The following is a 129,641-nucleotide window of genomic DNA, read 5'->3' as shown; positions in this document are numbered from 1 at the left end:
CCCCAAATTGCAGAATGCAATGCAATATACAGTAATCTCAGCCAAGGGAATTGGTTGTGAAACGAATTTTTGGAAAACCACATTACTCAAGCATTTTGTCTGAAAAATGTGGCAGCTATTAATTACTGTTATATTACAGGCTATATCACAATGAATAGAAAATGCTTCATGAATTTCAGCTAAGACTGCAGATACTATTGCCATCAGAGGAAAAAAAAAAAGTACACACTGGTCGAGCTGTAGCTTAAAAAAATTTGGACTTTTGCCAGAGCGGTTACTTGGAGTTGTTAAACACTCACAGCACTCTCTTTCCTTCCCCTTTTAACTGCTGGGGAGGAGTTAGCTATTAGACTCTCCTTCCAGTCTAACTCTGGATGAATTCACATTATGCAATGTGCCATGTATCTTTTTTTCAGATAGCCCTCCTGTACTGTCTTAGTGTACATAGAAGGGAGGAGAAGGAAAGTCTTATCACCAAAGAGCATAGTTTGTCTTATTCTAAAGTGGTGATACTAAGTTGCTTGCAAGTCCAACTACAAAGGTATAAATGAAAGCAATCATAAAATCCTCTTGTTTAAAACTGAAGACTCTTCTGGTTAAAAATAAATCACTTCAGGTGAAGTAATTCATACTGAAATGCAAGAAAACTACATTTTTGTGTTTCAGTGAGAGAGAAAGCATAACCTGCTAATCTTTCAAAATATATATATGCTTTTGATCTTCCAAATAATCAAAAAGGAAACTTGAAGGAAATCTATCATAATTTATAGCTTGATATGTTTCCATTTACTGCTATTTTATATTGCATGATTCCATAAAGGTAGTAGAAACTCTTGATGGTTCTCTTTAATTATATTCTACTTCTATGAAGTTCTGTTTTGGTATTATCTTCAAAAGTCTTCTTGGTAGGTAGGGTTTCAGAGGTGCTACAAATACTAGTCAAGAAGTAAAGCATGTCAGAGATGGAGCTTATTACCCACTTGTTTACTACTCGCTTGAGCAAATTTACTTGCCAGTTCAACCCTTAGCACATACAGATCAATTTCACAGAATCAGTGGCTCAGGTTGGAAGGGACCTTAAAGATCACCTAGTTCCCCCCTCACATGGGCCCATTCCTCAAGCTTGTCAATGTCCTTCGGGATGGCATCCCTTCCTTCTGCTGTACCAGCTGCACCACTCAGCTTGGTGTCATCTGCAAGCTGCAAGCTTGCTGAGGGTGCGCTCAATCCCACTGCCTATGTCATTGATAAAGATATTAAATAGTACTTATTTCTGTCACTTAACTCTGTGTTTGCTTAAGTTTTCCATGATGGGCAGATGAAAAGGAGAAACAGAAAAGTAGTGAGAACAGGAAGCTACAACAGGCAGCTTGGCAATTAATGTTGCTGGAGCTTTTATCTGAAAATCGCACAGCTTGTAAGGTGACAATTGAAACCATACTGAAATTTCTGAGTCCATTATTACCTGCAAGCGTGAGTGTGGGCTTAAACGGTAATGAATGTCTTCTGTTTTATCGCCTTTTTGCTGAATACATTGGTGCCAAAATGCTATTAAATATAGCATGTTCGCACCTATGGATTCTGAAAGAAAGATAACGTACCTTTCAGGCCATTACCATGCACTCCATATTTTCTCAGCAATGAGAGCAAGGTCATCTGATTAAAAATACCATTAACTCTAATATTATATCTTCCTGGGAAGCTTTTCCTGGGGAGTGGGTGAAATTAATCCTATGCTCCCAGATTTGAGTCTGATCAGACAAACATAACACAGCATATAAGAAGTTGTTACCTTGCCTTGTAGCCTAGAGTATATATTCAAAAGTGTCCACATCCGACAGGAAGATCTGTAGTGGTAGTTTGTTTCAGTGTGTGTCTCACCAATTACAAGTAGATGACTTATTTTCATTAGTACTTGATTTCTTTTTCAGGGTGTTGGTGGTGTTATATTTCTACTAGATTAAATTCTCATTTTTTAACTTCCATTGTTTTGGGGATTTATCTTGCTTATTTTGAGCTTTCCAAAGCTAAATGCCCAAAGCAAAGGCAATGCTGGGTTTGCAGCAAGCCTGAAGATGTGTCCTTCATTGTACTTGCTCGGTTAAGTTTTTCCGCTGTTTGACGAACCCTAACAGCCAAAGTAAGAGTGCTTAAAATTCTTTCATGGTATAATACACAACTCAAACTGAAAACTATAAATCTTTTGAGGCTGGCAGCCACAAACGACATCTTACCACAAACATAACTGAACATTTTATCTTACATGTACACATTTTTGCTTATGAATGTAATTTTCCAGAAATGACCATCAGTTGAATGACTTGGCAGATGCCATTGTCAGTTGCTGGTCAGGAAAAGCCTCCTCTGATCAGTGCATCACCTTCAGCCTTTACAGAAGGTGAATGTGCTACTGCAAGTGTATGTAGTACACTTGGATCTTACAGGTGTTTACTATAAGTTTACTGTCCATTACATAGCAAAAGGCATCCATAGCAAAGTCCAGCGAGGTAACCTGGGGAAAGAAGAGATGGGAATGGCAGCACCCATTCTGATTCTACCAGCAAGAGTATTGATAGTTCCCTTTGTGTGTTATAACACAGTTTTGAGTCGTACCAATAGAGTAGCAGCGTAAATTATTAATATGAACATTAGCTTCTTAAGAAATAAAGATATAAGACATTTCTGGATGGCCTGTATGAATAAGATAAGATTTCAGGAAAAAAAAGACGTTGCACCATGACAATGCAATACTGAAAATGCTAAAATCTAGGAAGGGCAGGTTTTGCAATATAGCAAATAATGTTTGGAGGGCTTTTTGGTTATTTTTTTTCCCATCAGACATTTCATAAAAGACCATCTAAAAATCTTTGTTTAAATGCTAAAAAATAGTCAAGCGTTATGTCTCTGTAAGGTTACAGATGCTATGGCTTAAAACAGAAAGCAGGCATAGTGTGATATGTAATTAGCAATATAACCTATGGTAATGTAGAAGAAATAAAGCCAATTTTCCTTCTTTGTATGTTTTCCCAAGAATACATAGTTGCATTTGAAATTCACAAAATAAATATAATTTATTCTTGAAAACAAAGCAGATATTTTCTTACAATTTCTAGGGTAAGTTGCATGTTGTAGCCTGTCATGACCAAGTAACCTTAGCCTGATTCTGTTGATTCTGTTTCGTCAATTCCTAGTGCAGGTCTTTAGATATGCACAATGAGAAGTAGAAACAATCCAACTCTTGGTATTCCCTAAATAAACAGTTCTCGCAGTATTTTCACAGTAAATTAATTCTTGCATGCTGTAATAAACAGAAGTGTTTTATCATCTTTTTCAGTGAAATATTTCAACAAACAAGGATCACTGTTTAAAATTCTAGTAGTGCCAACATATGAAAATGTACCTTTCTGTAAAGAGATTGCATCTTAAAAGAAAAAAAGGACAGTAAAAGATCTCATGCATGTTAAATCAATGAATTCAGTATTTGTTGCTCTTCCTTGACCCCTAGATAGTATCAGCATGTGTAAGATTAAAAGCTCCTTAATTTTATCTTCTTTGTACAACAGAAACAGGTATTGTTTTTTAAACTTATTGATTTTCTTTTTAATGTAAATTCTGCAGAGTATTTCACAGTCATATGCTTCACTTGAAGACCTGTAATTTTTCATCTTTATTCAGCTTTCAAGTGTCTTGAAAATAAATAAATAAAAATCAGCTATTTTTTTTTCTCAGATGTCTGTACACGATTGAATTTTGAATCCATATCTAAATAAAATTCCTTTGTCTAACAGCATGTGGCTGGTTGCATGTGATCATGAATTCTGTAAGGGTTTTGGTTGCTATGCATGAATTTACACTGGGAATGACAGAGATTAGAAGAATTACTAAATAATTACCATATCCAGTCAGTACTCTCATTTAAAATTAGTTTCTGCTTTGTGCTACTAGTAGTTGAGTATGTCTTTCATAGTCAAGGACTAACTCTCCACCCCGACCCCTGAAATGGAGACATTGTTTAGCATCACTAAAGAGACTTTTATCCAGGAACTGACACCTAAAAGGTATCCTTTCCTCCAAAAAAAGTTCTGCAGTGAGAGAAATTGCAGAGATGGTGCTTGGTCCACTTTTGTATTACATTAAACATTCTGATTGTGTTGCCCAAATCTTACATGGGACATATGAAGAGGTACAGCGTGTAAAATACATATGGAAACATCTGTGATTTCAAGTCAAACTACCATCAACTTCAAGGTTGCTTAATTTGAAGTTTGCTTAATTTTCTCAGATACATGTTAATGGGAATTTTCTAAGCACTAGTAATATACCAATACCATTTTGAGACAGAAGTTATTCTAAGGCTATCTTGAGATAGATTTAATGTAATTTTGACACTTTTTGTTTTATTATTTTTGGCTGAGTGTGTGTGTGTGTGTGTGTACAATGATGGGTACTTTTCATTACATGTGATGTTAACTGACTTGTCTCTAAATAAATCCTGGAGCTCTACAAAGTTTCCTGGCTGGAGGAGTCTCAGCACTGTAAGCCAACAGGGCTCTTTTTGTAAGGTAATAGGTTCAGTTATGCAAAGCTCATTATGTGAATAAAGAAACAAGTATGGGATTTTAACAGTATGATATTACAATACTTCCCCCCATCCCCCCCGAAATAAATGTTTGGATCAAATTAGGGAATGCATGCCTGAATTTATCAAGTATCCTGAAAAGGCACAAAAACTAGTAAAGGAGTTCTAGCTAATACAGTCTACTTGAATATTCAACAGGGTGCCTTACCCAAGACACTTAAACTAAGCATCCTTTTAATAAAAAAAAGACAGGAAAGAAAGAGAAGTGATCAGTTTTCATGCAGAAAAGGAAAACTTTTGGTGTTCTTCAGCAGAGATCTGTATGGTGATCCATCACTCTCCAGCATGGTCACAAAAGACCTGGAAAGGAGAAACAAGTAACAAGATAATTAAGATAGTTAAGGATTTATTGAGGTTTTTAGTGCTCAGACCAATTTTGAAGAATGGCAGGAGAACAGAAGAATGAATGCATGATACATTGAATTTCATGTGTTAAAAGAATGAAAAATATTTTATACTGAGGAAAACTTCTAACATTCTTGATAAAATAGTAGTCTTTTAGGTCATCAGGAGCATATCCTTTTATATGAATAATAGTTCTTGACTCAATGTTTTTTAATAATGAAAGAAAGCAACAAATGTTAAGAATTACTAGGAATGTAATACATGAATTAAATAGAAAACACCACTGTGGGATGCTCTAAATCTCCAACAAACATACGAGAACCATGTGCAGGTCTCATTTGATGAAAAAAAGATGACACAAATGTACAAAACTATCTTTTGCATGAAGAAAAAGTATACTACTAGGAACTTCCAGATTTGTTGTTGTTGTGTTTTTTTTTAAAAAAAAAAAAGTGTGAAAAAAAGTGGGTATGGGGAAGGAATCAAATTATGGAGAAGTTAGACAGGAATTGATTTTGATTCCTCTTCCACCATAACAAGGAGAGGCATGAAATAAAACAGTAATACTCAGAACTAACCAAGGAATATGGTTTACACAACATATTAAGTTGTCACACAGTGATACCGATAGTGAAAATTTTCACTATTTCAAAGGATGGCAGTTCGACTTTCTGGAAGAAAAAAAATAAATGTAAGTGTTACTTTTAAAAAATATAAGTTTTCTGCTCAAAAAAGTTTTGAGCTACATCTTGCTAATGTCTAGAAAAGTATTATAGAGAAGTACATTTACATGATTGCCTTCATCTCCCCCAGGCACCTGCTATTGATTACTGTAAGAGTCAAGATAGCAGGCAGGACAGACTTTCTTTTGCCACTGTAATCAGTTCTTATTTTCACTTAGCATACAACCTGCATCTCTTACAGAGATATTTGAGGTTGCTTAACTGGAAAATAGAAAGTATTATATCATTTTGTGTATTATGTCAGAATTTACCTCTGGGGGGTGAATATCTGATGGGGGAAAAAAAAACAACAACAAAAACAAACAAACAAAAACACTACTTTGAGGTGATAGCTTTCAGATAAAGAGTTTGGTGTTTGTTGCTTCTCAGTCACTTCAGGTCCAAACAGTCTGTTTTGTTTTGCAGGGGGAAGGGGACAGATGGGAACGGCAGCAGGCTATTGTGTGTTCTGATAACCATTAAGTTAGGCTGGTAAAGATAGGCATAAGATTTGGGTTTACTGGTATGTGTGATACAAGTACTGTTAGGTATTTCTCACTGCACAAGGTAAATTAGCAGAGCAATCAATTACCTTTGTAGCTAGTTTTTCAGTGACTAATATATTGCACCAAATGTATTTTTGCTCTTTTTAATGTGCTCAAATTCTTTCAGATCTTTATTGGTTTTGTTGTGACCATTTCATATAGTTTTCAAAGTTGAACAACAATATATTTTATATTCACTGAAAAAAAAAGTTCTGTTAGTGTCCATTACATATGAGCAAAATAACTCATCTGTTACATGCTGCCTGAGATACTGCTATAATTGTCATGTCCTCTCTTTAACATAAGTTAAAATACTGTGGCCATAGGGGAGATGGAATAGTTGCTTTATTTCCTTTTTGTAAACCTTTCAATCTGTCATACGCTGTTTTTAAAATTATTTTTGTCTTAACTGAGATTACTTTATTAATATTTTTTCTTACTAGTTTACTATTTCTCTTATTTTATTCTGCCCTAATTCTTCTTGTTCCCTTTTATTTTCCCTACTTTTCAGAGCAAGAAAGTTTCTGTACAGAATTCATTTCAGAGAGTTTCTTTTAAGAATCCACACAAAACATTTCCTGGTTGTAGGATTAAATTTTGACAGCACTTAACTATGCACTTCACATTTTTCCTCTGTCTAATCAAATTAATTTCATTAGAATGGCTTAATGTACAATGTTACAACTAAGTGCACTATCTTAAAAAGTCCTGGACCTTAAGCTTGGGGGCCTTAAGTTTGTGGACAGTCCGTTACCTCTGAAAATAAGACTTCTCTTTTTCAACTCATATTTATTACATGCTTTGTCATGTAACAGTACCTACTATTTCAATATCTTATTTCTATTGATAGAAATAAGAGGCAATTTTGTGTGACTTTAGAAAATAGGACCAGATTATATAAGAGCTGAAGTTTCAAATAAAAATTACATTTTACGTGGTACCAAGTATTGTATTGCTCGAGAAATACAGAGGCTTGTATGGTATCACTGCATCTGATGAAGTTTTATGTCTTTGGAAACACTACTATATTACCCTTACTTAGCATTTTAACAAGTGCGTAATAAGTTAAAAGAAATTTATTAATTCCTCTTTGAAAAAAAAGAAAGAAAAAGAAAAAAAAAAAAAAAAAGAAAAAAGAAAAGTAGTAGTATAGGAAGTGTTGGGTATCTGGAGAGAAAACTCGTGGTTTTGGAGCCACTTTCCTGTATTATAAACTGTTTGCTTATTACTGCTCTTCTTCAATGTTGCAAGACAAAGTACCATGCTACTTATTTTATTTGGGGGAGGAAAAATCTTGTTCCTTTGATTTTCTTTATATCAGTAACCATGTATAAGTATTTCCAGAAGCACAGAGTCGTGTATTACATTGTTTCCGTCCTCCATCAGCCATTGTGTTGGGGTGGGGGAAAATCCTGCTTTAACAGAGGGAAATGAACCGTTTTAGTCTTGTCCTTGCTACCTGTAAATTACCATAGTCTAAGATGAATATTTATGTGAGAGCTGTTTGTTAGAATGGCATTACATGCCTAGAATCTTTTCTTTCATTCTTGTATTCTAAATAAATAGTATTTTTTAAATAAGAAAGAAAATACTTTTGTCATGATAGAATCAGCTTACTGTAAGCCTCATTTTGTCCTTAAATTACATTTTCATTCCTATAGAATGAAGAAATAGAAAGTTATGTTGCTGAGCATGCCAAGTTGAAAGAGGAACTCTTCCCTTGCTTTCAATACAGGACTGAACTTGATGGAGAATCAGAGATTGTTTTTGCAACACAAAATGCTGTCAGTTTTGTCTTGCCAAGACCAAGGCATTTGGAAATCTATAGATTTCTTCATATGGTGTTCTGCCTAAAAAGCAAAACACTAGGAACTAAATTCCTCAGTGAGGATAGTAGAAAACTGTTAATATTATTGTTAGGTAAACTGGCTTTTACTAGTGATAATATTGGAACCCCCTTTTTTTTTTTTTTTTTTTTTTTTTTTCTTCCTAAGCAATAATGAAAACAGGATTCTAAAACCATAATGCTGGTCTGAATCAAATTCACAGATAAAACTTCGTTAAGTGCTTTTACTGCTTAAGTATAAAATTGATTCATATTTCATTTTAACACTTTGGTCTTTGAACACAAATCAAAGCCTCACTGAAGGGAAAACACGGCATGGAGGGAACTGGGGAAGTGGAGAAAGCAAATTTTAAACCAGAACAAAACAGTGTTTTCCTAGGTAAATATCAGATGTCAAAGGGAAAACAGATATTTGTTTAAATCCCTTAATTTTAAATTGGATTTAAATTTATATATTATAAATAGTGTGCTGGGTGATTTTTTATTATTATTATTATTTTTTTTCCCCCTTCCCACCCCTGTGGGTTAAGCAACATTTTAGTAACTGCCAGTTACCAAAACACATGGCTACAAACTTCATTAACTCGATGTTATGTATTCTGGTAGCGTGTGTATGACTGAGCAGCAGGATGTCTTTCATGTACAAAACACTCTCCAAATATTAATAAAACTACACTCCTGTCAATCTTGAATGTAAGCCAAAAAACTTTTAGGCCCTAGAAGATCTAAGAAAGGTTTGTTGCTTTCTACTTCTGCTACATGATTAGAAGTCTGTGAGGATAGCAAGTTGAAAACTTCTGACATGTAAGTGTCAACAAATAATTTCATGAAGTATAAATGTACGGTACACGTATTAGTGACGTTTTCTACTTCCTGTAGATGCATTATGACATTCTGTCTAATCTTTGGAAACCATAGCTGTGACACTGATGTATTCAGTGCTATTGTGCCTGTTGTATTAAAGAGAGGAGAAGAAAAACAAAAACAAAACAGTTGGAATAAGATATTCTGTTTAAGACACTTTTGGGACAAGCCAGGGGGTAAATCTGCCTGGGAAAATGGGATTTAAGTGTCTAGAAAACAAGATTAGCCTTTTCCATTTGATCTCTGGTGAAATCATGTTGAACTGAGATGTTTCAGAGCTGACAGCTCCTAGTGAATTCATTTTTTCTTCATTTTACTGAATTGGAGAGCAGAGGCCACAGGCCCTGCTGCCCTTTTATTGTCTCCTAGCTCTGTTGAGTCAATTCTCATGCAAGAACTTCTACTGCATGTGTTGAGTAGCTAAGGCTTCACTAATCATATCCGACGTTATAATAGCTTTCCAGACAAAATTCTCGAGAAAGATTAGATGGACTCAAATCTCTGTGATTAATAGGATATGTTACTTCATGCAACTTTTTGCTTCTTTGAAGTAAGAATACATAATGAATGCCATAATGTAATTATAGCCTGTGACCTTCTAGAATTACTGCCTCATATAGGTAGCAAATAATAATAATAATAAGGTAAATAACAATCTCTTCCTCGTTCTAATAAAAATAGAGTATAAGCCTCTGTAGTGGATGTAAAAAGCAAATTATGTGCTTCTCATTACTTGTGTTATGATTAAGGCCATATACATGGTATAATTTAAAAGGGAATGAAAAGAAATATTAGCACAGCTGTGGAATTTATTTTGTGTGAGATCAACTAAATTCAGGAGAACAGTATGTCTTCAGTAGAATTATGGTCTGTTCATAATTTTGTAACAGAAATTCAGCGTCCTAAATGGAGATTAAAAGTACAATCCCTTGGAGGAACAAATCTCTCACATGGAAGTTATATCTCAGCTGGCTCTCTTTCTTCTCTGCTATTAATTTATTTGAGCAGTTTGCATTTATTGCACAAGAAACTTAGCACGGATTATTGTAGAATTTCTTCATCCACAGGTAGGCATGTTCTGTTTGCAATAAGAACTTCTCTTCAGACATGTCCAAAAATCATGAGATCTGTCATCCCTTTCTTTTTATGATGATGTTCAGTATACTCTTAGCTAAAAAAAAATGAACAAGAAATAACTCTAAAATGAAGGCTTGAAGTCAATCAGTTGAGAAACTTTCATATTTGATTAAATATGCCATTATTACCTTTGCACCATCTTGAAAATCAAATTACCAATTTAGTGACTGATTCCATGGATTTAATTACGTGCCTCAATTATATTCCTGCCCCTACCTTTCCTTCGTATATTTCTTTGACTTCTCCTTATGACATGGGGGCTTCCCAAGGACAGGATGCAGATTCTCCATGTGAGACTTCTATTCTGTAACTTTAGGTATCTCAAAGTTAGGTATATGGTCTAAGTTATGCCACCCCTCACCCTCTTTCTACTAACTGAGAACGAATAACTTTTAGTACATGTCCTAAAATAAGTGCCAAAGAAATGGATAATGAGTTCCCCTTTGGAAAGGGCCTATTGCTTTTCATTGACCAGACATTTGGCTTTAGGCTAGAACCTTAACTTTGAGATGACAGCAGAGAGGTAGGATCCTCATCCCTGTGTTTTACTTTTCCCGGGTGTGGTTAGTTTTGTTGAAAATGTGCCCGCACATGACTACTGTTGAGAACAATTGTAATTCTCCTTTTGGATTTCACATTCTTTGGCCCTGTGTGAGTTAGTGAATGCTGGCATGATGTAAGAGGAATGTGGAATAAGGCAATGGTGCCCTGGAGGCATACTGGCATTTGCATGAATTTGGGAACTTCTGTGTAATGTACAGTTCAACTGATGAACTGAAGAAAAGCTCAAGCAAACAAACTTTTTTTTTTAATATTTGCAGAAATGTTAGAAAATATATATATTTTTCTTTTTAGTGAAAGAAAGCAGTTAAATTTGCATCAAAATGTCAGTTTGACATTTGTTTTGTTAAAATCAAATGGTTTAGCTCTGCAGCTTGGGGTTGGGGGGGGTAGAAGAAAGGAGTTTGCTTATAAGGTCAAGTGTTCAAGCCAACCTGAAAGAATGAGTACTGTTATAATTACTCCCACTGCTGTGCAAACATGAAGCTGACTGAAATGATCCTTCTTAATTATCAGCTTTGATAGTGTATATTTAGGGTTACCTCTTGAAAACTAACAGAGTTTTGTCCCATCTCTTTTTCAACTTGACTGCAATAGATTGAATTCAAGAAGTTGTTTTATTCCTGCTGGCACTCAGAATTCTTACTTAATGAGGCATCTGCTACAGCTAAACTAAACATGTCACACAATAAATATGGAAAAAAAAACTGCTGTACTGCGTTGTCTAGTTCTGATCTGGGGGAGGGGAAGAGAATATGCTTTTCCTCTGTATTTTTAAAACTTAAATTTTCAAGACCTCCTGTGTATGTGAACAGACTTCCTGTTAATATCACTATATGAATACATCTCTTTCCCAATTGAGTGCGAAAGAACCTTATAGTTTTCAGATAGTCAACATACTTGGATAAGGAAAATCACTTTTAAAAATTAGATGTGATTTCAAAGAAGCCTATTACAATTTAAAAGGATATAATTACAATTAAGAGCTGCTCCTAATCCCCACTGATTGCTTTTGAACACTTTGGTGCAAAAACTGTAGACTATAGATGTTAGGCTATCAGGTGAACAATACTCATCTCAGAATTGTGTGGAAACAAATGTGCTTTTGGACTACTTTAACTTCTATATAACTTTGCCAACTAGAATATTAAGACTCCAAAAATCCACCAGAAAATGCCTACTTTATTTATAAAAGCTGAGTGATTTACTATGAGTAACATGGGAGCAAAAAGTGTGTGTGGTATGGCCCTCTGTGTGCACTCCCTCATTAGCCTAAAAAGATTTTTAAAACTATGGTGTAGCTCATATCATCTCTCAAGTAGCTGCTTTTGTAGCTGGCAGCAGCAGCATGTCGTTATGGACCAGGCTCGCCGACAGTCTGACCTTCTCCATAACCCTGCAGCTGAGGCAGCTCAGAAGCCATGACCACATTCCCTGACCACATAGTGCTTCAGTGGTGAAGAAAAATGAGATGGATGTATGAGCAGGGCTTTTCTCTATCCTGTTAAGGTGAGGAAGCTATGAGTGGCCCTGTAAGTTATACAAATGGACAGGAAAACAATTATGACTATCCTTCTGGCGTTATTAGGGAGGAAAAACGAAATCTGGCTCTAAAACCAGTGATGATTAAGCTCTTTTGATCACTCAGAGTGTTTTGTTTTATTTTTTAAAGTGAATTCTGTGCATCTCTGAAAATTATTTTAATATAATAATTTATATTTTGGAACCTATCCTCTTATATGGGAATATCTGCACATTTATTTTTTTATACATATATCTGTCCATTCTTTTTACCTCCTCCTTCCGCATCACCTGGTTGCCCTGGGAAGATGCCATCGCTGCAGGGAGTCTTACTAAGAGGCTGGAGTTGTTTTGAGTTTTGAATACACGCAGGCTTATATTCATTATCAATAGAGAAGATTAGGTTGAGTTCCACAGCTGGAACCTGCTACTGAAAATGGTCTGTTGCTCTACCCTTTGCACTCAAGAGTTTTATGCTGGGACAGATTAGTTGAAGTGTCCCTGTGGAGTATAGCTGTAGGTTTGTGATGGGATAGGAATTTTTAAAATAGATTAGGCCCAGCATGCTACCCGCTTTTTAGATCAGTAGTAGCTGCTTAAATTCAGGTTACAAAGAGATAAGCAAGCAGAAGGACGAAGGATGTGCTGTACTGAAGGCTGCTTTGCTCAGTGGTGAGCTGGTTCCATGTTATAGGCATCAGCTGCTTCATCTAGCCTGAAGTATTGAAAGTGAACAAGAGGCTAAAGGAATCAAAGAATCATTATGGTTGGAAAAGACCAGAAAGATATTAACAAGTTGTGCAGAAACAGTTGAGAACGGGTCTAACAATGTCTCTCATTAAATAAGTTAATTAATGACGAGGGGGGGAAATTAGCACGGCTTTTGCCATATTGCAGGGAATTAGGATCTGTATCGCTCAGTGTAAATGTAGTGTGATTAGGAAAACAAAATTTCCTGGCTAGATGGTGAAGGAGGGAATTGTTTGTGGCCTCTGATGCAATCTGCATATCAATGCACCTTTGTTCTTTAATTCTTTGTCATCACGTTTGTTTTATTTTATTTTTAGTGGATTTTGGAAAATTAAAAGGTTGGGGATTTAATTTTGAGTTCTCACACATGGTGGATCCTCATCCTTCTGGTCTTGAGCCCAGAATATATCCTTAGGTTTGATAGCAACAATAACACTCTTGATTCAGTACAAAACACAGCTTTTTGAAAGAAACATGTTATGTTTTTTATTAAGCAGTTGTTTAGCAGAGAACAAAACCTTCATAGTGACCAAGTTAAGCATGGTGCCAATTCAAAACCTTAGTAATGGTAACTTCCTCATCAAAAATGGTGTGTGTGTGTGTATATTTATATTTCTTTTTAAGATGGAATGATAAAATCTATTTTCCATTGTGATGGCAATAGCACTTGTTATTAATTTCTTTTTGGATTATAAATAATATTTTACAGATTGGATTTCCTGTGTACTTGCTTCCAACCCTATCTGTTGGACTGACTTCTGCTGCAATACTGATGTGTAAAAATAAGTGTTTTTGTTATGACTAAGTGTACATGGTCTGAACATGAGACTGAAAGACAAGAACAAATTTACTTTGTGGTTTGGACCTGAATCAATGAGGGATTGATTCAGTTTCCCTCAAAATATAAGAAATGCCCTATTGGCTCAGACAAACTGTCTGTCTAGACTGTCTATCTGGTTTTCTGCCTCCAACAGTTGCAATTGGAAATGTTATTTAGGGAGAGCACACAAGACTGTCTGCTTTCTGCAGTCCACTTCCCTCATATTCTTCCAGCACCTGCACCTACTGAATTAGGGATGCACGGTGGTACTCTTCCACTCCTATGTTATTTATTTATTTACTTACTTATTCTTAGTACCCATTTATTGTCCTGATTTCCACTATTTTTTTCTGATCTTTTAAACCTTTGTGGTTGTGTGTGCCTACACAGCTTCTCACAGTATCAAATTTCAGAAGTTTGCTACCTGGTGTTTCAAGTGTTTCAAACAAAAAACACACATCTCCTCCCCCCCGCCCCCCCCGCAAACCTCCCTTTCATCATTTTTAAACTAATTTCTAACTACTTTCAACTAATTTCCTCACGTGAAAAATGAAGAACCTAAGCAAGAATCTTGCATCTGAATGTTTCCTGATATGTGTTTCATACTTCTGAATCGGTAAGATGGGCTGAAGCAAAATCTGAAGTCTGAACCAGCACCTGAAAAGGAAATTTTAGAATTTCAGCCAAACCTTGCAATATATCACTAGCAATGCTATTGCTGACCATAAGGAATGAAGGGTGACATGGGTGGAATATACTATTAGTTTGTTATATTTACAGAAAAAATCTAGCTAGCAGGGACAGCTTAAGATAGGCTTAACATTGGAAATAATTCTCATAAAATCAAGAAATGACTGAAAGAAATGGGAGATAATGGACACCATTCTGTTGGGAAATGTGAATCATCCACTTGCTTTGGAAGAGTCAGATCTACAGCTACAGGAAAGGGAACGTCTAGCTGGGTAGAAACTCCTTAAAAAAAAAAAATCCAGAAGCTCCATCTGATGCCAAACTGAATATGAATCTGCAAAATATGCAAGTACCATATATGAATGTACAGGCAGAAGAATGTTTTATTACTGTACTATTATCATCACTTTGTTTTGCTCAGTACAGGTCAGTTTTGAAGTACCCTTTTCCAGTGTTGGGCATCATCTTTCAAACGGTGTCTGGATCAATTAAAGAGTATTCCAAGGACAATAATAAGGATGAGTAGAACTCCAAAAAATTAAAATCTGTGCTGAAATTTTGGAAAAAATTATATTAGTTTGCTTAAAACAAGATGGCTAAAGTAGGGAGGGTGGAAGTGTTCGAATACTTAAAAGGCTTTTATGAAAAGGGTAGGAGAAGAATTAACTTTGGTAAGGAGCCTATTAAATAATAAGGAAAAAATGTAGATCATAACAAGTAATAACACACTGCACTGTTCTGGGCTTGGAAACGAATTCATCTAGATACTGCTTGATAACTTTTTTTTGGTGGAAGACTTAATACTTCAGCAATTTGTATTTGAAGGGTTCAGCGTATTCTTAACTCCCAGAACTGCCAAAATATTGAACAGAAGGCTTTAAGTGATGAATAAAAAAATGGAGAATGCATCAGAAGATATGCTAGTGGAGAAACAGTTAATGGAAACTGCATCTCTTTACAGAAATAATTAGTTGTGCCATTGTTTTAGCAACTATAGAAAAGGGGAGGGGATTCTGAATACATGCTTTGTCTTAGTAGGTTGCCAGTTGGAAGGCTACTGCTGGAATGCTTGTAACATTGCAAGAGTTTGTGTGTAGTGGTCATATGGTGTTGAGTCCTACTATGTTTTGTTGAATCTAATTTTATTTATATAGTGACGTGGCTTCAGTTATACACAATTTAGTTTACGCACAGCTTTCAGCTAAGAGGTAACAAGTTTATAATCTGTCATTTTATTGTTTATAGTCAGAGGTTATAACTATGAAAAACATCACTACATGGAGAGATTAGTTTACAGGAAGTTAATGTTCTCTGCATGCCTGCTCATGTGTGAGACTTTAAACACAAGACGAAAGAGACGCTATGATAAAGAGAGAGATTCTCGTGTAAGATGGCTGAATAAAATGCATGAGAGCAACTTCAGAGCTATGTAACTTGGCTCGGGGAATTCAAACACTTTCCTTTCCTTGAGATGCTGCCTTGTGCTGCACCTTTTTGCATCATAACGTCCCCTTAATATGTCAAGGTTTGATAGGGTTTTATGCTATTGCAGATCACCAGTCAATAGCATAAAGAAATTCTAATGTTAAATGCCAATAGTCTTGATTTTAAGAGTTTAGAAAGAGGATCCCTGAGAACAAAGAAATCCTAATAATCCTGTAATCCATGAATATCAACGAGTGTCAAAGGGCTGAAGACAGAAGATTCCTGTCTTGTCAGTTAATTTTCAAGAGAGATGAACACTTATACCAAAAGAAAGAGACATGTCCAGATGATTATGATGATGATTTAAAAATAAAAATACTGGAAATAATAAAATAAAAATCCAGAAAATGAAAAGCACTAGGCCAAGCAAAGCATCACAGAAAATGACCTTGCAGATGTGCCATCTCTCATTAAATTAAAGCTATTCATCCTGTCAATATTTCTGGTTAAAGTTACATTTCAGAGTCCTTAGTTGGGGGTTTTGTGTAGAACAGTACCCCATGGGTTAAGTTGTACAATAAGGATGCCTGCTCAAAGTCAAGGAAAGATTTCAGTTACTTTTGGTGATCTTTAAGCCCTCACTCTTTAAATCCTTTTCTAGGATCGTATAAGGAAATATTAATTGAGGGCCTGTACAAATTACGCCTTTAAATCTGCTTATGAGGAATGAGGAAGGCCATTACACGCACAAACAATGAAATTTAAGTACTCAAAAACGTTTCCAGTAAATCATATATGTTTTATATAAACAAGAGGATTTGTGGCAGAGAAGTGGACTACAGCCTGAAATCCACTGTCTTTTTCAGTAGCTAAATGTTCCCTTGTATAGAACTAGTTACACACAGTAGATAAGAAATAGGATAAGAAATGTGTAATAAGACTCAAGACTGAAAGATTCAATTGTCAGAAAATTCATTACTGATCAGCTGTTCTGATAGTTTGACGCTGAACCGTCAGGGAGAAGTGCCTTCTCCCTTCCCTCCCCCCTCATACATTAGACTTATTTACAGTATTCTACATAGGACTTTGCTATTTAAGGTACTAATTAACATCCAATATTTTCTTCCATACTTTTGAGCACAGGAGGAACAATGGGAGAGTCATATCTGTAGGGGAATTAAGGACTAAGTTTACAATAGCACCTTCATTCTTTCAAATTACTCCATAATAGCACTTCAAGTTGCTGAGCTTGGGAAAAATATCTCTTTGAGATTTACATTAAATACAGATTCCACCAAAACTCACCAGTAAATATGTGTGTGTTGAAACAAAAGCAAACCTGCTGTTTTAACTCCTGGATATGTTTCTGTCTATCTAAGAACAGAGCACCAGAGAGATTGATTCAAACCAAATGCAAGGCTTTAAGTATAGGGAGAATGGAAATGACGTTCTGTGAAAAGAAAACATTCAACAGCTTGTTTTTCAGTCCTGAAAGGTCTAAAATAAGCAAACTCTATAGAAAGTAAACAGACCAAATTACAACAGTGTGCTACTGATTTTTGTTGCTGCTATTGACACTTTTCTGTTCCCCATTCTTGGCTCACATTTCCTAAAGTTCATCTCTGACTTTTCTATCTCCATTCATTAGTAGTATGAAAGCAAGTATTGAAATATATCTGCCAAATATATTGGAGAGGAGTGTTAACAGATATGTCTAGATACTGTAGAAGAATGCGTTTCATAGATGTATGTTACACCAACTTCAGCATCAGAATGAGGCCTGGATATATTTTAAAGCACTTTTAAAACAAGACCAAGAAAATTCATTTGAAGGAATTTTATACCTGACATGAAAAATTTTGTTTCTTTGCCAATAGTAGCTATTACCACTGCTAAAGCATAACATGGCAAGAGCTAGAACTATATTTCTACACTCCTGGAGATATCTCTTTAGTCATTTGTGTTTATAAGGTCAGTTCACTGCCAAGACTATTAAGAGCTGCTTAAAATTAATTAAATTGTCCTGTAGGCCTTGCATGGATATTTTAATATAACTGAAAATTATTAAATAATCTCTGTATTGTAATTTGAAAATAAGAGGCAGGATATCTATCGCTAACTGAATGGGGAAAGGAGATTGCTTCCTAGCATCAAAATACTTCCTTTGTGCAGCAGCAAGCTGCGAAATGCCATTTTGAGAAGGGTAAGGAATGACACAGAAAGAACAGAAGGTGCCTACAAGCCTGCTAGAGCCCCCTGTGCGTAAGCCCTCGGATGGCGCTCCCTGCAGAGTCACATACTGGGGCTCCCACGGAGAGGAGCGGTGTAACATGAGCAGGGTGCCAGCAGCCAGCCAAGGCAGTCCGGGATCTACCCACACAGTGCATTCCCATACAGTCTTGTATCCAGAAGATGTTTACGAGGGATGCGGATCCGTTTGAAAAGCTTCTTAAACATGTATGCGTTTCAACAACGCTCTTACATCAAGCAATGGTAGAACAGGGAAAATAACTTATTCTGTTTACATAGCAGAGGTTTGGGCAGGCTGTTCTCTATTATTTCATTAGCACTGTGCAATTTGCTTTGGTTTAACGTTTGACTTTTTATTTTCTTGTAAGCTTTGATCAGTGTCACTGTAGCACAGCATCCGTGTTGGGCTCTGAATGGGGTGGCACTTCTGTTCCGAGGTGCCTCCGAGCTGTCATTGATAGGGAGGCTACAAATAAGTAAGAGATACTCTGTGGGGTATTTGGTTTTTCACTTGACAAATGTTTTCTCTCCAGCCAAAAAAGCTGAATGCCTGCTATGCTCTCTCAAAGGGAGCTGCCAATGCTGCTCAACAAGTAGCTGGTTAGGATTAAAGGCAAATCTTGCAAAACTTCACACGGGCTCAGAGTGCATTGTAACCAACTTCATCCAGTGGTTTTGGAGCTGAACGCAGCCAGAAGGGAACTTGGATCCCCCCTAAGGGCTGGGACCTAGAGCGGGCTTTTATTTTTTATTTATTTTATTTTGTTTTTGGTGGTGATGGCTCAAGTCTTGGGGCTAGACAAGCCGGGCTCGGCCAGCCGCATCTCCTGGGGCTCCCCCTCCTCTCCTCCGCTCTCCCGCTCCCTGCCCGCGGTGCGTGGCGCTGCGCTCCGCTCCGGGGCCGCCGGCGGCAGGCGGCGCACCACCAGCAGCAGCAAGAGGAGGAGGAGGAGGAGGAGGAAGGCCGGCCCCCGATCTCCGCCCGGAGGCGCAGGCAGAGGGCGCTTTCGCCATGCGCGGCCCCAGGCGCTGCGCACCCCCCGGCCGCGCCGCCGCTGACAGGCGTCGGGCGAGCGCCGCGCGGAGCCCTGCGGAGCCCTGCGGGCCGGGCCGGGCCCCGCGGGAGGGCGCGCAGGGGCCGTGCCGCCAAGGGGGAGCTGCGGGTGGCTGCTCCGTGCCGCTCTCCCTCCCTCCCTCCCTCCCTCCTTCTTTCCCTCCTCCTCCTCCTCTCTGCGCTTTCCACCTCCCCTGCTCCTGAGTGAGCGCGGCCTCGGATGTCCGGTTTCCTGGTGGGTTTTTTACCTGGCAAACTCCGGATAACTTCGGTGAGAATTCGCAAAGCGGCCGCGAAAGTTGGGAACTCCCCTGCAGGCGTCTAGGAGCTGCTGCTGCTGCTACCGCATCTTCTTCATCCCGCGGATTTTACTGCCTTGGATATTGCGAGGGGAGGGGGGGGGGGACAGGACAGCGAAAGCCAGGGTGGGGAGAGAGAGGACGAGAAGGAGCCCCGCTGCTCTGCCCGCATTCCTCCGCCCGCCCCGCGGCCCCCCGCCCTGCCATCTTAGCACAATGCACTTGCTGGAGGTGCTCTCCCTCGGCTGCTGCCTCGCTGCCGGCGCCCTGCTCCTGGGACCCCGGCAGCCGGCCGCCGCCGCCGCCTACGAGTCCGGCCAGGGCTACTACGAGGAGGAGCCCGACGCCGGGGAGCCGAAGGTAAGGCTGTGCCCCGCGGAGGATGCCAAGCTCGCCCCTCGGGGCGCCGGGCTCCGAGCCCCTTCGGGTGCGCCGCTCGCAAGTCCTACCGGCGAGGAAAAGAGATCTGGCTGAAGGGGAGGAGGGGAAGAAGTGTTTTAGGAGGGAGGGAAAAGAGGAAAAAAGAAGGCTGCACAGGGAACAGCTGCGTTCCCAAAGAAACGCGAAGCACCTGATGGGCAGCCGAAAGGCTACGCGTGATGGGGATGGGGCTGTGCCCGGCTGCAGAAGCTTTCCCGGGCCGTCAAAGCTCGGGGCTTCTCCGCTAAGGGTGAAACTGGGGGGGTCCCGGCAGCGCCGGCGGCTCCCTGTGGCGGGCTGAGGTGCGAGGAGCCCAGTGCTGCTGAAGGGCTGGGAGAAGCAGCTGGGCACAGGGACAGAGCAGCGAGGGGAACGTGGGGGACGGTGACAGTAAAAACGGAGTCTTTCCACTTGTCGAAAAGTCTGTCTCGGAGCTATTGACGCTTTGGATGACTTAGTGCTGCGTGACAGCGCGTACGGAAGGTGTGATGTGTGACACACCAATCTGAACCTTGCCTAGGCGTGTGGATCGGGTCCTGCTTAAATCCCCCAATTCCAATCTCAGATACTTACAGGGCTTCCTTACCTTGTATTTGCATAGGAAATTTTGTAACTTAGCGTTCAAGTACCTCTCAGCAGTTGCTGTGGTTTTGCAGTTCTTTGTATGCTGATGTATAGAAATGATGCATAGAATGTGATTGTACAAGCATGTGACATTATTAGATAGACCTCTGATGTCTGAACTTTATAATAGCTCTTCCCCTCATCTCATTGTTTTGAAAACTTGTGTCATGCTTTTGGAAAGCAATCAGGACCCAGTTCATTCGTTACTCACTTGGCCGGGGGGAGTGTGTGGATTACAAGCTGAGCTGGTATTCTGACTTCTTTTTTCTAGGTTTGCAGCGATAGTTTTGATCTGGTTGGAGAAATAAATGTAATATAACAATGCTGTTTGTTTTACTGAACAGGAGTTCGGAAGTTTTTACAGTACCTACATGGGAAGTCAAGTTTTGACAGTGTACATATTAGCTGTACACTTAGTTTGGGTATCCAAACTGTTGCAGACCACATGTTGTTCACAGGCTTCATGCATTTCAAGTAATACTCTGTATGGAGAAAGTTTCTGAGTATGCTGTACTCTCCCTCCAAGTATTTTAATTACAGATGAATGTTATCAATTGTAATGTTCTAAATGCTAGTATGCTGTCAGCTTTCATATTGCTTAAATGTTTATTAGGTACTCTTCAAATCTAAGTATTAAAAGATAGGAACACAAAATAAACCTGGTCACTCTTAACACTTAGGCTATTTATTAAAAAAAAAAAAAAAAAGTGAAACTTACAAAAGGGTAAAAATACCTCAACTCTGTCCAGCTTGTGATTGTAAGCCAGTGAACTCAGTGAAACTGATGCTTGAGTTGTAAACCCTCAGACTATCTTGTGCTGGAAAGGTAGAAAAAGTCAAAACTAGAGCATGGCGCATCCTTTGCACACCAAAGCGGCTGAGGTCGAACAGCTGATTGTGAAGAAATGCTCCTGAGTGATGCCGTGTGTTCTCACTCACGTGTTGTAGGCAGTCACTCTGTTTCTTAAAGAAACTTCAAAGTCTTCCAGAGCTGTCGCTGTAAAGCACCGTGCAGAAGTGCAAGTGCTCCCTGAAAAGAAGGGAACTGTGAGCAAACCAAAGGAAGAAAGGTCGAGATGGGAAGTGAGTGGGAGAGCGTGTTTTAAGCAGTTACGTTAACAGAAAAGTGTTTTTGTGCCTGGCTACTGGTGAGTAGCAGAGTGAGAGAGATTGTGCATCCCAGCAGGCTTAGTCACGTTGGGAGTCTTTCTTTAGCTGGGAGTTGCTGTTTCTTCTGCTGGAACTGTTGGAGTGCGCGAGTATTGTGCATAGTTATTCCTGTGACGAGAGAATGTGGGATGACTGTCTCAAGTAATTAGAAAGGATTAAATAAGTAAACTGTAAGTAATTGTTTCAAGGAAAATATGATTATGTTGTCAGTAAAAAGACATTTGCTTGAACTTTCTGAACTTGAATGAACAATGCATGATCTCTTCTGTTTGTAGATACTACGCTTCCTCTGGTTTAACTTTCCACCCCATACTGCTGCATTTTATTCTGATGCCTAAGTGCTGGTCATACAGCCTTTGGGGTCGACTCTTTTACAACTTTTTTTATTCCTCTTTGCTTCCTATTTTAAGAAAGTCAGCTTTAGAAACGTTATTTTAGAGTGTGGGTGAAGTTGAGGGTCCTCCAACATAGGAGGCAGAAAATAGTGTTGTGGTTTTATGCAGGTGAGTGTTATATATTAGTTTTGTCCTGGAGATGTGCAGCAAGTTGGAAGTGTTACAGATAAAAATAGTAGTGCTTCTTCATATGTAGCTCTTGCAAGGGCATGCTCTGCTGCAGCTGGGCACTGATAAGCTTGTGCAACACTGCCTCCTCTCTGTTTCTTTTTTTTTTTTTTTTTCTTTCTTCAGCCAAAGGGTAGTGTTCGTTACCTGACAAGATTACAGGGCCCAGATTAAGACTTCTCAGATGAGCTGTCTGATCAGTGGATGGGGAGCGACCCCTGCCCATAAATCATCCCCTTCAGATTTCCTGCATGGCCGGGGAGTTCCCCCAGCGCACAGAACCTCACGCAGCTGGCTCTGCTGCCTCGCCCCCTGGCACGCAGCCATGCCCCCAGTGCTTCGTGCCTGTGGCACGTCTTTAAATCAGCAACATGCAGCGAATATGTGCTGTCTACCCAGGAGGTCAAAGTGTACTTAATACCTTATTGCTTGCCAAAAGCTTAAAAATGAACTGGAGGGGCTACGTGGGCATTTTGGGTATGAACTAAAATTCTGACGTTATTGAAATGAAGGCGTGACAGTGGCATGTACCTAGACTGAATTAATGGGAATGTGGTAACAATAGCAGGAATAGGTTATTATGGTAACAATAGGGGTAACAGTAGCATGGTAACAATAGTGGGAAAGAAGCTAGTGACACAGCTAGGAAGGCTTGCTGAAGTTGCACCTTCATCTTGCTGCGTAGTCAAACCTTTAGGATTATGTGGCAATGCAAAAGTAGTATTGATCGATCTTCCACATCGGTTTAGGAGGTTTGAAACTATAAATACACAAGAATTCTTAGTTTTGCATTAAAATAGGAATAACAACTGAAAATTTGAAATTGACTGTTTTTAGGTGTGTCCCTGAAAGTGGCAATGGGGCCTCTGTGCAGACAGCCATGCAGAACAGTCTTTGTGCTTTGATTTTGTGGATTTTTTTCTTTTTTCCCTACCCTTGTGAAAATAGGTGCCCTTACATGAGCTCCCTTTATCTTGGATGCTATCTCAGCTGAGACATACCTTTATCATCTTAATTATATTTTAAATCTGACCTAATCATAACATGCTGCTAGTTGATGGCTAATGGTGTTTAAATACCATTCATGTGGGAGTGGGAGGAAAGCAGTCTGTCAGTTTCTGAGATTTCTGCCTTTCCCTACATCATGATGGTGTAATCTCAAATCTACCGTGTCGTAGCCAGCTCTAAGTATATGAAGTGAGCCTTACTCTGTGCTTTGATGCTTGCTATGCGCACTGGTAGGAGATGAGGCTGGGTTTTCCATGCTGCTGGAGCACTGCTAATTTTCATAAACCTCATGCCCAGTAATCAAGCAGTGCTAAAATGAGGAGGCAGGGAGAAGGTTATTTTTTAATGCTGTTAATATTTTGTCTCCAGCAACTTTCGTTTTTATAAACATGGCCAGTCTCTTTTCAGATGAACATGCAAAGATGCTGTCTTTTTGGGAGGCATGACTTGTATCAAATGCAACTAGATGAACCTGAGGAATGTAATAGGACCTATTGTGAAGACTAAGTACAGCTTCTGCAGGTGAAATTGTTAAACCTTTGTTAAAACCTTTGTTAAAAAATTGTTAAACCTTTGCCTAGCTTTTTGCATGAGGAGAGTACAATACTAAGCTCCAAGAGCTCATGGCACTTCCTAGTTCTTGGTGTAAGTACGTGCATTCCTGGATATCTTGTGTAAGCACACTTATGTGTCTGTGAGGGATTTCACAGGATTGCTGCTGACAAATAATTGCGTTTCTGAAGGCTCTAAAAAAATTTGAGGATTATTTTAACTAACTGCAGTATTTGAAGGCTTATAGAAACATCCCTTCAGAAATATTATTTTTAAGCTCATTTAGGTTCAATGTCTTTTAAGCTTCTGCATGTTCTTCAAGGGTGTGTTTTCGCTTATTTTAGAAAAAATAAACTAAGACTTGCTGGTTTTGCTGTTGTAGCTAGAGTGGTGGTAATAATCATCTCCCATTGATACTCTGCATCCAGAATAGGAAGTCTGCCTAGAACCTCATGTTCAGCTGCTGCTTTTTTGAATGTGGTCAGTGATTCATTAAAACAAAATGCTTGGAACAAAGGAAATCCACATGAAGTCAGACTGGTATCCTATCAAGTTTAATATCCTTGTTTAATGTAAAAAATGTGCTACAGCTGTTTGTAGAATGAATTACAAGAAATTCCAAGTAAGGTTGTTATTTGAAAGATGTAAGCTTCTTCAAAGTTGCAAAAGAGTTAAATGTCTTATAAAGTCTTGAATTTTGTTTAGTAACTGGGATAAGCATAGTTGTTTCAATAACTATTATAAATATTCAATAGCTGTACTTTGGGAGAAAGGGATTTCCATCCTGATTTTTAACTTGAGTGATGTTTAAGTACCATGCATGTATAAGCATCTGCACCAAAGACAGTAATGGCTACATAAATTGCAACAGAGTTTTAATTTAAAACATTGATAGCTTAGAGGGATTACAAAGAGGTTGTCTGAATTCTTATTTTATATGAATTTGTCAGCTTTTTTCATAGTATTAAAAAATTGTTTTCTGTTTATGTCACCAAAAGTTTTTTTATGACTCAATATTAATGCATTGCTCTGTTTTCTCTCATCTGTTGCATTTCAGAATTTAGTTATGAAGTAGCTAAATCATAAGTCATTTACTCTTCTGTTCTCGTGTTGTCACCGTTGTAAATAAATTTCTCTAGCTCTTTAGTAATTTATTTATTTTAAAAAAAAAAAAAATTGATGCATCTAACATGGCTAAAACTCCTTACAGATATTTAGAGACTTTATTTGCCAGTGGAGTCAGTAAGTACTTTGGTAAGGTGCTCCAGTTAGCAAAGTAGCCAAGAGGAATGCAGTTCATTCAGAAGGAAAACAAAAAGCACAAGAAAAACACCTTCTGACAACTGGAGGAAATAAATCTAATAGTAATAATGGGAAGATTTTGGCTAGGCTGTACTTTTTCCCAGGTATGCGTGACTTCTGTTTTTGTCGTCTTCTTATGGGTTGTCTTCCTAGAAGTAGTTATCTTTTTAATGGAATTCTTGGTTCCTTGATTGGGATTAACTTCAATGAATATTGATTGTGCAAGTTAACAACACAAATTATCTGATATAGCCATCACCCTGAACCCCGTTGAAGTTGTATCAAATCCTGTTCCTCGTAAAAAAGAGCAGGGCCTTTTATCCTGGGTAAGGGAAAATACTGGCAAAGAGCTTGGAGAACTCTTGGAAGACACCAGAAGGCTGCAGGGGGCAGTGCTGTTTGTGTCTGGTGTCAGATGTTGCATCCCCTATGTTACCCTTGCATGCTTGTGGCTGTGTTGTGACATAAGTAATTTCAAGAATGAGATGTCATCTGTCTGTGTCATCCAGAGCAAAGTCCTTTACACCATAAAATGTTTTAATTCTTTGACTTATCCAAGAGCTGTGCTCAGTTGCCAGAGAGAAGAGAGCAATTCAGCAGAGGGGATTACTTCTTTGCATAGTAGTAGGGCTTGATAATTTCCTCAGTCTTTTTCCAAAGGAGATCCCTTGCACCCCCCCACGTGTGAAAATTTCCAGGACTTAGTAAAGATGTAAAACTGTAGATTTTCTACTAGAGATTATTCAGAAGAAGCAAAAGTAGTCCCTAGCTGCCCTTCAACTTTCTTTGACTGTAGAATTTGTCAGACCCACATGTATTTGTGGTAGACTGCTCCAGCTGTCTCGAGTGTACTTGCCGCATCACAGTATTTACAGCCAAGTTGCAATACTTAGAGCCAAGATAAAAACTGGCCAAGTGAAACTTCACACAATAGCTGCTGTCTACTTACTCATGTTTGTGATTTGGGGGTTTTATGGGTGTGGTTTTTTGGTTTTTCAAATTGGCCGAGAGAGATGAAGCTAGTAGTAAACTCTGTCGTCTGCTGGAAAAAAAATATAATAATAATAATAATAAAAACACATTCTCATCAGAGAAACAAGGAACAGCAATTGCAGAGGTTGAGGTATTACTTCCAGGTCAAACATTAGTTTTGGCAGAGCTTTTGTGATTCTGATACAAGAGCCATTCCCTCCTTTTCCAAATAAGTGGCTTAATGTTCATTACCTCCAAGTATCCATATGCACAGCCATGTGAGGAAACTTGGTGGTTGTTGTGTGAGATGTGCTGCCAACAGATGTTGAGATCCAAGTTCCTGCTCCACTGACTGTAATTCCAGTTTTGTGGGATTCTCGCTGGTGAAGTGGTTGAGGGCAGCTCGCAGGGATTCGCTTTTATGAGCCCCCTGGGACGCAAAGCCAGCCCACACGGACAATGCTGTGAACCTGTTTTCATGCTCAAGGTGCTCATAAGCACCAAGACTGGGAGCTGTGGACTTAGTTTCACACTGATTTGCACTTAAAGTGCTCTAAAAATTGAACTCCAGAAACTGCCTTGTCAGGTGCTCTCACTTTGAGCTGTATACATATTACAGAAACTTGACATGGAGAAAAAAAAATTCTGAATAGCTTAAAACAGGAGGAGAGCCTAAACCAAAGAAAACTTTGAGGGGAAATGTGCTTGAACAACTTTGCTTTTGTTTATTCATTTGGGGATGGGGTGGGGGGAGAAACATTTCTTGCCACAATTCTTGGATATCATTTTGGTATGTTTTAAAAATAAAAATCAGAATTTCTCCAAAAATCTTGCATTTAGGGCTCTGAGAACTCACCACAGGCTTAATCTGTCACTCTTCTTGACCAACGTCTGCTAAGTTTTGCAAACTGTGACAGCTTTGTATTTTCTGTAATCTGGAGACTAAGATGAAACCATGAAAGTGGGTTTCACTGGAAGTCAAAAAAAAAAAATATATTGCATTTCTTATCCCTAAAAGGACAGTTTATTTGATATAATACTGATGACAAAAATCTCTGCTTGCTTCCAGTCTCTTTGTTACTTGTAGGACACCACTCCTGCTATTTCTTTTTATTTTAATGCAGAAAAAGCAAATTGTGTAATTTTGGTTGTTCTGGTTATGGATCCTTGTATCTGGCAGCAGATAAATATGGTAGAAAAAAGACAAAAAAAAATTGTCTGTGAATATAATAGTGCCAAGACTGTTGATAGAGACAGTATGTATCCCTTTTGTAGAATTCCTACTTACGGTTAGATTGACAGGGTAATTAACTAAGGAAATTAAGAGATGAACTTGTGAGGTAGCAGCTTACTGACATTTGTCTCTTGCCTAGGGACAGATGTTTTCAAATAAAAGCAGAGCCTATGACTTCCTCTTCTCCCCATCTGCTCCCCAGCAAGTCTTGCATAACAGACAGAATGCTGCTGTGGTACAAACATGACCATTTATTTCTTTTTTGTTTGTTTTTTTAATTCATGGATGTCAAGGCACTCTTATTAAGATTTCAGTATCTTTGGTAAGGATTTTAAAAAAAAAATTCTTTTATCTTCAATATTGAATATTCTGTTATTTGGAAGAAGTCAGATAATCTTGTTAATAATCAGCAGGCTATTATTGTTGAATCACTGTAGGCTCAGTAAAGATGGAGAAGTGTTTTTTCCAGGAAGGAAGATAGCAATGGACAATTATTTTGTCTTTCCACTTGGGCGTGTTTCTGGCTGGTTAGAGAGGAACAAAATGTCAGTTTCATTTTAAAATACCAAGAATCATGACGTACAGGCCACTGGGCAGACCTTTTAGGAGAACATTAACAGGGACATGACTGCGTATCATGACTGGCCTGTGTCCTTTCTAAAGCTTCATATCCTTTCACAGAGGTTTCATGTAAACTATCAGGCAGCAGAAGCCAAGAAGTTAAGCTCAAAATCCTTGGGGAAATCTCCTTGCTGGACCATTAGTGGTGCTGAATCTGTGGCTTCTGCCTTGTGTTCCCAGGGGTACCTATGGCACGAGAACATAATTTTTTAAACATACAGTTCAGAAAGGTCTGGTCACTTGTTGCTCAGCCAGAGCACAGCAGCTTGGGCAGCTCCTGTGTGACTTTTCCCCTGCCAAGTAGTAACACCATAGTGCTGGGCATGTGAAATTGTCTGGACCATCCTTAGGAGGGGATTTGCAGTGTCTGTGCTGGGGAAGGTGGGTTTGATAACAGTCTGGGCTCAGGTGAAGATCAGGCTGTCTCAGAATAGCAAATTGGGTTATATTGAGGTGTCTTTGCAGGTACAGTTCCTTCCTAGGACCGTGGCACTCAAAAAGACTAAATGCAGCCTGTGCAACTAAAAGGGGTGGAAAGTGATGGGTGGAAAAAATGCTTGGTTTTGTTGTTGTTTTTTCTCCTTACCCAGTAGGAGCCTACCTATTTTGCCCTGATCATCAACTGTGAAGAATGATCAAGATCCTTAAGATTAATGAGAACCCTGCTTCTTTTCTTTTCTGGGTGGCTGGCTCAGCAAGTGATCAAATCACTTGAAAAAAAATATGAGTAAAGCCCTGGAAAGGAGTTCTGAGTACTTTCTTTTTCCAAATAGCAGTGGAAGGACTGATAAGGCAGTAAAAGCATACTGAACTGCGATCTTGCAGCAGGAAGTAGGTGGGGGAATGGGGGAAGTAGCAGGGAAGGATTTTCAGAGGCCGGGACCACGTCCTATAAAGGAAAGGAGAATTGGTTCTACCTCATGCAATAAGGCAGCCTAAAGAGTTAAGCAAACTCTAAGCTGAACAGTCATTATTAATCTGGATTAATGGCATAAAAGAGGTCTTTGTAGTAATGAAACTCTGAATATCTTAGCATAGCTAACAGTTTCAGAAAATTAATGAAACTTTCAAATCCTTATCTCTTATGACAGATGGATGATCTGTGTTTTTCTCTTGAGCCTTTAAGTAGTTGCTTTACTCTGATAGTTTGGCTTGTGGTATTTATTTTGAGTATTGAAGTGACATAAAAGTAGAAGAATGGTGGCTGTACCTGGTCAGACAAAATGCCTGGTTAGCCCTTTATGCTCTTTAAACATTATCCAACATGGGTGACCTTCTTGCGCAGCACCTGCAGCACACCTACTAAGCCCTGCTGAGGTGACACGGGATGACTTGGAGAGTGATGATGTTCTTGTCAGACTTCGTGCATGGCTTGTGATGAGGAGCAGTCTGTCATGCTCCCATCTGCTCCCCCAGTTTGTTCCTGTAGCCATGGGCACGTCTCTTCCTGCAGTAAGACCGTTTCCACTGAGTCCTGATCCCCCCATATTTCTTTTCTAACCTCTGTCTGGTGAGCTGCCCTGCCTACCCCCTGCACGTAGCATCCGGCTGGTTTGTCCCCAGACCATTCCATGGAAACAGCTCAGTGGGTTCATGAGCTGTTTGCTTTGTTTCTTCTCCTTTGTGTCCTGCAGAGCAAGCTCGGGGGAATGTCTGCAGCCCTGGTGCGTGAGCATGTACTTGCTGCTGGTTCAATGGCCAACTGGGGACTTAAGCTGGAAAATGTTGACAGCAGGCATTGACAGGGGCAGTGGGGAGGGATGTTTGCAGAGTCCTGGGCTCATGATGTTTTTTGGAGTGAGAGGGCAACCATGGCAACGTGCACCTGGCTACAGCCACTCTGCTGGCCCTTCCAGTACCTCTTAGGTTGTTTTTTTGGCTGGGCTTTTTCCTTCCTTTTTTATTTATGCCTTTACCATCCAAGGCCTTGCCAAATTACAGGGCCTACTTGACAACCTCCTTCTAAGCACAAGAAATGGAAAGTGTCACTACATGCTTCCAGACTGCTGGCAGAAGGGCAGCCTGTGGGCTTCCTCTCCTTAAATGATGGGGGGAGCTGTTTTCTAATTTTTCACTTGACTTTTCTGCTGTGTGTTATGCTTTTGACATCAACACCTTTTTGTATTAAGAATTTTAGTTTTGAGTGGCTGTTCTGTTTCTTTATATGTACATATATATATATATATATGTATAAAACAATAATGAAACTGAAAGAAGTTTGTCTTCAGCCTGACACTTGTGAGTTATGTATGAATCTTCCCTAGCCCTTATCATAGACAGAGCAGGGAGCAATTCTGTCCATGCCACTTAAGGTTTTACTGAGTTCTCTCCCTAGTTGTTCTTTTCCTGGCTAACAGTCCTTCATTTATATAACCTGTTTTTGGTAATGAAGCTGTTCCTTACCTTTGATCGTTTGACTTCATACCTTTCCTAATTCTCTGTAAGATGGCAGAACAAGGCAAGGGGAAAGCCAGGAGTGCCTGTGGTATTCCGGATATGGGACACCACGGATGTGTATAGGAACACAATGATGTTTTGTTCTTTTCCCTAATAATTCCACTTATTTTAAGTCTCTTGATTGGAGAGTATTTCGTAACATGTCCAACACAAGTATGATTAAAGTGCCTCTTCTAAAGAAGTTTTAATGGTATTTATATTGAAGAATTGGATGGGGGAAGATATTTTTTAGTTATTTACTTCCCCAAAATTCTCATAAAAGTTGTTCTTAGAGGCCTGTGTTAAGACAATGTACAATTATTTAGCCTATGTGTTCATAATGATTTGAGTTTTTCTGCCTGCCACATGTGCACGAGAGAGGTTTAGTGGAACTAGCTATCTTCTGAGTTATAAACCATGAGCTGCATATTTAATGTTCCTAATGACTTTTCTTTTATTATTAAGAAATGAGATGTGTTCTCAAAATAATCTCTGAAATATACCAGCACGCTTGTAAAGGTTGTCTATACCTGTTAACAATAAAATGGGACTCTTGGGCAAGACTTGTGAGAGCTTGGTTATATGCACTAACGAGGTGAGTATGACTAAGCAAATTTATCTTGAACCTACCCACCCATGCTTGCAAATTTTTAGATTTGTGCCAAGCCTGGCCTAAAGCATCAAATGTACGAAATGCCTTTCTGAGGCAGACTAATGGTCTGCCTAGTCAAATGTTTTGTCTCTAACAGTCTCAGCAGAGCATGCTGTTTAGGGAGAACACTTGGGCTTAGTCTCTTTCTGCAAGTCGCTCACTCACTCATGCCCTCCTAACATTCATAGTTGTTGGACTAAGGGTATTAGTGGATACATCTCTGCCCCTTCTCTTTAGTATCTGTTTATTATGGACATCTTGTCCATGGATTTGTCTAGGTTCATACTGAAGACAACACAAATGGTTAGTAGATTTAGAGCTACTTCATGCCACAACTGTGATGGGAGTGTCTTTGATTTTGATGACCAGCAATATTTGTAGAGTTGGGGTTTTTCAGTTTGTTTGTTTTCTGAAGCTTATATTATCTGTTTTTTTTCTTCATTATTATTATTCCTTTAAATCTTATGTATCACAAGAATCAGACATAAAAGTAATTTTCAGTAGTGAGAGAATAAAATCAATGTTTGTTTGGGGATCTGGGATATGTGTCTTGAGATTTTCAAAATCTAAAGAAGAAACATAAGTGTTATTTGATTCTTTCAAAAAATACTTAAATACAAACGTATTTTGGCCAGTCACAGGGATTAAGGCCAATGACAAATGCTGCCTCCCACCCCTCACAACCGCTTTAATTGAGAAGCCACTTTTACTTTAAGCTTTAGACATTTATTACATACACAATATCTCTTCAGTTCCTTTCTGCCTGGGGTTTTGACAACTTTGTGCAGAACTTTTCCAAAGGACTACAGTACTTTCCCAGTGTACTACAGGTTGGAATCAAAATGTGGGCCTCTTTAGAGTTGCTTTGTTGATGGGAACTTTTATTACGGGATTTGTTTGTAGGAACTTCCATCCATGTTCCAAATGTCACTTGGTGAGCACAACTGCAGTACACTGAGTATAGGGGTAAAGCAGAGGATCCCATCTTGGTCTTGATGCCCTACTCTATTTCTTTCTTTTCCCTCAGTAGAGAAGTAAAACTTGCTCCTCTGAGGAAATCATGCATTTTGTTAAGGGTCCCCAAGGCATGTGTGTTTAAATCCATATGATCGTTTTTGAGATGTTGTCTGGCAAGTGATAGAGTGAATAAAATGGAAGTTAGTCTTTTCTGAATAATCCTCAGCTTCTTATTCGAAGTCTCTGTTCCATGTTTGTGCTAACCTATTGCATTTTGCTATTGTTCTACATATTCTTTTTTAGATCTCTGAAAACTGTATTTGGAATAACTTCGATTTTATTCTTTTTCCCTCCATAAATAGCATGTTCAATAAGTTCCTCAAAATCCCTGTTATAGTCTTTATCATACAGTCCCTAATTTCCAGATTATCTATTTAACAAATGCACTTGTAAAGACTTACATGTTTATAATCACCATATATTTAACTTTTCAACTGCCTGATGAGGAAGCTATAAAATTCAAAGTTTATTCTCAGCCAGAGCGGGGTGTGTTCATTAGCTAACTGGTTTCATTAGAATGGGAATTTCCTTTCTATTTTATGGGTTACAGTGCAGTGTTGAGAGATTTAAAGTAAAGGCAAAGTTTTGCTAAGATATGGAATTGCTTATCTTATCGTAAAACTTGCACTGATATCTGAGTAGTAATCTTAAAATAAAAATGGAATTAGTAAACATTGCTCTTGGTAATCATTAAAGTGACTGTATTTCATACAAAACTGTTCTCATCCACCGCTTACCAGTTATTTGCCAATGTCCTTCTATAAAATTAGAATTATTTTGCAACCAGTGTCCCAGTACTCAGAAATGGAAATACTTCAGCTGGACCAAAATATTGGCTTCAAAGTCGTCTAGAAGATTGAAAGAAAAACAAACAAATCCTACAACCTGTCTGGCTCCACTCAATGATGACCATAACAGAGAAATTTCCACCACTCATTTTGGGGGCAATTTCTCTATTTTATTCCAAACTCTGTCAGAGCTGTACCTTGGAAAGACAACTCTAGAAAAAAAAATATATATATATATATATATATATATATATAAAACTTGTTGTTACCAAAATTTTGATTTTTTGAGTAAAAAAAAGTTTTTATTTGGCAGCAAAATTACCTGTTGAACTTTTTATATTTTTTATGTGTAAGAGGTTACAACACATGAAGCAAAAGATGAAGGAAAAACTGTACATAGAAGTATTTCTTTTCTTAGTACAATATGATCTGGTCTTCACTTTATATTTACCACTTTTTTCTTACGTATGTATAAAGTTTAGTGATACTGTAGCGAAGGACTGGTAATACCAGCCTACATTGCTAATTTAGCTAGTCGTCCATGCTTCCTGCAGAAGGTGGCCCAGGATCAGGGAGAACCAGGGAGATATTGTTAATGAAGTTTGTAAACAAGTTAATTACTGCAATAGCATTAATTCTGCTCCTGAGCAGCTAAAATTATCCTGATAGTTTGTACAGCCATCCCATCCCTTGGTTAGTTATTATGTGTTCACGTCGAATGGAGGCAGTTGTCCAAAATGCGTTCTATAGAAGTACTCTAACGTAATCTATATTAAACTAAGGAAGAACGTATAAGGAAGTACTTGCTTCCCTTCTGTTTTGTACCCAGGCTGTCAGTGACATGAGTTCTGGAAACCTTTCTCTTGCTATGCTAAAGATTTAGGGTTGCTATTTTGCTGTCATTCCACATGGATGATGTGCCACCCTAAAGCCAAGATAAATCTACCTATATAATAGTATTGATGGACACTGCAACTGTAAATGTATGTAGTATATGAAAATGTATACTAGTTTGCTATTCCAATAAAAATTGAGCATTCAGAAGTTACAAAGTGGCAGAGCCAAAACTGATAACTAGAATTAAAACTTTAGAAATAAAGTTTTTATTTTTTTTCAATGTTATGTTAACACCTTGGAGTTGAGTGATTTCCAGGGATTTTGAAAAGACTACCAAAAATGCTCCTAGTTGTATCATCTGTACCTGATAGATAAGTGTTTTCAGTGGGCATGGGCCTGTGTGACCAACTTCCAGGAGTGTCGGGAGCTCTGTCCCCCTTTCCCTGCTGCCATCCCACGTCCCAGCTGGTTCCACCCACCATATTCAGCCTGTTCCTCTGTCTGGCACAATGGGGTTAGGAGATGTTAAACCACACCAGCCTAGCTGCTTCCACCTAGCTGCTTCCACCTCCTTCACCACAACACCTTTAGCTGTGCTGAATGCAATCTGGGAGCTGTGAATTCATAAGGAAACCAATCCAGCTGAAGAGATGGAAGCCCATGTCTTAAGAACCTTTGTATGTGGCCCCATTTTCCCCCACCACATACACTCTTCAAGGCAGCACTGTGTAAATCCTAAAGCAGCTGAGGGGGGCAGAAAGCTGTAGCTTTAGGCTTCTGTCTTTCACCTCTGCCATGGAGCAGCTCCCGTGTTTTAAATCTTGTGCCAGTTCCATGCTGCTTCATTGACTACTTGTTTCCCTTCTTCAAATCATGGTTTAAGCTGATCTCTCCCTTTCCCTCCTTGCCTGTATCTAACCCTCTAACCTTTAATTGCCTTTTTTTCATGTAAATAAATGCCAACTAAGCTGCACCAGGCTGACACAGCTTTTCTCTGATCCCTTTGGCTCTGTGTCTGTGTGTAGCAAATTCATTCCCAACTCAGGTCCCTGGTCAGTGCCTCTATCTTCCTCACTAGCTTCAAATCACAGCACTTTTTTCCTACTTCCCTCACTCTTTCCTCTGAGATCCAGTTGCAAACTCTAGCTCCCTTCACTCTCCTGTTGTCCTTTCTTTTTTCCCATCTTCTCTCAGGGCAGACTGAGCCTCTTTTTATTCCCTTACACTCAGGTTTCCCCTGTTAAGCTGTCTGCTCTGGAATTGCCCAAGAGAGAAAAATCCTACTGCTGTCATCTCATAACCAGCTGCAGGCCAGAGCTCTATGCACATGGGAAGACTTCTTCAGCAGCTTCATGGAGAGCCTACTGATCCTTGGTTCAAGCTTTCTGGTTTCAGCAGAGCAATCTGCCGAAGGCTCTGTTGGAAACTTGTGAGCTGCAATGGTTATAAAGCTTATTTGTTGGGCAGGTTTTGCTAAAGATAATAAAGCATGCCCCTAAGGCACCCTCTGTGTTTCTTTCTCTTCTCTATCACTCCAGATCATACTTCTCTGTCAGTTAAAGATGCTACAAATCTCCAGAGAGGAGGCTGCACAATTTTAATGCAGACAAAAAGCAGGCTTTAGGACGGACCCATGCTGGAAAAAATTGAGCTTCAGGTTAAAGTCTGTCAAAATCTTTGAATAAACAACTAGAAACAAGGTCTTATAAGTGGAAAAATGGGACCAGGTCCAGCTGAAATTAACAGCTTAACCCAGTATTGTTTGGTACTGCTAGCCAAAACAACATTCCTGTTGCCCACCTGCTTATTTGTCCCTGCCGGCAAGCCAATATAAGTCTGTTGGGCCACTTTTTCAGTCTGTTTTACCTTTTGACATCACATTTGCACAAGGACATTGGGGAAATGCAGGAATAAGCCGTCTGGGAGCAGACGGAGCAGAGCATTTCTTGTGGCATTAGCCCAGGATATTTGTTGAGCAATAACTTCAGATCACAGCGGTACAACTAACTCTGTCATGAGGGTCTGTTCTCCTTTCATTTTGCAATGCACTATTTAAAAAATAGCCTTAGAGCAGAAAATATCTTGAAGGAGGCAGTAATCCTTTGAAAAACACCTGTGGTTATTGGCTGGATTTATCTCCCTTTGTCTGCCTAGAGATTAACTGATTCATGCTGCCTGAACTCCTGTATAACTAGAAGACAGAGAAAGGCACCTGTGAGGAATGCAAGACACTATCTCATCAGCCACTGTTTCAAGTTGTTTTCTAATTTTCAAGATTCAGAAGTTATCACTTTGAAGTGGGCATACTGATTGGGGGGCATTAAATGAAATAATTACATGCACACACGCGCCTGTTTCTCATGTAACCAGAGCAGGTATTTTCTGCTCCATCCCCTATTCTCTGTGTCCTCTTTGCTGAAGCTGGTGAAGTTAGATGCAGTGCTGAAGTTTTGCTTGTAGTTTAAATCCTGTTGGTTGGTGCTGAGTTATAAATAGCAAGTGGCTGAAGGAGAGGGTGACAGGGATAAAGAAAAGCAGCAGCAGAGGAGAGGGGAGGAAAGAGAAAGGAAACGGCTATGCAATTATTCCCTGAGCTCCAGCAATATGTAGCTAGAAACTGAAGCTACTAGGAACACTATACAAGATATTCTATGCTGAGAGAGTCTAAAAGTATGTTTAAAATCAATAAATAAACTGTTACTTAGATCAATATATCTGATACCTAACACCAACTGTTGTCTTTATTCTTGTTCAATGCTAATACAGTGGTATTAAAGGGGAGATAATTTTAGTATGGTATTTCCTGAGGTCATATACTTTTATTTTGAAGTATTGTTCTGTATCCGGATGCTGTTGCTTAATTTAGCCCTAACTGTAGAATAAAATGATGCTGTTCCCACCCTTATACGTATAGGCACACATGCACGCACACAATAAATGTATGTATATCTATATATACACATAGGTATGTGTAGCCATATCTATACAGATTCTTTTAAATATTATTTTCAATATATTTAATACATACTTAAGACTGTCAGATAACAATTATGCTGTAGTTGAAGTAAAATTACTTTTTTTTTTTTTTCCCATAAAACAATGTCTTGTAATTTTATGGTGTTGTTTCCAGTAGGTCAGCCACAATTTGCAGAATTCAGCATCACAGGGAAAACCATTAAAATTTGAAATAGTCTTTAAAAAGGTATATATTGGAAAAAAATATTTGTCTATTTTATACACTGCCTGAAGCTTTCTTGTCAACTCTGTTGAATGTGAACAGAGAGGCTGATTGCAGACAGGCAAGTTGTTCAGGAGCTGGTTATTATGTTTGTTACAGTGTTGATAAGATGTTATACTGACATTTGTTAAGAGTACAGGATATTTACTTCTTTTTATTAGTATTTTATAAATGTCAACTTTTTAAGTCTGTGTATACCCTTATGTTAATATACTATCGAAATCTAGTATAATGCAGTGCAGCAAGTGTGCATTATCAGGAGGAGAACTGTTTTTATTTACAGCAGATGTATCTTCAAGCCAAAACTGTGTCTTCATGCAGAGAAGCTATTCTGTTGATTAAAAGACTGACTCTCACTCAAATCAGTGTCAGCTCTATCTGATGTGAATGACTAGTAGGCTGTGTTTAGCTAACTTTGAATCCTCTCACTTAAATGTTGTCTTATGTTGTTTCATAGTTGTAAAAGTTGATAAAGATATGCATGAGACAGAAGTGATGAACTTAATAACCTTGTTTTTATTAATCTGATGCCTTCAAGCAGTTTTGCAGGTCTTTATGTCCTGAACTGCACACAGGAGTTCATGAACGATTATAGCTTGTTCCACAGTTCCTTCCATGATTAAATGTGACTGTTCACACATGTACCTTTAAATACACTCAGATCTTTGTAGCAGTGCCAGTGAACCGATTGCCTACACTCTGCTAACTTAGATGCCAAACATGTTTTCTCTTTCACTCCTGCTCCTAATGCACTTGCCCTCATTTTCATCCTCCTTTAATAATTTTTTTTTTGAGTGGAAAAATGACATTTGTGTCACCCTCTCACAGTTATTCATTTAAGTCAAAAGTGATTCACAGTGACCTTGTTTGTTTCCCATATTTGCCCCCAAGCTGTGAAGTGCAACAGAATGCATCTCCCTGCTTTACATAGAAAGAAAGATGCCTTAAGTAGGCCATGATTAAAAAAATAGTCAATTTGTACTTTGTACTTGAAGTGTAGTTCTCTACACTAGCACTCCAAATGGTAGTTTCATAGAAAATATGACGAATGAGGAACACTGAATGCAACTCCCTGTATTTCCCACTCATGGTGTGGTTTTGTTTTTGTTCTTAAATGGGAAGAGGCTGTTCAACTTCGTTAGAGAGGAAATTGGAAATGAATCAATTAAAACTCTTACTTTAATCCAGTGGAGTGCCCTAATTTTTCAGCATGATAATGCTGACCGTGTCAGGCCTCCTTGTTATGACTGGCAATGAGCATTGGCAGAAACAAAGTATTAGATGATAAAATGTCTTCTTGAAAGCTTGGAAACTATCTTAAAAAATAGTTTAACTGATTTACCGTGCCAGCTTGAATGGCCTTAGTAATAAATCGCAGTTGTGTTTTATATGGCCTATAAAATGACAACCTATAAAGATAGGCAAAGTAAAAAAACATACGTTACTGTTGCAAAAGTATGTCCTATGTTATCTGCTACATCCCATGCAAACAGTTCCCATTCCATTTTTAGTGTAAGCCCAAGGTGAACAGAGTATTAGTTAAGAGGATCTCTAAAGATTGTTTTGTTTTGTTTTCACCCTGCTTTTAAAACGCATTAAAATGGAGTCCTACATGTGAAAAAAACAGGGAAAACAAAATAAAGAGATTTTAAACTGATGAGACTTAAAACAAAACTGTGATTTAGGTTGCGTGGGTTTTCCTTCAAGCGTTTAAAGTTGAGTATATGTGGTAGATAGACTATTATGGCAAGTAGTTCTAGAATAAAGACTTAAGGCCACAGGAAATATTATTTTTATTTGATTCTTCACTAGAGTGTTGTCATTGGAAAAGTGTCATAAGAATGCATGTTGAAGGGGAAGCCATCTTGATGGCTGTGGATCAGCCAGCCTGCCCTGGAGAAGAGGGATGGGGGAAAGAGAAATATAACTATAAAAGGAGAGAGAGAGAAGAAAATAGCTTCTAGGGAGAATCTTAAATAAATGCAGATCAAAAGGTGACTGGGAAAAGCATGCAGATATCTTTAGTAAAGAGAAAATTTTAAGTGGCAAAGTGCATAGCAAAATTAAAAGCTGAAGTCAGAAACATTTTTTTTTTCTTTTTTTTTTTTCTTTTTTTTCCTGAGCCATGAGAGTGACTAAACTTTGGAATAAACTGACAAGGAAAATGGTGACTTCTTGACAATCTTTTCTGATTGTCAAGTCTAGATGCCTCTCAGGATTTAAAGTTTACAAGATGTTAGATTCAGTGCTGAGATATGGAAATGGCCATTGCACAGGAATTTAAAGTAGGTGGTACCTATTATTGTGGTACCTGACTCTTCAAGCACCATACCATCCTTGTACAGGCACATGTAGCGTGGCATGCCAGATCCTCTTCAGTCTGACTACAAGTACAAAAAAGCTTAAGAAATCAGTCAGGGTTGGTATTTCATCAGACTGCATTGTGAGCGCTAAGATCTTGAAGGACTGTGTTTGGAGAGATGCTTCCCACTGCCTCTCACCCCAGCTTTATCCTTTGGCTTTATCCTTGCAGTGACTCCAGCCTATCACATTTATTTTCCACTCATCCCCCCGGGTTTGCTTAATTCCTGTGTTAGAGCTGTGTTATAGCCCTGGCCTCCACAGCATTACATGGCAAGAAGCTTGTGTTGCACAACCAGACTGAGTCTTGGTGGGGAGGTATAACTCTAACTCATTTTTCTTTGTTTTCAACCTGTTGTTTGGCTGTTTCTTCAGATTTCTATCAGATTTTGTTCTGCGGGAAAGTGTATAATTATTTTTATCATTTGAGATTTTATAATTCTCATCTAGAAAGAGCTTGACTTTGTGGGTTGCTCTTCTTGTGTTTGCGCCTTTGCATTTTGAGATGGGGTGATCTGGTTATGACTTGATGTGAGAGAACATGGGAATTATTTGAAATAAAATCGTACATGACCAAAATGTAATTATTTCCTGTCAAATCAACAGCTAATAGAAGCCTGTTTTATTCAAGTGTCCTAACCTAGTGTCTTCATCCCAAGATGCTCATTAACAAATAACATACATGTGCCTGTCTCCATTGTAATGAATATATATTTCATCACATGATTGGAGATTGTATGCTGCCTCTTACCTGTCCTTACATACCCTCTTACAAGCACACATTCTTCTTTTATATGATGAACAAATGTTTCCTTACATATCAGTAAACTAGAGCAGCTATCATCACGATGTGCCTGTTTGTAGTTAAGTAAAGAGAGAGAAGCTCTGATCTTCCCATAAACGATATGGTAGGGAGCAAGCTATAAGAACGATTCAGGCAGCCCCAGCTTGCCCGTATTCATATGTAGCAGTATCTGAAAAAGAGGACTGGAGGGAGTAAGCTGTAGCTACATGCAGAAGGAATTATTCTAGTGAGCCAAATCCAGTCAGTAATTTGGGCACCTCAGTCCAAATGACCTTACTGGCTTTGGAAGAAGTATCACATTTTTTAGAGTTTTTTTGTCCTTGCTGTGTTGTGGGTTGCATTTTTTGTTGTTGTTTCATTTTTTTCCTTTTTTTTTTTTTTTTTTTTTAATAGCATATGTGAAAGTTTGAAATGTGATTGCCTCCAGAAGTTTTAAGTAAAACAGTAAAGGCCCTGTTAGAAGACGAAAATAAGATTTGGCAATATTGCTAAAAGGGGAAAAAAAAAAAAAAAAAAAAAAAGATCGTTCATGCAGTGTTTTGTTTTAGATAATTTGTTTTATAATTAAACGTGGACACACCGCTTTTTGGAAACTAAGCATGCTAAGCAACTGAAAATACAATTTATATATTAAAATATGTAAATTGTTCTGATTTGACTATGGTTCTAATTTGTTAAGGATTTTAAAAGCCATAAACTAAGAGTTTTTTGGCTTATATTCTCTTATTTACTCAGTTGTATATCTCAAATCTATTAAGCCAGCCATTACTATGGGTTTGCACTAACATGTAAACAGAACTTGACCCGTATTGTTGTCATAAAGTGCAGACCTACGTGCAGATCCGTGTGTAGAAAGAAACAACATAATGTAGCCAATGCCCCTAGTACAAATCTCATGCCTTTATTCTTGGTTATACTTTTGAGTAAAAGATGAACGATCTGATTAGTAGTAAGAAGGGGGGGAAAGAGGAGAACCTGCTAAGGGCCAGACTGTGTGGCCCGGCACTCAGGATATCATAGCTAACCTCTAGGCACTGAACAGATAAGGAGGGGGGGAGAAACCCTGAGCAACAGCCTGTTGTGGAGCAAGACAATGTGCTGAATTAGGGACTTGGTAAAAATCCCTTGGTGGTTTTGAATTTCTGATAGAAACAGTCCTGAAATACTGGATTCACATTTCTTAGGTAAACTATTAGGATGTATTTTTTTCTTGTCTTCTGAGAAGCACAAAGAAAGTGCAGATGAGTACAGGATTATGCTTAATTTCCTTAATTTTCGTTACTGCTTTATGAATACAAGCAGTCAAGCTGTTTTCCATCTCTAACCTGTCATTTCAAAATATGGAGAGTGACTTTTTATTTGGGCAGATAACATTAGGACAAGGGAGAATGGTTTTAAACCAAAGGAAGAAGTATTTAGATTCAATTTTAGGAGGAAATTCTTCACTCCAATGGTGGTGAGGCACTGGCACAGGTTGCCCAGAGAAGCTGTGGATGCCCCATCCCTGGAGGTGTTCAAGGCCAGGCTGGATGGGGCTTTGGGCAACCTGGTTTGGTGGGAGGTGTCCCTGCCCATGGCAGGGGATTGGAAGTAGAAGATCTCTAAGGTACCTTCTAACCCAAGTGGTTCTATGAAAATAAAAACAGTGGTATCAGAGAAGAGTTTAGAAAGGAGTGTGTATGCCAAGCAAATGTCCGCAAACAGGAGATATGGATCACACATTGTAGTTGACTCAAATTTGTTTTCTTACTATCAAAGCTTTCCTTTCTGCTTAGTCATAACTTCTGAGTTATGTTTCTATGAGTGCAGCGCATAGAAAGGAAAATACCTGTTGCTTAGCTATTGTAGTATGCATCATGAAAGGAAAATAGTTTGAACGTGTAAGCATGGAGTTTTATAGTGTTGAAGGTTTCTACTTGTGTATTTTGCTTCTTAGCACATCACGTCTGGCATGGTTGAAAAACTATCCAAGTTAGTGAATCCTTACTTAAAAAAAAAAAAAAGTGAATTATGTGTGTTCTTGTTGTATGTATTACTCACATAGCAATATTATTGCAAGGATATTGCAATTGTGTTAACATTGTTATGTGTTACTTAGGTCTTTCAGTGTGATTGATCTTGTTGCTCTACATCTTGCAGTAGCAGAACCCTGCCTCAAAAGGCTTAAAAAAAAAAAAAAAAGAAAAGGGACAGAAAAAGCTACACTGCTCTTAGGTTAATTTAGTAGTTCTGTGTGGATCCTTACCTACTTCACAACTGGAACAATTTGTGGTCTATCATCAAGAATAAAATATGGCCATTGATATATAGCTGTGATTTTTTTTTTTACCATAAGTCAGGTATTTTTTATGGTAGAGTTTCTCAAATGCAGAAAATGAGGTCAGTCTTTGGATCTTCAACTTTTCAGGTATTTAAAAATTAGCTACTGTTAGGATTCAATACGGAACTGCTTCAGAGACCATTTTAAAGCATGTAGTTAAGAGGTTGATTTTTCATTTTTTTCATTTTTTTTTGCAAGTGCTTTAAATTAAAATTGAATTATATTAAAAGCAGGGACAATATTTTGTAAATGATTTTAATGATTTTATTTTCTCTAAAAACTAGAGTGAGATGGTATAAAATAGCAAAACACATGAGCTCAGTTACCTTAGGACTTCAGTGATAGCATCTTTATTATAGGGAAAAATTCTTTTTCAAAAGCAGATATTGCAGCTCTATATTACATAATTAGTATGAAAGATGCTTTCTGTAAGTTTAAATTGTCATGCAACTCAAATAGACTGATGATTTGATTTTCACAGTTGCCCAGATTAAAGCCGCAATGTGACACTGAATATATTTTGATGTGATTAATTCATACCTATATCAATTTTAGAACTTAAGAACACTTCTGCTGATTAGAAAATCATAGTTCTAAAAAGGCACCTTATTTAAATGTAACCTTTAGTTTCCTGTCTGATTCACTTTCTAACTCTTGAAATACAGTTGAGGTGCTTCTGGTATTATGATTTAAGCCCCTACTGTAGTTAAATACTGAAGTGCTTTAAAGCATCATTTGGAAAGTGAAAGAAAGCTGTCATGTTCTAATTGTTCATTTTTAAGAATTCTCATCCGTCTTGTGTTACTCATAATTTGCTTTTGCTTAATTTTTTTTCTTACTGTGATGATATGTAAGAAAGATAAATTGTAGCCACGCACATAAACTAAGTGTAAATACCAATTATCACTACATTATGGGCTTATTTAAACAAAGAAGGTCTATGGCAAAGGCTCCTTTAAGTGCTCCTGTAAACTCCCTTGAGGAGATGACTAACTGTGGACTAGCCTGTATGAATTATTGCAAACGGCAGTGAAGCTGAATGAGTTTGGTTAATGCCCCTCATGTTATTTCCTCTTCTTACATCTTCCACTTCAGATCACTTTCTGTGTAATCCACAGGCTGAAGATTTTTGGGGTTATGAAGGCAGTACTCATTCTTACAGAGTCTCAAATCTCGTTCTATAGATTCAGGCACCCCATGTGTTTGGTTCATCTTCTGTCAAAACCGGTGGATGCTCCACTACTGATAGCAGTGGGGGTTGGACCAAGTTTGTGTATTTGTGTAGCCGGTATCTGAATTAGAAGCTTTACTTGTCCAAATATGATTTGCAGACTTCAGCATTGTTTTGTGTTGCATACAAGTTTTTTGTATTCTTTTTAAGAGAAGAAAGTATGATTTGTTTTGCTGTTCCCTCTACTATCTTACATTATTTGAAAGTAATATACTGCTTTATATTACTCTATATTACAATTTACTTTGTATTTCATCAAGCTAATGAAATGCAAGATTTTTTTATTACTTACGGTACATTATTATCAAAAAACATTTTTCTTTAAACAAAAGGGCAAAATAATTTTAGAAAACGATGCCATCATTTCTTTTAATTCTAGTAAAAAATTATTTAGTAATGTATCATCAGTCTAAATGCAAAGGTTTTATTTCAGAAAGATCCCTAATGTTATGTGTACAATCCTTAGACAGTAGTGTTGGTGAGGAAGTGCATGTATTATGAACAGATCATTTTAAGACTACATTTGCTTCTAAATAACTTAAGATTGTTGTAGTGGGTCAATAAATCAAGCAACTGTGAGTGTTTGTTACACAGAGAGCTGGCTTATGCTGAATGTCTGCGTGATGCAATTTAGAATGGAGGGTCATTTTGTGGCTAAGCCAGAGATCAGATTTTTATGTAGACCCTGCACAGGGATGGGTGGCTTATGTTTGAATCCATGAATGGAAAAAGTAGCCAGACGGCATTATAAGTGTGTGTTGCTGACTGCAAGGTTACATTTCACTGCTGTGGCTCTCTAGTATTTTATTTACTTAAAGTCTAAGTACATTTCTACCCATTCTCATACTCACTTTAATATATGCCTATATATTATATATGTTGCATGGTTGGAATGGACTTTGTAGTCTGAGAGTCGTCATAAATTCTGCAGACATCAAAAAAGTAGAACTATGTTTTAAATTGTATTTATATTCCTTGTGAGAGTGATAATGCTTCTAAAACAAGCATTTGGAATTGTTTCATTAGTCATAAGAAGATCTGTTTACTTTTCATTCTCTCTCCTTACCCTCACCCTCTTAAAGTACCAGGTGGCAATATGTTAGACAGAGTCTTGATTTTGGAACAGATGTCCAAACAACATTTATTAGGCCTTTTATTTTTTAACTGTAGCACAAAATAATAGTGTAGAAGGACTTCATATAAAGAGATTTTGTCAGCTGGTTATGTAAAACAGATTTATTGAAAGCCAATATACTGAATTATTTTGTCTGCATTTTTAAAGCAGTTTTACTTTCCTCCAAATATATATATATATGTACACACATATACATACACTTAACACACACTTAAGACCACTTTTTTATGGAATTAAACTACCACTTGTTAAGATCAGGTATCCTGTAGCTTCCTGTATGGAGCTGTCTATACCAATTTTGAACAAATATTTGGTCCACTGAATCTAGTTGAAGCCAGAACAAATGAAATTGTGAATTAACATGTCCTTATTTTGTTACATATACTGGAATATTAGTTGGTAACAATTTTTAATAAGATATGCTCGTCTATTTTCATTAAAGAAATTTGTCTTGATTGCTTACTGTGGTGGTACAGTTTTAGCACAAGACTGACAGAAAAGCAAGATGCTGACTTGATTAAAAGCAAACAAAAAAAACTGTGAAGCTGTGATATGCTTTATATGGGACAGTAAAGGGACGACTAGTATGAGAGAAATAGTAAACTTTATTTATGTACTTTCCTGTACAAATCTCTAGAAAAGGGGATTATTCAACACAACTATTATTACCTAAAATCCAATGTGAATGTTCTTTGCTGTAAATTTAGGTTAACTACTATTTGTCCTGGCTAGTATGGACAAACAGAATGGATTATTTCCTTCTCCTTAGTTCTTAGCCCTTTATTTCCCTCAGACTTTTCTTCTCTAGACTAAACAATGCTGGTTCCTTCAGTTTGTTCCTTGTGGATGTTAGCTAGTGTTCAGCTTGTGACTCATAGATCACTGTTTCAGAGAGCAGAGTACAAAGCTGGAATTTCTTCAACTTGTATTTGTCCAACTGACTATGCCTTCTTTAAGGACAGAACTTCAAAGATCTTAAAGACTGCATATGTCCTAATGAACTTTCCATTCTTTATTTTTCTCTGAGTATTTCTCTTGTCTGCCAAGTTGCTTTTGAGTTCCAATCCTGTCCTCCTGTTTTCACAGCCTATCACAAAGGAGTTGGCTGCATATTTTGTAAGCATCTCCCTCTTCCAGCACCCAAATCTATAAAGATCAGTAGCACAGCACCATGAGTACAGCTGTGTTCACTTTGACATTTAACCACTGATAAACAGTGTAGGGTAGTTTTCCAACAGTTTTGCTTCTGTCTTTGTAGTAACTTCCTCTATACCAAATTTCCTGCATCTTAGAATACAAAGGAAAAAGTCTTATTCAAGTCAAAATAAATTAGAGAGTGGACAAAATGAGGCTTCTAATTCACACTGAGGTCACAAGCTTTCCAAGAAGAGTAGGGTCAGGCATCTGAGCTAGCAGAAAAAAAAAAAAAAAAAAAGATACCGATTTTTCTCAAGAATAATTGTTAAGAGGAAGTGCAGCTCCATGGCAACAGTTTCTATTTCTTTTAGTCCCTAACCAGTGCAACACATTGCAGAAAGTGCTATGTTTGCTTATCAGTATCTTTTAGTGGGTCCCTTTGACCCATGGGGCCTCACAAAATCATGCACAGGGTTTGACTGTGAAGGAAAAAAAAAGTCTGTGTTATACAAGTGCTTGATGTGCACAGCTATTGCAGTTTTTGGCTGAAAGCTTTCATTATGCTGAGGGTTTAAAAAACATCTATGGTAAATCTAGAAGCACAAGGGATCTGGATCTGACTAGAGTCTGCGTTTCCATGCAGGGATGGTATAAGGTTGGGAGAAGGGTGCTGGGAGCAATGAGTCTGGGCTGCTGGCTTGCAAAGAGAAAGTGTGGCTCTTCCCCACATGTTAATCTTAGAGTGCTGCTTACCTTCCAGAGGTTTTATCCTAACTCATCTGATTCATATTGCTTCTTCCTTATCAGCGTGACCCACTTCCCTGTCATGAAAGGAAAAGATAATGATACTCAATTGACATGATTTGTGTGTTATACACAGCCATGCCAGATGTTTACAATCCCTTGAGGGGGCAGGGGGCAAGGATGCTTCTTTCTCCCACTCCCCAAGAACTTGCAAATAGCTTGTTTGTTTATCGTCTGTTCCTGTGTTTGTGCAATTGGAATTGAGCTTTGGAATTCTGCTTTCCTTTTCCAGTCTCCTGAAACCACCAATCCTCCAGAAGGCCTCCAAGACAGCAACTAATGGCTCTGCAGTTGCTTCTGTCAAATCTGAAAGTATCTTAGGGCAAACTAGACAAAGGCATTTGGTTTTGAAGCATCCAGATTAACATGTTGGAGAACACATAGTGCTTTCCCAATTTTAGTTGAAGTTCTTTGTCACTGTGTTAATTATGTCAGCTGTCTAATTGCAAATGAGCTTTTTTTTTTAAAAAAAAAAAAAGTCTGAAAAGAGACTGAAAAGTCTGTCTTCTCAGATTGATCTGTCAGTAAACTTTTGTACATTAGGTAGATCATCAGCTTTGTTTTGAAGTTTAATGGAAACTTCAGTCAAAAACTATTTCCTTCTTCACATTCTGGACTAGGTTCTGCCTTAAAGTTTGACTCAAATTTCAAAACATTTGCTCTCTGCTTGTTTTCTCTATCTTCTCTGTCAAAAAAAAAAAATGTTGTAAGCATGTAACAGAAACTTGCTGGACAATCTGTTCCGCTTCATTTTTTTTCTCAGCAGATGGGCAAGTTAAAGCACAGTTCCCTGTACTAATATGTCCTGCATATTGGTTGGACAGATCATGAGAAGCTGCATCCTACTCACCTTCCTGTGGCTAACATCCTTACTACCACCTTTACTCTTTTCATTCTTGTCGTTATCCAGCTGCAATAGATGTCTGTTTATAAACAGCATGTGCTGCAGTAGATATGTGCAAATGGCATCTGTTGCAATTACAACTTTGACCAAAGTCAGTCATGCTTACTGATGGTCTTTCATACCAGTCCTGTTTATCCTGCAAGTATGCTCTGTTCAGAACTCAATTGCTCAGGGGGGGGGGGGAAATGTAAAAGTTAAACTAGATAAATTTGTGCCTTGTAAATCACTTGAACTGATTAGAAGAGAGAGGGCTGGATTTTGAGCTTTACCCTTTTACATAAGCTAACAATCTGTTCAAGGAAAAACAGCTTTGTATTTGTAGGGACATAAGGTAGATTTATCAGAGTTTATGTGTTGTTGGTGATTGATGTAGTACATAGACATAATAAATGCCAGCTGTTCCTCCCCCATAAATCAGAAACAATAATATTTCTTTTTATTTTGGTTTGAACTGTGTGACTTGGTTGAATTCCTTTTTTGAATTCAAAGGCCTTTTTATTTACAGTTACAAAATAGCAATTTATCTACACTAACAAATTAGGAACATTATAATGTAACATTATAATGAAACCCAAAAGCAGCATCGCAAATACTTTTATATTACTAGGAATTGCTATGCTTCATGAGATATGCAAAAAAACATTTTTCCTTTTTTTTATTCACATTTTACAAATATGTAATTCTATCTTTCTCCATTAAAGTTTATTTGCTTGGGGCCGCCCACATCACTCAGTGTTCTAGCTATATTTGGAAGCATCATGTTTTGTATTGTTAACCGGATTGAAACAGATTTGACTGTCTTACTCCTTTTGATCTCTGCTTTCAAAGTTCATGCTTTGTCAGCAACTGTTAAATAAGGGGATTGTATACTTAGCATGAAAAAATCCAGACGTTTGATGAAGTAAACAGAGAAATCCGGTGATCTACATACTACAAGTAGCTGTATGAAAACCATGATTGATCTGTCCTCTTTAGGCTTAAGGAGGTTGCATTTCCTTACTATTTCCTTCCAATTTTCTGTAACCAATAGGTGTGTTGGTAAATATTATGTGTTATGTAATAGGGTCTAAAAAAATTTTATGTATTTGCAGCATGTGAATGGTTGTGGAGTATGCAAAATGGAAACAAGTGAAGTTGAATTAAATAACTTGTTGAATATGCATAGTCATGTAACGTGACAAGCACGTTACTGCAGCTCGTTAATAAATCCAATAAATGAGAGTTATCAACAGCTGGTATCTGCTTTTATAGTTATCCAAATGAACAACTGGTGCATGGTGACCTTTGATAATTTATTTTAATTTTATTTTAGTGGCTATTTAGAGTTCTCAGACAGGTTTGGTTAATAAAAATTCCACATGCTGGCATTCTCATAGATATTGCGTGTCTTGCACCGTTTCTTGACCTTCAAGTTATATGGACTTTTGTCTTTTTAAAATGAAAACACACTGCTGCTTGTAAAAGAAGACAGGATTGCTCTGTTCTTGTATATGACAAATGGCACCTGTTCACTTAAAAAGTCTCGTTCAGTTCCAATGACATTTAATTTCTAGGCTCCAATCCTGCTAAATTATATGTGCAGTATATAATGCAAGTTTTACTGAATTCTCAACTCCATACTGGAAAAGGTTACAGATAACACAAAATACTTTTTGTTTACATCTGAATTATTTTATTTTGTTTACTATTTGTTTGAAAATATATTTTAAAAGCCTGACTTTTGTGTTGTGTGGCTTTCTCATGTTCTGCATTTAAATGAAAGTTAACTAAAGCATTTTTCTATTTATGAAAACTCACAAAACTACAAGTTGACTTTAAATGTGGTGTTCTGTCATTTCAATCCATATACTCTTTTTAAAAGATAATTAGAATAAGACACAGGTGTTTAAAAGTGTAAACTGAAGCTTTATTATTTCAGGAGTTGTGCTTTTCAGAAATACGTTTCTCTAATTTGACCCTGAGTAACCCTTGAGAGACATAAGCACAAGTTACAAACTAATTACATGAATTGCCTTACTGGAACTTGTTAGGCATTTTCTGTTTATACATTAATGTAATATAAATATAGCTTAGGCAACAAAAGCCCTTGGGGCAAATTTATGTCCTGAGTAACCCTGTTCTAGTGACCTCAACAGAATTACTCAAAGTCAAGACAGAATTTAAACTGGAAGACCAGATCTTCAGCAGCTGAAACTCAACTAAAATCAATGTAGTTATTTCCATAACTGCTGTAAAGACAGAATTGTGCATTCAACTATATATATATATATATACATATATATGTATATATATTTACCACATGTTAAAATTGAGCAAAACTTGCCTTTAGAAACGATTCTGGTGTTAGGCTAGAGTCGTTACGTTATGCAACCTGCTTTTGTTTGCATTTTTAAAAGGGGCTTCAATGGAGTGATGAGGAACTTAGTATCTGTCGATCTTGCATGTTTTTTTTTTTTTTCTATTTTTTTCCATGTTATAGTTTCTAAGAAACTTTCTCTAACCAAGCAATACAAAGAAAATTACACTCAGTGCTTATACAGTCTTGCTTAAGAGTCTGTACATATAGGGACAGTCACCAGATGATGGTCATGTGTGCTTCCTAACAGCTTTGTTTCAAAAATAAATTTTAAAAATAACTTATCTATACTCTAGTCCTACAAACGTGTAGTGCTTTACTTTAACCTTGGTGATTATCTCCTTCCTTAATTGGAAAAAAATGGCCTCAGAGTTAAGTCTGCATGCAGTTGGTTTCATCACTGGAAATCTGGATTTAGAGTATTTGGTTTATGAGGAACCATGAGTGATCTGCAATTTTTCCAATACTGTAGCAATAGCCCACCAATGTGAGTTATCCAGTAAATGTTTTTTTCCATTCGAGAGCAACATTAATACTGATTTTTCAGCATGATGAGTTGTGTGTCTGTCCCTCCTCTCTGAGATTCCCTGAGCTATAACTAAAAGGGTTAATAACATCTCCATTCACTGCACAAATACGAAGTGACTACCAGTCAGTTGATTTTGATGGAAGAGAAACAGCATACATTTCTAATAAATGAATCTTTTCCCCCATCGTTCTCTGAACCTGTCCTGCCAGCTTGGCCAAGGAAGTGGAAATGTAGTTCAAGAAGGAAGCCTGGTGTTCTTGACTGTTGCTCAGTGTTTCCATGTCTAGCTGGGCAATATCCTCTGCAGAAGTGAGACCCTGCTGATATTCTGGCATAAGACATGTTTTGAGCTCTGTTGCTTTGTGCTCTGAAGCATGGTAGCATAAGTGCTGCAAGCCATTTTATGCCTCTCAAAAAAGTTAAAGCAGCCACTCTTTCTGCATTTTTGTGGCAGAGCAACACAAAGTCACCTTCCCCAAGAATGTCCTGCTTGTAGAATGGTTTTAAACTGGCTTTCACAAGCAGTTCAGCTTCAAAGGAATAGCTCCAGTTACTTCAAATGTTAGTCTGTGTCCTGGTCCAGAAAGTATCCCCCACAAAACAATGAAGTTGAGCAATCTCAGCACTGCAATGCATAAAAACACGTAGGGTAACTGTTAAGGGCAGTAGCTGGAGTACTGGTGCAGGGTAGCTAGCTGTATTTATGTCTCTTCAGTCAATCTAATATATTACTTTCAGTTTACTTTGACAGTCTTTAAAATCACTGTGTTAGAACAGACAAGCCATGCGTGGGGTTTTATGTGGTAGACTTTCTTTCCATTGTCTGCATATATAGTACTGAAAACTGTAATACATAGACTTCTACAGCTTTTTCATCATTTTGATTTACTACAGTACAGCTTTCCCAAAAGTAGTAATGCTAATTTGAAAATGTGATAGCTGTCAGGCAAACTGCTACTGTGTCAGTTTGTCTATACACACTTTTTAATTAATGTTTTCAAATCAGAATGGAGAGCAATAGAAACAGAGAGAAGGAAAAAAATGCTGGGAGAAAAGAATCCAGAATTTGGATGACAGACAGAAAAGTATTATCAGCAGATGGTCGAATCTGAGGAAAAAGCTCACATAAATCTTCTGGTTTATAGAATGTCAGGGAATAATTGCCTGCACAGAGATGCACACAACCCAGGAATCAAATAGAAGGATGCATGCAGATGCATCACTAAGGCATTGTTGGAACAACTGTGATGGATGGATATAGGAAGGCATGGAGGGAACAAAGAGGTATGGGCTTCCCTTTACAGGGTGAAGCAGAATGGATGGGCTGATGTCAGGGTGGGTTGAATGTTTGTGGATTAGAGGAGGGGCTGGTGTGGGTGACATTACAGTGAGCGTATGTCACAGATCATTAAGTCTGTATGAAGAAGAAGGCAGTTATACTTAAGCAACTCAGAGACTCTTGTTCATAGGGGAGACTCTAGCCTCCCCAATGCCTGCTGAAAGGACAAGTCAGTGGTTTATAAGCAACCCAAGAGATTTCTGGAGACTGCTAAGGGACTGCAATGTAGATGCAGCATGCAGTCAACCTGGGTCCTTCACAAATAAAGAACTGGTCAAGGAGGTAATAATCAATAGCATCCTTGGCTTTTAGCAACCACAAATCAATGGAGCTTAACATCATGAGGGAGTCAAGTAGCAGAGTCTGCATTTTAAACTGAGAGAGTAAACTTTGGTTTATTTACGGAACTGGTAGATGGGATTCTTCTGGAGGCAGCGTGGTTATAAGGGTAAATCATGCTTGACTAATTTCATCACCATCTATAATTAAATTAATCAATCTGTGGAAGAGGGAGGTGGATATCATCTAGCTTGACTTTAGCAAGTCTTTTGATGCTGTATTTCAGTTTTGTATTTGAGTTTGGATGTTTGATCTGGGTGGGTGGAAAAATAGATAAGTAAATTGGTTGGAAGACTATGTTTCACGAGGTAGTTGAAGTTTCATACTCTGTTTGGAGCCCAGTTACAAGTGTCTTTTCTCAGGGGCCTCTCCTGAGACCTATCCTGTTTTATATCTTTATCAATAACAGAAGAGGGTACATTCTGGAGGAGACAGGGTGCACCTGTATAAATGTTGTGAATGACACCAACCTGGAGTTGTGAAGGTGGCGTAGCTGACAGATTTTAGTACAGGGTTGCCATTCAGAGGGGCTTAGACAGGCTGGAGAAATGGCCTGACAGGAATCTGATTAAATTCGGTTAAGACAGATGTGACATCTTTAACCTGGGAAGGAAGAGCTCCTTGCAGAGGATGGGGCTGGCTGGCTGGGGAGCATCTCTGCAGAAAAGGACTTGGGGGGGTCTGGTAGATGACAAGTTGAACATGAGCCAGCAGTGTGCCCTACTAGCAATGCAGGCTTACAGCATCTTTGGCTTTATTGAGGGGAGTGTACAGCCAGCACATTAAGCAAAGCAATTATCCCCCTCTCTTTGACTTAAAACTGCCAAGTAAGGAGTACTGTATCCAGTTTTGGCGGGTTGAGGAGGCAGATAGGGGGAAAATAAAAGAACAAGTACAAAAAAATGCAAAAGACATTGATAAACTTGAGTGATTCTAGTAGCAGGACACCAAAATGGGCTGGAGCAGATGCCTTATAAGAAGAATCTGAATGCGGGAACTAATAGCAGTCGTCCAACACTTGAGGGGATACTGAGCAGGCTCTTCACTGAAATACACAAGATTATGAGATGCACAAGAGACAATGGTGATAAATTGAAAGAGGAAAAGCTCCAAGAGTTAATAAGGAAAATGAGTTAGTGTTGTGTTTGTTTGTTTGTTTTCCTAGAAGTATAATTAAGCATTAAAACAAATCGCTGAGAGAGGTTGTGGATTGCCATCCTTGGAGGTTTGATCAGCAGTTTGGGCTAGATGTCTTTCGGAGGACCTTTCTAACCTAAATGATTCTATGATTATAAAAGGAATAGAGAGTAACCACTGCTGGCCAACATTAAACAAACTAATAAAATAGGAATAACAACAAACAAACAAAACAACCCTCAAACCTTCTTCTGTTCAGACATTTTTGCCAAACCCAAATAACAATTGCTAACATAATTGGTTTATGCAAACTATTATTTGGTAATAGGGGAGTGGCGTATGACACACAAAGAGAAACACATGTATTCCTATTTTCAGAAACCATGGAATTCACTCCCATATTCCAGTGGGGAACATGCAGATGTCAAAAATGTCCAAAAAAAAAAAAATCAACACCTTGAAAGTTGCTATAAAACTGAGTTATTGTTCTCCAGGCTCTAGTTTTTATAGTTGGGCTCGATAAGGATATATTTTCTACTGACATTAATCCTTTAATTCTATCTGTATGGACATAGGAGTTCCAATTTCCTTGATGATATCCAAGAGAGATGAGATCAAATGGTGAAACACTGCTCTTGAGTCAATACTAAAAGAAAGAAGATGAAATACCAGAGAAATTGAATTTAAAATTGCAGATCCAGGAGAAGAATAGGGAGGGGTAGAAAGGAAGATTTTTTGAAAGGAGTCCCCTGACACAAACTCTAAAACAATGCAAGAGACAGAATGGGAGACTTGTCTGGGTTGTGTCATTACTTTAGAAATGAAATGCAATTCAGTGTTGTTTTTTGTTTGTTTGTTTGTTTTTCATTTGTTGAATGGCTGTGGTAGAGTTCATCATCAAGATAAAGTAAGTCTTGTGTGTGAAGTAAGTCTCTGTGGTGAAATTTTGTAGATATTAGCTTTCTCAGTCTAATCTTAACATCTCTTCTTCAAATACAGATGACTTATTCAATATAATTAATAACTTGCATTATATTCTATATGTTGGTATTTCACACACAAATGCATATCAGGAGAAAGAACATACTCCTGTCACAAACTTTAACAAATTTTGTTCTTTAAAAGATCAAATGTCAACAACAGAAATCTCCTTTTAGATGCAGCAGTTTTTGATATTCAATTCAATTATTAAGGTGTTAAACATGTTCTGTTCCTTGGGCTTTCTTCTGGGATATTGGATTCTGGATGCTTACTGCATTACTGTAGTATTACATAACTAGAAATCAGGAGGCAGGTATAAAATACAAACATTTGATTTATTTTTTATTTTGATGTGTGGTTCTGTTCCTTTAAGGTTTGGTTTGTAAAATTTTTGCCCACTATCAGAAATGTAGTATATTTCAAAGCCATAGTTGTTTTGTTTTTGTTTGTTTGTTTTTGTAACTGCATGTGTCCAGAATCTGACTTATAATGAAAGCTACAAATATTGACCAAGTTGTAAGTTTGGCTTCTAAATTTGTATCTTTGTGCCACACTAAATATTTTTCAGAGGAGCTAAACTTTTTTATATTTGCAAATTATCCTTTTGTAAGGCAGTCTAATACATGAATAAAAATGAGCAATAGGCATGCAAATTTCAGGTGTTAGGCTATATTTACCTATTTAATTACATTTGGGAGATATTTTTAATTAAAATTATATTTCCCAGTTCTTTAACTCTTCCCTTATATTGTCTATGTTTATGAGTCAAAAGCGTTTCCTATGTTTTGGTTCACTGATATAAATCTCCATAAATCTCCAATTATGAAACAGCACATACATAACTGTGTATTTGTTTGTGCTATTTATGCTATTGCCGGATTTGACAATATTGCATTATTTAGTATTCCTTTGTAAAAAATTGTTAGCAAACTATTTATTTAGAATCTTGTGCCATATATTATGTCTGAGTGGACACTTTTTGACATTACCTACTTTTATCTAGGGTAGCTCATGCTTTCTGAAGAACAGATTAAGTATAAATCCTAAGTAATTTTAAATATAATGACACATCAACGTCTATGTAATATGCTATATCTCCTGATTCAGGATTTGCTAACAAGGGTAACTTCTACATAACTTTTATTAACAGATGTAAAACCTTCAATCGGAAATATTGACTTAGTCAGTTACACAGTGTTTGATTTTCATAGAAATCCCATTGCTACAAGTCTGGGTTGTATTAACAAATAGCTATAATTTTGCATGCCAGTGATGTTAGCCTGTCATGGCTATCTCAAAGCATTGAGAAAGAGTTTTATTGGATGTAGTATTTTGTATTGCCTCCGGGCAAAGCTGTGTGAACTGAAGACATGGGTATTTCTCCTTTTGCACATATACCCTGCAGTTACTATTTGAATACTAAATTTGTATACAGACAGTATCATTAAATATTACCGTTCATGTGAGAAATATCTATGTGGTCTCCAACCCTACCTTCAAGAACTGGTAGGCTCAATTAGCACTGCTGTATAGGCAGTCCATGCCGAGACACTTTAATGCATGTGTTATTTTGTCTTAAAGTCTGTTCAGAAGGGTTGTATGCATCTTATCTAAGTAATGACCTGAGGGAATATTGGAATTAAACTCAGGGAGCTAATCATTTAGGGGACAGGAGTCCGTAAATGACAAGTACATGTTAAATATTTGAAAAAACAACAACAAAAACACCTGAGAATGGAAAAGATGTATCCAGGTATTTCAGAGAGGATGTATTTTCTGTTGTGTATGCAGGCTATAAACTACCATGGCTTTGACCTTACTAACAGGTCAAAAAATAAGCCAAACAAAAATTTTGGATTCATGGAAAAGATGCAGATTTGCGTTCAGTTTAAAAACATGCACTTATTTGGCAGGGCTAGTTACTTTCCATAAGTTGGATTGCCAATTTTTGCTTCATGTCCAGCATGTTTGTGCTTCAAGTTACAGACAGAATGGCAATTACAGTAACCTAGCCTTTGAACTGAATCAAACTGCCAGTTGTTGTTATCTGATGTCCCTGGTTGGATGTGACCAAATACCATGATACTGAAGATTGAAGGAGAGCTAGAAGTTCTCATGCAGAGCCAGAAAGCATCTGGTGAGCAGGGGATCAGCTGACAACCAGCTGTATACCCTGCTGCTACTGCATATGCTGAGGGGGAGAAGTACAGCCGTTAGGCTGGTCCTTGAAGCCCAGCAGCACAAGTTAACTGCTGTTCCTGCACGTGAGCAAGACCTGGCTGTGCCTGTTGCCTATAGACGTCAGCGTAGCAGTGTCTCAGACTTGGCATTGAGTATGTGTCCTATATTTTTTGTTAAGAGTTAAGTGTTTTTTTGTGTGTGTTTAAAGTAAATAGCTGATAAAATCTCTTGACTAGCATGTGCTTTTCAAGCATGAAAAATACAGGTGCATACATCACACCGTATTGGAACATAATGTAACCTTGAAAGTCAACCAGATTAAATCCTATTCAGATTACTCACAAAGAGATACCAGAGAAACTAGGAAATCTCTAGCAGTGATTATAGATATTCTGTTGCTTGGTGGTTTTCCTACTAAGTGGATATGCTTTATCCAGTGTGTCATTGTAGTTCATGCTGCTCATTCTTCATCTTTCATCTACTGCTCAAAAAATCTTGTTCTAATAAAATTATACTGAAATGCATGTACACCAAAGGAAGGAAAATAACTATATGCTTAACCATAAAAACGTAGATAAGGGAATGTGATTTTTCTCCTCTATTAAAATGTTGTAATTCAGTTGGTACAGAAGAGAGGCTGTACTAATAAAAACATATTAGATTAATGGCCTCTCACAAGACAAAAATCAGTCTGTTAACGCCCAGCTTCAGTCTGTGGTGCACAGTTAATGTGTTGCTCACAAATCAGAAATGAATAGTTAAAACTGAGGCCAACAAAAACATTTGATGCTGTCCAAGGACCAGCATAAACTGAAGACCGTGGGCCTATGTAGAAACAAAGTCTCCAGGAGAAATTGTCAGGCATGATATTTAAAAGCCTTTAAAAATTAGGGGGGAAAAAAAAAAAAGTTTTTAAATCTAGATGCTTAATATAGTAATTCACCCATTCAGTGTTCTCCAGTACATCTTTCTAATTGATTGAATGTTGTTTTTTGTTTTGTTTTGCTTTGTTTTGTTTTTTTCCTTGAAAATCCATTTTGGAGTCTATGTAGTCCCCTAACAGAGATTTTGATTTTCTATATTTATGTCAAAGTGTACTGCTACAACAGTAGAGAACTGAGAATGTTATTTTAGTATAGACAGTAGGGACCTGAGATAGGATGAGCAGCTTGAAGGGAGTTCAGAGGATGTGAGACAGGCAAGTAATGTTTTCCTGCAGTAAGACCGGTAGGTACTTGGCCTTCTACCTGGACAACCCCATCTGGGTTATTCTTGGTGTTTTGCTTGAAATTCTTGCAGTAGCACAGTCTGTGATGTGTAAAGTCTTTCACCATTAACACTTCTCAGTTTAATCCAGCAGAAAATTTTGAATATAGCTGGTTAGGGAGTTTGAGGCAGCTACATTTTCACTAAGGCTCTGCCTCCATAGGGAATACTGTGTAAAAGCCCATGATTTCCTATAAATTTATCTGGGAAGTACCTTGAAAAGCACAATAGAAAATTAATATGGATCAATACAAGTTACTAGACTAAGCTGCAGCACCCTGAAGCTGCTTGGCTTCAACCTGCATGGGGAGTTACTGCGTTATAAACCATAAGCATCATTTCCTAACTTCCTTGGTCTGTTCCCACTTTTCAGGAAGTCCTTGTGCCAGGCCTTACTTTGTGAGGCATGAGGAGTTAACCAAGATCTTGAAAAAGGTCACACCGTGTGTATCTCTCATGTACGGTATTTCTTAAAGAGGAGACTGTCTAGGCTGTCTTTGTGGACTGCAGCAGAGAGCAAAGAGTGGCCCCCAGATCTCTTGGGTCAACTCTTGTCGCTGCTACTGAAGCTTAATATTGCATCATGGAGCAGGCTGCCCACATGCACTTGGCGTAGCAGTTTATATGGGTCTCTTGGGCCCCATGTAACATCTCTGAGGCGTAATTAGTTTTGTTGTTTTTTTAGGGGGTTGTTCAGTTCGGAGGGATTTTTTTTTGGGGGGGGGGGGGGGGGCGTGGGGGGACAGCCAGCTGGAAAGGCGTCTGCACCATGAAATGCTGTGAGTGCCTGTTGTGTGCTCCAGGAGGTGACAGGAGGGTTTTGAAGGTGCCAGACCAGCTGGGATACAGTGGAGTCTGACCTGTGGCCTTTTGTGTTTGTGCTGTTTGAAGCAGGTCCTTGAGTGAACTGTCTTGTCAGTTGTGTCTGGGTTTCCTCATGTATTCGGTTTGGATGAGGAAGAGAACAACAGGCCTGAGCTGACAACACAGAAACACCCTTGCCTTTGAGATGTACAGCTGGTCTGATAAAAAAATGATAGCATGCACTTTGTCTAGATTGCAGTGTTTGCATAATGATGAAAAAATGTTTTATGAACGTATGTTGTGGGGTAAACTAAGGAAGGACTGCAGGCAACCTGATGTAAACATCTCAAAAATAAAAATAAATAAATAAATACAAAAAATGGAATTGGGAATTAATCATACAAACATGCTGTGAAAGGCAAAAATATTTAGAGAAGTCAACAAAAGCTATTATGGGCATTGGTCAGATCATCTAAAAATCAGCAGACTGTTTTAATAAGGAGCTGAAGTGTGACCAAGAATTTAAGAAAAAGACTGGGGTAGGAAAAATACAGTCTTTGTGTCTTATCAGAATGACTAATACAGTAGTTAGGTAAATAGGTTTTCAAAGCAATTAAGATGTTTGAAATGAAAAATACAGCAGCAATAAGACAAACATTGGCTGCCAGGTAACTGTTTTGAAAAGTCCAATAATGTTGAAATAGGAAATGAAAGTCAAGTATAGCAAAAAGAATCTGTTTTAAGGCTTTTGGAGGCGCAAAGACTTCTAAAAGCTCAATGCAATACATAGGGCTAGTAAACTTACAGCTATTGTGATCATAGGCACTGAAACATGCTACACATAGTGATGTGTAGATGCAATACTTAAATAAGCTAGGAGGCCAAATCCTGTAATCCTCACTAAACAAAAATCCCATTGAAGTCAGTAGAAGATTTGGGTGAACAAGGAATGTATAACTGGGCAATTAGAGACAAACTTGCAGCCTGACCTTGACTGGGTCTTTGTGCCTGTGATTAGCTGTACCCACAGCATCTGGGCACGTTTGTTTAAAAGCACAGACATTTTTAAAGAAATCTCCAAAAAATACAATTATGCCATAGTGAAATTTCTGGTTGCTCTAAATGACCAATGCGAATAATCACACAGACACGAATAAAGGCCACACTTGTCAAATCCAAGTCTTAGGGAATGGCAGAATTCTTCATTCTTTGTTCATTTCCTGCTCAGGCAAAGCAGGAATTTTACAGTGTTCTAGTTTTGTCCCTAATAATATAGGGAGACAGTTAAGTGACTTTTCAGAAATGGAAGACAGATTATTGTGTAGGATGTCAGAAATGATATCTGGGTAAATTAATAAAAGCATACAGCAACATCTGCCCTACATGCTTTTAAAGTTGTATTAATAATTGATCTTGTTATTGGTCTAAAACTATTTCAGAATGAAACAAAACATTCCTGAGGTTCATTCATTTACTTTTTTTCTCTCTCTCTTGCCATCCAAGTTAAAATAAAATTGTAAATAAATGAAACACTTTATTTTGAAGCAAAATTTAATTCATTATACTAGAAGTGTCATTCTGACTGCCAGTTACTGTAGTGGGATGTGTGTTCAATGTGTCTGAATCTGCTTTGTTTGAAAAGAGCTGCTGTCTGAAAGCATTGAAGAAATTGCAGTTCTTGGTAAAAGAAATCCTAGAAACGTGCACAGAAACAGACAGAAATTGTTTCGTGGTCTGTTCCTGTAAAGGGTAACCTCAGTGACTACAATGGGCTCTTGATATTAACAATTATATGCTGCAGATTCCAGTTTCCAGGACTGTGATCCTGCAAAAGCTTGTGCATGCCTCATGGTACGCACAATAAGCTACTGGGAAAAAAAGTTAAAGGAATCCTTCTACTACATCAACTTTGTACGCACATCTCTCTATTACGGTTTTATATGCAAATCATTATAAATAATCTCTGTAAATTGACTTTAGGAGATGGTTTCATATGCTTAAAAAAGACCTTCCTTAAGGGTTGCTGGTTGTGCTAGAAAACTTCAAATATCTGCATAAATTCTACTGCTTTGACGCTTCCTTCTGCTAAGATCTTAAAAATAAAAAGAATACTTTTATTTTGAGAAAGCTGAGAAGTGTGTTAGGATCTATTTTATTCAGAAAGTCCAGAGCTGTTTACTTTGATTTAATTTCTTCCTCTTGTATTAGAATATAAAACCATGATTAGAGGCCATCTGCACTTTCAAGTCCATCTGTCCCCTCAAGATGCATACCTTTACTTCTGAATAAAATCTCAGGGTGCTCAGAGCCTGAGATTGGGTGTTAGGGCGCACTGCCCTGGTACTAACCAACTTCTACTCTTCCACCTCTTTTCTGTCCTTACCCCCATTTTCCTTGGTACCCAGATTTGTGCATTTAAAGTTCTTCTGTCCAAGACACTGTGACCAGGTAAATACAAAATGCAGTGATCCAAAACAGGTTTACTTCACAAAATAATAGTTTATTTCTAAAACCAGATAAAAAGCTTATCATGAGAAAATACTTTAATTTAATGGGAAGATCTGGCATGTACTTAGCTTAATTTTAAACATCTTCCTTATATCTTTCCACAGACTTTGAAAAACTAGAACTTCTGTTCACCTTTCTTCTGCTCTCTGTATGCCTCCTTTTAATATATATAATCCGTATAAATCCATTTTCTTTTTCATTAGTTTCTAGGCCTGGATAAGAATGCTGGCAACTCAGCAAGATATTATAGGGAAAGTTGCAACTAATGCCACTATCGTGGATTTTAAGGTGCTGTATTATAACTTTTATTAGAGATCATATATATTCTTGCAATCCAGTGGATTGTTCAGGGCATACTTTGTAAACGTAAAAACTTCATTCTGTAGTCAAGACCTCTTCGAAAAGTCTTCCATGTTCAGCATTGGATTACTCTGTGTCCTGTCAGTATAAATTAGGGTCTTATTGAATAGTGCTGATGTTCCCTGACCTTTCTTAAGTGACATTACAGTACAATACACTGTTCAGAATAATTTAAGCCAAAAATAATGGGCAATGTATATTTGTCCTGATTTGGTTGCCTGAAAGGGAATTGTGAGCCAGTCTCAGTCTGCTTCTTGGATCTGCGGGTCTTGAGGATTCTTTTACCTTTCCCCATCTCTCATGCCTTGCTGACAAACCCCTTTATACCTGTCAGGTTTTACACGGTACAGTAAGCTTTCTCTTTCAATGATACAGAAGCGTTCTCTTTTTCTGATCAAAAAAAAAAAAAAAAAAGTGTTTTATTTTTCCTTCCCCTAGTACATAGGGGATGTGACAGCTTCACAGAACTACTGGTCTTTTACACTGTAGTTGCAATATAGTTATCCCATCAGAGAAAAGCATAAGTGGGTGTGCTTGGCGTCTTTCTTACCCCTTCTGTAGAGAGGAATACATGAGCTGATTGCCATCTCTGGAAGTGTGAATCTAGTAAAAGCTACTTAAACATAGGAGGAACACAATGGTGTCCTCGCATGCCAGGCTACTGTAGTTCTTAAATATTAAAGTGTTGAAGTGCTGTATTTACTTGTGTTTAAATAATTTGCTCTTAATGGAACAATATGGCTTTGTGTGTGGGTGAAGGCTTTGTTGTTGTGTTTTGTTTTTAAACTGCTTTCAATGTAATGTTGTACTTACAGGCTTGAGAATAAATCTTCTTCTCTTTGTACTGTTCTAATCCATTTCGAATTTTGGGATTAAGATAGGTCGTGCTTTTCTCTGTTGTCTGGCTATTTTTTTAATGCACCATCAAAGCACGAGCACAAAAAAATTACAGGCTCAGTGTCTAAACAAGTGCTTTTGTTTCTGTATAATTTCTCTGTAACAGATGTCAAATGGTGATCCAAAGAATGTTCCACACAGAATTTAGGATGGAACAAATTTCAAACCAGATTACCAGAATGGGCACAAATAGACGATGGATAGCAAGTCCTTTGTATTCTGTGCCTACCTACCTCAGGCTAATGAAATTCAGATGATCTCTTTATTTTGCATACATTAGCAAAGAACATTTCTATAAAATATTTGGGTAAGGGTTTGACAATAAAAGCAGCTTACGGCATTTTGTGTATTAATGAAATCTCAGAATGTAATCGCTTAGTTAGCAAAGACTTAGCTGTGTGGTTTGTTAGTCTGGCGTGTTACTTTGAGTTACTAAATATACTTCTTATGACTTTTGTAAAACAAACTGAAGAAACATGACACTAAATAAAAGAATCAGATGTTAATATAATCTTAATGGAATACACTTAGAAACCTGTGCATTTTACTAAATTTAAGAGTTTACAGGAACCTTTGTTTCTTTTTTCATTTATGAAAAATTTGCCAAGAGTAATTTAAAACAAAGATTTTGCAACTGGAATTACTATGTGGTAAATTGCTTATTATTCTTTTAACCTTTTTTGTTGAGCTTTGAGGTTTGTATTATGTTTATAATGGGCATATTTGTTGAAATAGACAATGTAACAAGGTAGGTGGTCTTCTAATTAATGTTTCTGTACAGATCTGTAAACTGTGTAAGGCTTGTTTAACAATACAGAAATCATGTCCTGTTAGATTAAGACATTTGTTTAGGAATAAAGTTCAGCTTTTTCTTTGAAATCCAATTGATCTTGTTTCATGGCCTGTGAAATCATTTATTTTAAGAACTGCTTTAAAAGTATAATTAATTCAAGAAATTTCTGTGACCTGTTGCTAAATATTTAGATTGTGGATTAATTATGTTTGCTCGGAGCTTTAAATAGTGATTTAAAAACTTGGTGAAAAGGAAAGTTACTTAGCAGTGAAAGAAATTATACAATGATGATAAGAGGTGACGTGTTCATATAATCCTTCTGTCCTATAAACGGCCACATTGTTAAAAATTCAAGAATAAACAGAGTTGAATTTAAAATTAAATACTGTCATCATGGTGAGAAAGTCCCAGATGATGTAGCCATATGCGTTCAACATAATTCAGAAATGTTCATAAGATCGTGCAATTTCTTATTCCAGCTGTTAGCAAAACCTCGTATGCGCTATCGATCTGTAGAATGGAAAGTATTACATGAAAATCTATACCAACTGACTTTTCGAAGTCCAGCACTTGAATTCTCACCTCTTTCTAGGGTCTAGGAAGTTTTCACACTGTGTGTGACCTGTACTCAAGTACTGTTCCAGAGTGGGCTGGCATTAGATTAAAATAAAGGGGTTGTGCCTTACCTTTCAATCTAGTAAATATCTGCTTGATAATTAAAAAGCCTTGAAATATCACTGCCCGTATTACATCTGCCAAAGTGATGACAGATAACTGCAGTGTTACAATGTTAATAGTTTTCTTCAGAAACCCTCTCTGTATTTGTTTGGTTTTACTGACAAAGCTAATGGCAGTTGCTAATAAAAGTCATCATAATACCAATGAAAGCTCACTAAAGACTGAAAATAAACAATCTTGTTATAAAATCAGGGTAGTTTATTCTTGTGTACTGATTTTAATGAGATATGTCTGACTGTTGGAAGGAAAACAAAAGGTTGCAAGGCATTTAAAACAGCCATATTCAAAAAATAAAAAAAATAAAAAATAAAAAGCACCCAACAAACCTACTTGTAACAGGCATTTTACCATTTTCCAATATAATAAGGTCCTATAACCAGAGTTTTTAGTCAAAGTTCAGTTTCTGTTCAGTTTCCAAGTACTTTATTCTTCAGAATTGAATGTTTCACTTTCCCCCTTAATTAAAAGTTGCTTATTTGGAATTGATTCTTCAAAATGAACATTATATTCACTCATATAAGCCATATTTATGTTATAGAAGTCATAAGTTATATGACTTACACTGACAGTCTGCAGTGATTACGTTGCAGGGGACGCAAGCCTGCTTATTTTGCTAGCCATCTCCTTTCTGGTAATGGCATTGTCTCTTAGCCTCCGTAATAACGCAGAAGTCATCACGATGTTTTCCGTTATTTTTAGTTTTCAAATGTGTTCTCCTTTCTTCTGATCATTCACCTAGTCCCAGTGATTCTTGCTATTTATCACCAGTGATCACTGTACCTGAAGATGACCAAGAAAATGCACGTATCTCTTCTGCTACAGAATGTGCTGCCTGGTGTCCGCAAGATTTAATCAGGTGTAAACTTTTCAGCAGCAGTAATCCAAATCCTTATTGATTCCCAGTCTATTTGTAATGCTAGTGGAAGCCCTGGTATGAATCTGTAAATCAGTTAAAGAATCTAGATGCAGCTGCACTTACACAACAAATGGTTATCGCACAAATTTCCATGACTGCAGTACAGCCTTTGGCCTTTAATTTGTATGCTCATCTAGTGCAAGCTCCTGAATAGTGAATAGAGTCTATTGAAAACAGGCATGATTTTCATAATTTATTTTGTAATTACTACTTGGTGTATCCCTAGAAATAGCCAGTAGGGTTTTGCTAACCACAAGTCGAAGGCTATTGCTGTGGAACAAAGCAAATTTTCAAAGAGGCTGAAGTGCATGGGAACAAAACCTTTTCTGTTGTTATAATGTAGTTGTGAAATTGCTTCAGAAAAGGTCATAAATATTCAGGGTCTGGCTATGGTGCTACCACCCTCTTTCTCAAAATTACTTTCCATTCCTTCAAGAATGGTGTTTAACACCTTTTCTTTTCTCATGTCTACACACACAATCGCATATTCAAAAACAATGGTCTATATTTTATGGATTTCTTTCACAGCACTGCGGCATTATGATCTCTACTTGTATCAGATACCATGTCAGCTACAACAGTGTCTTAATTGCTTAGGCTCATAGAAACCTGGGAGAATTGGCCACCTAAGACGAGCTTCTAAAGAAACCACTGAGCAGAGCGGGGAGTTGCTCTAGAAAGAGGGGAATGATCTTTCTCTCTCTCTGCTTCTCAGGGAAATCAGACTTAGATTAAAAAGTGGTATTTTCATAAGTAATTGCCATTGATTGGATAAAAGTACTGCCGTTTTATTAGGGAATGTTAAGAACTGTTGAGGAATGTATGTACTTTAGGAATAAGTACAAGCCAAGAAGTGTGTTTCAGAACCACAGAAGCACTGAAATGTTGACCAAAGGACCAAGAATAAATGCCTTTGTGCAAATATACAATCTTAGAATATTTTCCATCATTTTCTAAGAATATTGAGATAAAATATTTACTGAAAAGTGTTGATGCATATAAAAATTGGGTTTCCCACAAAGTGGAAATTGTACGCTAAACACTTAGATGCTTGTACTCATAAATAGAAGAAGATTACTAGTGAAATCCTAGGATTTTCTAGTAGTTTATCCTCACCAAAAATGCTCTGAACAAAATAAGATATGTGACTTATAGTACAGGAGTGAAACTTATGTAGTTTTAAGGTTGTCCTCATAGCCAGTGTAATTTTTAGTTTATTTTTAACAAATTCCGTCTTCCACATATCTCCTCAAACTCATTTATTTTTCCTTCCCCATCCATTTTACATATTTTACTTTTGTTTGTTTTGCTTGGTGTTATTCTTGGTATTTAAAATGCCAGAATGAATAAAGGTTATTTAAAGTGTAAGGTAGTTCATACCATTTTATTGATTTTCTACTTTCTATTTATTTTGTACTTTCATTCTTATTTGCTCTGTTTGTCCAATGCATTTTGTAAGCTCTTTTGGATCGGAGACTGATCTTTTTGATCAGAGAGATCTCTTTGCTGTTATCGTGATGTTCTGATTTAGTTCAAATTAGCTGCAATGGCGTTACTATTTCTTTAATCTGAAATTAAAAAAAAATGTGCTCAGTGTTAACATTTAATTTCAGTAAAGCACCGTTTTGCAACTGTATCCAACAGGAACTTTGAAGTTTGCAATTCTGGACAATCATTCCATTTTTCTAGTACCAAATCAGTGCATATGAGATGAAAATCAGGGCTATTCTGGCACTATTGTAGAGGGCAAACAAAAAAAGTTGATTTTAATTCTTAAGCATGGCTAAGACATTTTTTCTAATTAGCGTATTTTCTTTTTTTTAAAAGAAATCATATCAACTTCCAAAATATAGTGCTGAAATACATGAAGACTGCAATAAAATATTATGCAAGCGAAATGTTTATACATACTTTTGCAATATTTCCATTTGCTTGCACACTGTTTCAACATTGTAATTTAACTACTTGATTTTTACTGCATTTCAGTCAGTCAATAAATACAGTATATAAGCATATTAAAATGGAGGGTTTTATAGGCAGAATTTTCTTATTAAGATTTGTCAACAAAATCCTTGAAAATGTAGTGAGCTGACAACTATTATTGGAGCAGATGCATAAAGTACCATTATAGCACATTGCACCATCAATTATGTGTCATGCATTCTGCCAAATATTAAGTGTTCTGACCTTTGTTATTAATAATAGAGGCAGACACTGGGGACATGAAAGACAAATAACGTAATGCGTGGAAAATCTATTATAGATCTGATTTTATTAATGATTATGGAGTCTACTTTGTGTCCTGCCTCTCCTTTTGTTAGCTATAATTTTATGAAAAACTGGACATCCCATGTAGTGGAAACTCCCATTGTGAAAAACATAATTTGACAGAAAAAAATGTTCCTAAGTTAATTAATTCGTAATGAAAGAAATCTTGTCAGCAAGCTTTATTACTTTATTTGAAATATATGTATTTCTCATGTTCCTCTGTTCCTTAGTAAATAATGTGGAAGAAGTGAAATGAAGCAAGCTCATTTTTACTGTGTTCTTATATTCTTTTTATTTATTTATTTTTGTTATTTTTCTCAATATTGTCTGTCACCTTGTAGAGTATAAGATTTCGACAAAGCCTTTCACTAGAATATAACTTCTGGTATTTTCAGGTGATCATGAAGGACAAAATTGATAATACATTATTTAAAAAAAAAAAAAAAAAAGAAAAAATAAAAACAGTAGAAAGACCAATGAAAGGACAGAGATGAAGTGTTATAAAGTCAGTGATTCTGCTTAAAAACAAAAGAAAAAAAAAAACAACCCTCAACTGACTTGAGAAAGAGCAAAGAAAATAGAAAACATGAGACAGAGAAGACTCCTTTCCTCTGCAGCCACTGATTTCCAGTATCCATCTCGATGTAGGACAAAGAGCCCAGAACGTCTTTCTAGTAAAACCTTTGTAGTTGGTCCAGGATTTCATGTGGAGTGCACTGAAACTGCTTCATATGAAAAACAATGGACTGTGGACATTCAGAAAAAAGCATACTTTGGTCCTAACAGTTTTAGAACTGCTCTTACCAAAACACTTGTTAAGGACATCTTACTTTTAGACAATATAGTAATTGTTTAGTATTCTTTATTCTTTACTATTCTATTTGTTTATTTATTTATTTATTTAAGATTACATTGGGGAATAACAAGCTTAGTGACAGTAACTGCATATAAAAATAATATTTATTTCTAATATTCACCAATATGATCTCACATGAAAAATAAGAGCTCCTCTGGAGAACATTTTTTGTATTGTTACTTTCTTTGTGTCTTGTCATAAATTCTAAATAAGTATAAAAGGCTGGATTACCATTGTGTTTTGAGGTTTAAAATAATTTTTTGAGTGTGTCCTATGCTAAAAGCCTATTCACAACTTAAAGAGGAAATCATTTAGAATGGAAGAAAGGTATATAGAGTCAACAAGTTTTATGAAATTAACCAAAGTTTAGACAAAATAGGAAATGTTGCCAGACAACTCTTATATTGAGAAAAGCAGTTGCATTCTTAAGAAATTAGAATCTCTTTTTAACAGTTCTTAATGAACTAGTGTTTTTACTATGTGTAGCACACACTCTAATCAACCAAAATTTAACATTTAGCTTGATGTTCATGTTAACAATAAATTTTGACTGTCATGCAAAAATTAAATCACTAAAAGCTCCTTACGCTTATGTTTCTCTGAGCAGTTTGACACAGCTGAGAGTAATTTGACACAGTTCAAAAATATATCCCTTTCATAGACTTGCAGTGAATACACCAAACCGAAATCATTGAGCTGTGTGTCAAGGTAATATTGGAAACATATTCAAAACTGACATTCATCTATATGTATAATCCAGAACACTGCATATACTGCAATTAGTATACGTGCATGGTTTTCCTTCTCCTTTTCTTGCTAAATCTGAAGAGTAGAGAGAACAAAAGCCCTCTAGTCAATTAGTTAGTTTTCTATAGAATATTCATAAGTTTGAATTGAAGTTATCTTACAAGCAAATGGTTTTATAAAATTCAGCAGAAAATAATTCCAATGCAATTCACTTAAAAAAAAATAATCCCCATATATTCACACTTAAGATTATAGGCTATTTTGTAGGCAGATTGTTATTCTCTATCTGAGGCATTTGGAGACAATACTTTATTCAATTACATTCAGTACTTCATTAAAGCCACTTATTTCTTCATGCTTTCTTTTATTCACGCGTTTAACCCATGTATACTGAATTTGCTGTCCAGCTGGAAAGATATGACTTGATTTCCTCACCAGAAAGAATTTCATCAGCACAAATTATTTGTAGTAAATACAACCTCTTTTCTGCCACGTTATCTTTTCAACTAAGTCATTTTGAGTTTCAGTACTTACTTTTCTGGTGATTTAGGCCTGTACCTTGAATAACTGAAACAGCACTGGTTAGCATTTTGTCTGCAGCAGTCTATATTGTTTTTAGGAAGTCACCAAAGTGTGGAAGGTGCCAATTTCCTTTCTACTTCTTTGTCACCTCCATTTTCAGCTAGGATGCAGCTACTAGAAGACTAACAGTTTCCATCTCTATGCCTTCTATGTAATGGACTGGCATCCAGCCTTGTGACAGGATGCATGAGGAGCCTCCGTTCCGTGAGCTCCCATGACACATATATTACCATCACATGTCACTACAGTACAGTGTTTCAACAACTTGCTTCTGGTTACTCAAGGGGCATGTGCTGCAGGATGCTTGGGAAACTGCCTGACAGGAATGAGGCTACTCAAAATCCATTCTCTTTTGGAAGAGCCCTTAGAGATCATCCAGTTACAGTGCCCCTGCCGTGGGCAGGCACACCTCCCATTAGATCTGGTTGCTAAGGGACCCATCCAACCGGGCCTTAATACCTCCAGGGACAGCGCACCCACAGTTTCTCTGGGCAACCTGTGCCAGTGCCTCACCACCCTCAGAGTGATGAATTTCCTCCTAACTTCTAATCTAAATCTCCCCTCTTTTAGCTTAAAGCTATTCACCCTTGCCCTGTCATTATCTGCCTGAGCAAAAAGTTGCTCTCCATCTTTTTTATAAGCCCACGTTAAGTACTGAAAGACTGCAATGAGGTCTTTCTGGAGCCTTTTCTTCAGGCTGAACATCCCCAGCTCTCTTAGCCTTTCTGTGTAGGAGAGGTGCTCCAGCCTCATGTCTTCAGAGAGATGAAAGCAAGCAGACAGTGGCTGAAGTAGTTGTTTGTTAAGATTGGATTTTTTGCCTGTGATCCATGGATTGAGAACCTGTGTGGTGTCCTGCGAGGAGAGCAGGAGTGGTGGGAGCCCAAGATGCTCTGTGTTGCCAACTACGTTGCAGACAATGCCCAAGATACTGCTTACTGCATGCTTTGGGCCAGAGAAGGCCCTTCTTAGGGAGGCAAGGAAATAGATGAAGTCCTGAATGTGTGTTTCTGATAGCTTGATTGTGAAAATCTCTGAGACAAAGTAGTCTTGTCATAGCATTGTGGTTAGCAGGGCTTTAGTGATTTATTTATTTATTTTATTTGACCCACAACACTTTGATATATGAAATGATTTTGAAGTCTGCATTAGTTCCAGCTTCTGTAGTTATGGAAGTGAGTTCTGTGAGCCTGTCTTACTTACTCTGAGGCATTTCTCCTGGATTTGGTACCTGGTAAGAAAGTGGATGCTGCGCTGTGCGCCATTTTGTCTTTTTTTCTAGTTGTTTGTGAGATAAAAAGTAGTTTAGTAGTTTTGGTTTGTGTGAACTAGTTCAGAACTGGTTGCTTTACTTGGGAGCATTACTTGCTAGCTAATGAAAGCTAATTGGACAATTCGTCACTGAAGAACTGAATCACTGAATTGAGGGAATTTCTTATTTTCTTAATAGTGGAGTTTGACAAGGAATCTTGAATTTCAATTTCTATAGTTTCATGGTTATGGTTTTAGATGTACATTTTATTTACATTGTGTCTCTTGGACCAACAAAACAAGTTTTGCAGTAGTATACACAAAATCTACAGCTAGGCACTTTACCAAGCATACCTCTGTATTTTGTGTCTCATACTGCCATCTAAGGGTGATGTAAGCTGAGAAGGTGACTAAAGGTTCTTTTAATATTTTCTGCTTCTCTTTCCTTTAGGAATTCAATGATCTATGGGTGAGAGGGTGGGCAAGGAATCACAGCTGTCCCTTGATATTGTTTCAGCTAAGGGAATAGAGGAATCTTCTAGGAATCTTTGTAAATGAGAAATTAAAATGTAAATCCCAGTTATAGTCTTTTAAGAAAATTCCATTGCAATGAGTTTGTGTAAAAGCCAGCAAATAAGAAAGTGAGATTACCAGACTTGAGGCTTCTCTGGAAATAATATGTTATCAAGCATAGTACTCATAGAATCATAGAAGGGTTTGGGTTGGAAAGGACCTTAACAATCACCTACTTCTAACACCCCTGCCGTGGGCAGGGACACCTCCCACTAGATCAGGTTGCCCAAAGCCCCATCCAGCCTGGCCTTGAACACCTCCAGGAACGAGGCTTCTCGTGGCAACCTGTTCCTGTGCCTCACCACCCCCATAGTAAAGAAATTCTTTCTAATATCTAATCTAATTCTACCATTTTTTTAGTTTAAAGCTGTTACGCCTTGTCCTTAGTCCTGAAGAGTTTCAATTGAAAGTCTTAACTAGCAAGGGAGTATGCAGTTCAGATTCTTAAAGGTATCAAAATCCTTGACTCATTCAGATTTAAGGATTAATCCTTTATAATGCAAATTTGCTCACTAGGGTTTTCCATAAAAGGTTAAAAAAATCACATTAATTCTTTTCTTATTTTTCTAATTTTGCTTTCACCCTTTTTGTGGGTGTTTTCATTTTCCTGGACTTTTGGAAAATGAAAATAGTGTTAAAAAATAAATAACGTTAGCATCGTATCAATATTTTTGGATTTAAGCATTCCAAATTGTATCATGAAAACTTTTGTTTCCAGGAAAAAAATGCTTTGTTTTGTTTTTAATCTACAAATTGTACTTGGATAGGCATAATTCTACAGCTTCTTTCTCACACAGGTTTTTTGAACTACATGTATGATAAAGAATTACCGTCACAAGCAAAACATTTCAGTATTTGTCAATATAGTGTTATGTTGACATTGATTGTCAAAAGTGGTTTTTGTAATAAGGATCCCTTTGAGCAAAACTTTACAATACATGAGTTGTTTTTCAGGCTAGTTTCCAGCAAACCTTGTGTAACAGAGAAAGTAATTAATCTTACATCTTACTTTGACAGGCTCATGCAAGCAAAGACCTGGAAGAGCAGTTGCGATCTGTGTCCAGTGTGGATGAACTCATGACAGTACTTTATCCCGAATACTGGAAAATGTTCAAATGTCAGTTGAGAAAAGGAGGCTGGCAACACAACAGGGAACACTCTAGCTTTGACACAAGATCAGATGATTCAGTGAAATTTGCTGCAGCACACTATAATGCGGAGATCCTGAAAAGTAAGTACAAGTTATGAAATAGGTTATAACATGATAAATTAAAATCTGAAGGCTTGTAATTTATGTCAAAAATATGTTAAAAGTTCAGCATCATTAGTAAACCACTCTCAGCAGTTTGGTTCGATGTAATGGTTATTAAAAAAATCCTTTGTCGTCAACTTCCCATAGTGAAATGAATTGTTCCACAGAAGTACCTTTGGTATATCCATTCTCAGAAAGCTATAGACTGCTTTCTCGGCTCAGTAAATGTAGGAAATTGTTTCTCTTAAGATATGAGGAATACTGATTTGTAGAGGCTGTAAAAATTTTGTAAAAAGCAAAGAAGGGCTTCTTTATAGTTCAATTCAGTAGTAGTTCAATAGTTCAATTCAGTAACTGATTCTGTTCGTTTTCTGTAATTAAGTCATGGCCGATAATGTTTTCTTTTCTTACGTGTTTTGCTGGAGGAGGCCAAACTATCCACTTTTAACTTTTTCCTTTTACAAGAGGACAGTTGACTTATATTCAAACAAGAAAAAAACAGCTTTCAAACAAATATGTCAATACCCCCTTAATATTTTACGTGACCTGAAGCTTACAATTTAGCAAGTGCTTGCAGGCAGAGGAACACAGGATTTATAGCAGTAATTTTTGACATGATATTGGAAATCATGTACCTTAATGGAGCCCATTTTCTCTGAGTTGCTTACCAGAAACTGGCTCCATCAGAGAATAAAGGGCCTGTACAACTGCAAATCTCATGGCTGTTTAGTGTAACACTGCATTTGGCAAAGGCTGTATAACGCTATGTGAAATATTGGCCGAAATTTGTGTGGATGATCTGAGCATATATACCACCTTTCAGATTAAATCATGTGGTGTGCATAATAGCTAAATAATAGCTTTTTGCTCTAAATTACACTCTTGTAGTTAAGAAAGTGAATGTATTCAAATTAATTTCATGTTAAATGTGGAGACAGCAAATTTATTGTTTTTAATGTATAGTATGATCCCAATGAAGTACAGTGTGGCACCTGTTAAAGTTAATTTTTAGAACTGTGCAGGTACTTCTCTAGACTTCACTTAAGGTGGGACTTAACCCAAGCAAAGAAGGAACCCATGCAGCTTCAGCATCCACAGCTCCGTTGTAAATATGCCTCTGTTCCATGGCACATACCTTTGAGGAGGAAATTAGCTAGAAGTTAACACTGAACTATGTATATTTCATTGAATAAAAGGTGGGACTCTTGCAATACATATTCTGTTTCTAAGCATAAAAAATGCTACTAATTTACTGCAGAAGAGTATTATTTTTAAGCAGCTGCTTTATAACATATGAAATTCCCTATATTTTGGCAGGTATTGATACTGAATGGAGAAAAACTCAGTGCATGCCACGTGAAGTGTGCGTAGATGTGGGAAAAGAGTTCGGAGCAACTACAAACACCTTCTTCAAACCCCCATGCGTATCCATCTACAGATGTGGAGGTTGCTGCAATAGTGAAGGACTCCAGTGCATGAATATCAGTACAAATTACATCAGCAAGACAGTAAGTTCTCACTATTATTACAATCCAAGTGCTCCTTGCAAATCCATTTATGGTCATGCATACTTAAAACCTATTTATTGCAACTATGGGGAACAGTTAGGAAACAGTATAGGAAAAACAGCTGAAGATACTACTGCTGTGAAGATGTGAAGAAAATGCTTAACCCCCAATTTTTATTTTTATTTTTTTTAAAAAAAGATTATGATGTCCAGTTTTGTTATGACATTCTCTATTAAACTTAATTTTATTTGCGTGCTGTATTTAGCCTGTAATTTTGTTAGTGAAGACTGTATTAGGACATGTGCAGACAGGATTCACATTGCAAAGAAAGCCTTTTAGGAGCGGAACCTTGGCATATTAAGAGATACTAGTGTAAAGTAGCTTTTTGTTGTGTTTTCATGTAACTTCCTCAGGTATATGTCCAGTTTTTATTCTTCAGGACTAGTTTAAGGCTAGTGAACAGGTAAGAGTGTGCAGGGATTGTGCATTGAGCTTGTGAGCTTCTGTTAAAGGAAAAATATACATGTATTATTCTACTATAGGCAACTCTAACAATTATTACATCATCTTAAAACAATGTTTTCCACAAAATTTGTGTAAGAACAGTCATGCTTCAAAATGTTTGCTAGGGTATTTTGCTCTTGTTACAATATTTGGTCTTTTTGTTGGTTGTGGGCTTTTTTATTTTTTTTTTACTCTTCTTTCTAATGCTTTGAAGAAAACGGATTTTAGATTAAATCTAGCTTTCTTTTTCAACTAGATTCTTCTAGCTGAAGACATCTGTATGTATATATAAGTATGATATGTAACTGATTAGTCAATGATTAAATGGTAGCCCTTAGAAATATCATTCCCTTGTTGTGATAATCCTTATTGCTCTGAGCCTTCTTGAAAGAAGATTAAGAAAAGTGCAGAAAACAAAACAAAACAAAAAAACTTTTTTTTTAAATACATCTTCTGTCTTCATTTCTCACCAAACCTGTTTATGTAAAATGGTGTATTCTACCAAAAAATTTTAATCATAAGTTTGAACTAGTGCTAGACAGCCACACAGCACAGGGATAATGCAACTCAAATAGCTTTAACAAGGAAAACTAGAACACTGATACAATTCAGCTCCATAGATATTCCCCCAACAACTGTCCTAATTGCAGTTGCTTGAAATGTATATATTTTTCATGTTACAAACCAAGATATATGGCCAGATTATTATTATTATTATACGGCATATAAGAAGTTTAGCTTACCTGAAGAAAGGATGATCTAGTTGGAGACAGTTGTTGCATTTTGCACAGACTTCCTGGTCTTGGAATACATTGTAAGCTTTGGGTAAATAATCCCCGTTGATTCATCTTTCTTTTCATGCCTGTTGAGTGAATTCATTAGTCATTTTTTTGCCTACCATAAAATATTTAGATTAGTACTGAGTTTCTTTCTAAGTTTGTGATGTCATTGGTGATGATACGATACAGGCGTATTCAAGGATTTGAGAGACTCTGAAAAGGAAAATGTTACAAGGCTTGTCAGAAAGAAGAGACAACAGCTTTGTTTTGTTTTCTTACCTATTCTGTAAAAGCAAGCAATATAATCTCAGGTTTCTATCTTGCTTAAAAAAAAAGGGTATCAAAAAATGGGTATCAGCTTTAATCATAATTAATTAAAAAGAAAAGAGCTAAGCATAGAAAATACTTTTATGGGGATCAAATCATTGATTGGCAGGAGAATGGTCTGGGTCAGCTGTTCCCAGGTTGGCTTGTGGAACACTGTGGTGGTCCAGAGAGAGTTCAACAGTTCTCCAGTGCTGGCTGTGCTTCTCCTTTCTAGCTACTTAACTTTATTAAGAGAAAAATAGAAAAATATTCAGCTTTGCTTTTAATACCAATTGTTTCAATAACAACTGTTTTTGTAATTGCTAAGGGGTGTTTATACAATCACGATTGGTACATGAGACAGTTTCTTAAGATGTGGTACAAGGTCTATGAAAACATTTGAAGATTAGGCTAATTCATAAAACACAGTAGGTCGTTTTCTTCTCCTTTATCTATGACACTGCAATAGCCCAGGTTTGTAAGTGGTAGCTTATTTAATAAAGGTCTGTGAGGAAGGTGGTTGGATGGGTTTTGATTGTATTTTGGTTTTGTTTTTTTGATTATTTTTTTTTTTTGGTCAGTTTGGGTGGTGGTGTTTTTTTTCCTAAATTGTTATTGATCGTATTTCAATTCTCTGTTTCTATGACACAAGTAATTCAACAGCAGTTACAAAGATTGGAACTACCTGGTGCAACAATAGCCTGTCCCTGAGCTGTATTTTTTGTATGCCCCACCTAGAAGTCTTACTTACAGGGTGAAAGGAAGCAGGGAGCAGATGTCAAAAAGCCATCTCATTCCATTTTTCTCCTTGGCTGGCAGGATGGACAGTTTTTTGGCTTCTTTCACATTATTTGATGTAAAGATCCTAAATCTTTTTTCATGGTTACAGTAATAATCCCTCAAGGGAAAACATCTTTCCAAACAGTTTGAGATGAGATTTAGAGGAGCTTTTCTCACAGGAAACAAGCTAGCAGCTTGAAATTGTTTGCCATATTTGAGATGTACATGACGGTCCTTTATACAATTTGGAGATGCATGTGTCACAAGATTTTTCAGTCATTTTGAACCTTACCATTTATGTCTTTTCCCATGCATTTTTCTGTATTAGACTGGTGATCATAATGATAGAGTGTAGCTACTATTAATAGTGTGAGATAAATCAATATGTTTTTTGTTAACATTTCTTGGAAAAAAATGATTCTAATATAAGAAGATAAAATAAGGAACCCTAGCATGCTAAACATTTATGAAATATATTGTTTCAATAAGTTACCTGTTATTTTATCTGACATAAGCCTTGAAATACTGTTTGTTGGTGATTTTTTTTAAAAAAGATAGTAAAATAAATAATGATATTATATGATTTCTCACATAACCTATTTTCATTCTTTCCAGCATAGAGATGTTTAGAGTTTTGACATCAAACAGCCTTCTATCCTTAGCTTGAAAATCTCTCTTGACACATTGTGCTCTGTTACGTCAGTTATATTTGGCTAGCCTTACTAACAGTTTAGGAAGTACAAAGATCACAACTGATAGAAACTGAGAGTCAATCAATGTAAGGGAAACTTGCCAAAATAAACCAGTCCATCAGAAAAGCATAATGTGGTTAATGTAAATCTGGGAAAAAAATCATACATAAATCCTATATTGTAAAAATATATAGAATGATAAGTAAGCTTCCCTCATATTGATATGAAAAAAATAATTATTTTATATTTCAGAAGTCACTGGTGATAATTTCATGTGTGCTGATACAATGACACGTATTATGATACTGCTGAATAAGTTAATTTAGCCACCAAAGCAAAGAAATACTTTGTACAGAAATCAACTGTTTTTTTTCTGGAAAGTATGGCGTGAACTCCTGCTAATCTGAAGAAAGGAAGTATCCATGCAGTGAATACAAACTACATGCTTTCCTAATGATTAGTGAGGATGAATATATGGAAATATTTGTTTGACTGGAAAGCTGATGGCTTTTTTGATCAAGCATTGGGAGATTCATGTCTGCTGTTGGATTTATTATTATTATTTTATTTTTTAATGTTAAAATCATTCTGAGCTCCAAGTTGCCCCACCCTTGTTTCTGTTCTCCACTCCAGCTCTGTAAATGGCTAAAGGAAGAATTGTGCCAGTGTGGGAACTAGAAAGAGTCTTCTACGTGGTGATCTGCAGTACCACACAGTTCTGGCCTGGAAGCTCTTGCAAGAGCAGTAAAGAAATAATGAGGTTGAAAAGAAAAGGGGACTGATGCACATGGCATCACAGTAATTGCAGAGTGCCAAAGGCCATTTGGGTTCGATGGAACAAGTCAGGGCCACCTTTGCCCTGTCTTCTCTGACTGTACTTCTCACTCGAGAAGTATAGCATGGAGCACATGCGCTGAACTTCAAGGATTTTTAAAAAATTACAATTAAAAAAAATGAAAATTCAGGAAAAAATTGTTTGATAATTGCATGTGTGATTCTAGAAGGGATCTAATTATCCTCTTACCTTTGTATTAGTCTGAAAAGTTCTTTAATTACATACTTGTCTGTACCAGGAGGTGGAAAATACAAGCATAAGCAGCTGACATTCAGGTCTGTAGGACATGTGTTTTAGTTTTGGCTGGTGCAGTGGAATGAAGGATAACTATTTAGCCTAAAATACACCTGATTACAGGTTGTGTCTGAGGTAGAGAAATTTACCATTGAAATTACAGGTCTCCTCTTGTGGGAGGAGAAAAAATCAAAACTGCCTTTTCAAACCTTTTAAAGTACATGTAGTGTATGTATTTTAGTGTTGTTCTTTGTGAATAAAATGAGTTTAATATTATGCGTATTCTGTAATTAAGACATTATGAGTTCAAGATGACCAGATATCTCTTGTTGACATTGAAAAGTTATAAGAAATATATTCTATAAGAAATATATTAAGAAATATATTAGACAGTGAACTAACTACTTGACTTTTTGCTTCAAATCAGTCCGATGGAGAATAAAAAGTAACTAAATGCCCAGAGATTTGTAAAAATATTTATGGACTATAGCAGTAGACTCTAAGTCTGTAGTCCAAATGTACAAAGAAAAATGACCTTTCTTTGAAGATGAGCATTTCATGTTTGGCTACGTTGAAAGATTTATGATGGGGAAGATACTATATTTGAAGTATTATCTGTAGATAGATTTGTGTATGCTCATTTATGAGAAAGGTTATCATTTTCTCTGTTTTTTTTTTTTTTTTTTAGTGTTGTGCTCAGATGAATTTAGTCAAAAAATCAGTCTTGTAAGATGATCTTTAGATTCTGTTTTTATTAATGCAAAATAATAGCTGTAGAAGTCTGTAAAAATACGGTACATAAAAATCGTACTTTTCTATAAATATAAATATCCAGTGATAAATTTGCAAGTGTCTTGCAGGGATAACCAAATCAGTCACAACTGGTGAATTTACCTGACCTCATAGAAGATGTATCAGGTTTTGGTCTAAATTTAAAGACTATTCCTTGTTTGTTTGTGGTTGTTTGTTTATTTGTTTTAATTAACAAGAGAAAGCCAGCATTAATAAAAGTATAGAACCTGTTTATTTGTTCCTGCACAGGAAAAAAAACAACTAAATTGCAAAAACAGGTGCATATGGTTACTGAGGGAAACTATTGTACAGAGATCTCACTAGAAATATTTATAGAATCGAGTTATGTAAAGTGTGCATTATCATGTGTCAGGGTGAGAGAGCTGGATCTGTTTAGCTTGGAAAGGAGAAGACTGAGGGGAGACCTCATCAATGTGTATAAATATCTGAGGGGAGGATGTCAAAGGATGGAGCCGGTCTCTTTTGAGTTGTGCCCGGTGAGAGGACAAGAGGCAATGGGCACAAACTGAAGCACAGGAAGTTCTGGCTGAATATGAGAGGACACTTCTTTACTGTGAGGCTGACAGAGCACTGGGACAGGTTGCCTGGAAAGGTTGTGGAGTCTCCTCTGGAGATACTCAAATCCCACCATGCTGTTCAATGTGCTCTAGATGATCCTGCTCAGCAGGAAGTTGGACTAGATGACCTTCAGAGGCCCCTTCCAACCTCGGCCATTCTGTGATTCTGTAGAAAGCAAAGCACTTTTTTTCAACATAAAATGACAGTCTCGTCGCTGATTTTCACAGTAGCCTATCTGATAATTAACACTTCTATTATTAAATATAGTCCTAATGCTTTGAAAAGTAAATGTAAAAATAACCATTAGTATCTGAAGAGACTTTGATAAAAAGATGGTACCTGAAGAAGAATCAGCTTTAAGATCTACAGTATATTTAGTAGATACGTAAGATTTAATGATAACTTAACATGTGATGTTGATCAATAATTAAATCATATTTTCTTGTACCGTAGACATGGAAAAAGTTGTGATGGGAAGGAAATGCAAATCTCTCATTCTATATACAGGATATATTTTTCTATTCTGTATGTATATGCTGTGCAAGGAAAAAGGATATCAAGTCATCTTGATAATAGTTAGTGGAAACAATAGAAAATACATATTCTTAAAATGAAGTTCTGTAACCAAAACTTTTTTAAAAATCCACATAGTATCAATTACTGCTCTGATTTTGGCACAAAATTATTGCTTTAATAACACGATAGTTTTTATTCAAAAGTAAATGATCTTGTTGCAATTTACTGTACAAGGCTCTTCAATCTTTTTGTGAAAAGGAAAAAGAAAAGGAAAAAACATAATTTATACATACTGTCATGTTCAATGGTAAACAATTATAGTTTAAGCAGCCTAGTGTTAGGAGTACCCAATTTACCCCATTGGGTAAACTACCCCACTGGGTAATTACTTCATTGTCACTCTCAGTCTAACTTTGGTATTCTTTAATAATAGGTGACATTGTCTATGCCAGACACCTGACTCAGCTTGATGTGTTATTTTTACTTTCTTGTTTTTTTGCTTTAAAACTTCAGAAAAAGTGATGGTTCTGCTTCTTAGACCAGAATGAGAGAAAATCATAGAATCATTCAGGTTGGAAAAGACCTCAAAGATATCTAGTCCAACCTTGAACCTAGTACAAAAGTCCAACGCTAAACCATGCTACTATGTTGTACATCTACACATTTCTTGAAGACCTCGAGGTACGGTAACTCACCTGCTTCCCTGGGCAGCCTATTCCAATGCCGCACAACTCTTTCAGTAAAGAAATTTCCCTAATATCCAACCCTGATGCAACTTGAGGCTGGTTTTCCCTCATCTTACCACTTGGTGCTTGAACAAAGAGCCTGATCCCCACTTTGCTACAACCTCTTTTAAGGTAGTAAGTAAGTACTCATAGTACTGTAAGTACTCATAGGACCTATTTTCTAGATCCTTCACCTTCACCAGCTTCGTTGCCCTTCTTTGGACACACTCCAGCACCTCGATGTTCTTCTTGTAGTGAGGGATCAACATAAAATGATACTTAAAGAAAATTAAAGGGGCCAACAAAACTAAATTAGGATTTTTTTATTTTTCTCTGGAAAAGTTGTAGTGTTTCCTGGTTTTAGGCAAAGTATATGACACTTGTTCATTTGTGTTAGGAATATGTGTTTTGTTTTCTTCAGGACCATCTGCTTGTTCTCAGGCCTGAAAAAAAATGTTTTTTTAAGACCTAGGAGATGCACAAAACTGGAGAGTTGGAATTATTTGTGACTAGAGCACTTTATAAATTAGAGTTGAACAACTATGCAGTTTCAGATATAGACACCTAAATCATTTTTAAAGGAGAACCTGTCATTAATATATCTACCTTTATCATGTTGGGAGGGGAGAAACCTGGCTGATTCAGGAGCTGGGACAAGATTTGCATGTGCTAAGAGTTATGTTAAGGAGCCCAAAAACGGAAGGGAATTGAGCTTTGCAGGCTGGCTGGATGAAAGAAAAGCTATGTTTGGGCGGAAGTGAGGGGAGGCTGGCATGCAGAATCATACTGGGTGTAGACCTAAGGAGACAAGGGCTGAACACAGTGCTTTGTAGAGGAATACCAGGAGGGGTGAGAAAGACTGAAAGACCTGCAGGCTAGTTGTCTGTTACAAAACAGCCTTAGACTGGCTGAATGGAATGTGTTCTGTGTTTTATAGCTGTTCTTCGGTTGTGTAGAGATTCCATTAGTATTTGTGATATACTGATATATACAGTATGTTACTGATATATGTTGACAGTATTAGCTTATGTGGAAGAGGCTGGAACAGAGCTTTAACTGTAATTATTTTTTTTTCATGTTATATACACATGCACACACACACACACACACACACACACACATATATATAAATACGATACTCTAGTTATCACACATTGCTGTGGTGGTTGTTTTCCATCAGTTTCCTGACCTTAATGTAGTGTTGGTAGCATGTAAATACAGAACAGCATGGGCAAGTTGAGTCTAATTTTTTCTTTTAAATTTTGAGTATTTGCCTCTAACTCTAGTAATACTCATTGCATGTACTTTAATTTGCTGTTTAATGTACTATAATTATTCACATATTTCTCAAAACTTTAAGCCATAAAAGCTCTCCACCTTGAAAAAAAACCTACCTTAATACCTCCTACTGTCAGATTTAAGGAGATTGAAGCTCATTCTTTGCAGCCTTTCATCCTGAGTATCTGTCTTTACGCAACAGCCCCTGAAGAACTGACCTGATGGAAATGTCTTTCCCCTTATTGTCTGTAGCATGAATTAGCCTGATTTTTACTGTCATTTGAAGCTGAGAAGGAAGGGCAGATTTGGGCCTTTAAGAATATAGTGGAACCAATCCTTTACTGAATTGGGGAATCAGACAGAAATATTAGCCATCTGCTCTCTTGAGAGGAGGTACCCACAGGAATAGTAGACACCCAGCAATGGTGCCAGAAAAGAAGACAGTCAAGAACCAGCATCCTTCTCAGATGCTGTGTTGCATTTCTTACACAACAGTCCTTTCTGGATATTGACAATTGACTGTTAGGTATTGTTAAATACACCCTGTAGTGACAACAGATGTTAAACGTATTGCTCTGTTGGATGAAGATTAGCAATAAATAAATTAGAGATACTAACAAAACCAGAAAGCATTACAGGAGGTCAGATCTCACTTAACTTGAAATGATTTATTGAGATAATAATTCAAACTCAGTTTATGTATATTCACTTTCACTTAAATAACTATTTATTGAGATAATAATTCAAACTCAGTTTATGTATATTCACTTTCACTTAAATAACTATTTATTGAGATAATAATTCAAACTCAGTTTATGTATATTCACTTTCACTTAAATAACTTCATTGGATTTAGAGATGCTATCAGTTGAGAGCAAAGCATTATTTTTTAGAATGAATCTTATTTCAAAATGCCAGAGATTATTGAGATTATTTAAGCAGAATTATTCAGAGTTATACATTTTCTGTAGCAGATCACTTTTCAAGAATGTATTTCTTGTGAAATCCCTTCTTGATATATTTTTCATTATCAGAAGAGAAGAATAAATATCTCCTTTTCCAGAATGCATCAGAATATGGTACCCTAATAGAATGTGCAGACATGCTAAAATATGAAGGAAGAACAAATCAATAATTCCAATCTCATTGCTTTATCATTTCTATTAAGGATATTTTTTTTCAAAATGCTAGTCCATGTATCATCTTCAGTACTTCCTGAAAGTGAGACCATAAATATAATACTAAATATAACATGTTATAATCTCTAACATAAATAGGTGGGTTTGGGTTATTGGCTTTATTTGTAAGCAGTAGCTCCGAGCAGGTGATGTAAAATATATTGCTGTTAACAGAATTTTATTGAACAAATTTAAGGTTATTCAATGAGAATAAGGAAGCTAGTTTACCTTTCTATTGCTCAAGTAGGGTCTTTTGTATTGTACTACTGAATGGTAATAGTTGTTAGCAACATTCACATCTAAACTGATACCTTTCGCAGTTTAAATGGAAGGATAAACATAGATAAAGAAAATTCATGCCCGCCCTCTTTTCAGCTCACAGTTGGGAAGTTTTAGGATTTTTAATGAAATTTCTCTTTGCATACCTGCCCAACAGGTGCATCAAGTAGCTGCGGTCCTACACTGCCATCTCCAGTGGTCTGGAGTCTGTTACGCTTTTCAGCATGGCAGACTGATGTATTCCTAGAGCAAAGGAAGAATAGACCATGCTCTTTTTTGAAGAAGCTGTAGTTTAGTCCATGCAAAGAATCATGCTTATTATCTTCAGTTACTGAATTTTATTAGTTCTCCCTAGGACTAGTGGGTTTTAGTGGGTTTTTACTTCAGCTTTGAAAAAGCAGTTTCATGTTGCCATAGGAGAGCAGAGAAAGCAGAAGATTCTCTTTATATGTGTAATATTGTGATTAAGTGCATATTCTTTGTCCAGCCCTAGTGTTTGATCTGCTCTTTGGTTCATATATGTGTATTAAGAATCTTTCTTACAATATATTTAATACATTATAATGTCCTTTGTTTCAATAGATTCTTAGATGGCCAATTTTTTAACGAGGCTTTAATGGCTGTACTGTCCTTCCAAAAAGCACAACTGTGCTGTTGTTGTTTAAAAAAAAAAAAAAAAAAAAAAAGGAATTCTTGCTTACACAGGTGACTTTGACTTTTGCCATCTCTTTAGAGATCAGGATTTAAAAAACAGAGAGCCAAAAACCTCAGCATGTATTTTCTCAAATGTGTACTGTATGTAGAAGTGAAAGCTATTTTTCATAAATGTGGTCCTTTCTGTGTCTTTACAACCTCCTCTCCAATTTCTTTGTTTGTATGTTATACCAAACCTATGATGGTCCTTAAATAGGTGGATATTTTTAAGAGAAATGAATAGGTACATAAATTTAATTTCATATAAAAATATTAGTATGAAAAGGATATCTCTGTGTTATGATTATTGCTCTCTTTGGATGAGATGTTGGTGAGAATGCCTTTTGTGATTAATTTAAAAACTTTTATAACAGATGAGGGTAAAGGAGCCAATATTGATTTGTACACAAAGAAGGATAATAAGAATAATAAAAAGTTGATAGAATTTCTCTTTCCAGAAGTCTATATTGAACTTAGTGAAAAGCCTGGAAGTTTGCCTGGTGATAGTTATGTTTAAGAGAGGCAGGCACTGATTTTGCATTAATTTTATTAGTACCAAACTTTAAACTAAGAGTGGACTTGTGCCTTTATAATGACCCCAAAATTTAATAAGGGTTATTTATTTTTGCAATGGGAACAGGAATCCAAATGTTAATATTATTTGTTGAGAAGTCTCTCTGTCAAGATAAACTCTTTCCATGGTAGTTCCATAGATGGATAGCTTTTTTTCCATCAGTATATGGAAGATGCAGGAAACTATTTTCTGTATGGTTTTTCCTTCTAAAAAAGCAAAGATATATCATTTTGCATTTTTAGATTCTATTCAAAATAATAATAATAAAAAACTAATATAAGGGATGTAATACTTCTTGCAGGAAAGCTAATAGCTTTATAATCCTCTGTAACAGAATAAAATGCAAATATAGTACTTCTGCCAACTCAGTTCTTTTATGATGACACTCACAACATTAAACTTTTTTAGAGATCCAGTCAGTACTGCCAAAATTCATTTTGTAAAATAGATATTTGTCAGCGTTGGAAGCTATTTCCAAAGTTTAGGTTTAAGTTGCTTAATTTAGGTATGGCAATGATTTTAGGTTTAAGTTGCTTAATTTAGGTATGTCAATGATATATACAAGCACCCCTTTACCTTGTGGGTCCTTGGTGAATGTAACCCATACAGCTGCACCGGCATGACTCTTAGCGCCCAGGCTCACCTGTGTACTCATATGTAAGATTTTGTGTTCAAGACATCCTGAAGATGTACTTTGCATTTTGAGTAATTTAAAATGATCAGTGTTTTCATTACGTTTGCAAGCTGCCTATATGCCATACTATAAAGTTACTGACTGTAAAAAAGCATAAAATATATTATAAAAAAGCATTGCAAGTTCCAACTAAAAATTAATGTCTTGTTATACAATCTTATCAACTAAAACTGGAAAAGTAGCTAATGACCATATTTTTGAAGGCCCCAGACTATTCAGAAATATTCTTAAATATATTTGGAAATGTGACTGCACACCTAAAAGGCAACAGTGTACTATTGCATTAAAAATACCACCAAAAATAGTTTTTAAGACTTTGACCTAAAGTATTTGTCCCAACTTTTCAGTAGACTATTGAGATTTTAGTTTTGCAATGACATTTTCTTAATTTCTTAAAATTAGATTACCTGAATTAAATAGTGAAATTTGTCTTTGTGGTTTTCTGTTATCCCACGTTGAGTTTTTCCACAAGGCATCACTGAAATTATCTTACTTGACTCATTGAATGAATTTCCCACTAAAATTAGGCTTTTGTTACTCTGCATACATTAATATTTTATTAAAATATTTTATTTCTTAATATTCTGGAAATATATTAAGAGTTCAAGATGCGTTCTATTAGGGTGACCATATAATTTTCATTGATATAAATACTAGAAAGTCAAAAATACGGTATGTGTATCTCAAAACTCATTCATATGAAAATGTTTTGATCTATATCTGATATGTTGCTGTTTCATACAAGCTCTGTAATTTTGCCACTGATGTATTACATTGTAGCTGATCCCCTTTTTAAAGTATTTTTGTTTTCCAACTTTTTGAAGAATCTTCCAAATACTATATTTTGGATATTAAAAAGACTGCCAATTTGAAGTAATTTCCTCTAGAAGAATGAGTTCTTCCTAAATTTTCATCTTTTAACATCTTTGATTTTAATATCATAGTAAGCAAACCAGCATATAATAGGATTTAACACTAAAAATGTTGTTATGACATAGGTATTGTTTTTTTTGGTTTGTTTGTTTGTTTTTACTTAGTAATTATTTAGCAGTATCATTGAATATTGAACTGTATGATAGTAGAGACCAAAAACCCCAAGCTTAATTCCCTATGGCTTTTTGTCTATGTCATTATATTATCTTTAGTTTTACTGTTACTGGTCTATAAAAAAGTTCTTTTCTTTGCTTTCCCTCCTGTAGTTGTTTGAAATTACAGTGCCTCTTTCTCATGGCCCCAAACCTGTAACCGTCAGTTTTGCCAATCACACGTCCTGCCGATGCATGTCTAAGTTGGATGTTTACAGACAAGTTCATTCTATCATAAGACGTTCCTTGCCAGCAACACAAACCCAGTAAGTATGAGACTTGTCTTTCCTTTCACCTTACAAGCAAACATATGTAATTAAATTTAAAATATTGCTGGAAGCTTTCACAGTTAAGATAGGTGACCTTGTATACATCAGTAGTAGCAGAATGCATTTTGCAAAGGAGCTAGTGGTGGTTTACATGGAAAGAATGTTAGTAAAGTAATTAACACAGTACCTTCCTACCCAGTGGGTAAATGGGGGACAGGTCACTTAAAAAAAAGAGGAAAAAAAATGGTTACTTTGTTTTCTCCCATGGAAAGAGAAAAAAAGGCAATTGAGGAAAAAAAAAATCAACTTCTTAAAAAACAATAACACTCAGAAAAGGAAGCCATCAAAAAATACTGACTTTACAAATAAGGAGTAGATAATATGTCTCCCTCAAACTGTTAAAATGATAATAGTAATAATAATATATTTTTAAAGATGTTAAAAGAAAACCCCTGTCCTTAGGGAATCTTTGACTAAAAATCTTCTCGGACATTTTTACATGCCAGAAGTGAAAACAAAATAGAGTGGGAAGGGAAAGCATACTGTTAACGGGCAGTCCACAAAACTTACATACTGATTTGCTTGAGTAGTTCATAGGCTTGGTGATTTTGAAAGGAAAAACTCCCCAAAGTATTTTAGCACTGAAGTAATTGTCATTAAAAACACTTGAAGAACTCACTCCCCTTATTTCACAGGACTGAGTGGTGATTTCATGGTGTATCAGCAGGACAAGAATACCTAACAGGCTACCAGTTGCTTTATAGAAGACCAGTGACTAAAAGCTGAACTGGAATTAATTATATACAATTTTAATAAGATGAGTGGAAGTGGTTGAGTCACCATCCCTGGACGTCTTTAAAAGACGTTTAGATGTAGAGCTTAGTGATATGGTTTAGTGGAAGACTTGTTAGTGCTACGTCAGAGGTTGGACTCGGAGATCTTGGAGGTCTCTTCCAACCTAGATGATTCTGTGATTCTGTGAATAGTTTAAAACACCCGTAGAAGCAAGCTAGGTCTTCCTCTTTGCATTTGTTCATTTAGTTAAAATCTGGATGTTAAATTTGTTTATCAAAATGTGGATCATAAACTGTGGATTAGAAAAGTACTAGGGTATAAATCTATTTATAGTTTGATTGCATAATTAACAGATTATAAAAAGTCAAAATCTGTGAGTCAAGAATGAAGTAAAATTATCCTGACTGTTGACAGCTTCTCAGTGCTTCCAGACTAAGAACAATTATAACTACTATTACAGGCGTTTATTCTATGCATGAAAGAACTACCTATAGTTAAAGGGCATAGACGTACCAGACTTTGGCCAGCTGACTGTCCTGTAGATCAGAACACACACAAGCCTTGTCCACTGTTAAATATTATCTTTACTTTCATTTCCAGAATCTTGAAGAACTTAGGCTCATTGGTTTTTGTGGTTATCTTTTTTTCCTATTTTCATTTTAGAAATCATTGTTTTTAAACTTAAAGCCATTTACATTGCTGATGAGTGCCTGGATTCTTTTCAGAATCCCACTGTTTTCTGTGTTTTATTGTTTTTAATTTACATTCTTACCATAGTGGCAGATCTGCAAGTGTACTTGTATTTCTGTACCTCTCATTTTAACAGAAGTATAGTAATAACATTCATATGTATTGTTGATAAGAAAAGCGTAAGAGCGTAAATTCTGCTTTTAGGGTAGTAAACTTGGCATCTAGTAGGAATTGAAGGCTGGACTGTGCCATGATGCACGTTAGAAAGTGAAAAATGACTTGTTAGACAGAATATAAATAGTTGGTCTTTTTTGGTATGAAATACGTTTTCTGCACAACTTCATCATGTGAATTAAGGTCCAGGTCTTTGCCTGTTCTCCCACTTCGTTCTGTTTATTTCCTTTTAATAAGTAGTAGCTACCACTACATGCTTGTGGGGCTGAGGCATGTCAATTCATGCCAACCAATGTTTCTGAATACCTTCTGGATTAATGGCATCTTAATCTGTACCCTTCTCTGTTTGTATAGAATTTCATCAAGATGTGCAACTCAGTTAGAAAATTGTCACTTTATTTTAGGACCTTGGTGATTTTGGCCGGGCAGGAAGTAGAGCAGGAGAGGAGGGCATGGTCTTCAAATATGTATCATTCAGATCCAAGTCTCTATGATGACCATTTTTTTTTCCATGGTAGTGTAAATAGGTACTTACAGAGCTGACAGGCGTATTTTAGATGTTGTTTGTGCGTATGTTGTACGCATTAAATATGTCTCCCTCCTGTGCATCATCTGTCTTGACAATGACAGGTAATGACTGAGCATGCTTTTTTATTTTATTAATATAAATTAATATATTAATATAAAATTTCAGCCATGACCCAAAGTAATTTTCTGTCCTAGCAGCCAAAGAATTTCTAAGGGAAGTAGTCGCAGTTTCTTTTGCTAGTTGTTTCCAATCTTGATGTTAAATATGTATGGTTCTCTTCAAGTTCTTAGTTTTTGTATCAGCATCGTCTTATTATGGTTCATGTGTTCCTGGTATTTTCTCACAATGTCACCCTTCTGACAATTGCCTTCTACAGAAAGTTTTAAACATGCCTGGCTATGGCCAGGCTGCTCCAGGTGCAATTTTTTTTGGGGGGGAGTGTTCAACAGAATACAATTACATGTCTGTAAATTCTCAAGCTGCAACAGGAGACAGGCAAAAAGGCATGTATGCCAAGTGAGGGAGCAGGAATGAGATCACTAGCAGAATGAAATCAGAAAACACCAGCTTGATAAAACAGGAGGTGTTACAGGGTGATGTTAAACTACAGGCAAAGAGTTGTTTAATGTGATTGAATGATAATCAAGGAAGAATGTCCTAGCACCTGCATTTTTGAATGTGTGAGTAATGCTGCTGCTCTCAGGGAAATGAGAAAGTGCTTAAAATGGGTAATGTATGTGCTGTCTTAACAGATGAGAATTTTAGAAATACTCTAGAAACAATGAATTAACGACACAGCCTGGATGGGTGAAGTTAGGCATGACTCGTTAAAAGTTGTAATGGGCGTCTGTGGTGATAAAGAAATGGCAAACAAGGAAGATCAGATAATACATATAAATATTCTTATGTGGTGGATGTACTAGCTGTTACCCATCCTTTAAAGAGATTAGCTACTTTTAGGATTTTTTTGCTTTCTTTGGCACCACTATGTTGGCTACAAAACTCTAGCAGGTACAGAGCACTAAACTGTTAAACTGTGTATTTTCTTTCATTTCTAAGGTGACTTCATCACTGCTGAGGTCTAAATCTTCCAAGTCAAGAAAGCTAGCCAAGATTTGAGAGGCTGATGAGAAATAATCAGTTAATGACACACAACTATCATGTAAAGGGGAAGAGAATCTGAGAATCTGGTTACATTTCAGAAAACTGAGTTTGGTCTACACCATTGATTCCGAAACTATTATCAAATGTCATGTCCTGCTAAAAAGCTATGTATAAAATTATTCCAGTTGCCACCTATGTGGTATTTGACATGCAGATATTTTTTATACTGCTCTATTTTATATATAAGGGTTACATTCAAGTGTTAGAAAGTACAAGTATCAGTTTCTAGAAGTTAAAGCTAAAAATTGAAATGTGAGAAGGTATCTTAACTAGTAGCAGACTTGACAGGAGTTAAAAATAAGATCATGAATGAACCTTTGAAAGACATTTTGTAATGGAGGGAAACAAATGCAATCAGCACCTAAAACCAATTTATTCTTGATTTCTTATGGTAATAAACCAACCGTTTATTTCATTCCATAGGTGTCATGTGGCAAACAAGACCTGTCCAAAAAATCATATCTGGAATAATCAAATTTGCAGATGTTTGGCACAGCATGATTTTGGTTTCTCTTCTCACCTTGGAGATTCTGGTAGGTAGTTTTGCTTAGCAGATAAAATGTAGTTCCATTGTTTGATTTACCTAAAGAAGGTAAAGAAATTAAGAGTTGAGAATTAAATCATAGAATGGCTTGGGTTGGAAAGGGACCTTAAAGACCATCTACTTCCAACCCCCCTGCCATAATCAGGGATGCCATCCACTAGATCAGGTTGCTTAGGGCCCCATCCAGCCTGGCCTTGAACACCTCCAGGGATGGGGCATCCACAACTTCTCTGGGCAACCTAAATAAATTAATATTTTTCTTTATCAATACTGTTACATAATGTTGCCTGTCTTTTGATTTATGTTTGTTCTCCAGACACCTTGAAAAATAAGAATTTACTATCATTTCTCCACTTAAAAATATGGGAATATTTTCAGGACAAAACAAAATTCTGATACTTGTGTAACTTCTCTGTTGTATTTCCAGACACATCTGATGGATTCCATATTTGTGGACCAAACAAAGAGCTGGATGAAGAAACTTGTCAATGTGTCTGCAAAGGAGGTATGCGGCCCTCAAGCTGTGGACCTCACAAAGAATTAGACAGAGCATCGTGTCAGTGCATGTGCAAAAACAAACTTCTCCCTGCTTCCTGTGGACCCAACAAAGAATTTGATGAAGATAAGTGCCAGTGTGTATGTAAAAAGACCTGTCCCAAGCATCAGCCACTAAATCCTGCAAAATGCATCTGTGAATGTATAGAATCTCCCAATAAATGCTTCTTGAAAGGAAAAAGATTCCATCACCAGACATGCAGGTAAAACATCAGTCTTCATCTCTTTCGGTGTTCCTAAGGTATAAAATTTGAGGTTGTGTTATTAGCTGTTTTGCTGAATTATTTTGTAGCCATAAATTGTAAGCCTCATTTCAGTTCAGTTTTATCTTCTATAACTTTTATATCTTAGAGGAAACTACTAGGCAGAATAAATATTTGACAGTGTGCTTAGTTCCTTACACTCTCTCTTACTAGTACTTCATATTAATCTCTTTTCTTTTGATGAAAATAATTTATTTAATGCTACTTAAAAGTACTACTTTTTTTTTTTTTTTTCCCAGGAACAGAATTACTCTTCATTAGATTTCAGGAATTCTGGAGATACAGTCATTTGTGTTATTTTCTACAATTCTGCATATACTTCATTTCAGTCAGTTGATGCTAAAAATTTATGAGTACATAAAAAGTCTCTTAGCTCTGGGTGATTTCTGTGAAAAGGTAGACATATATAACTTTACAGTTATATACACGTATTCATCCTTTAAAATAGGTTTGGTCAGGCAAGAAACTCTGAAATTTATTTGTATATCACAGGAGCTTTTCCTTCCATGACTGCTACATCAATAGAGGTAGCAGTCTATATACATAAATATTTGAATGACTTTAGGTTCTAAGAAATAAACAATATTATTTTTGCCTTAGATAATTTTGTTGAGGTAAGTTTTTCTGTAAAGTTAATTTGATAAAACACAAACTATGCTATTTGGAGGAGAAGGATCACTTCTATTTATTAATATATCATATTTATTTATAGTGTATTTATTACATTTAACATTTCCAGAAATGTTCATTCATTGGAAATGGAAAATAGGGAGATTTAAATATCTCTGGTAATTTGTAGCTTATGGAAAGCAAGCCATAGGCATTGTTTTCATAAAACATGCAGTTGACAGTTACTTACACGTTAGTTTATCATGAATAAAGACAAAATGTCTAATATCAGGTATGAGAGCTGTGCTGAAGAAAGGGGAAAAAAAAGATTGTTAACTGGCGTTATCTGCTTTTCTGTCTTGTGGATGAAATAGATATAATAGAGTTTGAATCTCTTTCTTACTTCCAAAGACAACAGCTATAAGAAACAGCTATAAGTATCCTACATATAACTTTCATTTGTTTGTGTGGAGAAAGATTTGCATATAGTGTAGCTCTATAGGTCTACAATCAATAGCTCTGTAAACAGTAGCACAGTCAAGGGAAGTAGAAGATTTGATCTCTTCTCCTTCCTAATAAAGGACTTAGTGTAGATTTCACATTTTAGTTCTGTCCACAACCTCCTGTAAAAAGGAAAAGACCTACAACATTGTTTGTCTTTTGCGAGAAAAATCCTTCCTGTTATGAGACCAAGTAAAAAGGTGTTGCTCTATAACTTCATGATTAATAATAATTTCTTATTATTATATAATTATTATTTCTAATAACAATAAGGTAAGATTTCTAATAAGATTACTAATAGTAAGATTATCAATAAGATTAATAATAAGAATTCTTATAAGATTAATAATAAGATTTCTAATAGTAAGATTTCTAAGACCTAGAAGACCTAGACAGCTGTCCTATACAGCTCCCTGTGCAGAGAGAGAGGGGTGTTACAGACTCCGGTTTGGAAGCACCTAAATGTTTAGAGGCAGAGGTATTTTAGGTACAATACATAATGTAAGAGCGTGCTCAAGAGGGCAGGGATAAAAACCCGTTTACAAAGCAAAGGATAGGAGGGAAAAATAATAAAATAAAATAACATTAAAACTTACTGTCAAGGTGCTCATTACCATCATTAAAAGTAGCATTTTTACTTCAGTTGCATCTGTGGAGATGTTAGACTCTCCAAAATCTCAAACCTGGATTTTTTATTTTTCTTTTGGTAGCAAAAAATCACAATTAGTGACCACAAATTAGAAGTTCCCACTGACTCACCCCAACACTATATATACTGGTGGCATGCTGTTGAAGTGTACCAAACAAGGATAAGATTGCAAGTAACTGGAGTGTGACTGTTGCCAGAACTGAGACACTCACTTGGGAGAGATGCTTTATAGCCTCTCTCAATTGCAAGTTGAGTTGAAGTTCACAGTTCACTAGCAGGCATGATGCCTAAACAAAGCAGACTCCACATATTTAATGATGACACGACTGCTTTTCATTTTGTGTGTCATAGGGGAGTTTGACTTTGTCTATCATCTTTTCTTTTTTCTTATTTCATTGTACTGTCACTCAGTACATTAAACAGTCTGCCTGTCTCTGCCATGAAAGTTAAAAAGACAAACGAGTTCAGTGTTTCATCCATTGCATCACTAAGGAATACCTTTTTCCCAGTATAAGCCTCTGGATGATTTGCAGAGAGTATTAGACCCTTTGGCAAACATAATAGTAAAGTTTACTTGCTCCCTTGCTTTCTCTCTCTCAAGTGACAGTAAGTGCCTTTTTTTTAAAGTGCCTTTTACCACTGTTTCCAAACTTGATTGGATAAAAGGTCAGTAGGGCTCTCTGACAGGTTCCTGTGAGCTGTTAGGCTGATCTCAAGTGTCTATGTAAAGACTTAGCTTAGCACAAAGTAAAGTTACTCTCTTAATTACAGAGACCACACTGGTGAAATAATCTATGATTAATGACACTGAAAACACCGAACAAGATGTGACTAGTTAATAAATGCCATGTTTGCAGCCTTCCTCATTCCTTATTGCTTTCTTCATAGCCAAGTTCATTGGCTGAACTTGGTTGAGCTTGAATTAACGTAACTGTAATCCAGACCTCATATCATAAACAAATTATTGCAAAGTGGTAATTTGGTATCCAAAACAAGCATGCAACATAATAACTTATCTGCAACAATAATAAGAGTACCCTTAAGCCTGAAACAAAAATTGCCTAGGGAAAAGGATACTGAAATTGCCTTAATATAGTGTACTGTAATGGTCTTTCAACTGAAGTTAGCAATATCACTGTTTCACAAACAGGCACACATTATTTAAATACAAGTTTTAAGTATAACTTTGTTGAAATTTGAAACATATACTTTTGTCTTTTGAGTCATTGCTAGTGTCTGAAAACAAAACAAAACAAAAAAAGACTTTGTCTTCATTATACACCAGAAAGTACTTAGCATTGTTATTGCAAGGTTATTTTAGGTCAAGTTCTTGTTTTAAAAGAATAAAAAAATAAAAAAGGAAAAGGAAGAGGAGTTCAGGGACAACCACAGATACTATCTTTGTATAACTTCTATTTTTCAGTCAAGGAAAAATTTTCCTGCTTTTTAGATACTTCTGCATTATTTTTGTTGAACTTATTTTAATCTAAAAGAGGCTATTTCTGCTCTTTTTCCTGTCAGATTTATCATAAGTATGCAGGCTCTGACCTTACTTTAGAATGCACATAGATACAATATGAGGTATAGGTGGATATAAAACTACTGAACTCTGAGAGTGGTGTAGGAGTTTGCAGCCTGAAGAAATATGTTCTCTTTCTGAAGATCAGAGTCACAGAGTAACAAACATATACAAATCTCTTAGGCCCACTGCATTAAGGTAAGAAACAGTCTTGGGTAGGAAAATGGTACATTTGACTATCAAAGGACTCTAGTTTGCCACCTCAAACTGGCAGGATACAGTATGACAAGCTCATCACAAAGACAATTTAAATGTAGAAAATATTACTGTATTTTCAAAATTAAAAGGGAGAAAAAAGATGTGATACTCAAGGTTAGTATGCAAGACAGACAATACTTTAAAAGTATTCATGGGTATTTCTTGCAGTGAAACTATTTCTCTTCAATAACATTCATGATTCTTGCCATTGTCTTTTGGAACTGTCTTGGAAGAATAGGCCAATTAAAAGTGCTTCCCAGAACACAAACAGAAGTCTAAGGATATGTATTCATGGGAATAAAACTTCCCATTGAGCAATGGCAATGTAAATGCACAAAGATTTATACTCCAGGTTAATATAAATGATCATGTTTTATTAATGCCCACTTTTTTCATTTCTTTAGTTGTTACAGACCGCCATGTACAGTTCGAACGAAACGCTGTGATGCTGGATTTTATTTTAGTGAAGAAGTATGCCGCTGTGTACCCACATATTGGAAAAGACCACTTATGAATTAGTGAAGAGAGCACTACTTGCTATTTTGGTGTACATTTTTCCACTAGAACAAAAGAACGACAGAAACTTTGCAAATATTTGGAATTAAATGTTCACCAGAGACCCTGTGGGGCTTTCAGAGACACATACATTGTGCTTTTCTGAAGATGTGGAAAGCAAATGTAGAAAAATAACTGGGGTTCAAGTTTTGTAAAGAACTCAATAAGGACTTATTTTCTGCCAATGACCAAACAGCCTAGGTTCTCCTTCTTGTGATTTTTTTTAAGAGATAATGACTATATAATTTATTTCCACTAAACCATTGTGCAGCATTTCTGTTTATAGCAGTAACAATTGTTAAAGCTCACTGTGATCAATATTTTTATATCATGCAAAGTATGTTTAAAATAAAATGGAAATTGTATTATATAACGCTGAGAACGTTTGATCATCTGCCTATAGAAAGGAACTACAGTTCAGCTATGTTACTGAAGTCCTAAAAATGGGGAGAAATATGTTAAGAGAAATAAGAGCACTTTTAAGAGAGGAAGACTACAGGCATTTTCTTGAATCTGTTGTATATGTTGTTTGAAATATAAGGAGTTATACTTAGTGTTTCATAATCCAGTGATATACTTGTCTATAGAAGGAAACTTGCAAAGCAATTATAGTTAATAATTAATGAAAACATTGGAGATTCTGTACCTTGCGCAACGGTAAGGACAGCAGCACATGGACTCTTCACATTCCACTATGTACACTGTTTATTCCATTTCTTACTAGCATTCCTAAAGAATAATATAAAACAATGATCAGTTGAAATTAATTAGTTATGAACGTAGAAACACCAACTATGTTTTTTTATAACGTTACAGGCTGTATACTACTAAATAATTCAGAACACTTTGATGCACTTTTACCCTTTCATATAGTCAGTTGGTCAAAAATCTGTGTGTGCAAAAATACTTTGAGGTACATTTTACATTCCACTGGGGACATGAAAGGACTTCCATGAGTCCAGTATGAATTGACATCTAGTCTACATTAAAAAAAAAAATAAAAAAAAATAGGACTTCTCTTAGTTAAAGAGAATGCAAAATCAAGCATCTGCAACTCCAAAGATAAATAAATAAATAAAGGTAAGATTTTTTTATTTGCATGGGAAGAGCAATGTGCATAGACAATCTATTCAAAATTGAAATATTTCAGAATTTCCAAGGAAGTTGTTAAATTCTGCACCTGATAAGGTTTGCATAAATAGAACGATCAAATCTTAAAAGCAAGATTTTTATAATGGGTAGATCTACAAAAATATTTTTAGTTGTCATTATTACTTGTTAACCAAGTGCTGGTCCTGAGTAGCAATTCTTAGGAGAGTAAAACAGTATTATTTCTAATTTTTCCTAGAAATTTCCTGGAAGTGGGGCTTGCTTTTCTAGATATTTTCAGATTTAGCTATTAGAGCTCCTTAAAATGAGTGAAAGCTATTTTTAATTACTATTCCCATTGTGAGTTGAGATAGGTCAAATAAGTAGGCAGGATGCAAAGTAGTTTGAGAGGTCACAAATTTCATTGTACATCTGCTGTCTTCACAATTCTTTCTAAAAGGCCAACTATTTATTAGCTAAATTTTAAGTTTAGGCATACAAGTACTGAGAAATGCCTTTATTCATATGTTGCCTCAGCAACTAAATGCAGGTAGAACTCTGGCTGACAATTTAGCATCTAAATATAGCTTTATACTAATACAACCACACACAACTTCCCATTGGTTAGATTATTAGTCATGCAACTAATTGGTGTCTAAATTGTTGGCTATGAAAATCTAATATCAAGAGGTTAATAGCCAAAACTTCATCCAGTATTACTAAAGATCCAGACATCAGACATCTACTTTTATATATGTCAGCTGCTTGAAAGAAGCACAAAATATTTTAAGAAATCAATTAAGGAGCAAATTTTAATGAAGTTTTGAGAAAACAAATTGTAGGTGAATATTCTAAAATAAGTTTCCTTATATCTACCCATGTCCAATACAGAAGAGAGGCAGTGGTGGAAGGACAAACCAAATCTGAAACCAGGACTAGAAGCCAAGCAAGTCAGTATAAAATAATATGTAGTTGTTGTTAAAAAGGAGGAGGGCACAAGTGGTGACAGAGCAAAACTGCATTCCAGAAAGTACGTAGATTATAAAAGTGAATGTTATAATACTGTATAAATAAAACTACTAAACAGAGCAACACTCACATTTTCTAAAGAATTTGAAATGCATTCATTAAAATAACAGAGCTAATAAAGTCATTCTGCTTAAGCAGATATTTGGATTTCTACCAAAATCTACACTCAGAAACTACACTCCAAAATCATAAAACCCAGCAGGGTGGGGAAGAGAAGCCAGACAGTTTAGAGATGACAGCAGTGAACAGGAAGGTTAACTGTATTACAACCAGCAGCAATTGATAGAAATAACTTTTTTGAATGTACCTTCTTCAGTCTCTTAATGTTCCACATATAGCAACTTTTAGACATAAAAAATAATAATAATAAAAAAGTAAATCACCAAGTAAAACTAAGTTATACAAAAACTAAAGACCTGAATTCTAAAAGTTACCACAAATGAGGCTTATGCCTGTGCAAGAGATTGGCCAGGCATTCTCAGAGGTACGCAAGTTAAGTGGAATAATATATGCAAGTAGTTGATTGATTGCATTTTCTGGTAATCACACTCTCCAATTCTGCTTTACACCAAAATAGCTTTCTTTTTTTTAAAATACATTATGCATAAGAAGAAAATATATTACAGCTATTATTAGTATTAGGCTACAGATTTCCCACCCTATGTGATAAAATGTGATTGTTTATCTCAGTATAGTCACAAAATCTATATTCAAGCAAGTGTTTAACTGTAAAAAAAATCATTTAGCGGAGGCATAGCAGGTGGTCTTCTGTGCATCAAGCATACAGAGCAGCCAATAGATTTACACCATTTTCAGTTTGAGGTGTTATTTCATTATAATTCCCTTGCTATTTTCATCTTAATTTCTAACTCATTAAACATATTTAAAAAAAAGAGAAGATACAGCCTAAAACAAGATTTAAGAATACAGGTGATAGTCCTATATACAATTTATTCTATGCCAACTCTCAGAAAAAAAGTTTATATTGCCATTTTTGTAAAAACTGTGAACCTTCTAGAAAAAAAAAAAATACAGGGAGAAGAAAAAGAGAGAGATAGCAGTAAATCATGTTTAATAGTAAACAGATATATGCTTGCATTTCATTGGGAACTTACAACCTTTTCTGCATTCTCTCAATTATGATATTTTATAGAGACTATAAACTATTCAAAGCAGTCCCTCTCTACCTTTATTAACAGAAGGATATAAAATTTACAGTATGAGTGTTAGTCTGCAGACATGTTTAACTCATGTTGAACAAGTAAACCAATTCTCTTAAATCCATTTGAAAGACCAGCACAAAATCTTGAATATGTACTGTATCATTTTGAAAGGCTAGCATTAGGATTACTTTTGATATTCTTATTTATTGTCCTCAGATCTCAATGATAAGTATGGATGTTCTTCAATTTTAACATCATTTTCTGCAGTGATAATGAGCTATCACACCTATGCCAAAAGCTAGGAATGGACTAATTTATGCAGCCAGTAAGCACATCAACAGATTAGCCTGAGTAATGAAACATATTCTTTGAAATATATACTGCATTATTTGAAGGTACAAAAAGGTTACACTCAAGTAGAAAAGTTTCAATGTGATGAACTCAGAATTTTCAACTTTTGTAAATTAGCCATTATAATATAGTCATAATTTATAATATCAATTTTACTTTATTGCAAAAAGTGAAAATTATATTGGATGATGTATTTCATATGTTACTTTTGTTCTCTTTCTCTTTTCCTTTCCCATTTCAGATAAAAACTTCTGTGAAAGAATGCAGGACAACCTTCTGAGTGACAAAATCCTAAAATCAAATAAACCAGGTATTTATTTATTTATTTTATGTAATAACTAGGAACAAAGAACAAAGTAAACTAAGCCAATTTAATTCAGGCTAAAGAGTCCAGACTACACTAGAGCTATTAAAAGGCTCTAGATAGATCAATACATTTTTATAATCATAATATATCAGGAACCATCTGAACAGTAACAAAGTTACAATAGCATAGGTGGTATTATAATAACGTATTATAAAAATGTACGTTTTATCTGTATTCTGCAACTAGGAATCAGGAAACCATTCTTAGGAACTGATTGGATCACCAAAAAATAGCACATTCCAGAAAAAAAAAATTAACCACAATACTTCGCTCTTTCATATGAGTATTGCCATTTGTTCACAAATCAGTGTGGAAATCTCTGAAAATTGTGTATTACCATTTATTCCTTTATCTACTCAGCAAAACACTGTAATGAAAATCATACTTTGTAGCTTCAGCTATTTTTCCTGGGTAAGGGTTCTGAATCTGTTCATGACAGACACTGACCTTTCATCTGGGTTTCAGCAAACTCTGTATCCATTCCCTACATTTGTATCAGCTAAACGTGGTCCTTGAACTCTTCCCCTTTGCCCCCTTTTTCAACTTAAATTACTTCTCTTAGATTTCTGGACCATATCTCAGTCTCCCCATAAGAATATCTGAACTTCCCTTTCAGCCTTTCTAACGTATCACTGTTAACTCTAACACTTCCATTTGCCTTTTGTCTTATCTCGCACTAAAAATGTAATTGTTTTCCTCTATATTATCATTAAAACCTCTTTCCTCTATATATTTTAGATAATCATCCAAACAAGAGGATTAATCCATTTTAAATGCCTAGTGATACTTTTAACTATATCTGAAAGCGAATGACTTGAAACTCTGCATTCTAAGACTTCAAATCCCATCTGCCCAAGATAAATAAATAATAAAAATGATTTTGCGTTTAAGAGCCTCCCGAAGCAAACTTGCAATTAAAATAACACCTGCAGAAACCACTTTAAAAAATTACAGTTGAAACATAGAAGGCAATTTATATCACCCTTGCTGTACAAAATACCACCTTTAATTCTGCTGTACAGAACACTGCTGGACACTCTCTAACATTGCACTCATACAGTCCCCAGCCACATCCAACATAGCAGTTTGGATTTGTAAAATTGAGTTTATGTTCACCTCTCATTCACACTTGTTTGGAAAAAAGCCAGGGCTTATGGGCAGATAAAGTGACTTTTGGAACATACCACAAAAACCTGCAGCTTTTTGCACTTCCTTATCACAGAATTACACACCTCTGTTTAAAATCATTGTGAAGAAAGATGAAATGTGGTCACAGATTCCTTCGCAGAAGGGTAATGCTATCTTTAGGGATAGGTAGGATTGGTAAGCTCAAGTTGCCTTCATAAGAATGTGATTTTCACCAGCCTATGCCCTGTCCGCAACTGTGTTTGGATGCAGAGAGCTGCCGAGTCACGGAACACTTTAGGTTCAACTTAGTCCATGGGTTAACATCAAGATAGATACAGCTATATTGGTTTCCGTTGCTCCAATCAGTTTTTAATAAACCACATAAGAAATACTTATTTTACAATACAGCATATAACCTCTTACCAAAGACACATTGGATTTGTATTGCTTTCAAATAATAAAAAATAAAAATCTAAATATATGCATGGGCATGTTGCCTGAAAGCCTATCTGGAATTAAACTCAACTAAAATTAAGATAAGCTCAGGGAAGCAAATGCTGAAATATTTTTTCTGAAAAAAAAATCAAGTCAGTTACACCTATTAGAGGAAGAGGTAATAACATTTACTTTCATTTCCAACCTATGAAAAAAAAATATATATATATATATATGCTTTATGTAGAGATTAAGTGTTTATCAGAGGTAATTTCCAAAAATAAGAGAATGAGTTTTTAAATACATATTAGGTACATATTTGTCATCTCTGTAGGAATCGTAAGACTGACAGACCTTTCGCATTTATGTGCAAGAACAGACAGTGAGTAATAAAAAGAATTTTAACGTTGCTGCAAGTATATTTATATAAATTAGTATTTTGTTCTTTTGTATGATTAATAATCAGTAATGGGTTATGCTTTAGTGAAACAAAGCACGAAAAGTTCATCTAGTCTTTCAGTACATTACTGCATTTTTGTTAAATTTAAAAACATTTAGATTTTACAAATCATTACAGTCACAAGTCTTTGGCTATTGAAAATCTACCAGTTATCATTTCCCTTTACTTTATTATTTACTGGTCATTGTTCTTTAAAACATACAGGAAGTATATCTTTATTTTGAAAAATACTTCCAAAATAACTACTTTCATTTTAGTAACTCTAACTGTGATATGACAAAAAGGCCATAAATAACTAGCAGGTTAATAAAACCTTTCTCAACCCACATTTCCATTATTCCCCCTATCACCAGCTGGGATCCTGCACTGTACAGCATGTGGGTTCCTAAACCAACATCCTCCCTCCAAATGATTTCAAGCTGGGGGTGAGGCTACAGCCACCAGTGCTTCTACAGTGCTGGCATCAATTGAAGCATACCAATAGGGCAGCTTTTTTGACCTAGTTTTAGCTTACCATGAAGAATATCTGAATTAGACAAGGGGATTCTCAAACTATGAGGAGAGGAATCAATACTCAGCAAAGAAAAAATAAATAAATAAAATAGTAATTATATATATATATATATATATATATATATGTATATAGACCTCTGAGAAGAACAATAAGAAGAGTTTAGCTAGAGACAAGTCAAAACCATTACATCTACAGGAGACAGCTTGTTGCTGACATCACTGATTCTTTCCTCTGATTTAAATGGTATTACTCATGTTGATGGCATGACTCTAAGACTGTGATCATTCTTCACAGTAGTAAGGCCTGGTAAATGTCATCAAGCACTCCCGTTCTTTAGAGTTTGTTCCAACAGCATTATTTGCTCAAGGAAGAAAGAACTACATATAATCACAAATATAGCATCATTCTACCTGAAATCTCTTAACAGTTACCGGAGAGTTAACTACAGCTGTCAGAACGGTGCAGCTTGAGAAAACATCATCCACAACTTTTGCTATAGCTTTACACAAAGTGAAGCACACAGATACCTTCTAGAATTCTTGTTCACTTTTCAGGGGGAATGAACAACACTGCTAAGCTCAACACATGCTTTATGGAGAATGACTGAAATGAAGTAAGAGAAAATTAAACATTCCACCATTAATGAAGTGTTAATTAGATTAAGTGCATTTGAAACAACACATACTGACAGCAGAACTGTTTTATATAAGGTTCAAGAAGCTTTAAAACAGATACTTTAGACTGCATTGTGGTCTATTAACTATATTCTTCCTGCAGTGAGCGTTTGCAACATAGCCACATGCTGTACAAACAACTAGTTAAGTCTAATAAGTACTCATGAGTGAACATTTAAAATTTCATTATTTATCACTGAAGAATGAGAAAGAAAAAAAAAAACACAAAGGATGCACAAAGAAAAAAATATATAAAGGATTAGATTCACAATTGGCTTATAATCACTGTGAGAAGTATTTGAATCCCAAACTTGACTCTAAAAATCCTCATTCATTTGACACTAATTCACAGGCGGCAAGTTTTCAAAGCAAGTTTCCCTACCTCAATGATGCACTTCTGCAAACGCCTATAGCTGTCTGTGCTGTTAGTGAAACATAATTGTATGCCTAAACTCCATCTCAATACGTAAACTATTGACTTCTCTATTTACCATGTAAAGTAAAAGCTGGAAGACCTTCAGAAAGTACTAAAGTCTTTATGCACAAACCAGAAAGACCTGGATTCCAGTACATACATCTTTGACCGTCATGTTCTTGTAACATGCCAGCCGATGTTTGAGAAGGGACTAAACTGTCCTGGATGTTATCACTTGCTATTACCTTGTAGTTCTGGAGCTTTGACAAGTATGGGAATAAACCTTCTTCACTTACTCCATGCAAATAATTTCCATTTCTCACTTCTGTCATGCTTCTCTTATCTAGGGTATGACAAGTTTCTGTTTCTTTGATTAAAGGTCTTGCTGTCATGAATTGCAGTTGTTCTACAACGAACAACAACAAAAACTGTATTTTTGCTGTGGCTTTAGTAGTTTTCATTTGCCTTTTTCAGCTTTGCCTAGTGTGCATTAGATTCACAAAACCAAGACATCGTTGAGGTTGGAAGGGAGTTCTGGAGGACATCTGGTCCAACCCTCCTGCTGAGGCAGGGCACCCACAGCAGGGTGCCCAGGACCGTGTCCTGGCAACTTTCGAAGATCTCCAAGGAGGAGACTCCACAGCATCTCTGGGCAGCCTGTGCCAGTGCTCTGTCACCCACAACGTAAAGGAGTGCTTCCTGGAATTCAGACAGGACCTTCTGTTTCCATTTCTGCCTATCGCCTCTTGTCCTGTCACTGTACACCGAGTAGAAAACATTTTCATAAACAAATGAAATTATTCATCTGGATCCTTCCATCTATTGAGACACACCAAGTATGAGAGGAACATCATATATGACCTTAATGTACTGTATATAAATATTTTTTTCTTCAGTTAGATTTCTTCAGTTAGATTTCTGATTATGTATTTATAATAGAGATCTAATCTCCCTCTCATGTCAAATAAAACAAACAAAAAAAATGTTAAACATATTCTCTAGCGATGCTTAACTGCAAATAAGACAGAGAACACTGCAAGATTTTCTTATTACTCAGCAAAATCATGGTTCCGGTGCTATTCATATATCTCATAAATTTTCATCAAATAAAAATAGAATTTTAAAAATGGCATATACATTGAAAACAAAAGAGAAGTGGCTTTTCGCTCTAACTAGCTTTTTCAGACTAGCATTAGGCTGATCTGTTTTCTAATTAGTCCATAAACAATACACAGATTCCTATGACAAGAAACACATTTCTGAAGACCTATCTTCTTATTTCACTCCAGGCTTTGATGGGAATGAAAAATGCTTGAAGTGTTGTACAGCCAGGTCTCACTATGTGTCATATATACTTCATATATTATATAAAGCACATATATAGCCTGATTCCCCTACATTAGCAATTCAGCCTCTGGCCAACTTTTTTGATCCATTTTGATTCTTTTTCCTCAACTACTCTTTCTGTGAGGAACACCATTAACTTCAGATGAGTAGAGCAGCAGTCTCCTTTCTGTCTTAATTAGGGTTTTGCATCCTTCCTAATGCAATTTCAAAAAGCCACATCTATACACACCTTACTAAGTTATAAAGTTCATCATTTGTTACAAAATCTTGCAGAAAAAGTTTACATTCAACGTCTATGTAACCTGAACTCCTGACTAGTTTACTACACAATCTCAGATTGTAGGAAGCCACCCACATGCAAAATGCTCATTTCTTAATAGGTGCCATCTCTTAATTGATCCAGTTCTTGAGGAATGGGGAACAGTTGTCTTTGAAAGACAACAGGAAAGACAGTGAGAAAAATAATGCATAATGATACCAGAAAGTAATAAAATCATCTTTCCCTTCCCACAAGAAGGCTTTTTTTTTTTTTTTTTTTTTTTAACCTTCGTTCTGCTTTCTGTTGAGATCACTGAATTCAGTGAATCTACACACAGAAGTAGATCTCAGATTCTGACATGCTATGAATGGGAAATGCTTCATAGGCAGAAGGTACCAACATCCAAGTCAAACAAACAGATATTTAAGTCTCTCTTGATCAGTGACTTAAAAATGGCACAATTCTGAGAGCTCTTCAAGATGTAATTCCTGTATTTCATGTCCTTCCTCTGTAAACATAATAAAAGGAACATGAATATTCCTTTTTAAGTGTACAGTAAAACTGTTTTTCTACTGTCTTGGCTAATACCTGATCAGCTCCTACAGATATACATTTAGATAGCCATGGATGATATAATACATGTTTATAAATATAAGCATACAGAATTGACATATTTATAAATGTATACATATAAGCAAAGTGCATATACATATATTTGTATACAGATAAACAGAGTCAAAAAATAGGTCTTTGAGGAGACTACCTGCCTGAAACTGCAGCAATTCTTAAAGCTTTTTGTTTGTGTCCTGTTTTCTCATAATTTTCTCCTCCCAGTACATACTATGATTGAATTTAGAGAAATGTTTATTTACCTGCTATTGTATAACCTGTAAGAGATCTATATACGTATAGTTTTTCTAAATATATTTTATGTAGTACTACTGGAATTTAATTTTATGTTAAATGCTAGGTCAAGTCTCTGAGTTTCTCTTACCTTTTTCCTTCTGCACTTAATTTCATACACAATCCTTGCATAGCAATTCAAGTCCCACCATTGGTTTTTTAATCATTGGCTGTATTGCTGCTGTAATCAGCCCAATTCCAAAACTGAGACTGAACAAGTTTGCCCCTTGTTCATATCAGAGCCTGTGCCATGTCACACAACCTCGTTTGCCTCTCCTCCTTCCTTAGTAGTAAGCTGTCACTGCAAGAAGGCCTGAATGTAACTTTGTGTAGTTTCTGTCCTAATAGAGCCACAAAGTCTCAAAATTTAGCTCACTGAATCAGAATTTCAGATATTTACATTGCAGAGATGATGATTTGTTTCTAAGTAGTCCATAAAGAGTAGACTGATTCCTGTGTTCTCCATTAATTAAACTCAGCTTCTCTTTGAAAAACGGTAATAATGAAAATATTAATCTTCATACAATTGTATGCACAGCTTCTTCCACTTTGGTTATTGAGCAACACAGATGAAACTAAGTTCTGTTCTATTTATTGAGATCTAAAATCATGTAGGTGGGTGGGGAAAAAAAAAAAAAAAAAAAAAAAAAACTGCTCTGCTGAATGTAGCTTTCCCTTTCTAATTTCATGTTAAGTCCGTAATACTAGTTACATGTTAGTCACATCTGAAGGCTAAAAGTTATGCTATTGGACATAAAGGTATTGAAATGATTGAGTTATCTTGATTATAAAGGGCACAGATGCATTAACAAATTAATTTGTTTCAGTACTTTAAAGCAAATGGCAGTCTGTAAAAATATTTCTGAGCTTGTTTACTTCCCACGTATAAACTTGTATAGTAATTACTTATATAGTATGTATAATTCCAGCCATGTCTTTTCACACAACATGGTAAAACTGGTGGATAAAAATAAGAAACATGATTGCTTTTGATCAAAGCAATTGCCTTTTTTTTTTTCTTCCCTGTGGTCAGAGCATAGGAAAATTACATTATGTTGTACTCAGGTTCATTAGTATAACGTCTGCACAGTGGTCCAATACCCACTTATTCCCAAGTGAATGACTGCACTAATCCATGAGTCGCATGCCCAAATCTTCACATTGCTAAGAGTCACAGGTTACCATGTTCCCCAGAGAGCTGAGAGAAGGCAGAGCCCTGGAAGTGGTGCAAAAGCTGGAGGGGATAACTTCTCCTCAGGTGCCCCAGGGCAACAGGTCCAGACCTACACCAAGGCCCGAGGTCAGCCTCTGCCTCAAACATCCCCTGCCACCACCTTCTGCTAGTGTAAGACACGTTGTTTTATGTTTGGGAGAGTTTCCCCTAAAACCCAAGGCTTCCAAGAGTCACATACGGACCATTCCAACACTAACTGATTCAAGTATAAATTAAGAATTAATAAGTAGAGATTGCAGACTTACTTTGTTATTCCTTTTAACAGGAGTCATGGTGCCTGGCAAGGAAAGAAGCACACCCATTCTACACAGGTAGAATGACCACTTGGCTTCTAACCCATACAGGATATACTATGTAATAATAGTAAGACATTAAGAATAAACAAAAAATAATAATAATAATTTAAAAAATATAAATTAAATGCACATTTCATGCTTATTTCTGGGTCACTTAAAATGATTTCTAGTAATGTTTTTTAATAGTGAATCTAGGAATGCTAACTATGCATCATTCACCATTACAAAACATATTTGCTAACAAATACTGTTTAATATTTAAAATAGTTTTACTCTATATTTAGAATAAAAATTTCTTTAAAGTATTTTTTGAAGAAACTGTCTTACCAACAAAGACAGATGATGAGCAATAAGTTAACAGAGTTTGAAATATTAACTTCTTTAAGCATTTTTTGAGTTTAGAAAATCTATCATTCCTTGGAGGTACTTAAAAGATGTGTGGACATGACACTAAGAGACATGGTTTAGTGATGGGATTCAGTAGTTCAGGTTGATGGCTGGGCTTGGTGATCTTGAAGGTCGTTTTCCAACTTAGATGATTCTTGATTATGTGATTAAGTGGTCACCACTTTGACAATTTTTACCTTTCCCTTTCCTTCACTGGACACAAACACCTTCCTAGATATTTTGCACAGTTTGGCATGGAAGAGAATTTATACCAAGCTGTAGCCAAAAGTACTTAAGAAGGAAGGATATGTGAAATCTCAGGTGTTCAGCAAGTCTTTTGAGCTATCCAGAAGAACCAATTTTATTCATCCTGCTTTATTTAATAAGAATCAATATTTCATTTCTGACCTCATGTATATGTATACACTTGGTTCTGTCCAGGCTCTTCTCAGCAGTGTGCAGTGATAGGACAAGGGACAATAGCCAAAAACTGGAACATAGGAAGTTCCACACAAACATGTATAAGAACTTCTTCACAGCAAGGGTGACAGAGCACTGGAACATGCTGCCCAGAAAAGCTACGGAGTCTCCTTCTCTGGAGATATGCAGGACCTGCCTGGAAGCTCTCCTGCTCAACCTGGTTACTTTAAGGGAACCTGCTTTTAGCAGGGGGGTTGAAATCAATGATCTCCAGGGGTCCCTTCCAACCCCTATGATTCTGTGATTCTTGTTTAGATTTATGACCAAAATTTTACCATGTTCTTATCCTAAGATAGCTTCAATAAGTAGCTTTAATACCTATTTATTTTTTCTCCATAATACCTGCTAAGCTTCCAAATTGTAGTCTGACTACATTAGTATTTTCATACATATGCATAAGGACACCACCTGTGAGAAGTCCTTATTTCAATAACACTTCACCTATATGAATTTTCATAACAGCCTCTCCCACAACTCTCTCTAATCCCATGAACTAACAATATTTTGAGTTAATTCCATCATTGTTTGTATCTCCTGTTACACCTGAGAAGGCATTTGATCTCATACAATATGCAGCAGTTGCTATTGTTCTAAAAATGGCCTCTATTGGATTTTCTGTGTGAACCGTTTCTGAAAATTATGATGGTTGAATTTGTGGTCAAGTCAGCTGTTCTGAGAAAGCTCATAAAATCTCTAGAGACTTCCAAAGAACAATCAATCCCTACATCAGGAAGCAAAAAGGAAGTGCCAACCCAGTGGAAATTTATTTATTACACTTTTGAAGTCTGCTGAAATAACAAAACATCAGACTTAACAGTCAAACAGGGCATATACAAAGGTGGTGGAATTAAATCTTATTTTCAGCCAGGGAATGGTATCCATGTAAGTATTAAAATGGATTTTTTTTAAAAGTCACTCCTATAGAAGTTAAAAGAAAAATAATATGTGAACATATAAATTACATTAGGCATCAGTGAGAAACTTTCCTTGAACTATATCCTTGCAGGAAATTGGCTAAATGTAGCCCCTTGGCGCCAAGGAGGTCATGAGCTCTGCGTCAGTGCTAATTCATTTTTCGTGACCGCATTGTGTTGGGAAATCCCGATTCCCAGTGCTGAAGTGTAAAACAAAACTTTGAACTCTATGGGGTTATGCACATGATATGCCAAACATGAATGAAATTTCATTTCCTTAAACCTGTAAGGAGTGTATGATTACAGAAAATATTCCATATATCAGTAATCATTTTATTTTGCAAATGTTTCAGACAATATTATTTTCCAAAATTAAAATTATACTTGGAATGAAAATACCAAATACCATCTAATTTGTTCATTGTTGTTTTAAGATATCACCCAAACTAAAGATTTCTTAAAGCAAAATTAATATCACCCAAACTAAAGATTTCTTAAAGCAAAATTAACCTATAACCACCTTTTAAGAAATCATCAATTGCAAACAAGTATTCACACACACACACACACACAAAAAGCTATTTCATATTTATGCTCAAGAAGAGTACTAAAATAATTTAATGTGCAAGTGCGAACACAATAGAGACTAAAACCACCCAACAGGCTATGCCTCAACATTAAGATAGCCATTTATGCTATAGATTCTCTTAAATAAATGACAATATTGAATGCAAATCCTCAGATGTTGAAAAATACCTAGATAGAGATGTTATAGAAACTAAACACCACTGTTAAAAACTTTCAAATTGTGTTCTCCAGATGAAACGTTAAACGTGACAAATAAAGAATATAGCGATGTATTCTTGAAGGCAAAGGTTAATCATGAATACAGCACGCATCCATGAATAGGGAAACCACAGCATTCTGCACTAGCTCTGACTTCTGAGCATGCCAAACTTTAGGTTATGTAGCAGTAATCTGTAATTTTAGAGAGTGCCACTTAAAGAGAGAAAAGATAAAACTCTTGACACCTAAGATGCAATTACCATACATGTATAAGCACACAAACTAGAATTCAAGACACTATAATTCAGGACAGATTTTCAAATCCTTGCAGACCCTCTTTGAAGGGTCCCACCAGCTGTTTCCCTGCTTCACCAGCTCCACTCGTCAGTGTTATTGCTGTTTGTCTAGCCAGAGCTGTGCTGAATTACGACTAATCTAAACTCAGTTTCCTCTATAAAATGGTCTAGGAATGGCATGCCACAAGCAACTACTAATGTAATGAGAGTCAGTTTTTCTCTGTGTAGGTGCCTACAAAGCTCTCCAACTTTGGAGGTACTAACGGCAAACCAGGCATACTCCTGCATCCACTGCCATCCAGAGAGCAGCCTCTTTAGGTGGCTCATGCAGAATTTGGAAAAGGTCGAAATAAGCAGCAGCAGAGCAGAGATGTTTAGGGGAGGTCAAGATCTCATTCTGTTACTGAAATTTTATGGCAGAAAATGCAGTAGAAAACACCATATTTCTTACAAGTAGGGTGCATCATCAATGGGGAGGGCTAGTTCATCAAAAAACACTATTATACATGTTATATGGAGGGAACAAAATCTATTTCTCTACCATAGCAACAGATACAACTTGATGTTATGGAAGAAGCTAATAGCTAAACACATGCGGGGGGGGGGGGGGGACCTCCACTTCTCTCCCCTGTTCAGTGCTTCCATATTGGTGGGCAGGTAACTGCCTCAGGAGGGCCGCAACTCTGGGACAGACTCAACAGTCTAACTCCTGCAGCCCCATGGCTTTCCCTGCATGAAACTATTGGAGTCGGTGCAAATTTTCTTTTGAATAGAAACCCAGCCAACCTCATCTGCTGAAAACTTGATGGTAATTCTGCATTTCACACAAAGCACTTTCTACCTGAGTATAGCACTAGTATAGTTGTGAGCTCTCTCCAAACACCCAATTGTTGGGTCTGTACTCATTTCCCATTTTCTTTGGTCTCTTCCTGATTTCATGCCCTGCCACCACATGTTAAGAAGGGAAAATTTTACCACATCCCACTGACACTGGCTTTATATTCAATTTGTTCTTTAAATAATTCATTTGAAAATACACATTATGGAGGTCTGAATTATCAAGATCAATTAGATTTACAACAGGCTTTAAAACAAATTTCAGAGGGAAGATTATGGCATAGTCTGTATGACATTGGAAACATTGCTTCAGACAACACCTGCAAAGAATCTGACGAGGCCTATCAACACATATATCATGAATACAATGTCAATACAGATCTCTTTTAAAATAGAAATAGACTAAATTATCACCCAGAGGTTGCTTTTACTTATAAAGATGACACAAAACATTTGTAGTAACAGTGTTATATCTATAAGGCTTTCAAGCTGTTCATCAATACTAAATGGAGATTAAATATATATGAGCAAACACCTAAGAATACAGTCATGTGCTCTAGTCATGTTAAATCCCATCTATTTTCTATGTAATACTTCAAAGGAAGTAATTTTATAACTACTTCATAGCATAGTCAACAGATTTTCTAGTAAATGTACTGACGCAAACAGACCAACCATGCCGTTATTTTCTACTAATCATCCGGTTTCTGTCTAAGAATGGCAGAGGTAGATTCAGAAAAGGCAGTATTCAATATAAGTTGACCCAAGCAAAACAAGAAGAAGATAAGTCAGTAAAAATGGTAGGCATCCCAGCCTTTAGTTAAGTATCAGGAAATACTTTGTTACTCAGTACTCTACACTCTTATTTCTCTCAATACAGTCAGCCAATAGTAGCTACTGTCTGTTAGGGGAAAAAAATATCCAATAAATTTTTTCTTCAGTTGCTTGTGAAAAAGAAATAGTGATTCAGAGCTGTTGGCTTTTTTCCACAATGCCACTTGAAATAAGTGAATTGTGCCTTTGAAAAGCAGACTTTCTCCAAGCTCCCTGAGAGCAAGAGTTTTTCATTGTAGTCAGGGCAGTGACTTCCATTAACAACTAGTATTTATAATGCATTCGTAACGTAGCCTTTAATCCCCCTCCAGGCCTTATAATTAGTTCTTTCTTTAAAAACAGTAGAGTTGCAAATCCTACATTTCAAGAGCTGATGGTCTGTTTTCAACCTTGCAAATGATAACAACCTGCAAAGACAGGTTGGTTCCATACGCAAGCAGGCAGCCATTTGCTATTATTTTTTCTCCTATTAGTAGTCCAAAAATAAAATTCAGGAAGTATTGGGTTACGGTTGTAAGTGGCAATGCCATTTGTGTTATACATCTTTACATAGAAAACATCTTTTGATGAGTTCAATGTAAAGAATTCCTTACATAGTGAAGAGTTTATGTAGCATCCTTCAAAAGTGAAGGGAAGTTCCTGGAGGAGAATTCCCTCCAGGCATATGGTATCATTCCCAGAATCCAAGCAAAGAGAAATCTGGGAGTCCACAGAACAACACTTCTTGTCCCCCAGCACAAAAGAAGTCACTACTCCAGAGCAAGTGAAGAGCATTTAATACAAAACACAAACTACAATGACCACAGTATGCACAGAAGGCATGTGCGATATGCTTGAACAGCATTCAGGGGGATTAGAAAATACCTACACACATTACCAGAATTAAAAGTCGTCAAAGACTGATAGTTTAGATATATTATTATAAGATATATTATTGATAAACTTAAATTGTCCCTTGATCTGTTTTTCTACTTTTCCTTCCTTTTATTTTCAAATAAATATTATTTATTTTCTTAATACTTGCTACTAGACCTGAAACGTCAAAACTTTGAAAGAACTTATCCAGTTCCCATCGATAATCCATTTGGAGTATATTACATCCTTTTGTTTTGATCATTTTTTGATTACAATTTTGTTTTGATCATTAAGGAGGTGATTTCCATTGCCACACATTTGTAATGACTAGCCATCTGGCTTTTGCAGATTTCTTTACACCGCTATTTAAAACTGAATCTAAACACTGGTCTTGTTTTGGGACCAATACAGGTATGTCTGAAGAATCTGTTTATTTTAATTTCCTTACAAAGTCTGTTTCACCTTGAATTCTGGCAATTTTAACCTCTTAGTACTTCATCTGATCTATAAGAAATGGCTTTCTTTCATGCTGTCTTGCAGGATGGAGGTTTGGGCATAGAGGAGGTGGCAAAGGCAAGAAATTATTTCTTAAGTCACTACTCACCCCAGTAAGCCTGGAGATCTTCCCTAAAAAGGTATTTGGGGATTTAATTAATTAATTACTTTTGGATGTTGACTTCAAGAAATCCTAGATTTTACTTTGGAAAAAAAAATCATACTTATAGTTTCTATGTATATTTTTATTGTTTGTTTTAGCAGCTGGAAATATATTTGAAGAAGAAATGCTTAGTAATTCTTATAATTTGTTGCTATGCATTGAACATATATATTTATTGGTTTCTGTCAATTATAATCTGGTAAATATGTTAGAAATATGAGTATTGTTATATATTAACAGATTCATACACTGAAGAAATAACAAATGCACATACATTTTTTAAGAGACATTTTAATCAAGTATTAATACTGAAATGTAGTTCTCCACAAATTCAGATGATGTTTTGATCCCCTGGGCTCAGTCAAATGTTTATTCTCTTTTAAGTAATACACACAATTTGAAGCCTAAGAAGACTGTCCCTCTCCAAGTTAATTATTATACTCAAGGGCTGCCACACACGTATATAGTAGGTCAGACAAAACGCACATTAGGTGTTGTCCCACATCCCAAGGATGTTATTTGATGTGTTAACATTACAGTTATTCTCTTTATTAGTCCCTGGAGTTGTGCTAATTTTGACAGCTGCTAAACTCATTTTCCTGCATTTTAACTGCTCTAAGACAATCATCATTAAGGGAAAAATCCTGCTTGGCTTCATAATGGAGAGAGGTTTTGCACAAGCTTTTAAAATCATGATGAAAGCAAAGTGATTGTTAAGACTTTATGGTTTGTTTGGGTTTTTATTTCCATTCAGGGCAAAGCAAATTTCCCAACGCAGTGATCTTTGTCCCTCTTCCACTACTCCAGTCCCTCAGTATTTAGAAGATAGCTACCTAAGCACTGACCTTTAAAATTCTGTCTGCTGCTAAACTACAATGGTAAGATAATAAGCACTTATTTCATTAAAAGGTTTCTGAAGACAACTGCGGCATCAAATCACTAATGTAACTTTTTAAACAAATCTCTTCTGATAAAATCAGAAACTAAAATTTGTGTTTAAAGTGAAATTTATTTTAAAAGGGAAATAGGAGCTCAGTTTTATGCCGTTTCTGCTGTTTCTGTAGAATGTGTCACTTTTTGGTTTTTCCATACACCTCATACATGTTATGTCATAGACCATAAATTCATAGAATCGTTGGGGTTGGAAAAGACCTCCTAGATCATCTGGTCCAACTGTCCCCCTGTTACACCTGTTTTTTGGTAATACCACAAATAATATAATATAACATGACATAATAATTCGTGGTAATACCACAAATATTATCCACTAAATCATGTCGCTAAGTACCACATTCACCCTTTCCTTAAACACTTCCAGGATGGTGACTCTACCACCTCTGTGGGCGACACGTTCCAATGACTAACCACAGATGTTGGAAAAGCTCCAAAAAGAACATAAAAATCCCAGCAGAAGTTTTTGAAAGTGAATAGCATGAGACCTGCAAGGAGGAAGAATTACCTCAAAGGATGCTATCATTGTGAGAAAAGGAGCAGTATGTTTCATCAAGAAGACTGGTAATATGCATTTCAAAGGAGGAACTGGGAAGACATTCATCTTTCTGGAGGAACCATCATCCTTTCAGATAAAGCAACAGGTAGAGAATATGGTCTAAAATGTGTTTAATGAAGTTAAATATCCAAACTACTATCATAATCAAAGCTATCAAATATATGAGATTAATTTCTTTCATGTAAATGATTCTTTTGAATGAATATCTAGAAACAAGTCTGGATGCAAATTTCACAGGCCAGAATCTGAAGGTGTTGCACATGCCATCAGAGATTTTACTTCTCCTCCCATTTCCACACCACAAAGCTATTCAAAATACTAATATTCATTAGTATTAGTATATTTAGCCTCCAACAGGCTGGTTTCATAGAAATTACTATTTTACTTGTGATCAAACTTTACATGAAATGCACCTGGAAGGTTAAAGATATCCTGAGAAAAGTTTCCACAACTGAGTCTCCTTCTTTCAGCCTCTTAATATACAGGAATTGTGTCTCCTCACTACCATCAGTGGATTGGCCAAAGAGGACACAACTCCAAGTACCATATTTATTTGCAGTAAGTGAAACTTCTTATGCTTCCTAAACTGTAACAAATACTTTATGTCCCCTCCCATGACCAGCCTGGTCTTTGAGAAACAAAGAATTAACCTAAAAAGGCTACTCAGAAGTTAAACAGGAAAAAAAATATGTGTGTGTGCATATATATATATATATATAATTTGTGTATACTCTATTGAGTAAAATCAGTGAGACCTCGATCAGACCTGTTTGTTAGATAAAGCATAATGGGGTTAGCAAGAGCATATATCCACTACACCTTTTGCTCTGTCCACGCATATTTCTACAGCTGACTTCTATCAAAATGAGGCCTCAAGGCATATATTTAATTTCCCTCTTAACATGACTCATAGGAGAATGGACTGGATCTGCCCTCTTCACCTCTATGATTTCATGAAGAAGTAATTCTGCATGCTCCCCTGCAAAATACTGTTATTCTTAGTTCACACCTTTTATCTAAGGTTACGCTATAGGATTACTGAACATCACATATAAACACCCTCAAAAACACCCTAACAGTCATATCCTGAGATACTGTCATCTTGTGGCAGAACTGAAGACAGAGTCAAAAATGACTTAGTGGCAGTTTAAAAAGGCTTTTCTTTAACAGCTCTCTTAAAGGCATTTCCTGCTATTGTCTTTGGAAAGCTATGTCACCTGCTCATTGTCCAGGCTGACAACATAATTTTTCAATCTGACCAAGTTTTGACTGTTACCTTCCATTTTCAATGACATATAGGTCCCCAAATGTCCAAATGTATAATTCTCAAAACTGGGACTTTAGCTTTTAAATCACATGGAAACTGTTTTTATGGAGCACTACAAGGGAACAAATCATAAGCCAGTCTTGAACAAATGACCTGTCTCAAAGGTTCAGTGACGTAGTGCAGCATTTTAGAAGATTCACCACGTTTCTCACAGCTCCATAAGTACAGCTCCATGCATGTGTACTTTTTACAACAAACAACATCTATTGAGCTAGACTAGCATCTTTACAAATTTGGATTATTTCCCCATACTTTCTAATTAAGAAAGTATATTTCAGCTTCAATGCATCTATCAGAATCATGCTTGTATTAAAAAATTTATAAAAGACAGCAAGTTATTAAAAAAAAATGAAGTCACAAATTAGGCTCTTTGGGCTCTTGGTGATAGCAAGCTTGGTTTAATAATTCAAGAATGCTTTCTCTTTAATCACCAAGCTAGTTTAAACAAGGAGTTAAGTACACCACTATTTGTTAATATAATCAAAATCTCTCAAGCAATGCATACACAAGTGAAATATTTTTTCTATGACTTGGACTGAAGCTATTTTCTTAATTACTAGGAGCCAAAGAATTGCACAAAATGCACACAATGCCCACCAGTCAAAACAATTTGCAAAGTTGACCACTGCTTCTATATTATTTCATTGTTAAGGTCTTAGAGAGGTTTTCTCCTCTTTGCCTGTCCTCTTCTCTTTCAGCTCAAAGGAACACACAACAGTTAGTTTATGATAACTGTCTTCCATCCCTGGAAATGAGTTTGAATTTGAATGTGTTTTCAGTTGAACGCCTAAGAGTAGATGTGTGTCACTTCTTTTAATACCCAAGTTTTCTATTGTTTAGTCCTAGAAAACACTAGTATAATAGTGTAATATCTAGTTATAGAATTATTCTCTATACATCAGCCATAATGCTATTCTGCATGGAAATATTTGTACACTTGAAGTGATGTATACCATCATATTCCAGATGCGGAGGGTTATCCACAACATAATACCACTTTTTTGTTATAATCTGCCTTTTTTTTTTTTTTTTTCAACCAGAGTATGTATTTTGTCATATTTTATTTTTACAATCTTCCTTAAAAGACTCTGTGAACTGTTGACATTATAATATTCAAAGCACCCAAGGATATCTAACAATATTCTTCATTATTTCTATGTGGTAAATTATCGTGTTCCTTTTTTTATACCTTAATTTTTTATAATATACATGGAAGAAAATATCTCCAGTTCTGTCCCGCTCTATTTAAACTGGCCATGAGCACGTACAAAACATATGTGAGATGACAGACTATATATTGCGTAGAGTGAAAACACAAGCAGGAAAAAATGAAAAAGAAGAAACAGTTGTAGAAAGATCCTCTAAGTATCCTCAGGATGGTCTCTATTATATTTCCATATATTAAGGTGTGAATCACCCATACTCACATAATTCCATAACAGAAAAGTTCAAAAATACAAAGAAATATTAAAATAAGCAATTACAGAGATTTCACAACCCTCTAGGCATTCTATCCATCTGTCCTTACCATTGATAAGTTTCTGTCTTGCCCTAATTGTCTGTCCTCATTGCAATTTGAAGCCAACTGATTTCTGTTATCTAAAAACAATAAAAAAAATCTGTATTTTCAAGCAGTTTCTCTCCACATTAATTTGAACACCATGCAACCCAGTCATCATTGTTTCTTTTTTCCTTTTTTTTCCCTTAACAATCTCAAGACATGCCATTTTTCTTCATGGGATCATGCCTTCTAAAAGCTTATTTACATCTTTCTAACTTAGTTTAAAGCAAAAGGACTACCTGACACATTTTATATGTAGTCCTTCTCTTCATAAATCCAAGTATGGCAACAAGAATTTTTGCATCCTGCCCACTTTATTACACCACCTTCATAATTTTTCTCATTTAGGTGTACAACTTCTCCTGTTATCAAATATTTCTCAACTATTTTAATTTTTTTAAAACCATTCTAATCTCTCATTTTGTATGCTTCATGGCTTCTTCGCAGGACAGCATTATCTGAAAATGTTTTATATATTCTTTTTATTCCATAATTAAATCAATTAAGTAAATTTGAAAAATATCATGCATTTGTCACACAGTAAAAGGTATCTCACATTAGATGTCCAAGAACAGAGATCCTCCAAAATCTCTTCTCAGCCACAGATGTAAGTTTAGAATTCTAAACCAGAACATTAGAGGGCTAGAATCATTTTAACATAGCTTGTTACCATTCCACTCAAAACAAAACAACAACAACAAAGTTGCATGCATTTATTTTTGACCTAATGTGACCGCTGCTTTGTTTTGCTTGTTTGTTTAAACAAAATTCTTATGAATTCCAGACTATTTTCTCCACCTCTCAGAGCCCAGTTACCTGGGCAGGAAATCAAATAAGAAATGGCATGGCTTACAAGTAATGCAAGTGTGCTTTGATTTTCACTTTATTATTTCCTTTATCAATATAAAGAATAACTTTCAATTAAGTGAAAAGATGTGAAAATTATAGCATTGACTACATAAGAGTTATGTATTTCCTACAATACCATTGTAATTATTCAAAATATTTGTTTTAGTAAAGGATTTCCCTACCCCTCCCCCCTCCCCTCCAGTCCTGCTTTTCTTCATTCAGTCCTGCGGGATAAGGCAGAGACCTTTTTCTTATCATCATGCAAATCTGTGAGTAATAAGGACTGTACTATCATAAATTTATCACTCAGTGACCGATTTTCCTGCACAAATGTACAAGACAATATAACAGGAGAAAGCAGCTTTAGTGTCAAGATACAGATTTGTAAACTGATATACTCAAGAGAAAAAAAAAGTACAGTCAAGTAAAGAACTGGTTTTGAGAAACAATATATATCATTAGATATGTATGATTATACATCTAAACAATGTAAAATAAAGATAGAAACTACTCAGATGTGTTTTTATAGATGACTGGATAAAAGCGGTCAAGAAAAGCATGCTTCTCTCACCTTCCTATTCACTGAGGACCTTCTAACAGTACCACATTCCACTGAAAGAAAGAAGTCACATATAAAACCAACATCTAACACACCCCATTCCAGTCATCTTTGGGATCCCACACCAAGGTAGGTACCAACTAAACTACAACCTTTATATCCAGCCAGAAGAGAATTCCTCTAGAAATAGTTCACTGAAGGGCCAACACTTTCTCCTAAAATACACTCTGAAATCAGTTCACAAGTGAAGCTTAGGCACAAGTAAACTCAAACTATTCCCCTTTTTCATGGGAGTACAGAAATCAGTCAGAAATAGTGAGCGCAACTTTGTTGAAAGCAGACCACTGCTAAGTAAACCTTCGGAGCCACTTTGTAAACAGCCAGAAACATGCAGCCAGTTTTCTGTAAACAGCCAAGTCACGCACAAGCTGAGGGCGGCAGCCTTCTGTGGAAGGCTTTGGTTGATATTTTACAGGGTTACATTTTAAACTAGCAAATAGTCACAGTTATTATCATTGCAGTTTGATTGCACAAACTAGAAAACCAGAAGAAGAAAAAAAAAAAAAAAAAAAAGAACTACAACCTTTTCTGATTTGGTGACACTAAGAGGTTGATGGGACAGAATAAATCAGAAGAAAACTCAATCCACCTCCTTCTAGAATATTACAGGCAAATTTATTCAAGGTCTGTTCTTAGTCCTCACAAATAAGCAGAGAAAAAATTTAATTCACATTGTCTTTACTCAGAGCAATGGAGATAAGTACAAATATTTATGCCTTGCTTGTTTGCTTTTTTCTACTTTACACTTAGCCCCCATTAGCATACTTTGAGAAGGAATTAAACTGATCATGTGAATGACTTTCCTGACCTCCAGAGCTTGAAAGATTTAAGACTTGTATTTACTCAGAGCAATATTACATGTTTTATCCAAAGGAATTCTCTTTCTTTTGATGTGGCTTCTTATTTTTCTTTACAAAGTGAATGTATCACTATCACTCCCACAGGAATTCGTTTAACCAACTTAGTCTTTTAATCCTGTCTCTCTGATTGTACCTTAAAAATAAACTAAATTACTATAAAGTACTCAGTGCCACAAAAATGAAAGATTTAGCACACTGGCCACAGTTCAGGCTTAGGCTGCTCTTACAAATTTCTTGGTGAAGCTTTTAAAACTCCTGAGTTTCTAAGTTGAAAGGCAACATAAAAGTGAAAATTGTTGACAGAATGAATACATTTTTTCATTTTCTGCAGAAATAAAATTACTTAGTAGAAATAAATTACTTAGTGCCTCCTCTCATTTTTGCAGATGTAAACCAAAAGGGATACTTCTGTAAGAATTCTACACTATGGGCTTTTATATATTCATTTTTAGTTTTTACAGAAGTAGGATTGGTAAGTATCGCACAGCCTGACAAATCAATGTTACTTTGTAGTAATGATGAGTATTATTGATAGCGTATATAACCTGTCCCAATACCAATTTTAAATAGTCCCCCCAATTCTCCTTTCTAAAAGAATGCAAGATTTTTTTTCTCCAAAATAGTAAACTGCTGCAGAAAATGGAAGAGGTCTAAATAGAAAAGCTAAAACTTAACACGATCCTATTTCTAATGCAAATCTCTCAGTAATTCAGTAGAGTATGAACCTAAAAGGAAGAAATTAAAACTTTCAAATACCTGCAAGCTACAGGATAAGACTGGTTAGTGTATTTAAGGCACCTTGATATCTGTGATTAATATGCAAAAATGTTAGGAATTTTGTTATGGCATGGATTCTGAAAACAATTTCACAAACTAAATTCAGTAGATTTCTATAGAACTACAGATTTTTCTGAGAGTTCAACCTTTAATTCATTTTTATCTTACCATTATTGTAAATTGAAAAGATGTGATGTCACTAAGTACTTTGCCAAAACAAACAAGCAAACAAAACCACCACAGATTAGGTCATTAGTGAATATTCTCAGACAGGAAGAATATTGTTTGGATATTTGCATTGGACTGGTCAAGGACTGATTTATTAAGTTATGAATAATGAATATCAAGGTTCTGAGGTTTACGCTTGCTATAAAAACCAACATTAGAAGAAAGTATGAAAATATCATCTTTGTTCTTATCTTATTACTACTAGTTTGAAGTGCAGGGCATGCTGGTTAGCCAACAGGAGAGGTGGAGAAGGGGCTACAACTAGTTTTGCTGGTTTTCTATCCTTGAATCCTTAGCAGGTTTTTCCTCCACATATGCCAAAGAACTAATCAAGAAGCATATTCGGCAGTTTTTGCTGAAGGATGCAATTACTGAACATCATCATCTTTGGCAGGAAGAGTTCTGTAATTTCTGTCAAATTCCTGTAAAGCACAGGTATTCCTGAACCTCACCTGTATTAACAGCTGAATGGTTCCAATGAATGTTGCTTTCGTGAGAGATAACAAAGAGAGATGCACTGGAAGGGATGAAGTTTGAGACCCTACAGATTTAACCTTTGAACTGAAGTGATATCTAATTATCACAATTTTATGATTTCTTTGTTTTGCAGGAAAAAAAAAAAAAAGTAGTGAACTCTACCTAGAGAAATTATGAAAATAGAAATTATGAAATTAGAGAAATTATGAAAGAGTGGAGAATACTCTAGTAGCCTAAGTTTTACCCTGTCTTTATATATCAATGCCATCAGCAACATAAGTACATCTGTGTTTTATTTCTTAAGTAAACAGAAAGAACTTGCATTTTGTGTCAGCTGAAGGGATAATACAAAGAGGATGTCAAACTAAAGCTAAAAGTTAACCAGCAAAAATCATTTTTTGCAGAGAACAGTTATAGAACAAGGAAGGACGTGGTATGAACTTTTCTGAATTGCTTACAGAGATTTTTTAGAACATTATTAAGCTGCTAGCAGTGTACTAATAAAAAGCACTTTCTACAATAACCTTTTCCAGTTTTAATTATACTTATTGTGTAATCATAAAATTATAAGATATGAAGATCTTTTGTCTAAAACTGATTGTATCTTTCTCATCTCAAACTAGGTGTACATTGTTTTAATTTCCTATGGGGAAATGGCATTGCTTTACCCTGGCCTGCTGTGTTACATGATGTAACAATCCAGCTCATTCAAATTACTACAAGTTACCTAATTCTCCTAATCTACTGAAATTAGCCTGAAGATGTGATTAAAAATAAATAAAAAAATAAAATAAAAAATCATAGTTACCAAATACTACTGAGAACCATAAAGGATTTCATTTAGAAGCCATAGACTGAGAATACAAGTTATCTCAACTCCTGCTATTTTTATCAGGAAATTTGAATTTTGAGACTTTTTTTAAAAAATTATTTTTTAAATTATAGAGTCTTATATAAATTCCATTTTACAAAAAGAAGGAAAGAAAGAAATCACAAGGATTTTATACAATCTCATAACTAAAATTTACTGCTCAAGAGGTTCATCTAAAAGATTACAACTCTTGGTGTCACTACACTTGTCCATTTACCTGAGTGACTATAACAAAACATATTTATCATGACCATGGTGAACCATATAACCTAGAGGGGAAATGTGGCAAACAGATATAACGAAAGCACAAGATATGTGAACTTAACTCTCATGAAGCATAGCTTAAGGAATAAGATTTCAGACTGATTCTAAAGGAAGACATTAGGTTTTTGTGGTGCACTGAAAGCAGCTATTTTGTTTCAGGAATACTGATGTAAAAATGTTAAAGTTTTAAGCAGAAGCAGCTCTACAGGTAAGAAAGAGCACTCCAGGAGAAATGTTTGCTTTCTATTGATTTTATTTTTTACAGAGAGAAAACTATCTGTTTTGTTTGCTTGTTTACTAAGAACAGACAAAAATAATTAAAGTCAGAGCAGATTTCCTGATATGGGTGGTGGTACTTCCTGTATTAAAATTAACTTGGAGTAATCAAATGCAAACAGTGCTGACAGTATGCTACGACTTCTATATTGTTAGATTTAATTTAATTTCTGCAATATTTGGCTACCCAAAGCAAAAAGAAGCCTTTCTAACATGATAGCAAATATCCAATGAAACCCTTCCTTGTCAATGGATGTCAACATGTAACTGTATATTAATACAGGACAGTGGACAAAAGAACTGTATTTAAATAACCTAAACAAAATATGATATAGTAAAATAATATATGACTTGTGCAGAACTAATAAAAACATGTAGTTCTTTTGATTTTCTTCTAGGGTATGGGTTCAAGCTGTCTAAAAATGTTAATTTAAATGTTGAACTGGAGAGCTCTCATCTCCCCACACCATTCCCAATTCACATCATGACTACAGAGTATTTCCAGCTGTTACTGACTTGTTAATAGGACCACAGTATTACACACACTACTGTTTAATCCATATGTATAAAAATGAGTATTAGTAATATTTCCAATATAATTCAGCCCTTTTTTCTTTGAAAGTTGTACTCTTTTTTTTTTTTGTTTATTCTTCTTGCTAACAATGAATACAGAAGTTGTTACATTATGCATGACAATTGTACATACTAACATTGTCTTAAATGTCTATTTAAGGTGTCTCTTAAATAGACACACCTCAACTACAGAAGAGCAAGAAAGCACTATGGAAGACTTGTTTAACATTACATTATACAGTATGTTCCTCTTCCTCTCATCCTACCTAATATTTTATCTTCTTTCCCCTCCTTGAGCAATGACCCCCAAGACAGGGAAGTAAAACACAGTGCTAAATCTGAAATCATGACAAATCAAGACCAGATCGGGAGGCGGGGGGGAAGAAAGAGATATATAAATAAAAAGTTTTTTTTCTCCTCTCTAACATCTATGTACAATTTTGATGTACTTTCTAACATGTTCTACATATTGATCTTATCACTTGTTTACAATTCCACGTCACAACGAATTTGCTGTATATAACATGTTTCAATATATCAGATACTTCTCTTTGTAGTCCCTGTCACTAATTTTGCCAGGGCTGCATTTCAGTGGTGCACTTTGTAGCACTGGGGCCTCTAGTACAATTTTTTAAGGCTTCCACTGCCATCCTCTACCCTTATTGTTCTATTCTACATTTTATTTCATGGTGAAAGATAGTCCAACTTTACATAGAATAATGTGATATTAGTACCTATTGTTAAAATACACACATAACAATAAACATCATATCACAAAATAGAAGGTAAGCTTATGTCCAAAAGCTGGATCTGAAGTACAATGAGAATCAAAATGTATTGGCCTCGATTTCACTAGACCAAAAATTAAAACATGAGAAATAAAAGTATGCTATGATGTTCCCACCAAATAAAAGATCAGTAACAGCATCTAAAAATACACAGGAAATATATAAAATTTCAGAAGTATTGGGAAATCTATAAAAAGCTAACTGCCACAAGTTCTATCTGGACAGTAGGAAAGCACAACAGATGCATACTGAGCAATTGCTGTTAGGATTACAGCACCACCTAGTGTGTTCTGGTACTGCTCCTAACAGAAGCTTTCTATTTTTAACTTGTGTTTTTCTTTTGTAATTGAAATCCAGTTTTTATGGGTTTCTTTTTGTTAGTAATTCTTTTAATCTGTATTATATGATTGTGGTCTGAGTTTCATTAAATTCATGGATGTTGACTCCATAAGAATGTCACCAGAAGAAGTGTTACATATTATTACACTAAAGCCCACAGCTGCCAAGGCAGGACCTCCTTTCCTTTGTCCCACTCTTTAAGGCAATGAACATAATTTTCTACAGGCTGGGAAGAAGGACCCTGTCTGCAGGAACAAAAGTAGCCCGGTGGTAGGACTGGCTACCCTTGGAAGCCCCTAAATGTGGCTCTCCAGGTTCCCAGATTTTCCAAGGTACCAGAATCCTTCTTCTTTCTATTTGTCTTGAGCATGCCGAAAGACTATGGAATAAACTCAATGTCGAGCAATTAGGTTGGTATTGTTTTTGTTTGTTTGTTTGATTTTTAAAAAATGTTTTGTTTCTGTCCCCCCTCCCGCCCTTCCAGAACAGGATAATACTAGATAACCCTGAGCACAATTTGATAATGATACTTGATAATATGTTGCCTTTCATATCTTTCTCCAATTGCAATGGTTATTCAAGGGAGGACAGTGGTAGATGTGGATAGGGAAGGTAGGTTATATATTTACTTACTTATCAAGAAGGAAAAACAGTGCTAGAATTAAAAAGGAAGAAACACAATGATTAAGCAAGCCTCTGAATTTTCACATGCTTGTAAAGTTCCATTTCAGTTGTACCACCCTACTACATTCAAACTTGAAATGGGTGTATTATTGTTTTTGTTTGATTGATTTCAATAAGAATGATCAGAAGGACTGGAATACTGCAACCTTATCAAGCATTCCACAATGTATCTGTATACGTACTATTTATATATATCTAAGAATTTACAACTTGACAAGAACCATTGAAATCTAGCATGTAAATGCTAATTTCAAGTTGTCCAGGCTAATCCATGCCTTTGCACAAAGGGAATATGCATATTAATTTCTTTTAATTGCACTCCTTATACAGTGAACTTATTGCTGAACATAAATACTGCTCAGAAATTATTATTTCTTCTTAGAGTCTTTATGTAGAATCTTGCTCCTTACTGTACATTGTTCAAACCCAATGTTAAAGGCAGTCAGGTTTGTCAATTAGGGTTTCTGCCCTGGAGAGAGCCTAAAACAGTTGCAAATGGTAGCAACTGCCTATCTTTGTACAATCTTTGCACAGTCAACCTTTCCAGGAAATAACAAGCCCTCCTAACTGATAAACTATGAGCAGGCTGTAATGGGACTAGTCTCCTTCTCCTCAGTGGTAAATGGGTCTCTGTACTAAAAGGATTCAAATATTTAACGTACACGAGACAATCTGATTGTGTAGCCTAACCAGGAAGACATTTCCCATGGGAAGCTATGAGGTCTTGTTTCAGTTCACTGCATCATTCATTCACTTATTTTCAATGCCTCAAAGCAAATTTCTCGATGAATTGCTTATGAAGGAATCAGAGATTCAGTCTTCTATTTCTAATGGAATTTAATTCATCACAAAGCTACAAAGAAGAAGTTCTTCAGCTTCCTCAAGAATAAACACATCATTTACTAAATCTTAAAAAAATAAAACACAAATCCCAAATATGGAAAGGTGAAATTGCAAACCTGACCATAATTGCATTCATCCCAATTGGCTTTACTTTACTATCAGTTTTAGCTCCTTTACCTACTCCTTTTTCATAAACATCCTTCATGATTCATTATTCATAGTCATTGAGCAACACTATTGCACCAGCCTATTAGATGCTTTAATATTTTTTAATACATTTTGCAAACTTTATATTAGCAAGCTAAAACAAACCGGAACTTCATAACTACAGGAATACAGAATAACTATAGTAATCATTGTTATAATTCTGATTTTTAAAAGTTCATGCAGAGTTGCTCTTCTTTTTTAATTTTTATTGAACTAGAAGTCTATAAGGTCGAGAAAGTGTAACTCAATATAAAAACAAAATCTAATTAAATTTTACTCTTAGCAGAAAAATACAAGACTGTATTATTTATGAAGAGTAATGTGTACTCACATCTGGTTTCAATTACATGTTGTATATATGGATAGCTGAATGGTGATATTTCTGTACAGAGTAACATAACAGGTTGGCTATACCTGAGCTAGTTACCTCTGTGTCCCTTCACAGTCAATGGAAGTCACTTCAAGGGTACTTTTTGTCTTACCAATATTAGAATGAGATTAGTCATGCTATAGAAATGCCTGTTTCTTTCTTCTGTCTATAAATGAACTTAGATGACTAATTCTGATAAAGGTATCTATGCTATGGATGTCAATATTACATCAGATAAGTCCCAAACCAACTGTCTATCTCATCATTCTTACATGAGTTATAGCCTCTTTTGTTTTTTTTTTCTTGTGAAAACATGCTTGACTTAATCTCTCTGACTCAGTAACAAACTACTTTAAGCCTTTATTTCTTGACTTTTACTTGACACATTGTTAGAATTACTTAGAGATATCATTTTGAATGAATGGCTGTTATCAATAAAAACATTATTTCTATCAATTATTTTTTGCTATGAATCTTTGGGAACTCTACGTATCATTTCACTGAAAATATTATTGATGTGTTACTTTGTCATAAACATTAAATGATCACAGGATGAAACAAACAGTAATAGCAGCTTCTGGGTAAAAACTAATTAAGCTGCCTAGTTTAGTTTTAAAAAATATACATGTATATTTAAGAGATCAGTTGACAAAAAGTCGCCAGTATTGAATTTTTGAGTCTCCAAAAACTTTTTAAACTAGTATGTTCAAAGATCATGGAAAATACCTCTAAAGATTAAACCACCCCCCCGCCCGCCCCCCCGTGAAATTCATCCTTAATTTCTTAAGCTAACAAATACCAAATACAGAGGTTCATAACAGCAATGTTGTTTCAAATATGGGAGGAAAAATACCTCCAGGGACATGAATTGTATTATATATTTAAAAAAATAACTTTTCTATCCAAATTCTAATTAAATTAAAGGTTTAGAAAAAAAAAAAAAGAAAAGTCTTAGTGAGTACTAAGAAGGTTAAGAAGGCCAGATACTCAGAAGTTGATGGCTAGAAATCACCAGAAAACATCTTTCCTTAGATATGTGAGAAGTAGTTGTTCAGGGTTAGGGAGAGTGAACTGACAAGAAAAAAAAAAAAAAAAAAGTTATACTGACCTGGAAAACTTTACCTAAATTAGCATGTCTGTAGACTCTGTGTTCGTATAAAAAGAGTGGAACAAGACCTTATCCAAATCATACACTAAAATTCTTTTAATACTGGTTACAGAAATATCTGGTTTGTGGCAAGGCACCAAACAAAGAAAAGCAATGAATCGAAGTAAACTCAGGCAAGGGTTTAAAAGAGCTTTACAATCAGAATTAAATCTAACAACGTTTTTTATCATACATAAATTAGATGTATACACACACAATAATCCCTAGAGAATACATTAATCAAAAAAGAAGACAAAATGAAACAGACATAAAGTGCAAGATAACAATTAGAGCTATCTGTGATATTGTGATGATAAAATATTCTCTCAAGATAAAATAAAATTATATCCTCCAAGGAAACAGGCCTTCCTATTTATATGTCATCATATGGCATGAAATCATTTTTTTTTTTTTTTCTGTGGAACAAAGACCACTTGGCAGCTCAGAAACTTGGCAATATTCAATGGTAGTGCATTCCAGTGGCATATTTTAAGAACAGCTAAAGCCCCATTTTTTCTTTATTTGTACTCAGTAAAGGTAAATTAACCATGAGTTGGGGAGCCTTCTTCCATCAGAAGATATCTAGTCACTGAATTTCAACCTAACCTTCAAGAAAAAAAAAAAAAATCTAAAGAGAATCTATTTTCTTGTAAATTATTACAAATATTTAAATAAAAATGAACTTTTTTGCTTGAAATATTATTTGGTTCCTCACAGATTTGACAGTCAGGGAGGGTAAGCTTCTGAAATGGAAAAAGGATAGATTGCATTGCACTGAAATGCAATTACCACGTTGCAGAAGCTTTCACGCAAAAAACTGCTTTATTTGTCCCATCATTATTCAGCATAATTTTTCTATTTATCGCTTATAATTCTTAACACGATTTTCTCAGTTCCAATAGGAAGTTCAGTGTATGAACCGCACAGGGACATTCAATAGTGAAATGTAATAACATATTTCCCTAGTAGTGCAACTTTCTACAGGAAGGTTCCATCAAGACAATCTCACATAAGTCTATAAATTTACCATCCTCAATACACCATCAACCAGGAAGTTAGTAAAACTTTTTGAACATGACATGAATAAAATAAAAACCTCTGAATGCAATCATAAGTAAATAAGCAAAGTCTTTCCCCCTAATTTTCTCTCATAAGAGAAAACGCTGGAGAAGTTGCCTCATGTACATCTAACTAGGTCTTATTTTCATGTGTGAGATAAAGCAAGGTCCACAAAGTAAAACTATGAGTAAAAAGCAAAAGTAAAATTCTAAATATCACATAACAATGAACTGACTATTCTTCCAAAAGACCATAAAATGACAATACACAACTTGTTCAACCTAAGACTTCATTTTAACCACTAGGGTCTTGCAGATGCTTTCTTTTGAAAACTTGTGAAAACTCATGACTAATATATTCATCTGAGCCAGATCTACAAGAATGGACCCTATGTACAAGCAAGAAGAATCAGACAGGAAGATAGGAATGGAAAGCCTGTGGATAGTATTTAAATTCCTTACTGACATCTCTTGTTCTAGCATATCCATATGTATGTCATGACTTTCTCTTTCAGAAGTTGAAAAGTGAGCCGAGTTGCCTTAGAAACACCATCAACTAAAATATAACTATGCTACATGTAACTATGCTACAGGGAATTTACAGGAAAAATGCACTTAATAAAAGAGTTCAGGATTATTTGTGCCAAAAGCCCACCCAGTATAAACATATGCTGGCAACTGAAGATGTTATTGTTTCTCTGCCCTTACTATATAACCTATTTTTTCCCTGAAGCCTTTTTTTTCTTGGCTGCATTGCTAAAAGATGGATCATCCAAATACCTGCTTAAACATGTTTTTACATGTACATCATTATCATTATTGTGTAAAGAAAGCTAAGTATTAATTTGGAAATAATGCCTGAACATATATCATTGGGATGTGTATTTAACCTTATGGGCATGCAAATTTGTTGTAAAAAGTTTTA

At 36.1% G+C, this 129,641-nt stretch overlaps 1 protein-coding gene and 1 long non-coding RNA gene across 2 annotated transcripts; one reads left to right on the top strand and one right to left on the bottom strand.

Moving 5' to 3' along the window:
* Nucleotides 1-19,374: 19,374 nt before the first annotated feature.
* On the top strand, nt 19,375-95,750 carry VEGFC (vascular endothelial growth factor C). The gene is given in 9 exon segments (XM_035325309.1): nt 19,375-19,480; nt 19,483-19,593; nt 19,596-19,828; nt 72,038-72,251; nt 73,590-73,780; nt 86,418-86,569; nt 90,348-90,457; nt 90,896-91,226; nt 95,227-95,750. Coding segments are annotated over 9 exon segments (1,548 nt in total). The 5' UTR covers nt 19,375-19,389; the 3' UTR covers nt 95,342-95,750.
* LOC118166405 lies at nt 72,619-75,623 on the bottom strand. The gene is made up of 3 exons (XR_004750480.1): nt 75,470-75,623; nt 75,028-75,146; nt 72,619-73,407 (listed from the first exon to the last, which is right to left on the bottom strand). It is a non-coding gene; the product is annotated as an uncharacterized LOC118166405 (long non-coding RNA).
* Nucleotides 95,751-129,641: the final 33,891 nt, after the last annotated feature.

The sequence above is a fragment of the Oxyura jamaicensis genome, chromosome 4 (genome assembly GCF_011077185.1).
Source record: "Oxyura jamaicensis isolate SHBP4307 breed ruddy duck chromosome 4, BPBGC_Ojam_1.0, whole genome shotgun sequence".
Taxonomy (NCBI): domain Eukaryota; kingdom Metazoa; phylum Chordata; class Aves; order Anseriformes; family Anatidae; genus Oxyura; species Oxyura jamaicensis.
The sequence above is the reverse complement of the archived record's forward strand: the minus strand, read 5'-3'. Positions and strand labels throughout refer to the sequence as shown.